This window comes from Leucoraja erinacea, chromosome 28, assembly GCF_028641065.1.
Source record: "Leucoraja erinacea ecotype New England chromosome 28, Leri_hhj_1, whole genome shotgun sequence".
NCBI lineage: Eukaryota > Metazoa > Chordata > Chondrichthyes > Rajiformes > Rajidae > Leucoraja > Leucoraja erinaceus.
The window spans coordinates 4,879,063-5,019,926 of NC_073404.1; the positions used below are offsets into that span (position 1 = coordinate 4,879,063).

The window sequence follows — 140,864 nt, forward strand, 5'->3', positions numbered from 1 at the left end:
TAACTACTTTCTTATTCTGTGCATTTATTGCAATCAACACAAAGCTTTGGTAGGGTTTTCCAAGCAATTAGGACCATGTATAATAATTAGTGTGATGATAATATTAAATATGATTCTGTGGAATTCACTGCCACCGAAGGCTGTGGAGGGCAAGCCAATTGATATTTTTAAGGCAGAGAGTGCCAGATTCTTGATTTGTACAAGTGTCAGATGTTATGGGGCGAATGCGGGAGAATGGGGTTTAGAGTGAGAGATAGATCAGCAGTGATTGAATGGCAGAGTTGACTTGATGGGCCGAATGGCCTAATACTGTGCCTAGAACTTATGAACATGAACATGAACTGAGAAGCTAGTTTTGCAGTGTTATAGATTGTATTATTCATTCTGCCAGCATGTCAGCCAGTGAGCATTGTATCATGTCTCCTGGAGAGGGTGCTCTCTCCACTGAACTCTCAGCTGTATTGTACACAGAATCCAAGATGCAGACATGTCACAGACAGATGGGGAAGAGCTTCACATGATTTGGTTGGGGAGATGAGAACGCTTCACAAATTACCTCGCGTTTCTAACTGCAAAGGCATCAGAGCCCAATGCGACCCTTCTGACCCAGATGGAGGTTAAACTTCAATGGCGGCATGGTGACGCAGCGGGTAGAGCTGCTGCCTCACAGCGCCAGAGACCCGGGTTCCATCCTGACCTCTGGTGCTGTCTGTGTGGAGTTTGCACGTTCGCCTTGTTACCCTGTGGATTTCATCCGGGTGCTCCGGTTTCCTCCCACGTCCCTTTACGAATACTCAGGCACTTCAGTTAAGTTTTAGAGACACATGCATAGAAACAGGCCCTTCAGCCTGCCGATTCCATGCCGACCAGCAATCAGCTGTTCACACTGGTTCCTAGTTTCTCATCCACTCCCTACAGACTCGGGGCAATTTTACAGAGGGCCAATCAACTTACAGCACGTCTTTGAGACGTGAGAGGAAACGCTTAACACCCAAATCAAGAATGTGGCAATCTCCACCTTAAAAATATCCAATGACTTGGCCTCCGCAGCTGTCTTTGGCAATGAATTCCACAGATTCACCGCCCTCTGGCTAAAAAAATTCCTCCTCATCTACTTTCTGAAAGTACGTCCTTTTAAGCTGATGCTCTGCCCTCTGATCTTAGACTCTCCCATTAGTGGAAACATCCTCTCCACATCCACTCTATTCACTATTTAGTAAATTTAAATGAGGCCCCCTCTTCATCTTTCTAAACCCCAGCGAGTACAGGCCCAGTGCCGTCAAACGCTCATCATACATTAACCCACTCATCCCTGGGATCATTCTCGTGAACCTCCTCTGGGCCCTCTCCAATACCAGCGCGTCCTCCCTCAGATATAGGGCCCGTACCATAGACGTGTTGAAGAAAGTTTAAGAGGGGCACATGGATAGGCAGTGAATGGAGGGATATGGATCATGTGCAGGTAGATGAGAGTTGGTCTTGGCATTGTGTTAGGCACGGACATTGTGGGCCGAAGGGCCTGGTCTTGTGTTGTACTGTTCAATGTTCTATATTCTCTAACATTGGGACCAGGCAGGATTTCTCCCCCATGTTTGACTATATTGAATTTTGTCATTTTAGTACATCAACGTTTCTATTTCCAAATTCCAGCATCTGCAGTATTTTTCTGAAATACTGGGGTGGCACGGTGGTGCAACGGTAGAGTTGCTGCCTGACAGCGACGGACACCTGGGTTTCACCCCACGTACTGGGGTGCTGTCTGTACGGTGTTTGGACGTTCTCCCCGTGACCGTGTGTGTTTTCTCCGAGATCTTCGGTTTCCTCCCACACTCCAAAGACGTGCAGGTTTGTAGGTTAATTGACTTGGGTTTGTATACTTGGTATCATTGTAAATTCTCTCCAGTGTACGTAGGCTTGTGTTAATGTGCGGGGATCGCTGGTCGGTGCGGATTCGGTGGGCCAAAGGGCCTGTTTCCGCGCAGTATCTCTTGCGCTAATTTAATCTAGACTGGATCACTGGTCTGGCTCACTGCCCGCTGAGGAACCGTGAACCCGCCCAGAGCTGGAAGATTTTCACTGTACCTCTGTACTCGTGACAATAAATTAAACTGAAGTAAACAACCGGGAACTCACCCAGAGAGGGAAGAGAGAGAAGTTGGGCCGGCCCAACAACAGGCCTGGCGATCGCTGGACAAACGGTCAGTTCCACAAACCGGGGAGGAGGGGGTCCTTACTTTCCGCGCCCCCAAGGTCAGCTGCAGGAGGCACCCCCCACCCTCCCAAGAGAACAAGGACTGAAAAGGACATCGGATCGCGGAACGACTGGAATGGAGGTGATGGCTGTGACAGGCCTTTGTGGCCAGCTGTAAAATGGTGCCTCTTGCTCCATACGATCTGGTCTAACCAGGGGATTGTGCATATATGTTGTGATAGTCTTGCTGAGCTAAACGCAAAAAAAGTACTTGGTGGTACGTTGGACAGGTGATAATAAAGAAGCCATTGAAACATCAACATCATAGGTGTAACGTGCAGCTTACTGTCCCAGCTGAAGAAGGGTCTCGACCCGAAACGTCACCCATTTCTTCTCTCCAGAGTTGCTGCCTGTCCCGCTGAGTTACTCCAGCTTTTGTGTCTATCTAGCAGAAGGCAGAGTTGTCAATAATGGTCAATGTTACTCGGCCATCACTTTGCGTACATGTTTCCAGGATCCCGTTTGCATTATTTAGCCGTGGACACTGGCAGTTCAAGGAAGTGTAGACTTGCAAATTATTTCTTACTTTCCTGAATATATTGCACAACAAGGTCGTAGGAAAGACACAAAGTGTTGGAGTAACTGAGTGGGTCAGGCAGCACCTCTGGAGAACATGGATGGGCGACGTTTTGGGTCGGGATCCTTCTTCAGACTGATTGTGGGGGAGGAGGGTGCGGGGATCTGGAAGTGAGAACAAAACCAGGGACAAATCGGGACGTCAACAGATGACCTGGGCAAGGAGGTTCCCTGAAAGGCCAATTAATGGCTGGGGACAGTGTGATCCCAAAAGGACAAAAGGAAATATTATCTAAATGGTGGCCGATTGGGAAAGGGGGAGATGCAGCGAGACCTGGGTGTCATGGTACACCAGTCATTGAAGGTAGGCATGCAGGTGCAGCAGGCAGTAAAGAAAGCGAATGGTATGTTAGCTTTCATTGCAAAAGGATTTGAGTATAGGAGCAGGGAGGTTCTAATGCAGTTGTACAGGGTCTTGGTGAGACCACACCTGGAGTATTGCGTTCAGTTTTGGTCTCCAAATCTGAGGAAGGACATTATTGCCATAAGACAGTCCTGACATCGCATGAATCAGTCTGGTGAACCTTCTCTGCACTCCCTCTGTGCAGAGAAGGTTCACCAGACTGATTCCTGGGATGTCAGGACTGTCTTATGAAGAAAGACTGGATAGACTTGGTTTATACTCTCTCTAGAATTTAGGAGATTGAGAGGGGATCTTATAGAAACTTACAAAATTCTTAAGGGGTTGGACAGGCTAGATGCAGGAAGATTGTTTCCGATGTTGGGAAAGTCCAGGACAAGGGGTCACAGCTTAAGGATAAGGGGGAAATCCTTTAAAACCGAGATGAGAAGAACTTTTTTCACACAGAGAGTGGTGAATCTCTGGAACTCTCTGCCACAGAGGGTAGTTGAGGCAGTTCATTGGCTATATTTAAGAGGGAGTTATTTGTGGCTAAGGGGATCAGGGGTATGGAGAGAAGGCAGGTACGGGATACTGAGTTGGATGATCAGCCATGATCATATTGAATGGCGGTGCAGGCTCGAAGGGCCGAATGGCCTACTCCTGCACCTAATTTCTATGTTTCTATGTTTCTATGACTGTGGAACTGGTTAATGGACTTTTAGTGGAGGGAAAGGAGGGGAAAAGTTTGGGAATGGGAGGGATGTATTTGTAGACATTAACTAAAATTGGAGAAATCAACGTTCATACGGCTGGGGTGTAAGTTGCCCAAGCAATATATGAGGTGCTGTTCCTCCAGTTTGTGTGTGTGGTCTCACTCTGGCAATGGAGGATGCCCAGGACAGAAAGGTCAGTGTGGGAATTGGAAGGGGAGTTAAAATGGTTGGCAACCGGGAGATCCAACGGGCCTTGGTGAACTGAGCGTAAGTGTTCAGCGTAACGGCCACCGAGTCTATGCTTGGTCTCGCCAATGTACAGGAAGCCACATCGGGAACACTGTATACAGTAGATGAGGTTAGAGGAAGTGCGTGTGACCCTCGGCCTAACCTGAAAGGACTGCCAGGGGGTCCCTGGATAGAGGCGAGGGAGGAGGTACAGGGATGGGAGTTACATCTCCTGTGGTTGCAGGGGAGAGTATCCGGAGAGGGGGTGGTTTGGATGGGAAGGGATGAGTGAACCAAGGAGTTGCAGAGGGAGCGGTCTACAGGGGCGGAAACGCTATCAAAAACATGGGGGGGACATAATCTCTTGGCGACCACGCACGTATGCGCACACACACACACACGGGAGACTTCGGAGGCTTTGGCCGTGGGCCCCGTGGAAGGTAACATCGGGAACTGACCTGGTTCATGATGGACTCCCAATGCCAGCAACAGCAGCTTCGTCCGCCCCGAATCGTGGGGCTTCAATCGGCCCGTTCACAGGGCCTTTCATCGCCCGGCACGGCTTAAAACTGGCTGCGGGATCTCCCATCGCCCGTCGGAGGCTTCAACATCGGGAGCCTTGATTGCCTCGCTGCAGCAATTTGACCACAAGGCGATGGAAGATCCCGCGGCCGATTTTAAGCCGCGCCGGGCGATGAAAGGCCCCACGAACGGGCCGATTCAAGCTCCGCTCTATGATCTTTGCTCCACCAGGACGACTCCCTCCTCCAATCACCGCGCTCTATCTTCAGTCCCACCCCTCTACTTCCGCCTTTGACCAACACCTCCCTCCTCCAATCATCGCGCTGAATCATCATGGTCTCCCCCACTGCCTGCTGACTGATGTCTCTCTCGACCAATCGGTGCCCTCGATCATCAGTCCCACCCCCACTGTCTCGCGGAAAGCGGAGATTTTTAATAGAATTTTTTTTCACCGAATTTAAAAATCCAGATTACAAAACATGGGGGGGGGGGGGATGGGGGTATTGTCCCCCACCTCTCAAAACATGGAGGGGACGTATCCCCCCTGTCCCGTCCCCCCCGTCCCCCCCGGGATTTCCGCCCATGGGCCGGTCTCTGCAGAAGGTGGAAAGGGGTCGGGATGGGAAGATGTGTTTAGCGGTGGGATCCCGTTGGAGGTTACGGAAATGTCGGGGGATGTGGAGGCTCGGAATGAAGAGTGTAATTAGGCCGGGCATGGAAAATCAGAGAAGCACAGGAGGTGGGATTGGGGAGCAACAGATCTGATTGAGGTTACAGAGAGACCCCTCTGGGAATTGAATGCCGGAGAATTTGGAGTTATAAACACAAAGCAACTTCTGTTGGACCATTCAATATTTAAAAAAAAAAAAATCCTTTAGTTTATTCAAAACTATTATTATTGTTTAACTGCTATTTAAACTGTTTTGTTAATAATTAATGTCTTTCAATTGTGCCATTAAGCACATTTTAATGTTTTTTTTGTAATAATGCCAATATGCTCACAGACCCAACATATAAATCTTTCTTCCTCTAAATTTCACTTACATGACAAACTGTTCAAAGTCCATATATTTTCTTAGCTATTTTGTATTGTTGATGTATTTAAAATGTTACTTTCCAAGCTGCAGGTGATTATTTTAATTTTTGTAAGTTATCAATTGGAGTTGAAAGCATTTTGCACGCAAGTTTCAAAATAGAAAGGAGATTGCTGAGAAAATAAGTCTCTTCCACTGCTTGTTCTATTCTCTGCTGCGTCAAATCTAGAGGTGAACAAATAGATGGTACATGGATAGGAAAGGTTTCGAGGGATATCGGCCAAACGAGGGCAAGGGGACCAGCGAAGATCGGGGGCATCTTGGTCAGCACGGATGAGATGGGCCGAAGAGCCTGTTTCTGTGCTGTATGACTCTATGACAATATCCTACTGTCTCCGCCTCTTCCTTTCTTTTTCCCGCCTCCCCCCCAACATCAATCTGAAGAAGGGTCTCGACCCGAAATGTCGCCTACACCTTTTCTCTATAGATGCTGCCTCACCCGCTGAGTTTCTCCAGCATTTTTTTGTCTACTTTCGATTTTTCCAGCATCTGCAGTTCCTTCTTAAAGAGTTTCTCTGCATTGTAATCCCTAAACTGAGGATTTCAACGAAAAAGATTTTGATTTCAATACCATCTCTAAGAGTTGTCAAGGGTTATGGGGACAAGGCAGGAGACTGGGGTTGAGAGGGAAAGATAGATCAGCCATTATTTAATGGTGAAGAAGGCCTGATGGGCCGAATGGCCTAATTCTGCACCTATTACTGATGAACTTATGAACTTAATACCATTGTAAACATAAAGTGAATGGTACTTTGCACTTTAACATTCTGCATGATTATGCCTTTTGGAACTTAATAGTTTATATATTAAATGCTAGGTTGTCTTAACAGATTTAGGCACTGCACTTAACACTGCATAGTTAGAAACATAGAAACATAGAAAATAGGTGCAGGAGTCGGCCATTCGGCCCTTCGAGCCTGCACCACCATTCAATATGATCATGGCTGATCATCCAACTCAGTATCCTGTACCTGCCTTCTCTCCATACCCCCTGATCCCTTTTAGCCACAAGGGCCACATCTAACTCCCTCTTAAATATAGCCAATGAACTGGCCTCAACTACCTCTGTGGCAGAGAGTTCCAGAGATCCACCACTCTCTGTGTGAAAAATATTTTTCTCATCTCGGTCCTAAAGGATTTCCCCATTATCCTCAAACTGTGACCCCTTGTCCCAGACTTCCCCAACATCGGGAACAAACTTCCTGCATCTAGCCTGTCCAACCCCTTAAGAATTTTGTACGTTTCAATAAGATCCCCCCTCAATCTCCTAAATTCTAGCGAGTACAAGCCGAGTCTATCCAGTCTTTCTTCATGTGAAAGTCCTGACATCCCAGGAATCAGTCTGGTGAACCTTCTCTGTACTCCCTGTATGGCAAGAATGTCTTTCCTCAGATTTGGAGACCAAAACTGTACGCAATACTCCAGGTGTGGTCTCACCAAGACCCTGTTCAACTGCAATAGAACCTCCCTGCTCCTATACTCCTTTTGCTATGAATGCTAACATACCATTTGCTTTCTTCAATGCCTGCTGCACCTGCATGCATACTTTCAATGACTGGTGTACCATTGACACCCAGGTCTCGTTGCATCTCCCCTTTTCCTAATCGGCCACCATTTAGATAATAGTCTACTTTCCTGTTTTTGCCACCAAAGTGGATAACCTCACATTTATCCACATTATACTGCATCTGCCAAACATTTGCCCACTCACCCAGCCTATCCAAGTCACCTGGCAGCCTCGTAGCATCCTCCTCACAGCTAACACTGCCCCCCAGCTTTGTGTCATCCGCAAATTATGAGATGTTGCATTCAATTCCCTCGTCCAAATCATTAATATATATTGTAAATAGCTGGGGTCCCAGCACTGAGCCTTGCGGTACCCCACTAGTCACTGCCTGCCATTCTGAAAAGGACCCGTTTACTCCTACTCTTTGCTTCCTGTTTGCCAGCCACTGTTTCCCCCCACGTGTCATGTTTTCCAGAGATGCTGCCTGACTCGCTGAGTTACTCCAGCACTTTGTGTCTTTGTTTGCTATAAATGTGAGGTTTCTTTCGGGAGGTGGTTCAGAATATAAATATTCATGATCTCCCTAAACCGTTTAATAACCATTGGTTTTCAGTTCGAGTTCTGTCCCAAAATTAATAACATATCAGAAACAAGCAAGTGCAGAAGCTGGTTTACAAATAAGAAAAGAGCACTAAATGCTGGAGTAACTCAACGGGTCAGGCAGCATTTCTAGAGTATTTTATAGTCATATGTCCCAAAACGAACATGAAATTCTTATTTACAGCAGCACAACAGAATATGTAAACATAGTACACTGTAAAACCCTTAATAAACAACAAATAAAAAGTTATATAAACAGTATACAGTATGTGTGTGTGTGTGTTTTATCCATCTATCTGAAGAAGGGTCTCGACCTATCTCTCTCTCTCTCTCTTTTCACTTGGACCATCTCTGACATCTCCCTATCTCCTTTCTGTTTCTAGATCTCACCTTCTCTATCACAGAAGACAGACTATCGATTGTCATCTATTACAAACCCACTGACTCCCAAAGCTATCTAGATGACACTTCTTCCCACCCTGCTTCCTGTAAAGACTCTATCCCCTACTCCCAATTCCTCCGTCTACGCAACATCTGCGCCCAGGATGAGGTTTTCTATACCACGTCATCGAAGATGCCCTCATTCTTTAGGGAATGGGGTTTCCCCTCTCCCATTATAGATGAGGGTCTCACTAGGGTCTCCTCGATATCACATTAGACCCCCATACAGCAGCTGGAACGTCCAGTTCAAAGCAAGAGAAGTGGGAATGCTGTAAATGAAGATACATAAATATCTTGTTGCTGGGATATGCAATTATTTTACACTGACAATATTCACTCCACATCAAAGTCATTGCCTACAACGTCCAGCTACCTAGAGGTGAGCCTACACTTAATGGAGCTAAATGGGAACAGCTGCTCAGTATAGGAGGCCGGTTAGTTCGACCGTATATCACCTGGTATCTTTTCCAAGAACATAATCAGAGTATACGCCATTTTCTGCAGCTTGCAGGTCACCAACGCACAGATTTACCTGAAGAAGTGCATTGTTCTTGCAGCCAACTCCTCTCCCTGAAGCAAAAGCATCCATTATATATTGGGTACATTCCTATCTCAGTTATATAATGAAGCCTGCAAGTGGAACAAAACCCATGTGAAAAATGTAGCCCACTGGAATGCAGTCAAGCATTCAAAAATCTGAATGGTCCGATATACAAAGAACTGCAGGTGCTGCAATATTGTTTCGTGTAGTTTGGATATACATTTCTTGCATGGTGGTGCAGCAGTAGGGTTGCTGCCTTACAGCGCCAGAGACCCGCGGTCGATCCACACTACGGGTGTTTGTCTGTATGGAGTTTGTACCTTCGCCCCATGACCTGTGTGGGTTTTCTCCGAGATCTTCGATTTCCTCCCACACTCCAAAGACGTATAGTTTTGTAGGTTAATTGGCTTGGTATAAATGTAAAATTGTCCCCAGTGTGTGTAGGATAGTTTTAATGTGCGGGGATCGCTGATCGGAGTGGACTCGGTAGGCCGAAGAGCCTATTTCCACAATGTATCTCTAAATTAAACTAAACTAAAACAGGCCCTTCGGCCCACCTAGACTGCGCCAACCCGCAATCCCTGTGCACTAACGCTATCCTACACACACTAGGGATACTTTACTATTTTTAGTGAAGCCAATTAACCTACAAACCTGTACGTCTTTGCATGTTTTGTAGAAAACCGGAGCAGCCGGAGAAAACCCACGTGGTGATGGGGAGAACATTTTATCTTCTCGCGGCGGCGAACCAAGACCAGTCGCCGCACGTGGATTCAGGCGCCCCCCCGCGCCAGGTCCCCCCTCATTCTCGGTGGCCCTCCTCCCTCTCGATCCTGACTACGGGTGCTGTCAGTAGGGAGTTTGAACGTTCTCTCCGTGAACGCACGGGTTTTCCCCGGGTGCTCCGCTTTCTTCCCAAACTCCCAAGAAGCATGGGTTTGTACGATAATTGGCTTTGGGAAGAATTGTAAATTCTCCCTAGTGTGTAGGATAGTGTTTGTGTACAGGGTGATCGTTGGTCGGCTGGGACTCAGTGGGCCGAATGGCCTGTTTCCACGCAGTAACTTTAAACTAAACTGAACTAAACTGAAACTAAATTATACTAAACTAAACGTGTCAATAGTAATAAATCTAAACCTAATACATGGAAGCCTTAAAATTCTTGGTCCAAGGAATTGCTTTATTTTGCGTACAGATCGGCCAGGCTATCGTCATGCATAGCACAAACTTCCAGTTTAGTTTATTGTCACGTGTACCGAGGTACAGTGAAAAGCTTTTGTTGCGTGCTCTCCAGTCAGCGGAAAGACAATACATGATTACAACCGAGCCATTCACAGTGTACAGATACATGATAAGGGAATAACGTTCAGTGTAAGGTAAAGCCAGTCCGATCAAGGATAGCCTTAAGGGCTTGTCCCACTTTCACGACCTAATTCACGACCTGTGCCGAGTTTGCCCTTGACTCATACTCGCAGCATGGTCGTCACGAGGTCGTAGGTAGGTCCTAGCAGGCCGTGATGCTAGTCGTAGGTACTCGTGGCATCAAGTAGGTCGGGGCGTTTTTCTAGCATGATGAAAAATGTCCACGAGTATAAAAGTCATGAAAGTGGGACAGGCCCTTTAGGGTCACCAAATCAAACAGTGCAGAATGCATAGAACAGCCCACTGAATTTATATACAAGTAAAACAGGGATTACTCCATTTCTCTTTGCAGTGGTGAGGCTAAATAGATAAATTGTAGTTTCTCCACTGAGCACATCTGATGGTGACTGATGAGATCACTTCACCATGATTACAGGACAGGTCAGTGTGATGGAGTGGATCCTTTCTCCCGTCTGCTCTACAAAGTCTATTTCAATTTCTGCTCCATTCCAACTGTGTAGAAACATCAAGACATCAAAGCAGCAGAACTCTGTGTCATGTCCTGAGGTTCTTATTCAAGAAGCCACTTTCTAAACAGTATGGGCCAATATTTGTGTGGGAAGGAACTGCAGATGCTGGTTTACGCCGAAGATAGACACAAAATGCTGGAGTAACTCAGCGGGACAGGCAGCATCTCTGGAAAAAAGGAATTGGTGACGTTTCGGGTCGAAATCCTTCTTCGGACTTGAGAGTAAGAGGGGAGAGAATGAGACTAGAGGCATGAAAAGGTTCAGAACAAATCGGAACCGGCACCGATGACCAAGAAAAAGTGGAGCCCACAATGATCCATTGTTGGCTGCGGAAGAGGTGATAACGATAAGATATATGGATGTGAACAGTGGAACTGGCAGGACGGCAAAGGTGGGGGAGGGACAGAGAGAGGGAGAATGCAAGGGTTACTTGAAATTATAGAAATCAAATCTCATACCACTGCGTCGTAAACTGGCCAAGCAAAATATGAGGTCCTCCAATTTGCATATTGCCTCAGTGGAGGGAGCCCAGGACAGAAAGATCAGTGTGAGTATGGGAAGGAGAGTTAAAACCTTTGGTAACTGGGAGATTGCGTTTAAATGTTGGTCTACAAGAGGAAATCGGTAAGTTGGGTCTTTTAACAAATAAGAGCTGGAAAACCTCAACTGGCCCTTCAACAAAAAACAAGTACTGGAGTAACTCAATGGGTCAGGCAGCATCTGTGGAGGGAATGGACAGTCCATATTTTGGGTCTGGATCCTTCTTCAGTATTAATCAGTTTGAAGAAGGGTCCCGCCACAATTCTCCTCTTGCCCATCCCCTCCACAAATGATGCCTGACTTGCTGAGCTCCACCAGCACATTGTGTTTTGCTGAAGATTCCATTATCTGTAGTTCCTAAAGGGCCTGTCACACTTGGCCGTCATTTGCGCCTCAATTACGTGTCATATGTAAAATAGATCGATGCGTCGTGATGCGCGATGTCGCGCGCAAATCACGCGTCAGCACAGCCGCCTGGTGCGCGTGACATCATTAGAATACTCCTGCGGCGCGCGGCAACACATGGTTACGGACGTTGACGCACGGTGACGTAACCATGCATCACCACGCGATACTCGTGAGACGTCGGGATGCCAGCGAGTGACGCCAATGCCCCAGCCTGCGTACGCGATACGTCACGTAGGTGGCGTGCGAGGATTTCGTTACACTACAAAATCCTGGAGCGCCGCGCGATACTGCGCACCACCGCATGCGATTCCACGCCATGCGTGCGTCACCCACACGCACCCCACGTGTCACGAAGCGTCGACCTATTTTACATATAACACGTAAATGAGGCGCAAATGACGGCAAAGTGGGACAGGCCCTTTATGTCTCAGTCTGGCCCTTTAGACCTGTTCATGAGGCGAATGGATGAAGTAGATGCACAGTTTGATTACCCAGGTTGAGGCGTGGACATATGGAGGCGTATTTAATGATGAGGGGAATAGATAGGGTGGATGCACAGAATCTGTTACCCACAGTAGGGTACATAGATTTAACGTGAAAGGGGAAAGATTTAATAGGGGCCTGAGGGGCAACTTTTTCACACAGAGGGTGGTGAGTATATGGAATGAGCTGCCAGAGGAGGTAGTTGAGGCAGGTACCATCACAGCATTTAGAAGATGCTTGAACAGCCACATGGATAGGTAAGGTTTAGAGGGATGTGGGCCAAATGTGGGCAAATGGGACACTTTGAGAGAGCAACCCTACCTTCAATACCTTTCCCCATTTCAGTTATTTGGTCACATCTTCAAAGATCTCCAGCAGAGGTTTACATTTCATAAATCCATGCTGGCTCTGCTCAATTCTATTATTCTTATAAGGTCATAAGTGATAGGAGTAGAATTAGGCCATTCGGCCCACCACGCCTACTCCGCCATCCAATCATGGCTGATCTATCTCTCCCTCCTAACCCCATTCTCCTGCCTTTTCCCCATAACCTCTGACACCTGTATAAATCAAGAATCTATCTATCTCTGCCTTAAAAATACCCAATGACTTGGCCTCCACAGCCTTCTGTGGCAAAGAATTCTACAGATTCACCGCCCTCTGACTAAAGAAATTTCTCCTAATTTCCTTCCTAAAAGAACGTCCTTTAATTCTGAGGCTGTGACCTCTAGTCCAAGACTCTCCCACTGGTGGTAACATCCTCTCCACAGGTGTTGTGTTGTTACATCCTTCATTGTAATTTGTAGAATTTCTCTGACCATCGGTGTTGGTTGAACAAGTTGGTAGCTCTCCGTTTTTCTCTCCCTCCTTTCTTAAACATTTGCTAATCTCTAACCTACACGAACAACTTCACAATCAATAACAGTTCGGGAGATGATGATCATAATATTGCTCTCTCCAATGCCATTTCTTTCATCCAGTACTCATTATTGACAAATACTTAGTTTCTTTGGTTGCTCATTTAGTTTAGAGAAACAACGTGGAAGGTGGCCCTTCGGCCCACTGAGTCCATGCCGACCCATTTTATGTTATCTACTTTCTCATCCACCCCCTAAACACTAGCGGTGGTTTACCTAATTGCTCCTAGTGCTAATTGGCTTTGGTAAACATTGTTAATCGTACTTTGTGTGTAGGATAGTGCTAGTGTTCGGGGTGATGGCTGGTCGGCGCGGACTTGGTGGGCCGAAGGGGCCCGCTTCCGCGCTGTATCTCTAAACTAAACTAAACTAAAACACTCAGAGGAAATCCATGAAGTCGTAGGGAGAACGTGAAAACTCCACACCGCCAACGCCCAAGGTCAGGATTGAACCCTGACGCAGGAGGTCTACCCGCTACATCTAAAAGTCGAGTGGAAGGAGAACTGGCCAGTGATGGTATTCCCATGTGCCTGCATGTCTCATCGTTCAATGTTGGTAGAGGTTACAAGTTTTGGAGGAGTTCCATATTTTTGGGGAAGGGACAATTTTATGGTTGCATATAATGTAAAAAATATGAAGTTGTGGTGAAATCATCTCTGAAATCATCTCTTTATGCGTGTCTGAAATTACACAAGCAAATATATTTGCTTTTCGAAGCATATATTTTGGAGGAAAATACTCAAAGTGCTGGATTAACTCAGCAGGTCAGGCAACATCTCTGGAGAACTTGGATAGGCTAGGTTTATCCATGTTCTCCAGAAATGTTGCCTGACCTGCTGAGTTACTCAAGCACTTTGGGTCTTATTTTGTAAACCAGTTTCTTCAGTTCCTCGTGCCTGCACACTCTGGGGAATCATTATTACAAACAGCATTCACATTCTGGAAAAAAAAAAAAATTTTCTTTCTTTTCAAAGCACATTAAGCTTCATTTAGATTAGAACATGAAGAAATAAAATAATTCATCTGATAATTTTTTGCACCAGAATTTAGCTTGACGATTAGTTTAATTTGGCATCCTGTTCAACACAGACATTATGGGCCGAAGGGCCTGTTCCTGTATAGTATTTTTCCATGTGAAGGAAGGAACTGCAGATGCTGGTTTACACTGAAGATAGACACAAAATGCTGGAGTAACTCAGCCGGTCAGGTAGCATCTATGGAGAAAAGGAATAAGTGATGTTTCGGGTCGAGACCCTTTTCTTCGGATATGCTGCCTGACCCGCTGAGTAACTCCAGCATTTTGGGTCTGTACCTTTCTTTATTTTACATTAATTTAGTAGCGATTCTTTGTCAACACTCAATAATCAGACATGAGCAGATATTTGTTTTGCAATTTGATGTTATGTTGTGGGATAATATTTTTCCAATGGGTTTTTAGGTGATAACAGCACAGGGTACTGATTTTAGATGATCAGTCATGATCATATTGAATGGCGATGAAGGGCCAAATGGCCAACTCCTGCACCTATTTTTCCATGATTTCTATGTTTCTATGAATAAGGCCCTTCAGCCCACTCAGTCAATGCCGATCATCAAGCACCCGTTCACTACAGTTTAACCTTGTACACAGTTTTACTGGTAACTCTATCCCAAGGCTGAAAACAATGACTTTGGTAAAGGTCAGAGGGCAAAAGAAACACAAATAAAAAATAGTAAGTGACATCTTGGTTTAGTTTGGAGATACAGCATTGAAACAGGCCCTTCGGTCTACCGAGTCCATGCCATCCACTCGTTTACACTAGTTCTATGTTATCCCACTTTTGTATCCACTCCCACACACCAGGGGTAATTTTACAGAGGCCATTTAACCTCAAAACCTGCACGCCTTTGGGATGTGGGAGGAAACAAAATAATTGTTAGATTTCCAAAATAATTGTTTGGAAAAATTATGCTATGACGTCTTAATAAATATGCAATGGTTCTTTCTTTGATGGGGAGTGATATTTGATTGTGCGTTGCACGCAATTTGTTTGTTTAGAAAAATGACATAAGGTGCCAATAAATTTACAATTATTTTTGTTGTGGTGTTTGATATTGTGGAGCATATAATTTATTTGGAAAAATTGTATAGAAGGTCGCAATAACTTATTTGGGGATTGGCATTTGATTGTGCAATGCACACAATATATTTGGAAAAATTAAGCATAAGATCTCAAAAGACTTGCAAAGATTTGTTTGGTTATAGTGGTATTTGTGCATTCATATAATTGGTTTGTAAATTTGCTGAAATTATATAAGGTTTCGATAAATGTGAAATTCGTTTTGTGGGGGAGAGGGTGGTTAATACAATTTGTGAACAATACACAAGGTCTCAATAAGTGTGCAAATATTTATATGGGGGGTGGTGAATGATACTGAGTTACAGAAAATTTGTAAAAATTACATAAAATCTCAATAAATGTGCAATTATGTTTTTGAGGGGTGGTGATTAATACTGACAATTTGTTAATTGCCAACACTAAGGTCTCAATAAATATGAAATTATTTTTACAAGGAGTTTAAAACAAAGTTAATTGATACTGCATTGCAGACATTTTGTGGAAATTACATAAGTTCTCAATAAATGTAAAATTATTTTATTTTGGGAGGTGCTAATTGATACTGTATTTCAGAATATTTGAAAAAAATACATAATGGCTCAATAAATGTGAAATGAATGTTGGGGAGGTGCTGGATTGATACTGAGTGACAGACAACTCGTAAACATTACACAAGGTCGCCATAAATATGCAATTTTTGGGGGGCGGGGGTTGATTGATACTGAGTTCCGGACAATTTGTAAAAATCACATAAAATCTCCACAAAGTGCAATTATTTGTTTGGGGGGTGATTTAATTGTAAAAGACACATACAATCTCAAAAAATGTGCATCTATTTTTTGGTGGGTGGTGAGTGATATTGAGTTGCGGACAATCTGTAAAGAAATATATAAGGTCTCAATAAATGTGTTTTTTTTTGTTGATTCTGCGTTGCACACAATTTGTTTCAAGATCAGGGCAAACTTTAAGTGTGGTTTCGAAAGGAGCAAGGTTGGGACGTCTCGCCAGCCGTATCAGACCCACCCCCCTTGGAAGAGGAGAGGGAAGGGAGGGGGGAGAGAAGAGAGAGGAAAGAGAGAGAGGAGGGAGAGGGGAAGCGAGAGAGAGAGAAACCCTTCTGACAGCACGTGTGTTGGCAGCAGAGCCGGCGCTGTGCTTCCGTGCGCTGCTCAGCCTGCACTGTGATAGTGTCTGTCTGTCTCTGTGAGCATCTTGCAACCAGCCCAGGAGCAGCAGAGGGGAGAATGGTGAGCAAGACAGATGAAACGTGCCCGGCGGCGGCGGAGGACACCGGAGAGGGCGGCGAGAGGGGCTGTGACATTAAACGGGAGGCGGGTGAGTTAAAGGTCACAGTACACGAGTCCCCGGCCGGGCTCTGTGTGTGTGTGTGCAACAGGGGCAACTAAGGCTTGTATGGGGGAGACACACACACACACACATAACCCTAACCCTTGGTCGTGCAAAACACACGAGGTTTCCATTCCCACCCGCAGACGGTTACACAACCCTGCAACCTTCCTTCCACGTTTCAACGTGTCCTGGTGAAATACAGTGACCCCAGAAGTGCAATGTTAGTGCCAGAGTCAGAGATATGATGAACAGATTCAGTGGCTTGTTGTGGGGGGCGAAGGGAGGACAAGTCCTTGTAGGTGTGTCCCCCTTTTGCAGGTGTGTGTAGTGGGTAACAGTTGAGATGTTGGGGGTTAGATAAAAGTGGAAGGTAGGTCGGGTGATTAGAGGGAGTTAGTGGGGCAAGGAGAGTAGGGGGATTAGGGGGTGAATGAGAGGTTAGAGGGATAAGGAGTAGAGGTGAGGAAGGAGGGTGCATAAAGAAAGGGGTGAGGTGGGTAAAAGAGGGTTTGGAGGGAGATGTGTAAAGGGGAAAAGTGGGTTATGGTGGGGAGAAAGGTGGATGTGAGGTGGGTTTGGGGAGGATTAAAGGGGGTTAATCCTGATTTAAATGGGGGGGTTAGGAGGGAGGTGGATAAAGGAGAGGTATTGTGTGGGGAGGGGGTACCTTGTTTATATGTCTGGGGACTGTAATGGGTTGAGGGGATAAGGTAAAGGTGATTTAAAAGAGGTGAGGAGGGGATAAGGGAAAGATTATTATAAGAGATTAGGAAGTGGATAAGGGAAATGTCAATGTGGATAAAGGGTAGGGGTCTGGGTGGGAGGTGAGTGGAGTGTGTGTGGGGTGGGGTGTAATGGGTTTGGGGTGGTGTGGAGCAGGGAGGGGGCTGGTGTGTGTCTATGTCTGTGTGTGTGTGTGTGTGTGTCTGTGTGTGTGTGTGTGTCTGTGTGTGTGTATGTCTGTGTGTCTGTGTGGGTGTGTGTGTGTCTGTGGGCCGGACATCGGGAGCCCGCGACACCCCCTCAGTTACCGGGCCGGGCCTGGGGGAAAGGCCGGGGCTGGAGCCGCGGCCTAGGGGAGAGGAGGCGAGGAGGGGGCAACCTCCCTCATGCCCCCCCCCGTCAATCTCCACTCCACCCTCAGTCAGTCGGAGCCGGGGAGCGGCAGCCCAGCCCTAGGCCGCCGGCTGAAGGTCACCTTCACCGCCGGTGTCCGGGACAGCGGGGAGAGACGTGGGGTCCCGGGCCTGGGGACGGGGAGACGGGGTACAGACACCCCCTCCCCTCTCCCCCCTCCACCGGGCAGCTCCACACAACCCCTCATCTCCTTCTCTCCCCACTAAATACAGCGGCCCGGAAGCGAATGGCGGCTCCTTCACGTCCAGGCCGGTTGCTGGGGGCGGGACAGGGGCAGTGGGCCCAGAGCCGGCTCCCCCTCCCTCTACAACAATATAAACCCACCTTCTCCTCCCTGTGTCAATATAAACCTATCTCCCTCTCTAGAACATTATAACACAACTACCCCCTCCTTCTAGAACATTATAACACAACTACCCCCTCCTCCTTCTAGAACATTATAACACAACTATAAACCCCCTCCTTCTAGAACATTATAAACCCACCTCTCTAGAACATTATAAACTCCCCTGAGTCAATATAAACCTATCTCCCTCTCTAGAACATTATAACACAACTACCCCCTCCTTCTAGAACATTATAAACCCACCTCTCCCTCCCTGAGTCAATATAAACCTATCTCTCCCTCCCTGTGTCAATATAAACCTATCTCCCCCTCTATAACAATATAACACAACCACCCTCTCCCTGTGACAATATAAACCCATCTCACCCCTCCCCTGTGGGGTCCTGTACCAACTATCCCCTCCCTCCCTGTGATAGTATAACTCCATCTCCTCCTCCCTCTCTATCAATATAAACTATATCCCCCCTCCTTGTGACAATATAACCCTACTCCCTGAAGAAGGGTCTCGACCTGAAACGTCACCCATTCCTTCTCTCCAGAGATGCTGCCCGTCCCGCGGAGTTTCTCCAGCTTTTTTGTGTCTGCCTTCGATTTAAACCAGCATCTGCAGTTCATTCCTACACATACATAATCCTTCCACTGCTCCATGTAGCAATATGAACCTATCTACCCCTCCCTGTGACAATATAACCCAACTACCCCCTCCCCGTCACAATAAGACCCAACTGACCCAACTTACCCCTCTCCCTGTGGGCCCATCCCATCCACCCCTTCCCTGCCAATGTATGATGCTACGACCCCCATGAAGCAGCTACCCCCCCCCCCCCCCCCCCGACCAAACTAACCCCTCCCTGCCAGTGTATGTCTTGGCTACCCTGTCCCCTGTAAAAATACGACCCAACTACCCGCTCCCTGCCAGTGTAGGATGTGACTGCCCCCTCCCCCTCCAGGAATATGGCATGACCGCCTCCCCCTCCCCTTTGGGCTCCGGTCCCAGCTGTGCACCTTTCCCATCGGATTACTGTCGAACTATCCCCTGAAGTAACTGCCCCCTCCCCAACCCAAACTACTCCCCTCCCCATATGATCAGACTACTCCCCTTTCCGTGGCTGCTTCTGGAGTCTATGACCCAGTCTATGACCCAGCAGCCTCCCTCCCTACTTGTTCACAAGTTATAGAAGCTGAATTAGGCCATTCGCCCCATCGAGTCTACTCCGCCAATGAATCATGTATGATCTCTGCCTCCTAATCCCATTTTCATGCCCTTGACACCTGTTCTAATCAAAAATCTGTCTATCCCTGCCTTAAAAGTATACACTGACGGTCTCCACAGATTAGCTTCCCTCTGACTAAAGAAGTTCTTCCTCGCCTCCTTTCTAAAAGGGTGCCCTTTAATTCTGAGGCTATGACCTCTGGTCCTAGACTCTCCCACCAGTGGAAGCATCCTTTCCACATCCACTCTGTCAATGAGGTTCCCCCTCAACCTTCTAAACTCCATCGAGTAGAGGCCCAGAGCCATCAAACGATCGTCATATGCTAACCCACTCATTCCTGGAATGTGACCCAACTCCCCCCTTCCTCTGGGCCCCAGTCATAGCTGCCCCCCTCACCTGTTGGCTTATTCTTCCCCTGACCCAATTACCCCCCATTCCCCCCCCCCCCCCCCCCCCCATCACAATGTGACCCATCTTCCCACCCTCCTGCAGGTTTATGACCCAGCTGCTCTCTCCCTCTCTCTGTGGGGCACCTGTGCCAGCTGCCCCCTCCCCGCCTGCCCTTGGAGCAGCTGCCCCCTGACCCTACCTCCCCTTCCCCATCGGTGTAAGCCCCAGCTGCCTCTCCTTATGTGCTGTCTACACCTGTCTGTAGGCCCCTGACCCAGCCCACCCCATCACCTCCTGACTCTTTTACTCCCTCCACATCAGTCTCTAACCCGAGTGCCTCCTCCCTGTAATTATATAACCCAATTGTGTAGCGGCAGAGAAATCTAGATGCTGGTTTACACCAAAGGACACAAAGTACTGGTTTGAGACGTTGCCTCACAGCGCCAGAAACCCGGGTTCGATGCTGACTACGGGTGCTGTCTGTATGGAGTTTGTACGTTCTCCCTTGTGACTGCGTGGGTTTGAACAAATGCGGTGCATGAAATTCATTGTACGATGGATGAATTCTTATATTTGACACCTGATAGAAGTGTATGGAATGCTGGAAGTTGCGGGAAGAACTGGTAGAATTATATTAAATTATGAGAGGCACGGTGGCGCAGCGGTAGAGTTTCTGCCTTGCAGCGCCAGAGACCCGGGTTCGATCCTGACTACGGGTGCTGTCTGTACGGAGTTTGTACGTTCTCCCTGTGAACTGCCTGGGTTTTCTCCAGTGTCTCATCACTATCCAAAAATGTGCAGATTTGTAGGCAAATTGGCCTCTGTACATTGCACCTAGTGTGTAGGATGGGATAGCATAGAACTAGTGTAAATGGGTGATGATTGGTCAGTGTGGACCGAAGGGCCGGTTTCCATGCTGTATCTCTAAATTCTCAACTCAGCGGGTCAGGCAGCATCTCTGGAGAACATGGATAGGTGACGTTTAAGGTCGGGACGAAGGGCCAGACTGAAGAAGGGTCCCGACCCGAAATGTTGCCTATCCATGTTCTCCAGGGATGTTGCCTGACCTGCTGAAGTACACCAGCATTTTGTGTCCTTTTATATAACTCAACTTCCCCTTTCCAATCAGTTTATGACCAAACTATCCCCTCCCAGTTATTATATGGCTCAGATGCTCTTCCCTGTTAGAATATCACCCTGCCTCCCCCTTCCTGTCAGCCCTTGACCCAATGTTTAAGAAGGAAAGCGGATGCTGGAAAATCAGGCAAAACGTTGCCTATTTCCATAGATGCTGCCTCACCTGCTGAGTTTCTCCAGCATTTTTGTCTGCCCTTGACCCAACATGGGCGGTGACTCCTGGCTCCTGCCCTTCATGGGCTGGAGTTGGATGCCACCAGTGCCAGGCTTGTGGCAGCTCTGCCCCGGAAGGTCAAGCTTAGACTAGTTTAGGGATACAGCACGGAAATGTACACTTTGGCCCAGCAAGTCCCCGCCGACCAGCGATCATCCCATACACTAGCACTATCCTACACACGAGAGACAATTTACTTTTTTACCAATGCCAATCAACCTATAAACCTGTACGTCTTTGGAGTGTGGGAGGAAACCGGAACACTCGGAGAAAAACCACGCAGTCACGGCGGGAACATGCAAACTCCTTTCAGACAGCACCCATAGTCGGGATTGATCCCGGGTCTCTGGCGCCACTGTGCTGCAGAGGGTTTGAAGAACCCCCCCAACCTGAACTTGATCCTAAACACATTTTTATTTTCGAGGTCATAAGAGACTGCGGGTGTTTAGCATAGAGAAACAGCGTGGAATCTGACCCTATGGCCCGCCTGGAATCTTGAGCAAAAAAAAAGCTGGAGGAGCTCAGCGGGTGTTTTCGGTGTGAAGAGATGAGTGAACCAAGGAGTTGTGGAGAGAGCAAACTCTACAGAAGATGGAAAGGGAGGGTTTAGAAAGATGTGACGCAGTGGCCTCATGTTGTGTAGTTTAGAGATACAGCGCGGAAACAGGCCTTTCGGCCCACTCATACCGCGCCGACAAGCAATACCTGCACACTTACACTATCCTACACACACTAGGGCCAATTTACAATTATACCAAGTCAATTAACCTACAAACCTGCACGTCTTAGGAATGTGGGGGGAAACCTGAGATTCCAGAGAAAACCCACGAGGAGAACATACAAACTCTGTATAGACAGCACCCATAGTCGGGATCGAACCCAGGTCTCTGGTGCTATAACTCTACCGCTGCACCACCGTGTCATGAAAATAGCAGAAATCTTTATGTTTCATTTTGCCTATCAATGGTGTGAAGACACATTTGCACTGGATAATGTAAAGATAGTGGACAATATTTAGGTCGTGTGGACTGGAGGGCTGCCTGTCGTTCAGTGAGTGAGGCAGCCCTTCATACCACATGTTAAGGCAAAACCCAGAACTAGTGTACAGGTGATTGTTGATGGGCCAAAAGGCCATTTTCCATGGTGTATCTCTAAACTAAAATAAACATGCAGAGGTGAAGAGTTGCGAATTGTGAAGCCAGAGGAAGGAATGTAGGTGGATGGGGAGGGCAGGAAACTGTGGAGACACAAGGAACTGCAGATGGTGGTTTACAAAAAAAAGTCACAAAGTACTGGAGTAATTCAGAGGGTAAGGCCGCATCCCTGGAGAACATGGATAGGTGACGTTTTGGGTAGGGACCCTTCTTCAGACTGTTTGTGTGTGTGTGTGGTGGTGGGGGGGGGGGGGGGGAGAGAAAAACTGGAAGCGAGGAGGGACAGATTATAGGTAAACACAGGTGAGGGTAGGTGTTCAATAGGGAGATGGTGGACAGAGGCCAGAGATGAAAAGAAAAAGGTGCGAGACAAAAGGATTGAAGAGTTGTGAATTGTGAAGCCAGAGGAAGGAATGTACGTGGAAGGGGAGAGGGAGGGGAGAAATGGGTGCGAGTCCAGGTGGGGTACAGGGAAAGGGGGGGGGGGGGGTTGAGGGGAGAAAGGGGAGGGGGTTAAATTGGTAGATCTCCTCACAAGAAGTGCAGGTGTTGCTCACAGTAGACCTGTGTGTACTCTAGGACTCTAGGGAGGATGGATGGCTGAAATCTATGCTGAGACTCATGCTGACCTCCCTCTGTATACCCAAGGCCTCTGGCTTGCAATCTGAAAGGGGAATCCTGGATAAATGTGTCCACTGAACCTGGTTGCCACCCTCTCCCTCCCCACCCCCACCCCTAAACCCCAATTGATCCATTAATCAACCTAACAAAAAATGAAGTTCCATTTCCAGTCTTGGTACCACAATGTAGAATTATAATTGCTTCTAATGAAGTGACACCATGCTTAAAGTCGTACCTGAAAAGCAGATGGTGCATACGCATTAAATGGTTATTCTATCCCATAAGGGCTTAAGAGGGCAGTTGAATGTTCCGTGTTAAACTTTATATAAACCATGTCCATTTTCCGGCATTCGGTGGCCCGGCAGCTCATTTAATCCGGTCAAAATTCCGAGAATGCACTTTAAATCGGCGCCTCACCCCGGAAGGCCCCCTCGAAAATGCGGTGCCTAGGCCGGGAGAGGCAGCCCATCTCTACCTCATTGGGACTTCCGCGGTCGATCGGCGGGTTGAATTTGCGCCGTGTGGCCAGGGATCTGGAAATCCGGCCCTGCCAGAGGCAGCAGATCCGTTCCCATAGCTGACTTCCGAGGCCGGCTTTGCGGGCCGGTATCTCGGCTCCTCAGCGGCCTAGGCCAACTGTCCCAGTACCGTTGGACTCCTCTCAGAGGCCGTGGTCCGGCAAAACGGATAATCCGGCAAGGCTCTGGAACCAAGGGTGCCGGAAAATTGGGGGTTGATGTAAAATGCATGTCATTTACGAGTAGAAGACATTTTTGAGGCTGCGTTTGGAGTTTTGGTCACTGAAATAGAAAGCATGATATTAATCTGAAAAGAAGCGCAGAGAAGATTTACGAGGATTCTGCCAGGAATCAAGAGCCTCAACTACAGGGGAAGGTTGGGCAGGCTAGGACTTTATTCCTTGAAGCACAGGCGGCTGAGGGGTGATCATATAAAAGTGTATAAAATCATGAGGAGAATGGATAGGGTTAGGCACAGAGTCTTTTACCCAGACTAGGGGAATCGGGAGCCAGCGAACATAGGTTTATTGGGAGAGGGACAACATTTAATTGGAACTTGAGGGACAACTTTTTCCACTCAGAGGTTAAGTGGGTGTATGGAACGAGCTGCCAGAGGAGGTAGTTTAGGCAGGCACTATAACAACATTTAAAAGACACTTGGACAAGTACATGGTTATGAAATATTAAGACAGATAAGGGCTAAATGTGGAGAAATGTTCACAAGTTATAGGAGTAGGATTAGGCCAATCGGCCCATCAAGTCTACCCCGCCATTCAATCATGTCTGATCCCCTAATCCCATTTTCCCACCTTCTCCCCATAACCCTTGACACCGTTCTAATCACAAATTTGTCTATCTCTGCCTTAGAAATATCCACTGACGTGGCCTCCACAGCCCTCTGTGGCAATAGGTTCTACGGATTAACTACCCTCTTTATATGTGTCTGGTGTATGAGTATATGAGTAAATGTGTCTGGCTTTGGCGGGGCATCTTAAAGTCACCATGGGCAAGTTGGCTGAACAGCCTGGTTGTGTGCTGGATGACTCTTTGAGATTGTTTTGCATTGAGGGTTTGAGTGAAAGTATGTACCTTTTATGAAAGATTCTTTATGGTTCTGAAGTCATTTATCGATACCATTGATCTTTAAGGCAGTCAGATTACCACATCCCTTTTTCCCCATTAATTTGAATGAAGAAGTTTACAATATAACATAAAATACAGATAGCCACATTAATGGAGTCGTGCAGCGTGGAGACAGACCCTTTGGCCCAACCGACCCACATGCCCCAGCTACACTAGTCCAACCTGCCTGTGTTTGGCCCCATATCCTTCTAAACCTGTCCGATCTATGTACCTGTCTAAATGTTGCGATAGTCCCTGCCTCAACTACCTCCTCTGGCAGCTCGTTCCAAACACCCACCACCCTTTGTGTGAAAAGAGGTTTCACCTCTGATTCCTATTAAATCTTTCCTCCTTCACCGTAAACCTGTGTCCTCTGGTTCTCGAACGTGTAGTGTAACAATAAAACTATAAACTCTAAAACTCAATCTGTCTGGTGGTTTTCCCACTCATTGGTACAAAGTAGTGAAAGGAATATTGAGGCCTGCTTCTTGCTAGTCATGTGGACAACACAAGTCTATCTTCACAAAATCTAATTGTGTTGCACCCACAACCAAGTGTATTATTCTGTCTGCCTGGACCTACCTGATCTCCCGGTTGCCAAACACCGTAATTCCCCTTCCCATTCCCACACTGGGAGTGCACCGTAGGTTCACAAGGTTAATTCCCGGGATGGCGGGGACTGTCATATGCTGAGAGAATGGAGCAGCTGGGCTTGTATACTCTGGAGTCTAGAAGGATGAGAGGGCATCTCATTGAAACATATATGATTGTTAAGGGTTTGGACACGCTAGAGGCAGGACACATGTTCCCGATGTTGGGGGAGTCAAGCACCAGGGGCCACAGTTTAAGAATAAGGAGTAAGCCATTTAGAATGGAGACGAGGAAACACTTTTTCTCACGAAGAGTGGTGAGTCTGTGGAATTCACTGCCTCAGAGGGCGGTGGAGGCAGGTTCTCTGGATGCTTTCAAGAGAGAGCTAGATAGGGCTCTTAAAAATAGCGGAGTCAGGGGATATGGGGAGAAGGCAGGAACGGGGTACTGATTGGGGATGATCAGCCATGATCACATTGAATGTCAGTGCTGGCTCGCAGGGCCGAATGGCCTACTCCTGCACCTATTGTTTATTGACCTTTCTGTCCTAGGCCTCCTCCATTGTCAGAGTGAGGCTAAACACAAATTGGAGGAACAGCATCACATATTTCGTTTAGGCAGCTTATAACCCAGTGGTAATGAAGGTTGATAGGTTCTTGATTAGTAAAGGCATCAAAAGTTACGGGGAGACGGCAGGAGAACGGGATTGAGAGGGAAAGATCGATTAGCCACGATCAAATGGTGGAGCACGCCGGATGTGCCAATTCTGCACCTGTACATTATAGTTACAACTCCTGTACTCGCATCCTTCTCTGTTGAAGGTCAGTATGTCAAACACCTTCTACATCACCTGTGGGGTCACTTTCAGGGAACCGTGTGTCTGAAGAAGGGTCTCGACCCGAAACGCCACCCATTCCTTCCCTGTAGAGGTGCTGCCTGTCCCTCTGAGTTACTCCCAGCATTTTGTGCCTATCTTCAGTTTCTACCCATCCCAGTAGATCTTTCTGCTCTGCAACATTCTCAAAGGTGTTTCTTGTGTAAGTCCTGCCCTAGTTTGACTTTAGGGAAACACACTTGGCAGATTCAAATTCTATTTGCCAGCACTACCTCTAATTCGGATGTGGTCCAATACATTGTTACTCAATTCCTTTGTGTCCCTGTCATTTTTTATTGAAATAAATAATTCTGAAAGTGCATACTTGATACAAATAAGCACTTAAATGTATTCTTTGTACAAACATATATTCTATACCACATCTCACAATTCAAATAATTACTTGTACAGATTTATGTAATTGGTTAATTATTTACGTTATAACAGTGTTATAAATTCAACTGATCACTAATCACTAATCACTTTGTCACTCTATTCAATGAACATTCAGTGCAAGTTTCACCTAATGTACCTGGCTTGTCCACTTTAAAGGTATGAGTGAATCTGATGCATCACCTGGAGTCATAGATGATAGAGTGATACAGTGTGGAAACAGGCCCTTCGGCCCAACTTGCCCACACCGGCCAACATGTCCCAGCTACACTAATCGCACCTGCCTGCACTTGGTCCATATCCCTCCGAACCTGTCCTATCCATGTACCTGCTAACTGTTTCTTAAACATTGGGATAGTCCCAGCCTCAACTACCTCCTCTGGCAGCTTGTTCCATACACCCACCACCCACCCTTTGTGTGGAAAGGTAACCCCTCAGATTCCAATTAAATCTTTTCCCCTTCAACTTAAACCAAACTTAAGTTGAAGGGGTCCTCGATTCACCTCGATTCACCTCTGGTCCTCGATTCACCTACTCTGTGCATCTACCTGATCTATTCATCTCATGATTTTATACACCTCTATAAGATTAACCCTCATCCTCCTCCGCTCCAAGGAATAGTCCCAGCCTACTCAACCTCGCCCTATACCTCAGACCCTCTAGTTCTGGCAACATCCTCAGAAATCTTCTCTGTACCCTTTCCAGCTTGACAACATCTTTCCTATAACACGGTGCCCAGAACTGAACGCAATACTCTAAATGCGGTCTCACCAATGTCTTATACAACTGCGACATGACCTCTTCAGTTGTTGCATTAATAAGGTTCTTTTCATAACTTTGAGTAGATTATTATGTGAGTTCAGCCATCATCTTGATGGCACTTGTGTTTGTCAGATAATCGAAACCCTAACACAACATCCAGCTCATTAATTACATCACAATTACGGTTCTAGGATGATTAGTTGATCAGCTACATTTCATATCGTTTTTAGTTTTAGAGGTACAGCGCGGAAACAGGCGCTTTGGCGCACAGAGTTTGCGCCAACCAGCGGTCCCCACACTAACACTGTCCTACCACACACGAGGGACAATTTACAATTGTTAACAAGCCAATTAGCCTACAAGCCCACATGTCTTTGGAGCTGCCGGAGTAAACCCACACGGGTCACAGCATACAAACTCCGTACAGACAGTACCCCTAGTCGGGATCGAACCCAGGTCTCTGGCATCGTAAGGCAGCAACTCTGCCGCGATACCATCGTGCCACAGTTTCACAGTTGTACATTTTTCACTTGGTCTGATAATTCTCTGCACATTCTCAATCTACTTTTCTTCTTCAGGAAGAGTTTGTTTTACTTTTACTTTGAGAGATATATAGCATGGAAACAGGCTCTTCGTCCCACCGAGTCCCACCGACCATCGATCACCCGTTCAAACTAGTTCTATGTTATTCCACTTCCACATTACCCTCAGGGTAATTTACAGCGGGTGAATTAACCTACAAACCCACCCGACTGTGGGATGTGGGGGTGGGGGGGGGCGGGTGGTCAGACAGCATCTGTGGAGGCACATGATTAGTCAGGGGTTATGGGGAGAAGGCAGGAGAATGGGGTTTAAGAGGGAAAGATAGATCAGCCATGACTGAATGGCAGAGTACTCGATGGGCCGAATGGCCTAATTCTGTTCCTAAAACGTATGAACTTATGAAATGGACTGATGACATTTCGGAAAGATTTGAGGAAGCATCCCGACTCGAGATGTCGTCTGCCCATTCCCTCCACAGATGCTGCCTGACCCCCTGAATTCCTCCAGCATTTTATATTCTGCTAATGTTTACAGCACCTGCTTCAGTCTGAAGAAGGATCTCGACCTGAAACGTCACCGATCCCTGCTCACCAGAGATCCTGCTTGTCCCACTGAGTTACTCCAGCTTTTTAGACAATAGACAAAAGATAATACGTGCAAGTGTAGGCCATTCAGCCCTTTGAGCCAGCACCGCCATTCACTGTGATCATGGCTGATCATCCACAATCAGTACCCCGTTCCTGCCTTTTCCCCATATCCCTTGACTCTGCTATCTTTAAGAGCTCTATCTAACTCTCCCTAGAAAACATCCAGAGAATTGTCCTCCACTGCCTTCTGAGGCAGAGAATTCCACAGATTCACAACTCTGGGTGAAAAAGCTTTTCCTCATCTCTGTTCGAAATGGCCTAACCCTTGATCTTAAACTGTGGCCCCTGGTTCTGGACTCCCCCTACATTGGGAACATGTTTCCTGCCTCTAGGGTGTCCAATCCCTTAATCTTGTATGTTTCAATAAGATACCCTCTCATCCTTCTAAATTCAAGTGTTTTCAAGTCCAGTCGCTCCATTCTTACAACATACGCCAGTCCCGCCATCCCGGGAATTAACCTCGTAACCTCTTTGTGCCTATCTTCGGTTTAAACCAGCATCTGCAGTTCCTTGCTACCAGACGTACTGTTGTACATCGCCATTTTAATTAGTCATTAATATTTAGCCTTTTACGGTGATCAGATATTTGTGAATTCCCCTGCGATCTTTGGAAGAGATCGCATCTCATTCTCTCCTTTTCTTCCCAAAGAAAGCAAGCTGGGCTTTGCCTTTCATCATATATTAGGTTTGTGATAACCTTGAATCGGCCTTGCTGCTCCCGTAATGGTTCAAGGACACTATCGTCAGGTGACCAGTGTGTAACACCCATTTGCTTTCATTTGCTCTCTTTCACTCTGCAAATAAAACCTTGTATCAACTTAAAAAAAAATAATCCCCTCAGTGGTCACTAGGTAGGACAAGGACAGGAGCATAAATTCTAATTTGCTCCATAAATTTGCCTCCTTCCTATCTCCAAAATCTCTTCTCGCCCGTTAACTGTCCGCTATCTTTGCAATCCTGCCATTCTGGCCTCCTGCTCAACCCTGAGTTTAATTTATGGCCTTTATTTCTACTTTATTTCTTCATTATTTTTTTCCTTCTTTCCTTGTTTTCCTTTTTTTTAAAATTTTGGTTATAAGGTTAAAAATGACGCTGTACAATAATTGTATCATTGTTATGCCGATCGTCTTATCCTTGTACAATTACTCCTAATAAAAATAAATTAAAACGTAATTTATGGCCAAGCCTTAAGCTGCCAAGGACCAACATCCTAAAATTCCCTCGCTCTTTATCTTCCATAGAACTTCTTAGGCTCCAGGAGCAGAATTAGGCCATTCAGCCCATCAAGTCTACTCCGCCATTCAACCATGGCTGATCCATCTTTCCCTCTCAACCCCATTCTCCTGCCTTCTCCACACAACCCCCTGACACCCGAACTAATCAACTGGTTAGTGATAAATCATAAATAAATGATGTCCCATTTAAGAAGGATAAACTAAATGAATAAACCGTACTAATCAAGAATCTATCAGTATGCTTTCTATGGTGCATCTGTGGAAGTTTCTAAGTGTCATGGAAGACAGAGCAAATTCCTTCAGTCTCCTCAGGAAGTAGCTCTGTGAATGTAATTTTATTGAATTTGGAGTTGCCAATGCATAGATATTCATTTTGGTGCTTGCATTTTAAATGTACAAAGCTCATTTATCATTGTGTTCCGATTCTCTTGAGCGGGATTGTGAGTGCTGATTCCAGAATATATCCAACTTTACTGATGTTGATGTTATTGGGTATTTTAAAATACATTCTGACGTGAGGGGGTAGATGTATTGAGGTTGCATAAAGGTGCATAAATCTGTGTGTGCAGGCAGAACCTGTACAGGGACAAGGCCACAAATCAGTGCATCAGGCACGGGTGACCGTTGCAATTCAGGGGCCCTGAAGAGAGGGGGAAAATACCTCTACAGGAAGGTGAGGGGGAGATAATGGGTTGAGAGAGACAAATGCTTCTACATGAAGGTGAGAAAGAGGAGGGATGTCTTTGTGTGCAGGAAGGAACTGCAGATGCTGGTTTAAATCGAAGATAGACACAAAAGTGGCTGGAGTAACTCCTGGTTCTTGGAGTAACTCAGCGGGACGGGCAGCATCTCTGGAGAGAAGGAATGGGTGACGTTTCGGGTTGAGAACAGTCCAAAGAAGGGTCTTGACCCGAAACATCACCCATTCTCTCCAGAGATGATGCCTGTCCCGCTGAGTTGCTCCAGCATTTTGTGTTTATCTGCAGGATAACACTTAAAACCCCTGTCCCACGGTACGAGTTCATTCCAAGAATTCTCCCGAGTTTGCCCTGATTCGAACTCGGACATTTACGGTAATGGCCACTCGTCGGTACTCGGGGCTCTCGTGGACATTTTTCAACATGGTGAAAAATCTTCACGAGTCTTCCCGAGCTTACCTGCCTTTAGCGAGTCTTCTAGATTACCTGCCGTTGGCGCTAAGAGACGTCCCCGAGCTCCGACGTACCCGCTATTCTCCGTGCTTACCACGTTTGATTTTTTTTAAACTCGGGAGAGCTCTTGGAATGAACTTGCACCGTGAGACAGGGCTTTTATGATTTAAAGATACAGCATGGAAACAGGCCCCTTGGCCCACCAGGTCCTCCTTGACCAGCGATCACCCCAGACACCAGCACTATCTCACACACTGGGGACAATTGGAGCAGCCAGAGAAAACCAACGCAGTCACAGGAAGAACGTACAAACTCTGTACACACAGCACCCGTAGTCAGGATTGAACCCGGACCTCTGGGGCTGTACAGCAGCAACTCTACCGCTGCGCCACCGTGCCTCTCACAATTTAATATCATTCTACCAGAGTTCCCCTCAAGTTCCTGGTTCCACATACTTCTATCGGGTGTCTCAAATGTAAGAATTCATCCATTGGAATGAATTTCATGCCCCATATTTGTTCAAATACATATTTTTTGTGGTTTAAATACCAATCCTCGCCCCCATTCACATGAACGTTGTTATGTTAAACGATCCTGACCTTGTTTTTGGTTCGGCGGCGTTCAAAGATTTGTTTTGCCTGCCATTACGTGACTAATAGATCACAGGCCATTTAAAGAAAATGATCTGGTTGTTGTTATAGGGACAATCTTATGTCTCTCAGAGGGGAGGCTGGAGAAATATCTGTGTGGCATTCAGTGAGCAGAGGGTGGCAGTGTGCTAGGCACTCTATGCGCAGTTTGCTAGGTTAAGGGGACTGAATTTAATTTCCAGTCCTCGTTGGCACTTGTTACGTTTTCCCGAGAGGGAGAGGTTAGCTGTTCTCAGCTGCGTTTGTGGTATGAGGAAAATAAATCTGGCTGTTTCTGGCTGGAAGGAAGAGACAAAGGACTTCGACCTTAATTCACACCTAACGCAGGCTGAACTACTTTGTAAAGATTAACTAGAAATTTGTATTCTGACCTCTTATCTCCCCGCAATGATAGATGATAGACCAAGTTGCAGATCTGTACAATATTAATGGAGGCACAAGGAACTGCAGATCTACAAAAAAAAAGGCACAAAGTGCTGGAGTAACTCAGCAGGTCAGGCAGCTTCTCTGAAGAACATGGACAGGAGATGGGTCAGGTCTAAAGGAAGGTCCCGACCCGAAAACGTCACCTATCCATGTTCTCCAAGAGATGCTGCCTGACCCGCTGAGTGACTCCAGCACTTTGCGTCCACTTATTTAGTTCAGTTTGGAGATCCAGCGTGAAAAGGAACTGCAGATATTGGTTTGCAGAAAAGAAGACACAAAGTGCTGGAGTAACTCAACGGGTCAGGAAGCATCTCTGGAGAACATGGAAAGACGATGTTTCAGGTTAGGACGGGACCATAGGAAGAGAAATGGAATATCAATCTGAAATCTGAAATTAAAAATAATCACCTCTCCATGTCTGTATGAAGAAAGGTTCCGACCCGAAACGTCACCTATCCATATGCCCCGATGTTGCCTGACCCGCTGAGTTACTCCAGCACTTTGTACCATATCAATGTTTGGTACTGAGTGTCATCATTTTATTTGTTTTTTCCAATCAAGATTGCACCAGACCTGAAAGTTCATTACATATTTTCGTTCCTTTGACCCTCAGCAACAGCCTAATATCGCTTTGCAGTCGCCTTGTATCCATTTTTCACACATTCAAAGATAATTTTGCCAAAGATAGTGTGGCACGGTGGCCAACAGTAGAGTTGTTGCCTCACAGCGCCCGAGACCCGGGTTTGATCCTGATTGTGGGTGCTTGTCTGTACGGAGTTTGTACGTTCTCCCTGTGACCGAGTGGGTTTACTCTGGGATCTGCAGTTCCCTTCCACACTCCAAAGATGTACAGGTTTATAGGTTAATTGGCTTGGTATAGATGTCAATTGTCCCTACTCCAAACTAAACTAATTAAGACACAAAGTGCTGGAGTCAGTCAGCGGGTCGGGCAGCATGTCTGGAGAACATGGATAGGTGACGTTTCAGGTTGGGATCCTTCTTCTAACACACTTGGCCATGGTAGCGAGTCCAAACATGGATGCACTGACATGTGGCTGTTGATTACTGTGCCTTGTTAATCTTTTCATTAAGTTGTTGATCCTTGGAGCTTCATCCATTTTGGGCTCCTTGATTTTATACCATAACCTTTTTAGCTTGACCTGCACAAAGTCAATTGCATTTAGTTAATGTGTAGGGAGGAACTGCAGATGCTGGTTTAAACCGAAGACAGACACAAAAAGCTGGAGCAACCCAGGGGGGTCAGACAGCATTTAGTTAATGGCTTTCCAAAAATAGTTGATTCCTGAAAAAGCATTTTTTTCAATTATTTAAAAGGGAGACTTCTGCCTCCATGTTTTTGGACTATTTTGAGTTTTTCAGACGTGAGATTATTTGCCCGTTTTCTGTTTCTACGACTGATTTGTTGAACTCAAGCCAGGCTGGATGCAAATGTTCCCCTATTTATTGTATTAGAGTCAAAGAGTCATTCAGTACGAAACAGGCCCTTCGGCCCAACTCGATCATGCTGACCAAGGTCCCCCATCTAAACTCGACCCATTTGCCTATGTTTGGCCCATATGCCTCTAAACCTTTCCTGTCCAAGTCTCTTTGAAATGTTGTTATAATACCTGCCTCAACTACCTCCTCCGGCAGCTCGTTCCATAGATCCAATTGATATAGTTGCCTCTCGGGTTCGTGTTAAATCTTGCCCCTCTCACCTTGAACCTATGCCCTCTGGTTTTTGATTCACGTGAAAAACTCTGAGCATTCATCTTATTCACCGGACAGCACAGTAGCGCAACAGCAGAATGCTGCCTCACAGTGCCAGAGGCCTGGGTTCCATCCTGACTACGAGTGCTGTCGCTACGGAGTTTGTACATTCCCCCTGTGACTGCATGGGTTTTCTCCAGGTGCTCTGGTTTCCTCCCACTTTCCAAAAGACGTGCAGGTTTATAGGTTAATTACCTTCTGTAAATTGTCCTTGGTGTGTGTAGGATAGAACTGGTGTAGAGCTGTTTGTTGGTTGGCGTTGGTTGGACTCAGTAGGCCAAAGGGCTGGTGTCCACATTGTATCCCTAAAAATTAAACTAAAACTATCCCCCTCATGAGTGGCTGCAAGGAATAAAGTCCTGGCCTGCCCAACTTCTCCCGATAGCTCAGGCCCTCGAGTCCTGGCAACAACCTCGTAAATCTTCTCTGCACCCTTTGCAACTTCCAATGGTGGCACATTGGCGCAGAGGTAGAGCCACTGCCTTACAGCTCCTCGATCCTGACTACGGGTGCTGTCTGTGCGGAGTTTGTACGTTCTTCCCGTGACCTGTGTGGGTTTTCTCCGAGATCTTTGGTTTCCTCCCACACTCCAAAGATGTACAGGTTTGTAAGTCAATTGGCTTGGTGTAAATGTAAAATTGTCCCCAGTGTATGTAGGGTAATGTTAATGTGCGGAGATCACTGGTCCGTGTGGAAACAACATGTTTCATAAATATCTCTAAAATTAAACAAAATCTATTCCCCTCATGATTTGATACACCTCCAAAGGTCACCCCTCGTCCTCCTGCACTCCAAGGAACAAACTACTCGCCTGCCCAACCTCTCCCTGTAGCTCAGGCCCTCGAGTCCTGTCAACATCCTCGTAAATCTTCTCTGCACCCTTTCCAGTTTAAGTTGGAAGATGTGTCCAGGTCTTGCAGTCAGGCTCAGTGTAGGTGCAAGTGGACGCTGGTGTGAGTGAGTAGCCCTCAGCTGATGGCTCGTGAAGCTGCCTTTGACACTTTCTCACAGCTGCTGCCAAGCAAGAGCTTTGAACAGGCTGATTGTAATGGATGTCACGCTGCCTGAAAGAGCAGCCTTTATTCCCATCAGAATCTCCGCTTGCTCGGATTCTCCGGGTAACAAAAATCGGCACGCATCCCCCTCTCTCCTGGGCGGAGAGATTGATGTTAACGCTGTCTTACACCCGGCTGTTTTACAAGCCATAGCAAGAGTTTTTTTAAATCTTCACAACATGCCTGTTGCAAAGAAGTGTGATGTTGGGCCGGGGCCTGTGTCCTTGATGTCCACAGTCAATGTGCATCGACACGCCAGAAATCCACGCATAGGCACGTGGGGAGTTGACCGTCACAGCTGCCGTGAGGTTTCATTAGGCCACTGGAAATATTCCGGAGGCTTTGCCCCGCTCTCTCTCAGATCTCAGTCTGCTCCGCAAGCTCGGTGTGGGAGCTGGTTTCACTCTGAATCCCGTTCATTTTGGACATCTGTAGCAGCCAGGCTTCCCATCGTCGTGTTGCTCATCGGTCTCGTTCCTCATCCGTTCTGTCCTCGCGTTCCCAGTTTTGCCGTTCCACATCGGTCTCGCCCCCTCGTCCTGTTCCTCAGCAGTGACACGGCTGGATTGCCCCTCGGTTGACGGGCCGGCCTGCGATGGGTAACCGGGTCTTTACCAGTTGCAAGCTCCTGACGGACTCGTTGCTGATGAGGCCGCGGGGTGTAGACCACCCGCACGCGGACCGCGCACCACTGCTGCCCGACCCTCAGGCAGAACCACCGTCCCATGCCCACACCTCGGATAAAACCGTGCAAGCTGGGGTACAGTCTTCGCAAGTTTACCCTGACCTCATCTTGAGCAGCACCACAGCCCACGGCTTCAGCCCAAAGTGCCGCCGCGCATCCCCAGCTTTTGACATTGCCGGCTTCGAGGACGGTCTTGGAGGAGAAGCAGTCCCGTCGGTCCAGGAGGAAGGTGGTGTGAACAGGGAGACGCAGCGCCTGGTGGATTGCGAGCCGGAGTCTGGCGGCCTCCCTCACGCCCTTGACGAGGTCACGGGGCAGGTGGAAGACCGCGACTGCCCGCCTTGGGTCTGGCAAGCTGATCCTAGGCCAGAGTGCACGGACTGCGGCGAGGACAACACGCCGTACTCCGAGGAGACCCCCCTGGAAAAAGCTGACCCGGCAGAAGTGGCAGAGAGAGAGAAAATCACCGGCCTGGGCTCGTGGAGCGAATTATCGAGCTGTAGCCCGGAGTGTGGTCTTCTACAGGAAGGTGGCGCTAGAGAGGGTCGGACGAAGCAGCCTTGCGCCGAGCTGGTGGCCACCGATGATCATCCCCCCGGAGACGGCTTGTGCCGCCGTTCACCATTAAACCACGGGCTTGCTGCCTTGCCGGCACTTGACCTTGTGGCTCCGCGCCCCGAGAGTGCGAGAAGGGGTGGAAAGCGGGATTCGCCGGTGGGCTCTGCCCCGCCGCGAACAAATGACCGCGGCTTGAAAGGGACGAGGAGGCAGGCAGATGGAAAAGTGGCGGGAATGTTGAGCCCGCCATGCTGCTCGGAACTCCCTGTCACTGCAGAGGGGGCGAGCCAACACGCAACGGCTCTACGGAGGAGAAGCAAGAGAAAGAGACTTCTTCACGCCGAGCCAGGTGGATATGGAAAGGCAAATCAAAATAAAGTCTGAAACCCTGAACGCCACCCATTCCTTCTCTCCAGAGATGCTGCCTGTCCGCTGAGTTGCTCCAGCTTTTTGTGTCTGTCTTCGGTTTAAACCAGCATCTGCAGTTCCTTCCTACACAAATCAAAATAAACCCTCTGTTCTTGGTAGAGAGTAGCCGGCTAATTATATTAATTGTGCAGCTGAAACCAGCTGATGCTTAAAGCTGGCAGCTGTAATTCTGGCCACCACCGATTTATTCAGTGTGATATTTGACAGCGTTTAATTATTTTCTTGTGTTTGGATGGCACATTTTAACCCGTGGAAGACTGAATCCCTCCTTAACTCCCCGACCGAACTAGACGTGACTGTTTTGTCCCGCAGGTAGGAACGAGGAACTGCAGACAGTGGTTTACAAAAAAAGACAGAAAGTGCTGGAGTAACTCGGCTGATCAGGCGACATCCCTGGAGACGAAGATTCAAGTCGGGACCCTTCTTCACATTAGTGTTGAGCATTATCATATAAATTTAGGAGATCAGGTTGGAGTAAAAATGGGACAGGGACAAGTGACAAGCAACTGGAAACACAACGATCCACTGAGACTGAAGAAGGGTCCCGACCCAGATCGTCACCTATTCACGTCCTCCAGAGATGGTGGTCAAAAAGGCTTTTGGCACTTTGGCCTTCGTCAGTCAGAGTATTGAGTAATAAAGTTGGGAGGTCATGTTGCATTTGTATAAGACGTTGGTGAGACGGCATTTAGAATATTGTGTTCAGTTCTGGGCACCATGTTATAGGAAAGATACTGTCAAGCTTGAAAGGGTTCAGAGAAGATTTATGAGGATGTTGCCAGGACTAGAGGGTGTGAGCTATAGGGAGAGGTTGAGTAGGCTGGGCCTCTATTCAATGTAGTGCAGGAGGATGAAAGGGGAATCTTATAGAGGTGTACAAAATCATGAGAGGAATAGATCGGGTGGATGCAGAGTCTCTTGCCCAGAGTAGGGGAATCGAGGACCAGAGGATATAGGTTCAAGGTGAAGGGGAAAAGATTTAATAGGAATCTGAGGGGTAACTTTTTCACACAAAGGGTGGGGGATGTATGGAACAAGCTGCCGGAGGAGGTAGTTGAGGCTGGGACTATCCCATTGTTTAAAAAAACAATTAGACAGGTACATGGATAGGACAGGTTTGGAGGGAACTGGCCCAAGCGCGGGCAGGTGGGACCAGTGTAGCTGGGACATTGTTGTGCCAGTGTGGGTAAGTTGGGCTGAAGGGTGTGTTTCCACACTGTATCACTCTGTGACTATGTGAATCCAGAGATGCTGGCTGACCCGCTGAGTTACTCCGGCACTGTGCCTTATTTTGTCCCAGATCCTGGTGACTTGGTTTCGCTCAGCACATGATGCTAAAATGTTTGCGTGAAGTTGAAAGATGGACTTCTAACGATCTTTAGCAAGAATAACTTTGTAAAGATGTGTTGAGAAATATCGTCATAAGTAATAGGCACAGAATGAGGCCATTGGGCGCATTGTCCACTCCGCCATTCAATCACGGTTGGTCTATCTTTCCCTCTCAATCCCATTCCTCTACCTTCTTCCCTGACACCTGTACGAACCAAGAATCTATCAGTTAAGAGATGGTATTGGCATCATATTCATTACAAGCATAGTGGGTGGAATGGGCTGTTCCTGTGCTGTACTGTTGTATTTTAACTGGATCTAATTACCTAGTTTTGCCTTTAACACAGCACTAACATAAGAAAGCGAACAAATGTTGAGCCATATAGCCCTGAAGACCTCAGTAAGCTCGTGTTGATCCGATCTTGGCCTTTACCCCACTTCCCTTCCTGCTCCATTTATAGCGCAGAAATGTCAGGGTTGGATTTGAACTAGAATCATTCATCGGTCTAGCTCACCGGTCCAGTAACTCAGTCATAGAGTCCTACAGCGTGGAAACAGGCCCTTCGGCCCAACATGCCCACACTGGCCACCATGCCCCATATACACTAGACCAGGGGTGGGGAACCTTTTCATGTTGGAAGGCCACATTAAGTGATCTAATAAGGCCGCATCCAAGAAACTTCAATTAGATATACTTCAAAATGTACATTATTTGGTTAAAATAGCCCTCATGACTTACTAATGTTTTAATTGTGTCCGTCAGTCGGGGAGGATTATTTTGTTGAATCTTCCTTTATTCTTTGATATTTTAAATATCTTCATTTTAAGATTAAAATAAAAATAATAAAAGACGAACAAAAACATTTAAATAAAAATAAATGGATTTGTTCTACAAAATTTGGATTCATTCAAAAGGCCGCACTTAATGACCTAGAAGGCCGCAGGTTCCCCACCCCTGAACTAGACCCACCCCTGAGCACCTTTGGCCCATAACCCTCCATAAACCTATCCTATCCATATACCTGTCTAAACATCACGATAGTACCTGCCTCAACGACCTCCTCCGGCAGCTCGTTCCATGCGCCCACCACCTTTTCTGTGGAAAAGGTCACCCCTCAAGTTCCTATTAAATATTTCCCCCTCTCACTTTAAACCATTTAAACCGAATCATATACCTTAGACTGTGCCAGCTCAGATAACACGGAAAATAATCTTTATTGCCTCCAGAAGTAAAGCTGTGTCATCGTCTGCGATGTTTAGGTTAACATATGAGGAGCGCTTGATGGCTCTGGGCCTGACTTCCCTGGAGTTTACAAGGATGAGGAGGAATCTCATAGAAACAATGAAAGGCCAAGATAGATTGGATGTGGAGAGGATGTTTCCAGTAGTGGGAGAGTATAGAACCAAAGGGCACAGCCTCAGAATAAAAGGATGTACCTTCAGAAAGGAAATGTGGAGGAATTTCATTAACCAGAGGGTGGTGAACCTGTGGAATTCATTGCCACAGACAAGTTGTTGGATATTTTTTAAGTGGAGATCGAAAGGGTTCATGGTTAATAAGGGGGACAAAGGTTACAGGGACAAGGCTGGGGAATGGGGTTGAGAGGGAATAATAGAGCAGACTCAACAGGCCGAAAGGCCTAATTTTGCTTGTGTGGTCTTATGGTAACAACCCCGATCCCCCCCCCCCCACAAGCTCTGCAGAATTAAACCTGTTAATGTGGCCTGTGTGTCTGACGTGGTCTGTGCTCAATTGCATTCTCAATGTCTCATTAATAGGCATGAATATAAGTAGTTAGTTCCTTGCAGTTTAGTTTAGTTTAGAGACACTGCCTGCATACAAGCCCTTTGGCCCACCGACCAGCAATCTCCGCACACTAACACTATCCTACACACTGGGGAACAATTTACCATTTTTACTAAAGCCAGTTAGCCTGCAGACCTGTAGGTCTCTGGAGTGTTAGAGGAAACCAGAGCTCCCGGAGAAAACCCACGCAGGTCATGGGGAGAACATACAAACTTCCTACAGTCAGCACCCGTCGTCAGGATCGAACCCTGGTCTCTGGCGCTGTAAGGCAGCGACTCTACCGCTGCGCCACCGTGCTACCCTATCATCAAATGGTTAATGTGCACGTTTGTTGTGGAGAACAGATGAATATAATTTAGCAGGAAGCATTGGAGTTGCAATTAACTGGGTACTGTGCCATGGGTGAATTCTGCATTGATTGACTCCTGCTTCATTATCCCACAGAAGGAGGCAGCTGTCTGTGATAATGTATTCCCTTCCCTGTTCTCACCCCAAGATGAAAAAGATAAATATTATGAGGTCTCTAGTTTAATTTTTCCCTGAAGCAACATTAAAAGGTTTGTACAATTGAATACATATGTGTATCACAAATTGTACATCACAAAGATTTCATTTGGCCAGTCCCGAACGTACAGGGTCTGAAGAAGGGTTGCAACCTGAAATGACACCTATCTATGTTTTCCAGAGGTGCTTCCTGACCCGCTGAGTTACTCCAGCACTTTTGATAAATCAGTACCTGCAGTTCCTCGTTACTACTTGTGCAGAAAATCGACCTGTTCATAAAGCACTCCTTTGATTTAGTGATGCAGCATGGAATCAGGCCATTCGGCCCACAGAGTCCTCGCTGACCATCGATCTCCCGTTCACACTAGTTCTATGTCGACCTACACATCGGGGGCAATTTAGTGGCCAATTAATCTACAAACTTGCACGCCTTTGTGGATGTGGGAGGAAACTAGAGTTCCCAGAGGAAACCCACGTGCGGTCACGGGGAAAACGTGCAAACTCCGCACAGACAGCAGCTGAGGTCAGGATCGAACACGGGCCTCTGGCGCTATGAGGCACGGGCTTTATCAGCTGCGCCACTGTGCTGCCCTCATTAGTTTACTCTTAGTGACATGTCGGTTATTGGAAGTGCAGGGTTAATGATCAGCCAAATTTGATGGGAGAGAATAGACTCGATGTATCAAATGGCCTAATTGCATCCCCTCTCTCTCCATCCTAGTCCTCTCGCTATTTTTACCATTTGTATTCCTTTGTTATCACCACGTCCCACTGCCAACAATGGACCATTGTGGGCTCCACATTTCCTGAGCCATCGGTGCCGGCTCTGCTTTGTTCTGTACCTTCCCACACCTCTAGGTCCCCCCCCCCCCCCCCCCCCTTCCTGGCACTCTGTCTGATGCGGGGTCTCGACCCAAAACGCCACCTATCCCTTTACCCCCGAGATGCTGCCTGGTCCGCTGAGTTACTCCAGCACTTTGTGTCTTATCGTCTGCTCCTATGACTCGGGGACTCGTGCAGAGCCGGTTGTTTTAATTCATCCGATATTCTCTTGTTGCAGCCCATTCCTCAGGCATGCCACTCGTGAATGGGGACAGTGGGCACAGCCACACGGAGGCAGAAGACCACAACGAGAAGGGAGAGGGTGAGACTCGTGCCGATGATGGGAATGACCAGGAAGTCATCGTCATCCAGGATACGGGATTCACCGTCAAGATGCACGCCCCCGGGATAGAACCATTCGATCTGCAGGTGAGTGTGATGGCAATTCATGATCCCGATTCAGCTGGTTTTATTTAGTTTAGTTTCGAGAGACAGCGCAACAAGCAGGCCCTTCAGCCCACCACGTCGGCACTTTACCAGCGATCCCCGCACATTAACACTATCACTATATTGACAATAGGGACTATTTTTACATTTACCAAACCAATTTACCTACAAACCTGCACGTCTTTGGAGTGTGGGAGGAAACCGAAGATCTCGGAGAAAACCCAGCAGGTCACGGGGAGAACGTACAAACGTACAGACAGCACTCGTAGCCGGGATCGAACCCGGGTCGAAGGCGCTGCAAGCGCTGTAAGGCAGCAACTCTACCGCTGAGCCACCGTGTTAAAGAAACACACTGGATTTCACAGCATTTCTGCTAATCATAGAACATGGAGCAGCGTTGGAACAGAAGACGGGCACAAAATGCTGGAGTAACTCAGCGGGTCAGACAGTATCTCTGGGGAAAAGGAATAGGTGACATTTCGGGTCGAGACCTTTCTTCAGATGAGAGTCGGGTGAAAGGGAATCGAGAGAGACGGTGATATAGAATAAATGAAAGATATGCAAAAAAGTAACAATGATAAAGGAAACAGGCCATTGTTAGTTCTGGGCCAGATGAAAACAAGTTACAGACAATGAGATTCAAGACTACTTTGAACCAGTGTCCTCTGGTTCTTGGTTCCCCTACTCTGGGCAAGAGACTCTGCGCATCTACCCGATCTATTCCTCTCATGATTTTGTACACCTCTATAAGGTCACCCCTCACCCCCACTGTGCTCCAAGGAATAGAGTCCTATCTTTCTGAGGGTAGTTTATATGGGTGATACAATGTTGAAACAGGCCCTCCGGCCCAACTTGCCCACACTGGCCAACATATCCCAGCTACACTAGTCCAACCAGCCTGTGCTTGGTCCATATCCCTCCCAACCTGTCCTATCCATGTACTGTACCTGTCTAACTGTTTCTTAAATGTTGGGATAGTCCCAGTCTCAACTACCTCCTCCGGCAGCTTGTCCCATACATCCTCCACCCTTTGTGTGAAAAAAAGTTACCCTTCAGATTCCTATTAAATCTCTTCCCCTTCACCTTGAACCTATGTCCTCTGGTTCACACAAGAGTTACTTGAAGTTGGAGAAATCAATATTAGTGGGCAATAAATGTTGTTATTTTGACCTTGTATTTTGTGAGGAAACAGTGATTTTATTTTTGTTAGAAGACTCTTGAATTTCTAGTACAGGCAGTGATCTAATCCTTCAGTTTTCTTTGCTAGTGCATATGACCTTCACATTTACAATTGGTGATTACGATCTGCAAGAACTCGGAGTGTGGAATGAAAAACAACTAACTCCATGTTATGTAAACAGAGCACCAGGTTCAGAATGTTAAACCGCACTAAGGGTGCAAAGTTTAAAGCGGTTTGGTTGCATTTCCCTCTCCTCCCGTTGTCTTTGGACAGCACATTTAGCACGGCCCGGCGGCGCAGCGGTAGAGTTGCTGCCTCACAGCGCCTGACACCCGGGTTCGATCCTGACTACGGGTGCTGTCTGTACAGAGTCTGCATGTTCTCCCCAGTTTTTCTCCGGGCGCTCCGGTTTCCTCCCACATACCAAAGATATGCAGGTTTGGAGGTTACTTGGCCCTCTACATTGTCCCTAGTGTGTAGGATAGATCTAGTGTGTGGGTGATCGCTGGTCGGCGTGGACACGGTGAACCGAAGGGCCTGTCTCCACGCTGTACCTCTAAGCTAAACTAACCGGACTTTGCACTTGAGGGCATTGGGGTAAATCTCACCCAGCTACTGCTTGTTTCACTTGAGACAAGTTATTCACGAATTCTCCCGAGTTTTTTCCCTTGATTCAAACTCGCAGAATGTTCGTAACGAGTCCGTAGGAGTTCATAGATATATCGTAGCGGCTCGTTATGCCAGCCGTAGGTACTCGCGGCATCAGGTAAGTCGGGACGTTTTTTCCAGCCCGATAATAAATGTCCACGAGGGAAGAAATGGTCGGGATGAAAGAAATTGCAACTTTTTACTCGTAAGGAGGTCATCGAAACAGTCGTGGGAATTTGTGGACATACTCGTAGGAGTTCGTGAACATAGTCGTGGAAGATTGTAGGAGTTCATAGATTACCACAATCTTGATTTATTTTAAATTAGGTCCTTTAAACTCGGCAGAGGTTTTGAATTGTCCTGAGTGTGGGGCAGGCCCTTTACCGTACAGATAGCAAACAGGATTGTAAACCATGGAGTGGCATAAAAGAGCCTGATATTGGCTAGAATATCCCTTTACAACGCTTTAGGCAGCTTGGTGGAGTACATGCCCCAATCATCATCAATAGTGCTGAAGTGGAAATGGTCGCGGGTTCAACTTCCTTGATGTTAATATTACAATGATCTGCCATTGTCATAGTCACCTTTCATAATATTACCACTGATCTGTGATAGTTTAGACCAAGTTGTTACTTGCTAACGGGCCCTTCGGCTCACCGAGTCCACACCACACAGCAACCGCATTGACACGACAGCCAAGAAGGCGAACCCACGCCTCTACTTCCTCGGGAGAGTGAGGAATTTCGGCATGTCTCCAATTACTTTTACAAACCTCTACAGATGCACCATAGAAGGCATACTGTCGGGCTGCACCACAGCTTAGTCTGGGAACAGCTTTGCCCAAGACGGCGAGAAATTGCAGGGCGTTGTAGTCCATTCAGCCCAGTCCATCGCACAGACCAGACTCCCCACCACTGACTCCATCTACACTTCACGCTGCCTCAAAAAGCAGCCGACATTTTCAAAGACTTGTCCCACCCCGGTCATTCCTTCTCCCTGGTCCCCTCAGGCAGAAGGTACAGAAGCGCGCACCACCAGTCTCAGAAACAGCTTCTTCCCCTCTGTTATCGAGCTTCTGAACGGTCCTTCCATAAGCTAGGGTACTGTCTGATTCACCTCTACCCCATTGCGGACATTGGACTTTGTCTCTGGAACTGGTGCGCTACAATGCTGAGAACTATATTCTACACTCTGTATCTTCCCCTTTGCTCTACCTATTGTACTTGAGTTTGACTTGCTTGTATATCTGTATGTTGTATCTGATCTGATTGATAGCGTGCAAAACAAAGCTTTTCACTGTACCTGACAATAGTACACGTTACAATAATACACCTGATCCCTAAACCTAGGTGTAAAAGCTGGAACTTTAAAATTCCTTGACGGGTTCAAAGACCTGCTTAATTCAACAGTGGAACTTATACCAGTGAATGGACCATTGCTTGCTATTTTCATTCATTCCGACTCGACTCACGAAATCCTAATTCTTGTCGTCAATAAGAATGAATCTTGATGGGCTCGCTGACTTCCAAGGGCCATGTATACAACCTCTATTATGCCATGTATAAAAAAATACTGCCTTTTGTTTTGTAAAACCCCTTTGCACACTTTAATCTGTGTTGCAATAGGTAAGTGTACCACTCACCAAAGTAGTGTGTGAGTTTTAGTTTAGTTTAGAGATACTGCATGAAAACAGGCCCTTCAGCCCACTGAGTCCACGCCGACCATCGATCACCCTTTCACACTAGTTCTACGTAGAAACAAGGAACTGTAGATAATAGACAATAGGTGCAGGAGTAGGCCTTTTGGCCCTTCGAGCCAGCACTTCAATGTGATCGTGGCTGATCATCCCCAATCAGTACCCCGTTCCAACCTTCTCCCCATATCCCCTGACTCCGCTATCTTTACCTTTACAAAAAGAGACACAAAGTGCTGGAGTATCTCAGCAGGTTAGGCAGCGACTCTGGAGAAGGTGGATAGGTGTCGTTCCAGGTCGGGACCCTTCCAACTGAAGGAGGGTCCCGAGCCCAAAAGTCATATCCACGTTCTCCAGAGATGCTGCCTGACCCGCTGAGTTACTTCAGCACTGTCATTTTTTTTTCTTTTTAAGCACAAGTTTGACGTTATTCCACTTTCTCATCCACTCCTCACACATTAGCGGCAATTTACAGAGGCCTGCACACCCGCATGCTCCCCCGCGGAAAAGTCCAAATCCTTTCTACCCCTCCCACACAATCTCTCCTCCTGCTGCTTGCATTTTGAAAGCTGCTAGCGTTGAAGTTTAGTTTGATAGTCACCTGTACCAAGGAACGGTGATTCTTGATTAGTACGGGTGTCAGGGGTTATGGGGAGAAGGCAGGAGAACGGGGTTAGGAAGGAGAGATAGATCAGCCATGATTGAATGGCGGAGTAGACTTGATGGACCGAAAAGCCGAATTCCACTCCTATCATATGATCTTATGAACAGTGAAAAACTTTTGTTGCATGCTAACCAGTCAGCGGAAACACTATACAGGATTACAATGAAGCCATCCACAGCGTACAGATACAGGATGAAGGGAATAACATTCAGTGCAAGATAAAGTCTAGTAAAGTCCGATTAATGACATGTAGGAAGGAACTGCAGATGCTGGTGTATACTGGAGTTAGACACAAAATGCTGGAGTAACTCAGTGGGTCAGGCAGCATCTCTGGAGAAAAAGGACTAGGTGAAGTTTTGGGTCAAGATCCTTTTTCAGACATGTCGATCCGAAATGTCACCTATTCCTTTTTCCTCCAGAATGCTGCCTGACCCGCTGAGTTACCCCAGCATTGTGTCCGATTAAAGATAGTGTGAGGGTCTCCAATGAGGTAGATAGTAGCTCAGGACTGTTCTCTCGTTCTTGATAGGATGATCCAGTTGTCTGACAACCGCTGGGAAGAAACTTGCTCCAGGTTTTGGTTCGGAAGGAACCTGCAGATACTGGTTGACACAAATTGCTGGAGTAACTCAGTGGGTCAGGCAGCATCTCTGGAGAGAAGGAATGGGTGACATTTCGGGTCGAGACCCTTCTTCAGATTGAGAGTCAGGGGAGAGGGATACTAGAGAAATGGAAGGGCAAGGTGTGAAGGTGAGGATGATCAAGATAATGTAGAATGGTTCATAGTTGGCTAAGGGGAATGTGACAACGAGGCATACAAGCAATAACTTTAATCAGTGGGACTAGTCGGAGAACTAGGTGGGGGAGGGACAGCAAGGGTTACTTCTTTCTACTTCCATGCTTTTTTTCATCGTTGGTGTACATATAGGGAAGTGGCAAAGCTCTTGCGAGCTTCGATCCAGACGGGGCTTGTTCCACGTTTGGTGTTAGCCGGTAAGCACATACTTGACGTGAGTGCTCATGGAACATTCCTCACTGCCCTTGTGATGAAGTCTACAGCAAATGTTGCGAATAAACTCTGCACTTGTGCAGCCTTGAAGGTTAACTCTTTCACCGGGCGCAGTGGTAGAACTGCTGCCTTACCTCGGGTGCTGCCTGTACAGAGATTGCACGTTCTCCCTGTGACCACAAATGCTTTTCTCTGGGTGCTCCGGTTTCTTCCCACATTTCAAAGACCTGCAGTTTATGGCTTAACAGGTTTCTACAAAATCTTCCCTATGCGTGTACAATAGAAGTAGTGTACAGCTGGTCCGCACGGACTCAGTGGGACGAAGTGCCTGTTTCCACGCTGCATCTCTTTAAGACAGATATAGATAGATTCTTGATTAGTTTCACTGTACCTCGGAGCACATGACAATAAACTTAAACCGAAAGTGAAACTGGTATGGGTTTCAGGCCTTAAGAGAATGGGGTTATGAGGGAAATATAGATCAGCCATGATTGAAGGCAGAGTAGACTTGAATGCAGAGTAGCCTTATTCTGCTCCTATCACTTTTGAACAAAACTTATGCACTCTCTCCAAACTAAACTAAAAGTTGAATTTGCTGGGATTAGTCAGTGACCATATGGATCAAATCAATGATATTTAGCGTTTAAGAAGGAAATGCAGATGCTGGAGAATCGAAGGTTACACAAAAAAGCTGGAGAAACTCAGCGGGTGCAGCAGCATCTATGGAGCGAAGGAGCGAAGTTTCGGGCCGAAACCCGTAACGTTTCGGGCCGAAACCCTTACGGGTTTCGGCCCGAAACGTTGCCTATTTCCTTCGCTCCATAGATGCTGCTGCACCCGCTGAGTTTCTCCAGCTTTTTTGTGTAACCAATGATATTTAGTTCTCAGTTCCAACTACCTCTGGAATGCCAAGGAAGAACAACTGGTGATATTCAGGCAGGCAGAATGGTTTAGATGCCATATCTACAAGTTTAATCATGGCTGTTATTGGCTTCCGGCGTTTTTCATTGTCCAAGGTACATTGAAATTCCTTTTTTGTATACTGTTCAGTAAAAAGATCTTGCTGTTTATAGGCACAATTGTACTTAAAACAAGAGTTCAAGAACTGTAGATCGCAACGAGACAACACATTTGAGTGGCACAGCGGTGGCGTTTCTGACTCACAGCGAACCTCGAGTCCCGGGTTCGATCATGACTACAGACTACCCGATTGGAGTTTGCATGTTCTCCCTGTGACCACGTGGGTTTTCTCCGGGCGCACCAGTTTCATCCCACGCACCAAAGACACGCAGATTCGTAGGCTAATTGACCTATGTAAATTGTCCCCAGTGTGTCAGATAGAACTAGTGTACGGGCGATCGCTGATCGGAGTGGACCCGGTGGGCCAAAAGGCTCGTTTCCATGCTGTATCTGTAAACGAAAAGTAAATGTACCTGGGTCTAGTGAAATTCACTTTTTGCATGCAGTTCAGTCAATTATTTTACTGTCCAGAGGCACAATCGTACATGAAACAAGAGTGCACGAATACTAGATTACACTGAGACAGGACACCAGAGTCGCCATTTTGTGCGAGTCAAGTCCAGCGTTGCTTCAGATGGATGTTACTGTGAGGAGCTCGACTCGGGATTAGTGAGACAGGTGTAGCCATGAAACACTGCTGGGTTTTATTTGTGGAACAGCTGTACTGCGGCAGCCTTGCTCGGCTGAGCGTCTTCAATGTCACCTTGGTTTAAACCGCTCTAAATGTCTTTGAAATGGGTGTTAACAGGCCAGGCTCTGCCCACATTCAACAGCTGCCATTGCCAGCTCTGGCTGAGTTGGCTTCAAATCCCTAACTTTGAGCCCCCTCCCCCCTCCATTGCAGAAAGGGGGTGGGTGCCGTACTGGCCAAGGTATCTGCAACGTGCAGTCAGAGACAGTCTGAAGAAGGGTCCCAGCCCAAAACATCACCTATCCATGTTCTCCAGAGATGCTGGGGTCACAAGGGGTCACAGCTTAAGGATAAAGGGGAAATCCTTTAAAACCGAGATGAGAAGAACTTTTTTTCACACAGAGAGTGGTGAATCTCTGGAACTCTCTGCCACAGAGGGTAGTTGAGGCCAGTTCATGGCTATATTTAAGAGGGAGTTAGATGTGGCCCTTGTGGCTAAGGGGATCAGGGGTATGGAGAGAAGGCAGGTATGGGATACTGAGTTGGATGATCAGCCATGATCATATTGAATGGCAGTGCTGGCTCGAAGGGCTGAATGTCCTCTACTCCTGCACCTAATTTCTATGTTTCAATGTTTCTATGTTTCTATGCTGCCTGACCTGCTAAATGACACTAGCACCCTGTGCCTCTTTTCATTAAAGCCTGCCTGTTGAGTGAAGACAAACTATTCCATGACACTGCCAAAATGAGCGGAGAATCACATTTGGTTGCGTAGCTTCTCTTGAGAATTGCCTGGTCATTGTTGCTGCTGTTTGAGGAGGTTTGCTGTATGCAAATAATTCCTACAAAATTACTTGGAGGAAGATGCAAATAATCCCTATAATGTGTTTAGTTTAGGTTAGTTTAGAGATGTAACAGGCCAGTGTGTAAGAAGGAACTGCAGGTGCTGGTTTAGTGAACTAGAGTGATCGATGAGAGAAGATTGAGGAGAGATCTTATAAAAACTTACAAAATTCTTAAGGGGTTGGACAGGCTAGATGCAGGAAGATTGTCCCCGATGTTGGGGAAGTCCACAACAAGGGGTCACAGTTTAAGGATAAAGGGGAAATATTTTAGGACTGAGATGAGAAAAACATTTTTTACACAGAGAGTGGTGAATCTCTGGAATTCTTTGCCACAGAATGTAGTTGAGGCCAGTTTATTGGCTAAATTTAAGAGGGTGTTAGATGTGGCCCTTGTGTCTAAAGGGATCAGGGGGTATGGAGAGAAAGCAGGTACAGGATACTGAGTTGGATGATCAGCCATGATCATATTGAATGGCGGTGCAGGCTCGAAGGGGCGAATGGCCTACTCCTGCACCTATTTTCTATGGTTCTATGATGGTCGGCATGGACTCGGTGGGCCAAAAAGCCTGTTTCCATGCTGTATCTTTCAATCAATCCAGTTATAAAACATGTAGGAAGGAACTGCAGGTGCTGGTTTAAACAGAAGATAAATACAAAATGCTGGAGTAACTCTGCGTGACAGGCAGCATCTCTGGAGAAAAGGAATGGGTGACAGACATCTGAAGGAGGGTCTCAACGTGAAACATCACCCATTCCTTCTCTCCAGATATGCTGCCTGTCCCGCTGAGTTACTCCAGCATTTTGTGCCTATCCTCGCTGGAAACAGGCCCTTCGGCCCACCGGGTCCACACCAACCATCAATTAACCCGTTCACACTAGTTTTATGTTATCCCAATTTCCTATCCACTCCCGACACACTAGGGGGCAACTCGCAGAGGGCCTATTAACCTACAAACCCGCACGTCTTTGGGAAGCGGGAGAAAACCGGAGCACCCGGAGGAATCCCACGCGGTCACAGAGTGAGAATGCGCTAACTCCACGCACAAACAGCGCCCGAGGTCAGGATCGAACCCGAGTCTCTGTTGCTGTGAGGCAGCAGCTCTACCCGCTGCGCCACTGTGCCACATTCCTCCCATTCACTACGAATTTCCCATATTACAGCAGAACGGTTATAATGTCGGAAATGCGCATTTCTTAAGCTATGGCGACGACCTTTCAATTGACTGTAAAGCAAATTTGTAATCTGTAGTGCTCACAATTTTCCCTTCAATCTGCCTACTGTTGATGATTGATGGAGACTGCTTGTGATCAGAGACCTCAGCTGCTTTTGATCTATAACACGCTTCTCCAGTTGCCCAGCAAGTCTGCCCCTCTTTTTTTTTGTTGCAATTTCCCCCCTTTTTTTTCGCAGTGTGGTCATAAGATTTAGACAAAAGAAAGGCGTGAAATTGAATGGAGGAACGTTGAGCTTGTGGAGGGAGGGGAGTGCAGGGGATAACGTATCAGATCCCTGACCTTCACCTCCCATTCCGATGGCAGGAGGCTTGTGATCAGGCAGACAGCAGGACATGATTAAATATCAAAGTGTGGAGGCACGAGGCGAAGACTATAATTAAAGAGAGAAAAGATCAGCTACAGAGAAGGGAATATACTGCCGTGTGGTGGTGATTGTTTTCTCTGGAAAGACCTTTAATAGGAATCTGAGGTTTTTAATAGGAACCTGAGGGGTAACCTTTTCACACAGAGGGTGGCAGGTGTATGGAGCGAACTGTTCACCTCTATACATCACACACCTCTCTAAGATCACAGCTCATCCTCCTGCACACCAAGGAATACAGTCCGAGCCTGCTCACCCTCTCCCCATCCAGTTGAGGCAATGTTTGACGAAATAATTAGACAGCTTACATGTATAGGACAGGTTTAGAGGGATATATGGGCCAAACGCAGGCAGGTGGGACTAGTATAGATGGGACATGTCGGTTGATATGGGCAAGTGGGCCAAAGGGCCTGTTTGCAAGGCTGTGTGACTCTGACCTTACAGAAGTATATAAAAAATATAGGAGCGGCACGGTGGCGCAGCGGTAGAGTTGCTGCCTTACAGCGCCAGAGACCCGGGTTCGATCCTGACTAAGGGTGCTGTCTGTATGGAATTTGTACATTCTCCGGTGTGGTCAAGTTCCAAAGATGTGTAGGATTGTACATTTATTGGCTTCTGTAAATTGACCCTAGTGTATAGGACAGAACTAGTTTATGTGATGATCGCTGGTCGGTGCGGGGTCGGTGGGCGGAAGGGCCTGTTTCCACGCTGTATCTCCAAACTAAAGGCAACTTGATTGAAACATACAGACTAGTGAAAGGCCTGGACAGAGTGCATGTGGAGAGGATGTGTCCACTAGTGGGAGAGTCTACGACTAGAGGTCATAGCCTCAAAATTAAAGGACGATCTTTTAGGAAGGAGATGAGGAGAAGTTTCTTTAGTCAGCGGGTGGTGAATCAGTGGAATTCTTTGGCACAGAAGGCTGTGGAGGCCAAGTCAGTGAATATTTTTAAGGCAGAGACAGATAGATTCTTGATTAGTACGGGTGTCGGAGGTTATGGGGAGAAGGCAGGAGAATGGAGTTAGGTGGGAGAGATAGATCAGCCGTGATTGAATGGCGGAGTAGACTTGATGGGTCGAACGGCCTAATTCAGCTCCTATCACTTATGACCTTAGGACCTCAACTGCAGATTGAATGGGAATGTGAAGTTGAGATTCCATTTATAGTTACTATAATATCAAATGGCGGAGCTGGGATAAGGGTCTAAGTCGTCTATTGCTGTCGCTAACATCTATGTGCTTAGTACAACTCCGACTCTCAATGTTACACCATTGGGGAATCTGATATCAACTGTTGGGGCCACAATTTCTGGCGTTCTCCATCATAACCCTGTCTTGCTCCACTACCATAGACTTTAAAACGTACCTCTGGCCGTGTTTTAGCATGTGCGCCTCCTTACAGTCCAGTTTTGAAAATTAAAAAAATTTAAATGGCAGAAAATAAATTTATTATTTAAAATCCATTAAAGATTTTTTTTTTTTAATTAAAAATTGCAGGCATCTCAAATGGGCGCGCAAAGTGCTGGAAACCACCAGTACGTCAGGATAGAGAATCATCATAAGATCAACTCCCCCTCCCATTCCCAATCCGACCTTTCTGTCCTGGGCCTCCTCCATTGTCAGAGTGAGGCCCAGCGCAAATTGGAGTAATGGCATATCATTTTTTTTTTGAAGATATCTTGACAGAAAGATAAGCTGCCATTCTATTTCCTAATCTGTTGCCTCTTGATCGCAGGTTTCTCCCCAGGAGATGGTGCAGGAGATCCATCAGGTCCTCATGGACCGAGAGGACACCTGCCATCGGACCTGCTTCTCCCTGCAGCTGGAAGGCAACGTTCTGGACAACTTCTCCGAGCTCAAGTCGATCGAAGGCCTGCAGGAGGGCTCCAATCTGAAAGTAGTGGAAGGTATTCATAAGTGATATGAGCAGAATTAAGCCATTTGGCCCATCACGTCTACTCCGCCATTCAATCATGGCCGATCTATCTTTCCCTCTCGACCCCGTTCTCCTGCCTTCCCCCCATAACGACTGACACCCGCACTAATCGAGAATCTATCATTCTGCTCCTTAAAGATATCCACTGACTTGGCCTCCACAGTCGTCTTTTCTCCCAAATTGCTCCCAGTCCTCCGGTTTGCCGCTTCCTCTGGCCAATTCCTTGGATTTAACGCTATCCTTGATTTCCCTCATCAGCCACAGTTGAGCCGCCTTCTCCGTTTTATGTTATTCGCCAGACAGGGATGAACAATTTTTGGAGTTTATCCATGCGGTCTTTAAATCTTTGCAATTGCATCTCCCACTGTCAATCCTCCTTTCTTTAAGTTCAGGACCATAGTCTCTGAATTAACCTTGTCACTCTCCATCCTAATGCAGAATTCTACCATATTATGGTCACTGTTCCCCAAGGGGCCTTGCACAACAAGATCGCTAACTAATCCTTCCTCATTACACAATACCCAGTCTAGGATGGCCTGTCCGCTAGTCCGTTCCTCTACATATTGGTTTAAAAACCATCCCGTATACATTCCAGTAAATCCTCCTCCTCAGCACTGCTACCATTTTGGTTGGCCCAATCTATATGTAGATTAAAGTCACCCGTGATAACTGCTGTACCTTTGCTACACGCATCTCTAATTTCCTCTCCACATCCACTCTATCCAGGCCTTTCATTTTTCGGTAAGTTTCAATGAGGTCCCCCCTCACCAGTCTAAATTCCAGCGAGAACATGCAAACAGACATGCACACACAGATCACACAGATCACACACACATACATACATGCAGACACAGTAACACACGTGTGTGTATGTATGTATGTGTGTCCTAGTCATTTCCATTCCAAAGGTAATTCCTTTTATTCTGAGGCTGTGCCCTCTGGTCCTAGACTCTCCCACTAGTGGAAATATTCTCTCCACATCCACCCCATCCAGGCCTTTCACTATTCGGTGAGATCCCTCCTCATTCTTCCAAGCTCCAGCGAGTACAGGCCCAGAGCCTTCAAACGCTCATCATACGTCAACCCAACTGTCAAGGCAAAAGGGGTTGAACTATTTTCTCACTTTGTTTCGAGCTGTGCTGGCCGCCCGCTGACCCGGAGCAAATTCTTCATTTTATTCCTTTCTTGTTCCGTGTGTTCCTCAAGAACCGTACACAGTCCGGGAAGCCCGAATACATGTGCGACACATCAGAGACCTCCTCAAGAGCTTGGACCCGTCAGATTCCTACAATGGCGTTGACTGCAATTCCCTATCGTTCCTGAGCACGTTCACGGAGGGCGATTTGGGAGGTAAGATGTTGGACAGTGGTGGACAGTGAAGGGAAGAAGAGTGTCCACAAACTTCTTTCAAAATCCCGGGTGGTATTAAGGCCCTGTCCCACTTTCACGACCTAGTTCACGCCCTTTTTTACTCGTGGACATTTTTCATTCGGCTAGAAAAATGCCCCGACCTACTTGATGCCATGAGTACCTACAACTAGCATCACGGCCTGCTACGACCTTGTGACGACCATGCTGCGAGTATGAGTCAAGGGCAAACTCGGCAGAGAAACATAGAAAATAGGTGCAGGAGGAGGCAGTTCAGCCCTTCGAGCCAGCACCGCAAATAATTGCTTGGGAAGCCAATGCAACAGTTAATTTGTACTCGGCTCACTAAATCTTTGAACGTGGGAGCACCCGGGAGAAATCCCACGCAGTCACAGGGAGAATGTACGAACTCCGTACAGATAGCGCCTGGATTCAGGGTCGAACCCGGGTCTCTGGCGAAGTAAGGCAGCGACTCTACCGCTGCGCCACCGTGCTGCCCAGACAGCTACATTGCGAGTCTCCAGAGGTGGTGAATTAGGTCGTGAAAGTGGGACAGGTCCTTAAGAGAGGGACTAAGTGCTGACCACGACCACCCTGGGGGATTTCCGGGACCGTTGGACGCCGGGGCGGGTGGAATGCACCCTCAATAAGTATGAGGATTATGGTAATTTAATATTCAGTATTTAAGAATATTTGCTTTATTTTGTATTATGGTGTGGAGGCTTATTTGTATTTTTGTACTGCATGTATCATTTTTTTTAAAATAGTCAATTAAAATTATTTTTTTTTTTTAAAAAAAAAAAAAAAAAAAAAAGCTCTCAAAATCTCTCTTTTGGAGAGATCGCTCTTGCAGATCGCGTTAGTATGTTCGTCACGGCCCAACATCAAAAATAGATCTCTAGTTATCCTCGGTAGATAAAAATGCTGGAGAAACTCAGCGGGTGAGGCAGCATTCGGGACGAAACGTTGCCTATTTCCTTCGCTCCATAGATGCTGCCTCACCCGCTGAGTTTCTCCAGCACTTTCATCTACCTTCGATTTTCCAGCATCTGCAGTTCCTTCTTCAACATCTCTAGTTATCCTCGTTTAGGCGGAAGATGTTTCAAAGGTCTTTTATTGTCATGTGTACCAGTCAAGGTACAGTGACATTCGAATAACCTGTATATACCTCTGTCACGTATACCTGGGACCATGCCTTGTACGATTTATAAAATACGTAGGAACAGTCATAGGAGACAGACTAGTTTCTACAGATTATATATTGCATTGAAGAGAGACACAAAATGCTGGAGTAACTCGGCGGGACAGGCAGCATCTCCGGGGAGAAGGAATGGTTGATGTTTCGGGTCGAGATCCTTCTTCAGACCTATAAGGCTCTAGTCATGATCTACAGAGCCACGCAGCGTGGAAACAGGCCCTTCGGCCCAACTTGCACACACCAACCAACGTGCCCCTTCTACACTAGCCCACGAGCCTGCATTAGGCCCATATCCCTGTCCTATCCATGTACCTGTCCAAATGTTTCTTAAACGTTGCGATAATCCCTGCCTCAACTACCTCCTCCGACAGCTCGTTCCATGCACTAACCTGGGGTTCCTATTAAATCTGTCCGCCCTCAAGTTTAACTGATGTTCTCTGGCTCATGATTCCCCTCCTCCAGGCAAGAGACTCCACCCGATCCATTCCTCTCATTATTTTGTACACCTATTATTTTGTAGAAACGATGTTACTTTGTAAAAATAGATCATAGAACAGATCTTAGCACCTCGGATTTCATTTTTGGCAGCTTACAACCCGGTGTTATGAAGGGTGTAATTCTCTAATTTGAAGTAACTCCTGTATTCCCACCCCTCCCGTTTCTTCCCCGCCCTCCTCCCCAACCCTAGTCGTCTTACCAGTTCCACTGGTTGTGTCCCTCTTGTTATCACACTTTGCCCAGCCAACAAATACCATTGTGGGCTCCACCCTACCTGAGGTGCCGGCCCTGTTTTGTTCCGGCCTTTACTCTCCTCCAGTCCTGAGCTGCGCCCTCTGCTCCTAGACTCTCCCACTAGTCACTAGTCACTAGAAACCAAAGATCCTATAGCGAAGCAAGATGGACCACTCCTGCTAAATGCAATGGGCTGACGTGTAGTACGCAACGGAGCGGAACGTGGGCCTTTTTTTCATCCATTTCCGTAACCCGACCCGACCCGACTGGCAGTGTAATCTGCGTTGCGGGGGAACAGTTTGTGTTAATAAATTATCATTCTGAAAATGAGGAGAAGATTTTTCCCAAATAACTTTTATTTTTACGAGGATGTTTCCGTAACCGGCTTCCGTCTCCGCACTAGTATCTTTGCTCCGCTACGGGATCTTTGGTGCGGAGACGGAAGCCGGTTACGGAAATGGGGTCAAAAATTACCCATGAATCTGCCCATGACCGTACTACGTCTTTTTCGTCGAGTGATCTATCTTGCTCGCTATAGGATCTTTGGTGGAAACATCCTCTCCACATCCACTCTATCCAGGCCTCTCGCTATTTGGTCGTTTCAATGAGATCCCCACATTCTCACAATGGAAGGAATACTTCATTTACATGACATTGCTGTGTCCCAAACATTATGGTGCCCTGAAATGGGGGCACTGTGTATAAATGTTTAATAAATTTATAAATAAAAAGAAGGAACTGCAGATAATCGAATTTAGACAAAAGTGCTGGAGAAACTTAGCGGGTGCGGCAGCATCTATGGAGCGAAGGAAATAGGCTACGTTTCGGGCCGAAACCCTGCCTATTTCCTTCGCTCCATAGATGCTGCTGCACCCGCTGAGTTTCTCCAGCTCTTTTTGTCTACCTGCACTATGTATAAACACTGCAGTGAAGCCAAAATGTATAAAAATGGCCTTTATTAAAATCTGACAATGTGCACTTTAACCACATGTAATTTTTTTTTTCTATTACAAATCTCAAAATTGTGGAGTACAGAGGCAAATAAATAAATGATGGGTCTTTGGCCCAAACATTATGGAGGGCACTGTAGGTGGGAGGGGAGGAATGAGTGCAATGATACTTTATTGTCTCATGTACAGTGAACTGATTTGTTTTGTGTACAATCCGGTAAAATCACAGAGCAGACCTCTCCCAAGCAGTACACAAGATTCGCAACGTTTCTGGCACTGATAAAGTTACAAAAGGTTCACCAAACAGTCCTATGTACTGCCTGCCCCCCCCCTCTTGGAGCAGCCCCCTCCCCCCCCCCCCCCCCCCCCCCCCCCCCCCCCCCCCCCCCACCCCCCCCCCACCCCCCCCCCCCCCCCCCCCCCCCCCCCCCAGGTCATAGAAACATATAGAAACATAGAAAATAGGTGCAGGAGGAGGCCATTTGGCCCTTCGATTGTGATCATGGATCGTCCCCTATCAATAACCCGTGCCTGCCTTCTCCCCATATCCCTTGACTCCACTAGCCCCTAGAGCTCTATCTAACTCTCTCTTAAATCCATCCAGTGACTTGGCCTCCACTGCCCTCTGTGGCAGGGAATTCCATAAATTCACAACTCTCTGGGTGAAAAAGTTCGTTCTCACCTCCGTCTTAAATGACCTCCCCTTTATTCTAAGATGGTGGCCCCTGATTCTGGACTCGCCCAACATTGGGAACATTTTTCCTGCATCTAGCTTGTCCAGTCCTTTTATAATTTGATATGTCTCTATAAGATCCCCCCTCATCCTTCTAAACTCCTTTGAAAGGTCCCCCTTTCATTCCCAGCGGCCCCAACGACTGCCCCCCCCCCCCCCCCCCCCCCCCCCCACTCCCTTGCTCGATTCCTGTTCCTCAACACGGTGTGTAAAAGCATCTACTAGGAGTCTCTAAAACACCTTCCGGTCTAGTGTATGAGTAATTGTCACTCGGGGAGACTGCATTTAGACCTGGAGTCGAGCAAATCCCTTGTTGAAAGCAGAGAATGGTCAGTCCTGTCAATTCTCGTGATTGAAGCGAGCTTTATTAAAGTTAATAGAATCCCGCACTCTGGCGGGTTTCACAGTTTACGAGGCGGGCCAGGTAGCCGGAGGTTGTTTTTATTTCCGTGCAGATTGACCTGTTGACCGCAGTTTGATTACTCTTTATGAAGGGGAGGGGGGGGGAGATCGTGACTCCTGGCTTGTATTGTTCAGCTGTTGCAAACATGTACAGATGTTTGAATCCTGTGCCGATCATCTGCTGGTTGATGTGTGATGCATTTTGACAGCTGTGACAGGAGTCTGGTTTCAAGCGGTGGCTGGTGACACAGAAATAAATGGCACAGCGGCAAAGTTGCTGCCTTGCAGCGCCAGAGACCCGGGTTCGACCGTGACTACGGGCGCTGTCTGTACGGAGTTTGTGCGTTCTCCCCGTGACCCGTGTGGGTTTTCTCCGAGATCTTCGGTTTCCTCCCGCACTCCAAAGACGTACAGGTTTGTAGGTTTATTGGCTTGGTGTAAGTGTAAATTGTCTCTAGTGTGTGTAGGATAGTGTTAGTGTGCGGGGATCGCTGGTCAGTGTCGACTCGGTATGTCAAAGGGCCCGTTTTCCACACTGTATCTCTAAACTAAAAAAGTAAGTTAGTAAGTAAGTTTATTGGCCAAGTATTCACATACAAGGAATTTGCCTTGGTGCTCCGCCCACAACTAACAACATGAACATACAGTGACAGTTACGAATGACTCAGAAAACACTAAACATTAATAATAATAAAACATTAATGATAAAACACCATTGATCAAGCATGTGAACCAACAAAATACCAGATCAGAGGGAGGCTACAGATTTTTGGCTGTTGAGTAGAGCAACTACTCGTGGATAAAATCTTGTGGATAAAAACTAAACTAATCTACAGATTATCCCATAATATAAATTAAACCTTGTCCGTCATTTATGTCCTGTTGACGTCTGGCCCTTGGCGAAAGGCAGCACTCGGTTTAGATTAGTTTAGAGATACAGCATGGAAACAGGCCCTTCGGCCCATCGAGTCCACGCCAACCATCGATCATCCGTTCACATTAGTTCTTTGTGATTCCACTTTCCCCATCCACTCCCTACACACTAGGGGGGGGTGGGGTAATTTACAGAGGGCCAAATAACTTACAATTCCGCACGTCACTGGGGTGTGGGAGGAAACCGGAGCACCCGGAGGAAACCCTTGCGGTTACAGGGAGAACGTGCAAACTCCACACCCAAGGTCAGGATGGAACCGGGTCTCTGGAGCTGTGAGGCAGTGGCTCAGAAGTGCATAAGTTATAGGAGCAGAATTAGTCTAGTCTACTCCATCAAGTCCACTCAGCCGTTCATTCATGGCTGATCTACCTTTCCTCCTAACACCATTCTCTGCCTTCTCCCCCCATCACCCCTGACACCCGTTCTAATAAAAAATAGGTTCTACCAGCAGTGCCGATGTGCTGCCCCGTAGGAGATATTAAAGTTTCTAATGGGAAACAATAAATTCACACATTTTTTAGTTTAGTTTAGTTTATACAGATACAGCGCGGAAACAGTCCATTTGGCCCAATGAATCCATGCCGACCAATCACTCACACACTAGAGGCAATTGTCTATCTAACCAAAGCCAATTAACCTACAAGCTTGCACATCTTTAGCATGGGAGTAATCCAAATCATGGAGGAAACCCACACTGGTCATGGGGAGAACGTACAAACTCCACACAGACAGCACCCGTGGCCAGGATGGAACCCGGGTCCCTGGCGCTGTGAGGCAGCAGCTCTACTGCTGCGCCACCGCACCGCTCTTTTTTTTAATTGAAGTTTTCAATTCATTTCTTCTCAGAGAATGGAAAGCGTAAAAGAAAAGGGTCAGAGTTGGAGCAGATAGACTGCACGCCCCCCGAGCACATTCTCCCCGGCAGCAAGGAGCGCCCTCTGCTCATCCTCCAGCCCCAGACAAAGGATGCCAAGGTAAGGTATAGCCGAATGCCCTGAATGCTGAGTGTGAAACTGAACGCGGCAAATGCTGAACGAAGCCCGCCAACACATCCCACTGCGTCACTGGCGAGAGAAACCGGACTTCAAACTTCCTAGTCATAGGCGCAGAACCAGGCCATTCGGCCCATCGAGTCTATTCCGCCATTCACTCTTGGCCGATCTATCTCTCCCTCTCAAACCCATTCTTCTGCCTTCACCCCATAACCCCTGACACCCGTACTAATCAAGAATCCATCAATCTCCGCTTTAAAAATACCCAATGACTTGGCCTCCACCGCCGTCTGTGGTAGTGACTTCCACAGATTCACCACCCTCTGAGAAAAGAAATTTATCCTCATAGAGTCACAATTATACAGCATGGAAACTGGCCCATCGGCACAACTTGCCCACACCGACCAACAAGTCCCATCTACATGAGCCCCGCATGCCTGCATCCCATCTACCTCTTTCTAAACCTATCCTGTCCACACAATGCTGGTGTAACTCAGCGGGACAGGCAGCATCTCTGGAGAGAAGGAATGGGCGACGTTTTGGGTCGAGACCCTTCTTCAAGCTGATGTCAGGGGAGTGGGCATCAGAGATAGAATGTAGACGGAGACAGTAAGACTGGTGGGAGAACTGGGAAGGGGGAGGGGATGGAGAGAGAGAGGGAAAGCAAGGGCTATCTGAAGTTAGAGAAGTCAATGTTCATACCGCTGGGGTGTAAGCTGCCCAAGCAAAATATGAGGTGCTGTTCCTCCAATTGCGATGGGCCTCAGTCTGACAATGGAGGAGGCCCAGGACAGAAAGGTCAGTGCGGGAATGGGAAGGGGAGTTAAAGTGTTGAGCAACCGGGAGATCAGGTAGGTCTAGGCGGACTGAGCGGAGGTGTTCAGTGAAATAATCGCCGAACCTGCGCATGGTCTCGCCGATGTACAGGAGTTGACACCTGGAACAGCGGATGCAGTAGATGAGGTTGGAGGAGATGCAAGTGAACCTTTGCCTCGCCTGGAAAGACTGTCGGGGTCCTTGGATGGAGTCGATGGGGGAGGTAAAGGGCCAGGTGTTGCATCTCCTGCATTTCCTGGGGAAAGTTCCCGGGGAGGGGGTGGTTTGGGTGGGAAGGGGCGAGTTGACCAGGGAGTTGCGGAGGGAACGATCTCTGCGGAAAGCAGAAAGGGGTGGGGATGGGAAGATGTGGCCAGTGGTGGGATCCCGTTGGAGGTGGCGAAAATGTCGGAGGATTATATGTTGTATGCGACGGCTGATGGGGTGGAAAGTGAGGACAGGGGGGACTCTGTCCTTGTTACGAATGGGGGGAGGGGGAGTACGAGCGGAGCTGCAGGATATCAAGGTGACCCTAGTGAGAGCCTCATCTACAATGGGAGAGGGGAAGCCCCGTTTCCTAAAGAATGAGGACATCTTCGATGACCTGGTATGGGAAACCTCATCCTGGGCGCAGGTGCAGCGTAGACAGAGGGCTTAGGAGTAGGGGATAGAGTCCTTACAGGAAGCAGTGTAGACCCCAACAGTCTTTGCAGGTGAGGCAGAGGTTCACTTGCACCTCCTCCAACCTCATCTACTGTATCCGCTGTTCCAGGTGTCAACTCCTGTACATCGGCGAGACCAAGCGCAGGCTCGGCGATCGTTTCACTGAACACCTCCGCTCAGTCCGCCTTAACCTACCTGATCTCCCAGTGGCTCAGCATTTTAACTCCCCCTCCAATTCCCAATCTGGCCTTTCTGTCCTGGGCCTCCTCCATTGTCAGAGTGATGCCCAGTGCAAATTGGAGGAACAGCACCTCATATTTTGCTCGGGTAGCTTACACCCTAGCGGTATGAACATTGACTTCAAATAGCCCTTGCTTTCCCGCTCTCTCTCTCTCCATCTCCTCATCCTTCCCAGTTCTCCCACCAGCCTCACTGTCTCCGACTACATTCTATCTCTGTCCCACCCACTCCCCTGACATTAGTCTGAAGAAGGGTCTCGACCCGAAACATCACCCATTCCTTCTCTCCAGAGATGCTGCCTGTCCCGCTGAGTTACTCCAGCATCTTGTATCTACCCTTGATTTAAACCAGCATCAGGTTACGTTAAACCCGTTATGGGACTGTTTTTGTATCACTGTAACCCTGCAAACGGGGCCCTGTTTCTGCGCAGTTTGTTCAGGCTGCATCTCTGGAGGGAATTTAGATGGAAGGGGGAAAAGAGAGAAACTGTGCGTGGCTTTTCATGCCTTTTGTCCCTTCTATTCCTCAGCCTCTGCAGTGCCTGAAAGTGTTGACCATGAGTGGCTGGAACCCTCCCCCCGGCAACCGCAAGATGCACGGTGATCTGATGTACCTGTACGTGGTCACTGCCGAAGATCGGCACGTCAGCATAACCGCGTCGACACGAGGCTTTTACACCAATCAGTGAGTATTGTGTGCTTTGTCTTCTAAATGGCGGGGAAATAGTTTCTGCTTTGGTCACCAGGTGGAGTTACTGCCGCACGGTGCCAGAGACCCGGGTTCGATGCTGAGCACGGGTGCTGTTTGCACAGAATTTGTACGTTCTCCCCGTGGCTGTGTGGGTTTTCTCCGGAAGCTCCAGTTTCCTCACATGTTTCAAAGTCATGCAGGTTTGTAGGTTAATTGGCTTCTGTAAATTGTCCCTCGTGTGTGTAGCGTAGAACCGATTGTTGGTCAGCATGGGCTCAGTGGGCCGAAGGGCCTGTTTCCACGCTGTATCTCTACACTAATCTCCACATTTATGAGTGTAGTTAGAAGCTTGGTCAGTGGAGGGCTTCCAGTACCGTTCAATCAGAGTCTTGACCCGGCCGTAAAGGCCCGTTGTCCGTGGGTTGGAGTTGCAGGGATTGGCCTGCAATGTTGTCGGTGTCCTCCACCACTCCGCACTGCGAAAGGCCTCGTCCGACCCACGTGCTCAGCCTCTTGGAGCAGGCGTCCTATCTAATCGCGTCCCAGGCTGTTGCCGGGCCTACAGCGGCCCACTCCACTGACACCGTGATCCGGGCACATCGCGCCCTGAAGGCCTCACAGCCCCAGAGACCAGGGTTCCATCCTGACCTTGGCGTCTGTCTGCCAGTGTGGAGGTTGCAGGTTCTCCATGTGACCGTGTGGGTTTCCTCTGGGTGCTCCGGGTTCCTCCGACATCCCAAAAACGAGCTGGCTTGTAGGTTAAATGCCCCTGGTAAATTGTAAATCTCTTGTAAATTGCCCCCTGGTCTGTAGAGAGTGGGTGAGAAAGTGGAATAACATAGATAGGTGACGTTTCAGGTTCGGACCCTTCAGACTGACTGTGGGGTGGGGTGGGGGGAAGAAAGCTAGAAGAGAGGAGGGGTTCAGCGATCATCCCATACACTAGCTCTATCCTACACACACTTGGGACAATTTACAATAGTTACCGAAGCCAATTAACCAACAAATCTGTACGTCTTGAGTGTGGGAGGAAACCGGAGCACCCGGAGAAATGTCGCATGGAGAACGTACAAACTCTGCACAGAATCACCCGTAGTCAGGATCAAGCCCTGGTCCCTGGCACTGGGAGGCAGCAATTCTACCACTGTGCCACCCATGGGACAAAGATAGACGCAGAGTGCTGGAGTAACTGAGCAGGTCGGGCAGCTTCTCTAGAGCACACGGATAGGTTAGGTTTGGGTCGGGACCCTTCTAAACACTAAAACAGCATCTGCTGTTCCTCATTACTACATGTCACTTTAGGACCCTTCTTCAGACTAAAACAGATGACCCGTTTTTTTCTCGACACAAAACGTCACCTATTCCTTTTCTCCAGAGATGCTGCCTGTCCCGCTGAGCTACTCCGGCATTTTGTGTCGAAATCTTCAGTTGTTCCTTCCGACAGACACATTTTGTCCAGCTCAGTATTGTTGGTGGAGTGCAAAGTTAGATTTCCCGTTTATGTAACTGGCTGTGAAAGGCTTTATTCAGAACAAAAAAAGATATGAAGGCTTATGACTCTGAATCTTGTGTCCTTTGCTCTGAGTTTAGTTTGGTTCAGTTTATTGTCACATGACCGAGGTACCGTGAAAAGCTGTTGTTGCGAGCTCACCAGTCAGTGGAAAGACAATACGTGATTACAATTGAGCCATTTATAGTGTGTAGATACATGATAGGGGACAAACGTTTAGTGCAAGTTAAAGGTAAAGTCCAGTCAAGGGTAGTCCAAAGGTCACCAATGAGGTAGCTAGTAGTTCAGCACTGCTCTCTGGTTGGGGTAGGATGATTCAGTTGCCTAGGGGCTAGTGGAATCAACGGATATGGGGAGAAGGCTGGCACGGGTTATTGATTGGGGACGATCAGCCATGATCACAATGAATGGCGGTGTTGGCTCAAAGGGCTGAATGGCCTCCTCCTGCACCTATTTTCTATGTTTCTATGACAGCTGGGTGGTTTACAGCTTGATAAAATGGAACTGCAGATATTGTTTTAGGGTGAAGAAAGGTCCCGACCCAAAAGGTCACCTATCCACGTTCTCCAGAGATGAGTGCAGTGGGATCGAATTTTAAACTCACTAAGTAACAATGCTATTGCAGTATGTTTTTGGATGCCTTTTTCTTTCTTGCCTGTGGTACAACACTGATTTGTCTGGTCTCAACAGGTCGACAACCTACAGCTTCAACCCCAAGCCAGCAAACCCCAGCTTTCTCAGCCATTCCCTGGTGGAATTGTTGAGTCAGATCAGCCCTACTTTCAAAAAGAACTTTGCAGCCTTGCAAAAGAAGAGGTGAGAGTTGCGCTTGTAAAGTTTTCATTTCGCCTTGACTGTCGTGCATTGAAAGTGAATATCCACCATTTCCATATGCAGCACATCTGTGTTTTGGTTTAAGGATACAGCGCGGGATCAGGCCCTTTGGCCCACCGAGTCTGCCTTTGGTCCACCAGCGACCCCCCCCCCACCCTAACACTATCCTACACACACTAGGGACAATTTACAATTAAACCAAGCCAATTAACCGACAAACCTGAACGTCTTTGGAGTGTGGGAGGAAACCAGAGATTCCGGAGAAAACCCACGCAGGTCACGGGGAGAACGTACAAACTCCGTACAGACAGCGCGGTGGTAGTCGGATTCGAACCCGGGTTTCTGGCGCTGTGAGGCAGCAACTCTACCGCTGCGCCACCGTGCGTCTGATCATCTACTCTCATGTGCAATGCCAATTATATTAGTCTCCCCATATCTGAGGAGGGATGTGCTGTTGTTGGAGAGAGTCCAGAGGAGGATTTCGAGAATGATCCCGGGAATGATTGGGTTAATGCATGGTGAATGTTTGTCGGCACTAGGCCTGTACTCATTAGAGTTTAGAAGGATGAGGAGGGGGGACCTCATTGAAACTTACCGAATAGTGAAAGGCCTGGATAGAGTCGATGTGGAGAGGATGTTTCCACTAGTGGGAGGGCCTAGGACTAGAGGTCATGAATAAAAGGATGTACTTTTAGAAAGGAGATGAGGAGGAATTTCTTTAATCAGAGGGTGGTGAATCTGTACCACAGACGGCTGTGGTGACCCAGTCAGTGGATATTTTTAAGGCGGAGATTGACAGATATTTGAATAGTAAGGATGTCGGTTTATGGGCAGGATAATGGGGTTGAGAGGGAAAGATCAATTAGCCATGATTGAATGGTGGAGTAGACTCGATGGGCCGAATGGCCTAATTCTGGTCCTATTACTTATGAACTGCACAATATTAATGCTACGCTGTTGTGAAAACGGGAATTATGCAAATCAGGGAGATTCTCCTTCCAATTTCAAATGATGGGTTCTTGCTATGCATAAATTACAACAGAGTTGGTGTTAATGTGTTTTGAAATATGAAAGGCGTAAACAAATAGCTGGTTGAAGAGGGCGTAAAGCTGCCGGTGACAGAAGTCATAGAGTGATACGGTGTGGAAACAGGCCCTTTGGCCCAACTTACCCAAACATGTCCCAGCTACACTAGTCCCACCTGCCCACGTTTGGTCCATATACCTCCAAACCTGCCCTATCCATGTACCTGTCTGACTGTTTCATAAATGTTGCGATCGTCCCAGCCTCAACTACCTCCTCTGGCAGCTTGTTCCATACACCCACCACCCTTTGTGTGAAAAAGTTACCGCTCAGATTCCTATTAAATCTTTTCCTCTTCACCTTTAACCCATGTCCCCTGGTCCTCGATTCACCTACTCTGGGCAAGAGGCTCTGTGCATCTACCCGATCTATTCTTCTCATGATTTTATACATCCGTCACGGTGGCGCAGCGGTAGAGTTGCTGCCTTACAGCAAATGCCGCGCCGGAGACCTGGGTTCGATCCCGATTACGGGTGCTGTCTGTACGGAGTTTGCACGTTCGCCCCGTGACTTGCGTAGGTTTCCTCCCACATTCCAAATACGTACAGGTTTGTAGGTTAATGTAAAAATAAATTGTTCCTAGTGGGTGTAGGGTGGTATTAATGTGTGGGGATCGCTGGTCGGCACCGACCCGGTGGGCCCGCCCTCTAAACTAAACTAAACTAAAAAAAAACTAAACTAAACCTCATTAAGATCACTCCTCATCCTCCTGCTCTCCAAGGAATGGAGTCCCAGCCTACTCAACCTACAAGCAGCGTGCTCTGAACTCCACAAACATAATGATGGTGAAGTGATTCCAATTCTCCGTCTCGGCGTCACGTTCACTGATCCATTCCCTGTGCAAATCCAGCCTTGGCAATAATTACAGGGTGAGATTGCGTCCTCCTGCCTTGGAGACAGCAGCTGACTAAAGCTCATTAGAAAAAAGCCGGCGTCTCGAGGAGAGAAAAGGGATTCTCAACTTGGTTTCTGGCAGCATTGAAAACAGAATGGAAGAAACTTGTAAAAGACCCGTGTTGAATGTCGTGAAGGAAGGAACTGCAGATGCTGGTTTAAATGGAAGATAGACACAAAGTGCTGGAGTAACTCAGTGGGTCAGGCAGCATCCCTGGAGATCTCTGGCCTATCCTTTTTCTCCAGAGATGCTGCCTGACCCGCTGAGTTACTCCAGCACTTTGCGTCTCACATTCAGTTTGTAGTCATCTCTCTCTCAGAACGAGAAACGCATAAACCTATTGATTGATTGAAAGAGACAGTGTGGAAACAGACCCTTCGGCCCGCCCAGTCCAGGCCGACCATCGATCACCCCATTCGCATTAGTTCCGTGTTATCCCACTTTCGCATCCATGCCCGGCACACGGGAGACAATCTACAGAGGGCCATTTAACCTACAGACCCGCATGTCCTTGTGATGCGGGAGGAATCCGGAGCACCCGGAGGAAACCCACGCGGTCATTCATCAGTTCTGCCTGCGCGATGTCGGTGCATCGAGAGTTAGCTGCTTTACGACAGTACAATGTATGCGATGGCACATTACATGCTACTTGGTGGGGTCAGTATGCTGGCAATGTGGGGGAGAGAGGGGTGAGGAGAAGAGTATCATTTCTGGTGTTTAAGAGGGAACTGCAGATGCTGGAGAATCGAAGGTTACACAAAAAAGCTGGAGAAACTCAGCGGGTGCAGCAGCATCTATGGAGCGAAGGAAATAGGCAACGTTTCGGGACGAAACGTTGCCTATTTCCTTCGCTCCATAGATGCTGCTGCACCCGCTGAGTTTCTCCAGCTTTTTTGTGTAACCCAGTATAATTTCTGGGATAGACACCAAATGCTGGAGTGACTCAGCGGGACAGGCGGCATCTCTGGAGAGAAGGAATGGGTGACGTTTCGGGTCTGAGAGAATGGAGCAGCTGGGCTTGTACACTCTGGAGTTTAGAAGGATGAGAGGGGATCTCATTGAAACATATATGATTCGTCTCCAGAGATGCCGCCTGTCCCGCTGAGTCACTCCAGCATTTTGTGTCTATCGTCGGTTTAATAATAATAACTTCATTCATAGAGCACTTTTCATACAATTGAATGCAACCCAAAGTGCTTTCCACAAAAAACACAGGTCTGAACAAAAATACTATTTAAAACAGTAAAGGGCCTGTCCCACTTAGGAGACCTCCAGCGTGACTGGGGGCTTTAGGACATAGGCAGTTAATAGCATATAAAGCGCAGATTTATATAAAAATAAAAATATGAAATATAAAATAGAGTGTAAAAGGACAGAGGAAGTTTAAAGCTTCAGTATCTGTAGTCAGTATTAACTTTATTGTCATTTCACTGAGTACTTACATACACAAAAGAAACAAAAACATTGTTTCTCATCAGTTCCTGTCAGTGCAGTTAATAAAAACTGAATAAATACATACAACTTTAAAATTAATATATCTAAAATAGACCTAAAATTGAGTTAAAAACAGACAGACAGAGTGACTTTACCTTGACAGATGTCTGGCTGTCAAAGTTTGGGCGAGGTTAGATGTGTGGGTGTATGATGTATGGGGAGGGGACACAGTCCGTTAACCATTTATAATGCTTGTGGGAAGAAGCTGTGTAGCATCCTGCTGGTTCTGCAGCTGATACTCCTGTAGCTTGATTCATAAAGGTAAGTTTTCCGCTGCTGTTTAAAATTGTCAACTGAGTGGGCGTCTCTCATAGCCCTGGGTAGGGTATTCCACAGCATCTGCAGTTCCGTGCTGCACTGTATAATTTCTGGGTGCTGACCTGTGCCCCAATTGATTTCTAGGGTTCAGAGGCACCCCTTTGAGAGGATAGCGACTCCGTTCCAGGTGTACAGTTGGACAGCGCCCGCAGTGGAGCACGCCATGGATTGTGTCCGGGCAGAAGATGCGTACACATCCCGCTTGGGATACGAGGAGCACATCCCAGGCCAGGTACTGTCGAGTCTTCTCGTGCACGAGGCAACACAGAGTTGTGGCAGCTCCACGATGTCCCCGTTACCATAGGCACAAGGTGCTGGAGTAACTTGGGGGGTCAGGCAGCATCTCTGGGGAAGGGCAGTCACAGTGGCACAGTGGTAGAGATGCTGCCTTACAGCGAATTCAGCGCCGGAGACCCGGGTTCAATCCCGACCACGGGTGCTGTCAGTACGGAGTTTGGACGTTTTCCCCGTGACTGCGTAGGTTTTCTCTCAGACCTTCGGTTTCCTTCCACGCTCCAAAGACGTGCAGGTTTGGAGGTTAATTGGCTTGGATAATGTAAAAATTATCCCTAGTGGGTGTAGGATAGCGTTAATGTGTGGGGATCGTTGGTCGGTGCGGACCCGGTGGGCCGAAGGGCCTGTTTCCACGCTGTATCTCTAAACTAAACTAAAACTAAACCTGAGGTAGGCAAAAATGCTGGAGAAACTCAGCGTGTGAGACAGCATCTATGGAGCGAAGGAAATAGGCGACATTTCGGGTAGAGACCCTTCTTGTCTACCCGAAACGTCGCCTATTTCCTTCGCTCCATAGATGCTGCCTCACCCGCTGAGTTTCTCCAGCATATTTGTCTACCTTCGATTTTCCAGCATCTGCAGTTCCTTCTTAAATGTAAATAAAACTAGACCTGGATAGGTGACATTTCGGATCAGGATCCTTCCTCGGACCGATTGTGGTAGAGGGCAGAAAGCTGGATGAGAGGTGGGGGAGCCTGGCAGGTGATACGTGGACACAGGAGAGGGGAGGGGGAGTTGATGTTAAGATGTTTGGAACGAAGGGTAGATAGCAGGGTGGCACAGCGGTAGTGTTGCTGCCTTACGGTGCCAAAGACCTGGATTTGATCCTGACTGCGAGCGTTGCCTGTATGTTCCCCTTGACCTGCGTGGGTTTTCTCCAGGTGCTCTGGTTTCTTCCCACACTTCAAAGGTGTACAGGTTTGTTGGTTAATTGGCTTGGTAAGTTTGTAAGTTGTTCCGAATGTGTAGACCAGGGGTGGGGAACCGCATGGGGCCTTCTAAGCCATTCAGTGCGGCCTTTTGAATGATTCCAAATTTTGTAGAACAAATCCTTTTATTTTTATTAATATGTTTTTGTTCATCTTTTATTTTTATTTTAATCTTAAAATGAACGTATTTAAAATACCAAAGAGTAAAAGAAGATTCAACAAAATAATCCTCCCCGACTGAGGGCCACAATTAAAACATTAGTTAGTCATGAGGCCTATTTTAACCAAGTAATGCCCATTTTGAAGTATATCTAATTGAAGTATCTTGGATGCGGCCTTATTAGATTACAGCTAACTTAATGCGGCCTTCCACCATGAAAAGGTTCCCCACCCCTGGTGTAGGCAGTGTTAGTGTACGGGCAGTGTGGGGGGGGGGGGGGGGGGGGGGGAACGGGGCAGTGTGGGGGGGGGGGGGGAAGAAGGGAAGAGGAGAAGGGAAGAGAAGGGAAGGAGGGGTGGATTATGGAGTCATAGATAGAGTCATGCAGCATGGAAACATGCCCAACTAGCCTACACCAACCAACATGGCCCATCTACATGAATCCCACCTGCGTGCATTTGGCCCTTATTCCTCTAAACTTGTCCTATCCATGTACCTGTCTAATTGCTTCTTAAACGTTGCGATAGTCCCTGCCCCAACTACCTCTTCCAGCAGTTTGTTCCATACCCCCATAACCCCTGACACCTGTACTAATCAAGTATCTATCTATCTCTGCCATTCACTTGGCCTCCACAGCCTTCTGTGACAATGAATTCCACAGATTCACCACCCTCTGACTAAAGATGGGAAGAAGGCAGGAGAATAGAAACATAGAAACATAGAAAGTAGGTGCGAGAGCAGACCACCAGGTCCATCGAGCCCGCACCGCCATTCGTTCATGGCTGAACACTAAACAGACACACTTACCCACAAACAGTAGACACAAGACACAGAACACAAGACACTACCCTCCCCTTTATACCGCTATCACCCCTCTCCACCCCAAGAACCTCGTGATCTCCTGGGGGAGGCAAAAAAACGGATAAAAACCCAGGTCCAATTCGGGAAAAAAATCCGGGAAATTCCTCTCCGACCCCAATCTAGGCGATCGACACTTGTCCAGGAGATCACTCAGGTCTTACTATACTAACCATACCTAGGTCCATATCCCTGCCCTCTCCCCGTAGCCCCTTATCCCCTTGGCAGCTAAACAACCATCTATTTTAGTCTTAAATATATTTAAAGTTTCTGCTTCCACTGCTCCCTGGGGCAGTGAATTCCATAAATTAACCACCCTCTGGGTGAAGAAGTTCTTCCTCATCTCAGTTTTAAAAGAGCCCCCCCTTATTCTGCAACTATGTCCCCTAGTTCTAGTTTCCCCGATCATTGGGAACATCCTCGGTGCATCCACCCGATCAAGGCCCCTCACGATCTTATATGTTTCAATGAGATCGCCTCTCATTCTTCTAAACTCCAAAGAGTAGAGTTCCAGCCTACTTAACCTTTCCTCATATGTCAATCCCCTCATTGCAGGAATTAATCTTGTAAACCTTTGCTGCACTGCCTCCAGGGCTAGTACATCCTTTCTTAAGTATGGACCCCAGAACTGTACACAGTATTCCAAATGTGGTCTCACTAATACTGTGTACAGCTGCAGCAAGACCTCTGTGTTTTTATACTCAATCCCCCTAGCAATAAAGGCCAAAACTCCATTGGCCTTCCTGATTGCTTGCTGCACCTGCATACTAACTTTCAGTGATTCATGTACTAATACCCCTAGATCCCTTTGCGTTGCATTACAACGCAGCTCCTCCTCATTTAGAAAATAACTTGCCCTATCATTTTTTTTCCCAAAGTGAATGACTTCACATTTATTAGTATTAAATTTCATCTGCCAAGTTGTTGCCCACTCACCTAGCTTATCTATATCCTTTTGCAGACTCTTCCTATCCTCCTCATCCCCTACTTTTCCTCCCATTTTTGTATCGTCCGCAAATTTTGATATATTACACTTGGTTCCCTCCTCCAAATCATTTATATAAATTGTGAACAACTGGGGTCCCAGCACCGACCCTTGCGGAACCCCGCTAGTTACCGGTTGCCATCCCGAGTATGAACCATGGGGTTAGGATACTTGGTTTATACTCTCTACTTGGTTTATACTCTCTAGAATTTAGGAGATTGAGAGGGGATCTTATAGAAACTTACAAAATTCTTAAGGGGTTGGACAGGCTAGATGCAGGAAGATTGTTCCCGATGGTGGGGAATTCCAGGATAAGGGGTCACAGCTTAAGGATAAGGAGGAAATCCTTTAAAACCGAGATGAGAAGAACTTTTTACACACAGAGAGTGGTGAATCTCTGGAACTCTCTGCCACAGAGGGTAGTTGAGGCCAGTTCATTGGCTATATTTAAGAGGGAGTTAGATGTGGCCCTTGTGGCTAAGGGGATCAGGGGGTATGGAGAGAAGGCAGGTACGGGATACTGAGTTGGATGATCAGCCATGATCATATTGAATGGCGGTGCAGGCTCGAAGGGCCGAATGGCCTACTCCTGCACCTAATTTCTATGTTTCTATGGATGGAAAGATAGATCAGCCACGATTGAGTGGCGGAGTAAACTTGTTTGGCCGAATGGCCTAATTCTGCTCTCATAACTTGAACGGCAACTTTTCGCACAGAAGGTGGTGGGATAATGGTGTGAGCTGCCAGAGGAGGTCGTTGAGGCAGGTACTATAACAACATTTAAAAGACACCTGGGCAGGTAAATAGGCACGGTTTAGAGGGATATGGGCCAAATGTGGGCAGGTGGGACTAGCGTAGATGGGGGCATCTTGCATGTTTGCGTCTCTGTGAATTCCCCCTGGTGTGTAGGGAGTGGATGTGAAAGTGGGATAACGCAGAAATAGTGTGAAGGGTGATTGATGGTTGACATGAACTCAGTGGACAGAAGGGCTCGTTTCCATGCGGTATCTCTAAAACCAAACCAGCCTTTAGATAGGCACAAAAAGCTGGAGTAACTCAACGGGACAGGCATCATCTCTGGAGAGAAGGAATGGTTGATGCTTCAGATCCAGCCCCTTCTTCAGACGGGTTAGGGATAAGGGAAACGAGAGATATAGACGGTGTTGTGGAGAGATAAAGAACAATGAATGAAAGATGCAGAAAAGTAACGATGATGAGGAAGCAGGCCATTGTTAGTTGTTAGGTACACAAAAAGTTGTTAGTTGTTTGTTGGGTGAAAATGAGAAGCTAGTGCGACTTGGGTGGGGGAGGGGTAGAGAGAGAGAGAGAGGGAATGCCGGGGCTACCTGAAGTGAGATAAATCATTTTCATTCCACTGGGATGTAAGCTGCCCAAGTGAAATATGAGATGCTGTTCCTCCAATTTGCATTTATCCTCACTCTGACAATGGAGGAGACCTAGGACAGAAAGGTTTGTGTAGGAATGGGAAGGAGAATGAAAGTGTTTAGCAACTGGAAGATGAGGTAGGTTCACCAGCCTTTATCTGGCTTGTTGGCATCATGTTCACCACAGACATTGTGAGCCTGTTGTGTACTGTTCTATCTCAGACTCCACGATTCGATAACTAACCTTGCCCTGAACTATTGCTAAATGTCTCTTTACAACCTGTTGCCTGTGTTTACAGACCAGGGATTGGAATGAAGAACTACAAACTACCAGAGAGCTTCCCCGCAAGAACCTTCCAGATAGACTTCTCCGGGAGCGCGCCATCTTCAAGGTAAAATAGCGTCAAGTGTTTGCACTGTCATGTGTCCCAAAAACGGAACCGTTACTTTCTTACTTGAAGCAGCACGACAGGCATGTAAACATAGTACTCTGTAAACATCACAATAAACTACAAAAGAGTTGTGAGTGTGAGACACACACACACACACACACACAGAGGAAAGCGCTCCAGAGGGCCATTGGCAACGCCCAGAGGATTGTCGGCTGCCCTCTCCTTACCTTGGAGGACTTACACAGTTCCCGCTGCATCAAAAAATCCCAGAGTATTATAAAGGACCTTTCCCACCCCGGACACTCCCTGTTTGAACTGTTGCCGTCAGGCAGACGGTACAGATCTACAAGGACAAGGACAAACAGACTTAAAAACAGTTTTTGCCCCACTGCTATAAAGGCACTAAATGTAGCCGCCAAGGAAAGCAGGGGCGATACATACTAAGGGACTGTGGTACAATGTGAAATTGACAGAAGGATGTGGGGTTGGGTGTTTACGCGTGCTATTTTCATGATATTTATTTTAGTTGTTTATCTTTTTTTCAATATTTTACCTTGTATGTATCGTTAGCTTTTAGAAATGTTTGAATGGTGCACTGACTGGCTGACATTTTAAAATTTTGTTGTACATGGTTCGTGTTACAATGACAATAACGAAACTATTTTATTCTAGAAACACACACACACACACACACACACACACGCACACGCACACACACACACGCACACACACACACGCACACACACACACACACACTCACACACATACTCTCACACACACACACTCACACTGTGTGTGTGTGTGCGTGTATATATATATATATATGTGTGTGTGTGTGCATATATATATTTGCATGTGTGTGCGCACGTGTGTTTACGTGCACACACACATATATATCTATATATACTGAACCCTTGCTTATTATGATTACAGAGTACTATGTTTACATCTCTGTTGTGCTGCTGCATGTGTGTGTGTGTACATCTATATCTCTTAGGCCCCCTTCAGTCGTAGCTGACCATGGGTGTCTGCAGGGTGCTACTCCCTATTTGGAGGACGCCTGTGCGTGACTTTGTTTAACGTGGGGAGACTGGTGCACAGACAGCCACCACGCGGTCCTTGACAGATCTGAGTCAGGATCCATTGGCGTGGAATCCAAGACGACCGGAGACCCTTTTCTACTGCAGCCTTCATCCGCTTTCCCAGCCGTTGTGACGCTCCACTAAGGTCAGCCATCGTCCTCCGCCTGTCCCACCATTGAGGTCTTGGTTGGATTGCTCTTTGTCAGAGACCTCCACCTCGACCTTACCGCCATGTGTGGCCCTACCAGGTGCATTGCTCCTGACGGCATTGCTCTCAGGATCTCAGGTCCACACAAGCTTCTCCTCCATGACAAGGTGACAATCCACGGGGGAAACATCTATATAATGCAAGACAAAATTAATGCCAATCAAGTCTATATAGTTCAGCTGTTCCTAAACCTGGACGTTACAAGTTTTAGGCTCCTGTACCTTCTTCACGATGGCAGGAGTGAAGTGAGAGCGTGGCCAGGGTGGTGTGGGTCTCTGACGATGCTGGCTGCCTTTTTGAGGCAGCGACTCCTGTAGATCCCTTACGACGGTGGTAAGGTCAGTACCCGTGATGGACCGGGCAGCGTTCACCACTTTCTGTAATAGTCTTAGTTCCTGGGCGTTCAAGTTGCCGAACCAGGCCGTGATGCAACCGGTCAATACCGTACACCTGGGGAGGTTCAAGAGAGTATTCGTTGACTTACCGAATGTCCTCAACCCTCGAGGTAGCGCCGTTGATGGGCTTTCATCATCATTATTGCATCAATGTGCTGTGTCTTACAATCTCTGTGCCCAATTACAACCTGATAATACTTTGCACAATTGTGTACTTCCTTTTAGCCTTCTGCTCGATATCAAATTATATTGATAATTCACGTTTTTTAGAGTCGTTTATTTTCCTCTCTGCATGTTGTTCAGGGTAATGGGGGGGGGAAAAAGCAATTTGTGTATAAAGAAAATAGCCTTGGGGATGTTATGTGTCGTACTTGACATCCATCACCATAGAGCTGGATGATGTTCTGGACCTGAATATTAATCTGCCACAGGGAGCAACCGTATAAAGTAGGATTCAAAAGTCAAAGGGAGGCTATTGCTCTTTATTGCAATGCTTTTCTCCGAGGTTGTGTCCAGATCTTGGGGCCTGAACTGCAGGGAGGCTAGGACTCTATTCCTTGGAGCGCTGGAGGATGAGGGGTGAGTTTATAGAGGTGTATAACGTCATGGGCGTTCTCAGCTATAGAAAGGAGGTGAGGAGGAACTTCTTTAGTCAGAGGGTAGTTAATCTGTGGAACTCATTGCCACAGAGGGCTGTGGAGGTCAAGACAGTGGATATTTTTAAGGCAGAGATAGAGAAATTCTTGATTAGAACGGGTGCCAATGGTTATGGGGAGAAGGCAGGAAAATGGGATTAGGAGGCCGAGATCAGCCATGATTGAATGGCGGAGTAGACTCAATGGGCCGAATGGCCTAATTCTACTCCTATAACTTGCGAACTTATGAGGGGAATAGGTAGGGCGAATGTACAGAGTCTTTTACCCAGGACGAGGGAATCAAGAACCAGAAGACTTACTTTAAGGCGAGAGGGGAATGTTTTAACAAGATCCTGAAGGGTAACCTTTTCACACAGAGGGGGAGGGTGTATGGAACAAGCGGCCAGTTAGGTAGTTGAAGCAAGTACTGTAACATTTAAGAGACATTCAGACAGGTACATGGATAGGAAAGATTTAGAGGTGTGTGTGCCAGATGCATGCAGGTGGGACCAGTGTGGATGGGACATGTTGGCCAACATGAGCAAGTTGGGCCGAAGGGCCTGTTTCTATGTTGTATGACACTGTCTGGGTAATCCTACTGCCTCTAATAAAGCAACAGAAGTTTGGGAGCTGGAAGAACATATATTACGTCAGTGATCAATTTTGGTTAGTAAAAACAACAAAGGAATGAGTAGGCACATGTATATGCAGGGAATATGGAGTGAGATGAATTACAGTATGTGCAGGCAGATAAAGGCTGGTTTCAGCATCATGTTCGGGCCAAAGGGCCTGTTCCTTTGCTCTACCTGTTCAATGTGCTATAATGAGCGAGAGAAGATTTACGCAGCAACTCTACCGCTGCGCCACCGTGCCGCCCTCAAGATGTTCTCCAAGTTGTATTTGTTTATACCCTTCTTTGTGCGTAGAGGCCGGTGTCTCACTATCTCCAGCATTGTGGGCCTGCTCCGTCCTGGTCCCTGTCAAGCGCAGGCCCGTTTCCATGGCGACGGTGACATTTTACCCTCTCCCTTGCCTCTCCCAAGGTGCACAGCGACTTTGCAGCGGCGGCCACTCGCGGGGCGATGGCGGTGATCGACGGCAACGTCATGGCCATCAACCCGGGCGAGGAGACCAAGATGCAGATGTTCATCTGGAACAACATCTTCTTCAGCCTGGGCTTCGACGTCCGCGACCACTACAAGGACCTGGGCGGAGACAACGCCGCCTACGTGGCCCCCACCAATGACCTGAACGGCGTCCGAGCCTACAACGCCGTGGACGTGGAGGGACTTTACACGCTGGGGACGGTGGTGGTGGACTACCGAGGCTACCGTGTGACCGCTCAGTCGATCATTCCTGGAATTCTGGAGCGGGAGCAGGAGCAGAGCGTCATCTACGGGTCCATTGACTTCGGCAAGACGGTGGTGTCCCACCCCAAGTACCTGGAGTTGCTGGAGAAGACGGCGCGGCCCCTGAAGATCCAGAAGCACAACGTGCTGAACGACAAGAGCGAGGAGGTGGAGCTGTGCTCCTCCGTCGAGTGCAAGGGCATCATTGGCAACGACAGCCGCCATTACATCTTGGACTTGCTGCGCACGTTCCCGCCGGACCTCAACTTCCTCCCGGTGGAAGGCGAGGAGCTCCCGGAGGAATGCACCAACATGGGCTTCCCAAAGGAACATCGACACAGGCTGTCCTGCCTCAGGCAGGAGCTCATCGAAGCCTTTGTCGAGCACAGGTAAAACATTGGGTTAACATATAATGACTCTCCCACTAGTGGAAACATCCTCTCCACATCCACTCTATCCATTCCTTTCACTATTCGGTAAGTTTCAATGAGATACCCCCTCATCCTTCTAAACCCCAGCGAGTACAAGCCCAGTGGCGTCAAACCCTAATCATATGTTACCCCACTCACTCCTGGGATCATTCTTATAAACCTCCTCTGGATCCTCTCCAGTGCCAGCACATCCTTCCTCAGATACGGGGCTCAAAATTGTTCACAATATTCCAAATGCATTCTCACCAGTGCCTTATAGAGCCTCAGCATTACATCCCCTGTTTTATATTCTAGTCCTCCCGAAATAATTGCCAGCATTGCATTTGCCTTCCTTGCTACCGATTTGACTTGCAAATGACCCTTTTGGGATTGCTGCACCTGCGGAACAAATCTCTCTCATTGTGAAGCACGGCGGCGCAGCGGGTAGAGCTGCTGCCTCACAGCACCCGAGACAGCACACCACCTGAGACCCGCCATGACACGGTTCGATCCTGGCCTCGGATGCTGTTCATGTGGAGTTTGCACGTTCTCCCTGTGACCGTGCAAGTTTCCTCCGGGTGCTCCGATTTCCTCCCACATCCCGTGCGGGTTTGTAGGTTAATTGGTCCTCTGTAAATTGACCTTGGTGTGTGGTGAGTGGATGAGAAAGTGGGATAACGTAGAACTAGTGTGAAGGGGTGATTGATGGTCCACAGATCACAATAAACTAAACAATATAATAACTTGTAATCATCAAGAAATTGTACATAACTGTCTAAAGAGGAGGGGGTCACAACCAAAAACGCCACCTACCCATGTTCTCCAGAGATACTGCCTGCCCTGCTAAATTAGTCCGGCACTTTGTGTCTTTTTTTTTTGTAAACCAGCATCTGCAATTCCTTGTTCGTAAGTTCTAGGAGCAGAATGAGGCCATTTGGCCCATCAAGTCTACTCCTTCACACAATCATGGCTGACCGATCTTTCCCTCTCAACCTCATTCTCCTGCCTCTGCCCCTTACTAATCAAGAATCTTATCTATCTCTGCCTTAAAAATATCCATTGACGGCCTCCACAGCCGTCTGCGGGAATCAATTGCACAGATTCACCATCCTCTGACTAAAGAAATTCCTCCTTATCTCCTTCCTAAAGGAACGCCCTTTAATTCTGAGGCTATGACCTCTGGTCCTATAACCTATGCTCAGTACCTTTTTTTAAAATTAATTTGCCCCCGTTTACTAAAGCCCTGCCAGAAATGTAGTAATACTTCAAGTTCATAACTGATAGGTGCAGAATGAGTCCATTCGGCCCATCTAGTCTACTCCGCCATTCAATCATGGCTGATCTATCGTTCCCTCTCAACCCCATTCTCCTGCCTTCGTCCCGTTAACCGCTTGACACGCTTGAGTCTCCATAATTGGTGTCCAATGCTTTGACGGACCAGTTTGAGCCCCTGGCGCTGACCTGCCTGCTGTGATCTCCCCCAGGTATATTGTCTTCATGAAACTGGCTGCCTTGCAGCTGATGCAGCAGAAGGCCAACAAGCAGGAGAAGGAGTGCCCGGCCGTGACGGAGAACGGCGGCTCCAGCCCAGCCGACGGGAACGCCACAGAAAGCAGCAAAGCCCTGTCTGAAGATGGTAAGGCTGAGGGGACCCTCTGTGGCTTAGACCAAACCAGAAACCTTGCCGAGTCCATTGCGTCAGAGGACGAAACAGGTACTTTATTGGAAGCTGCCCTGTGGAACGGCGGCCATGTTTATGGGTGTGGTGGTGCTCTAACCCGGATCTCACTGAATGCTTTCAACACCAATCTTGCACACAAAACGTATAGCCGACAACTGCCTGTGATTCCATCTGCATTCGCTCTAAAGACTAGCATCTCGGGCTTGTTGAAATTCATTCAAACCATTGAATCGACCATTGAACTTCAATCATAACACATTAACACCAACTTTTGCTTTGTTTTTTATTTTCCAGTTGTGTCCTTTCCACTCGTACAATGTTTGCATGCTCTGATTTTGTAAACGGTGGTTGTTTGATTCTGTGCGTTTCCCCGGGGTAATTAGCAGCATTTCTTCTCATGTGCGTGGTGGTTTAATCGAAACGTCTGACCTTTTGTTCGTGTCGTCCACAGTCGACCCCAAGAGCAAGGAGGTGATTCTGAATGCCTGCAAGGCAGTGGGTTCCATCAGCAGCACGTCCTTTGATATCCGCTTCAACCCAGACATATTTTCCCCAGGTTGGTACAAATCTACTACACGGTTAATCTTGCCGTGCCTTTCTGAGCTGTGACAGTTTTGACAGCCCTTGATCTTACACCAGCAAGCGCTGTGCCGACAGTTTTATTATCATCCGCGCCTGTTAAAGATTTCGAGGATGGAATCGTTTAGTTTACAGCGGCCCTCCAAGTCCGCACCAACCAGCTATCCCCGTGCATTAACACTACCCTACGCACACTAGGGACAATTTTACATTCATACCAAGCCAATTCACCTACAAACCTGTACGTCTTTGGAGTGTGGGAGGAAACGGAAGATCTCGGAGAAAGCCCACGCAGGTCACGGGGAGAACGTATAAACTCTGTCCAGACAGGATCGAACCTGGGTCTCTGGCGCTGTATGGCAACAACTCTACCGCTGCGCCACCGTTAAGGGTATCGAGGATGTCATTGTCTCTTCCATCACTTATAAGTCCTATAGTTCATCGAATTAGGGCTTTTCATTCAAGTCAGCTGCTTGCCCATCAGGGTCGAGAAATCTATTAAAATGCATCGATGTCGGTTTCAGCAATGTTAACAATTTGTGGTAGTCGATGAAAACATGAAAAAAAAAATAGAAAAAACAAACTCTTTGATACAGCAAACTCTTTGATACACTTTGGTGGTGCAGCGGTAGAGTTTCTCCCTTTCAGCGCCAGAGACCCGGGTTCGGGTCTGACAATCGGTGCTTGTCTGTACGGAGTTTGCACATTTATGCCCCGTGACCTGCGTGGGTTTTCTCCGGGATCTCTGGTATCCTCCCACACTCCAAAGACGTACAGGTTTGTAGGTTAATTGGCATGGTGTGAATGTAAATTGTCAACAGTGCGCGCAGGATAGTGTTAATGTGCAGGGATCGCTGACCGTCGCGGACTCTGGGCCGAAGGACCTGTTGTCGCGCTGTATCTCTAAACTAAACTAAATTAGCGTAACATCAGATGTTACGCTATTATTCCATGGGGAGAAAGACGTCTGCCTAATAAAGTTTACTTAAATTGTAGTGTTGTTTTGGCAGATGCCATTTTACCAATGTTATCTCCAATGATGAAAAAGGGTGGCACAGTGGCGCCATGGTAGAGACTTTAGAGATATGGTGATGAAACAGGCTCTTTGGCCCACCGAGTCCACAATGACCAATGACCACCCCCGTACACTAACAATGTCCTACGCACTAGGGATAATTTACAATTTCGCCAAAGCTTATTAGTCTGCAAACCTGTACGTCTGTGGAGTGTGGGAGGGAAATGGAGCACCCGGGGAAAACGCACTTTTTCGTACAAACGTAAAACATAGATACAGCAACCGGTCAGGATTGAACCCGGGTCTTTGGCGGTGTGAGGGAGCAACTATACTGCTCGCCACCGCACCGCTCTTCCCAGCGCCAGAGACCCGGGTTTGATCCTGACTGCAGGTGCTGTCTGTATTGCGTTTGTACGTTCTCCCCGTGACCGAGTGGGTTTTCTCCAGGTGTTCCGGTTTCCTCCCACATCCCAAAGACGTGCGGGTTTGTCGGTTAATTTACTTCTCTAAATTGCCTCTTGCGCATAGGATGTGAGATTGGGATAACATAGAATTATTGTGAAAGGGTGATCGATAGCTGGCGTGGACTCAGTGGGCTGAAAGGCCTGTTTCGGCCCATTTAGCATTGGAATTAGTTTAGTTTAGAGATACAGCATGGAAACGGGTCATTCAGCCCAACGAGTCCACGCCCATCATCGATCGTCCGTTCACTTTCACATCCATCCCTACACACGAGGGGCTATTTACAGAAGCCAATTAACCTGCACACTGGCACGCCTTTGGGATGTGGGTGGAAACCGGAGCGCCTGGAGGAAGCCCACGCGGTCGCAGGGAGAACGTTCAAACTCCGTACAGACAGCGCCTGAGGTCAGGATCGAACCCGGATCTCTGATGCTGGGAGGCAGTAGCTGTACCCTGCTGTGCCGCCTTAAATTGGTTTAGTTGAGAACCTTGCATGCAGCCGAACAAAACCATCTCCATTAATTTTAATGATCCAAAGAGTGAAGTCTACCTTTGTGAAGAGACCTGCAGGGGGTGGGAAGGAGGTGATGTTGGGAGCGAGTGCTGGAGGTTTGTGATGTGTTGGTAATGAGAGCTGTGCAAGTGTTGGTCCTTTGCCTCGACATCCCTCGCTCTCTGTGTGTGTGCTGTAGACATATTGCACACGGAGCCCTTCATCTTGGTGACATTCCTTCGTCGTAGGTGTTCGTTTCCATGACAACAGCTGTGACGAAGTCGAGAAGCAGAAGCAATTGTTGAAAGACGCCGCGGCCTTCTTGATTTCCTGCCAGATTCCATCGCTGGTAAGAACCGAACGTGGCGAATTAGTTTAGTTGAAGAGATACGGCGCAGGAAACAGGCCTTTCGGCCCACCCTGTCCACACTGACCTACGATGCCCGCACACTATCCTACACACACACACACACACACACACACACACACACACACACACACTGAAAAGGAACTGTAGATGCAGATTGTAATCACGTCTAGTCTTTCTGTGGACTGGTTTGCACGCAACAAAAGCTTTTCACCCACTGTGTACCTCGGTACACGTGGCAACAAAAAGAAAAATAACTCAACTAACCTAACACATAAACACCTCTCACTGACTGTCTTCTGACGGCTCGATTGTAGATCATTGTATAGTCTTTCACCTTTCCACGGTTAGCATGCAACAAAAGCTTTTCACTGTACCTCGGTACACGTAACAAAATAATAAGCTAATAAATAATAACTGTTGACGGCTTTGTATTGTATAGTCTTTCCTGTCCGGTTAAGAGAGCTCAAGGTACCTCCATAATAATAAAATAAAAATTTTACCAGGGCTAGAGTCTCAAGGAAAACAAAAATTTAGCAGGGGAAAAAACATGAAATGAAATAAAAAGTAGAGACATGACTAGTACACAAAGTAAATACAGAATTCAATACAAAACACAATATGAGGCAATTAATGCACAGATGAAAAGGGAGGGGGACGTGGGGCTAAGGATAGGCAGAGGTGAAGAGATGGGTCTTGAGGCGGGACTGGAAGATGGTGAGGGACACGGAATGGCGGATCAGTTGGGGGAGGGAGTTCCTGAGCCTGGGAGCTGCCCTGGAGAAGGCTCTGTCCCCAAAACTGCGGAGGTTGGACTTGTGGATGGAGAGGAGACCGGCTGATGTGGATCTGAGGGACCGTGAGGGTTGGTAGGGGGAGAGGAGGTCAGTGAGATATGGGGGGGCCAGATGGTGGAGGGCTTTGTAGGTGAGGATCAGGATTTTGTAGGTGATCTGGTGGGAGATGGGAAGCCAGTGACAATAAACTAAATTAAATTACACTAAAATTAACTATTCCAATTAATAGAAACATAGAAAATAGGTGCAGGAGGAGGCCATTCGGTCCTTCGAGCTAGCACCTCCATTCATTGTGATCATGGCTGATCGTCCCCAATCAATAACCCGTGCCTGCCTTCTTCCCATCTTTAATTTTGATTCCTTGTGTAATCACAAGGGCAGCACAGTGGCATAGTGTCAGACCTACTGCCTTACAGCGCCAGTGCCCCGGGTTCGATCCTGACTGTGGGTGCTTGTCTGTATGGAGTTTGTACGTTCTCCCCTTGACCTGCGTGGGTTTTCTCCAAGATCTTCAGTTTCCTCCCACACTCTTAAAAACGTACAGTTTTGTAGGTTAATTGGCCTGGTGGAAATGTAAAATTGTCCCAAGTGAGTGTAGGCTAGTGTTAATGTGCGGGGATCACTGGTCGGCGAGGACTCGGTTGGCCGAAGGGCCCGTCTCCGCGCTGCATCTCTAAAACTTAAACAATGTATTGAGCAATGTATTGATGTTTTGGATTGTGGAGCCTTGCATTGTATCATGCGGAGAAAAATGTATCTTCTTCCTTCGTAGATTAAAGACTGTGTCGATCACACTGTGCTTCCAATGGACGGAGCCACGTTGGCAGAAGCGATACATCAAAGAGGCATCAACATCCGTTACATGGCCAAGATAGTGGAGTATGTGTCAAAGAGCCAAGCAAGGCAGCAGTTGGATCACATCCATGTACGTACCGTCTTTGTACATTCATTATTTAGTTCAACAAACGTTCATATTCGAAACATAGAAAATAGGTTCTGGAGTAGGCCTTTCGAGCCAGCACCGCCATTCAATATGATCATGGTTGATCATCCAGAATCAGTACCCCGTTCCTGCTATTTCCCCCATAATCCCTTGATTCCGTTAGCCCCAAGAACAATATCTAACTCTCTCTTGAATACATCCAGTGAATTGGCCTCCACTACCTTCTGTGGCAGAGAATTCCACAGATTCACAACTCTCTGGGTGAAAATGTTTTTCCTCATCTCAGTCCTAAATGGCCGACCCCTTATTCTTAAACTGTGACCCCTGGTTCTGGACTCCCCCAACATCGGGAACGTTTTTGCTGCATCTAGCCTGTCCAATCCCTTAAGAATTTTATATTACTGAAGAAATCCATAAAAAGCAGCCAACGTAAATGTTATCTAAAATTATACTGGGCACATTGTATTGTGCGTAAGTTACTGAACTTCTTTCCTGGATGGCTAATCTGATGCAGTTTAATGGCATAACAGTGGCGCAGCGGGTAGAGCCACTGCCTCACAGCGCCAGAGACCCAGTTTCGATCCTGAATTTGGGTGCTATCTGTGCGGAGTTTGCACGTTCTCCCAGTGACCGCACAGGTTTCCTCCCACATCCCAAAGACGTACTCAGTAAATTGCCCCTAGTCTGAAGGGAGTTGATGAGAAAGTGGCATAACATAGAACTAGTCACTTACATAGAATTAATGGGCAGTACGGTGGCGCAGCCTTGCAGCGGCAGAGATCAGATTCGATCCTGACTACGGGTCCCGGCTGTATGGAGTTTGTACCTTCTCCCCATGACCTATGTGTGTTTTCTCCGATTTCCTCCCACACTCCAAAGGTGTACAGGTTTGTAGGTTAATTGGCTCGGTAACATTGTAAATTGTATCCTGTGTGTGTATGATAGTGTTAGTGTGTGGGGATCGCTGGTCGGCAGGGAGTCGGAGGGCTGAAGGGCCTGTTTCCACGCTGTATCTCTAAACTAAACTAAATTAAACTAAATGTGTAGGAAGGAACTGCAGATGTTGGTTTACACCAAAGATAGACAAATGCTGGAGTAAGTCAACTAAAATAATGTGAGCTCAGTGGGCCTTTTTCCAGGCTCTATCTTTAAACTTAACTAAACTAAAGCTGTTGGACTGAATCCCTGGGGGATTTAAGTTCAATTAATTAATGAAATCTGGAGTTAAAAAGCAAATAATTTTAATGGAGTGCATTAAACATGATAGGCTGCTGTAAAAGAGTGGTTGATTCATTAGTCCCAGAAGGGAGGAGGTTGGCAGTGTTTATAGTCTTGGGTCTGTTTGTAACTATAAATTCTTGCCCCATAACAGGTCCAGCAAGCTGTGTTAGCAGGAGTTATTCACAACGCTCTATAACTAAAGGCCCATTTTTTCCCCACGTGCTGGGAACTAACAATGAAAACAATAGTAGAAATAAAGAACTGCAGGTGCTGCTTTATAACAACGATAGACGCAAAGTGCTGGAGTAACTCAGCGGGTTAGGCAGCGTGCTGGGCGATCCGTACTTCAACGTGCAATAGGGATTGGGGCGTCACGGTGGCGCAGCTGGTAGAGCCGCTGCCTCACAGCCCCAGAGACCAGGGTTCGATCCTGACCTCGGGTGCTGTCTGTGTGGAGTTCGCACGTTCTCCCTGTGACGGCGTGGGTTTCCTCCCACATCCCAAAGACGTGCAGGTCTGTAGGTTAATTGGCCCTCTGTAAGTTGCCCGCTAGTGTGTAGGGAGTGGATGAGAAAGTGGGATAACGGAGAACTAGTTTGAACGGGTGATCGCTGGCCAGCATGCTCGGTGGGCCGAAGGGCCTGTTTCCGTGCTGTATCTCTACTGTTGAAGTTTAAAGAAGTAATTTTATTGACACGCTTTCAATTTATTTTTCAAACCCACCAGAAACTTGGAATTACGGAACTGATTACCCGGTCTGCCAAACATATCTTCAGAACATATCTTCAGGTAAGTGGAATAGGTGTGAATATACATTTGTTCTTTCAGCCAGATGGTCGGTGGAATGGAGCAGAGGTTTAAATGAAGCCACCCAGGTAGGCATGTTGCTCGTAAATGAGGCTGGAGGTTAGAGAAAGGATCTATATTGTGAGGACTCGGGGTTAGAGGGCGGAAAAGCTGTTCTGTCCATTTAGTTTCTGATACAACATAACTTATAGTCCTACCGGATGGAACAGGCCCTTCGGCCCAACTTGCCCACACTGACCAACATGTCCCATCTACACTCGTCCCACCTGCCTGCATTTGGCCCATATCCCTCTGGATCTGCCCTTTCCATGTACCTGTCTAAATGTTTCTTAACCATTGTGATAGTCCCTGCCTCAGCTACCTCCTCTGGCAGCTCGTTCCACACACCCACCACCCTTTTGTGTAAACAAAAGTTACTCCTCGGGTTCCTATTAAATATTTCCTCCCCACTTACCTTAAACCTATGTCCTCTGCTTCTTGATTCCCCTACTCTGGGCAAGAGACTCTGTGCGTCTGTCTACCCGATCTACACCTCAAAAGATCACCCCACATCCTCCATAATTTATGAGCAAAAAAACGACAAAGTGCTGGAGTAACTCAGTCCAAGCACAAGCAGCTAAAAAAAAAGACATGTTAGCCTTTAATGTTTGGAAGAACAAGTGGTGATCTTGTTCAAATGAAATAGTAAATAAAATCGTACAAGGACCGTGGCGGGATATTTGTTAAGATGTTTCCACTGCAGGAGAGTCTCAAACAAGAGGACACAGTTAGAAGGTGAGGGGGCAGTAATTTCTCACTGATGTGCGTAGGAATAGGTTTTAGAAAAGGCTGGCAAATCACCTGCAAGATAGCTGGAGATAATTTCATAAGTGATAGGATCAGAATTAGGCCATTCGGCCCATCAAGTCTACTCCACCATCCAATCATGGCTGATCTATCTTTCCCTCTCAACCCCAGTCTCCTGCCTTCTCCCCATAACCCCTGACACCCGTACAAATCAAAAAATTGTTTATCTTCGCCTTAAAAATATCCATTGACTAGGCCTCCGCAGCCCTTTGGCAACAAATTCCACAGATTCACCACCGTCTGTTGTCCTGCACAGTTGAATGGATTGGCTGACCTTCATTTAACAGATAAACTTTCAGTGCGAGTTTGCTTAATGTTCTTCAATTATTATATACTTGGATTTTAAAATAACAAAGGACTTCCCACCCCACACTATCGACATGATTGGTCTTCTGTTTGAGTCCCTCTTGTACACTTCACACTGTTTAGTTCAGAGATAAACAGGCCCTTCGGCCTGCCCAGTCCACTCCGACCAGCGATCCCCCCCCGCACACTAACGCTGTCCTACACACACTAGGGACAGTGTACAATTTTACCAAAACCATTTAGCCTACAAACCTGCACGTCTTTGGAGTGTGGGAGGAAACCGGAGCGTCCGGGCAAAATCCACACAGGCCTCGGGGATAAAGTACAAACTCTGCACAGACAGCACCCGTGGTCAGGATCGAACAGGGGCCTCTGGCGCTGTGAGGCAGCAACTCTACCGCTGTGCCACCGTGCAGCACTTATTTTAATTCCCAGATTACTGTTTCTAGAAACATTCCCTGCACCAGTGGCACAGCGGCAGAGCTGCTGCCTCACAGTGCCAGAGACCCGGGTTCGATCCTGACTAAGGGGGCTGCCTGCACGGAGTTTGTACGTTGTCCCCGTGGCCTACGTGGGTTTTCTCCTTGATCTGCGGTTTCTTCCCACACCAAACACGTACAGGTTTGTAGGTTAATTGGCTTGGTGGAAATGTAAAATTGTCCCTAGTGTGTGTAGGATCGTGTTGGTGTGCTGGTTGGCGGGGACTCGGTGGGCTGAAGGCCCTGTATCCACGCTCTTTCTGTAAACTAAACTAAACAATGTAAACTAAACTTAAAAAAAAAAAAACAATGTTAAATAGACCCGCCTGCTGTCATGACAAATGTACCTCAGTGCACGAGACATCACTAAACCTAAACCTTGTTCATTTTCCACTCTTTTATTTCCCCAGGGTGTGGAGCTGTCTGGTCTGTCGGCAGCCATAAGCCATTTCCTAAACTGCTTCCTCAGCTCCTTCCCCAACCCCATCGCTCACCTCCCGACTGACGAACTGGTCTCGAAGAAAAAGAGGAACAAGAGGAAGGCCCGGCATTTGGGCAACGTGGACAACACGGCCTGGGCTAGCACCACCCCACAGGAGCTGTGGAAGAACATCAGCAACGAGACCAAGAGTTACTTCAACTTCACTATAGAGTGGTACGGACATTGGGCTACAGACACTGTGATGAGGCCTGATGAGGCCGCAAAACCACATGTTAAATGTAGTTCTAATTTAACTTTCAGGCCCACCGGCCCACCAAGTCCACACTGCCCAGCGATCCCCACACGCTAACACTATCCGACACACACAAGGGACAATTATTACATTTATACATTGATACCGGGTCAATTAACTTACAAACCTGCGCGTTTTTAGAGTGTGGGAGGAAACCGGAGATCTCGGAGAAAACCCACGCAGGTCATGGGGAGAACGTACAAATTCCGTACTGACAGCACCCATAGTCAGGATCGAACCCAGGTCTCTTGCGCTGTTGCTCTACCTCTGCGCCACCGTGCCTACGCTCAACGTTGGCACGAACAGTGGCGCAGCGGGTAGAGCTGCTGCCTCACAGCGCTGGAGAACCGGGTTCGATCCTGATCTGTGCTGCCTGTGTTTGGAGTTTGCACGTTCTCCCTGTGTACTGCTCAAGCCTCCAGTCCCTCTTGCCTGGTAGGAGAGGGGAGCTCAGTTTGTTACACGCAATAACTGTTTAGACTCCTGATGGAATTTTCATTGATTATTCATCTTCATTTCTCTTTTGTACAGTGAGAGTGTGGATCAGGCAGTGGAGAGGTATGGCCTGCAGAAAATTAGTTTATTAAGGGAAATCTGCGTCAAGTCAGGAATACAGGTAAGATAATAGTATTTGGTCCATAATGTCTATGTTAGCTCCTAGACCGAGCCAAACTCAAAGATTAGTTTGCAGATGCTGGAGTAACTCAGCGGGACAGGCAGCATCTCTGAAGAGAAGGAATGGGTGACGTTTCTGGTCGAGACCCTTCTTCAGAGGAAGTCCATGGCAGAAGAAGGGTCTCGACCCAAAACATCACCCATTCCTTCTCTTCAGAGATGCTGCCTGACCCGCCGAATTACTCCAGCATTTTGTGTCTATCTTTGGTTTAAACCAGCATCTGCAGTTCCTTCGTACGCAAAGTTTAGTTTATATAGTTTAGAGGTACAGTGTAGAAACAGGCCTTTTGGCCCAACTAGTTCGTGCTAACCCAGCGATCACCTCGTACACTAGCACTATCCTACACACACGAGGGACAATTTACACTTTACAGAAGCCAATTAACCTACAAACCTGCACATCTTTGGAGTGTGGTGAGAAACCAGAGAAAACCCAAACAGTCACAGAGAGAACGTACAAACTCCATACAGACAGCACCCGTAGTCAGGATCAAACCTGGGTCTCTGGTGCTGTAAGGCAGCAACTCTACCGCTGTGCCTCCCATTACACCAAAGTACTGGAGCATTTCAGCAGGTCAGGCAGCATCGGTGGAAGGAATGGTGGATAAGCGACGTTTCGGTTTGGGGCCCTTCTTCTAAAAAGAGGTCCTGACCCCAACATTGTCCATTCGCTCCACAGATGCTGCCTGACCCGCTGAGTTTAGTTTAGTTTAGAGATACAGCATGGATACAGACCCTTCACCATTCTCTGTGAAGCATTGTATTATCATGGTAGTATTCTCTCCAAAACCTCAACGTCCATTTTAACGCGTTCCTCCCTGGGTCCAACCAGCGATGTGTGCAGGTTTAGCTGGCATGCATTGAGAAAGCACCCAGTCTGAGGCATCTGCAGCCGTGCCTTTACCAGCGTTTAGAAGGACACGTATGCGTAGACCATCGAACAATTCAGCGCAGGAACTGGCCCTTCGGCCCACAATGTTTGTGCTGCACACGACGCCAAGACCAACTTTAGTTTTTGTTTAATTTAGTGATACAATGTGGAAACTGGCCCTTCGGCCCATCGAGTCCATACCGACCAGCGATCACCCGTAAACCAATTCTATCCTGCACACTCAGGACAAATTTTACAGAAACCTATTAACTTACAACTTTACAGCGCCAGACACCCAGATTCAATCCTGACTACGTGTGGAGTTAGTATGCTCTCTCTGTGGTAGACAAAAGTGCTGGAGAAACTCAGCGGGTGCAGCAGCATCTATGGAGCGAAGGAAATAGGCAACGTTTCGGCCCGAAACGTTGCCTATTTCCTTCGCTCCGTAGATGCTGCTGCACCCGCTGAGTTTCTCCAGCACTTTTGTCTACCTTCAATTTTCCAGCATCTGCAGTTCCTTCTTAAACACATGCTCTCCCTGTGACTGAGTGGGTTTTCTCCGGGTGCCCTGGATAACCTTCAACCTGCGTGTCTTTTGGAGTGTGGGAGGAAACCGGAGCACCCGGAGTAAACCCACGCAGGTCACAGGGCGAACGTACAAACACAACACAGACAGCACCCGTAGCCAGGATCGAACCCGTGTCTCTGTTGCTGTAAGGCAGCAACTCTACACTGCCCGCCATAGCTCCTACCTGCCTGCACATGATCCATATCCCTCCATCCCTACACGTCCACGTGGCCATTCAAAAGCCTCTAAACGCCACTATTGCTTCTGCCCCCTCCACCACCGCCCTGGCAATGCGTTTAAGGCACCCACATCTCAGCTTGGAAGTATTCGTAGGCAGAATTGGAGAGAGTGTCATTTGAAGATGTCTGACCCTGGTTTACTGTTGTTTGCTGATGAAAAACCGATTTGTTCTTTTTGTAGATTTTACTCAAGGAATACAACTTTGACAGCCGGCACCGGCCGACTTTCACCGAGGAGGATATCCTCAACATCTTCCCCGTTGTCAAGCACGTGAATCCCAAGGCATCGGATGCCTTCCATTTCTTCCAAAGCGGACAATCTAAAGTTCAACAAGGTACAGTATCCACAATGAGTTTAGTCCAGCGATACAGCGCAGAAACAGGCCCTTCGGCCCACCGAGTCCGCGCCGACCAGCGATCCCCGCACACAAACACTATCCTACACACTCTAGGGACAATTTTACAAATGACGCCAAACCATTTAGCCGACAAAACCTGCTCGTCTTTGGAGTGTGGGAGCAAACCGGAGCACCCGGAGAAAACCCACGCAGGTCATGGAGAGAACGTACAAACTCCGTACAGACAGCACCCGTAGTGAGTCTCTGGCGCTGTGAGGCAGCAACTCTACCGCTGTGCCACCGTGCTGCCCATGCCTCTAAAGATATTTTTAAATTCAGATATTCGACGAGTTCTGATTTCCTATTTTACCGAACGGCCTGGTCAATGATATTCCACCGGTCACCAAGCATGCGACTTGGTGATGTAGCTGTAGTTAATACCATGGGGTTGCAAGCTACCCAAGTGAAATATGAGGTACTATCTTCTTCTTGAGATCTCACCTTCCCCAGCCAACAATAGGCCTAGCCGGGCGGAACGGTGGCGCAGCGGTGTAGTTACTGTAGCCTTAGAGCGCCAGAGACCCGGGTTCGATCCTAGCTACAGGTTTGTAATCTGTACGGAGTTTGTACATTCTTCCCGTGACCTGCGTGGAATTTCTCCGAGATCTCCAGTTGTCTCCCACACTCCAAAGACGTACAGGTTTATAGATTAATTGGCTTGGTGTAAATGTAAAATTGTTCCCAGCTTGGTCGGTGCGGACTCGGTGGGCTATTTCAGCGCCGTATCTCTAAACTAAACAAAACTAAAGTTAAGGTGTGAATTAGCAAGGGTGGTGCATGGGGGTGTAGGGTGCAGATTATAAATCAGTTTGTTCCTTGTTTCCTAATTGGCACGGGGCCAGAGGGAAGGCTGGCTTTCATCATTTGGCAAGCTCCTGGCCTCAGCTGCGTTACCCAAGGCAGGCACAACGCCGCACTCCACGCAATGGAAAGGAAGCTAACCTTGCGATCGATTCCTGTTGCGAGCAGAAGGCAGTGAGCCTGGCTTCTCAGCTGGGTGCTGGAGTGAGCTTTGTCTAGGAAGACTTCGCAGTGCTGCCTTTTTATTTAAAAAAAACCCCATCATCGATATACCCAGACTTTGTGCGTTGGAAAGGAAACGTTAATCTCATCAAAGTGTAAAATCTCCACACCTTCATCATAGAACAGTAGATCATCGAATCAAATATAGGAGCAAAGAGGTCCTTCTGCAGTTGTACAGAACCCTAGTGAGACCACACCTGGAGTATTGTGTGCAGTTTTGGCCCCCTAATTTGAGGAAGGACATTTTTGCTATTGAGGGAGTGCAGCATAGGTTAATTCCCGGGATGGCGGGACTGTCATATGCTGAGAGAATGGAGCAGCTGGGCTTGTACACTCTGGAGTTTAGAAGGATGAGAGGATATCTCATTGAAACATATAAGATTGTTAAGGGCTTGGACACGCTAGAGGCAGGAAACATGTTCCCGATATTGGGGAAGTCCAGAACCAGGGGCTACAGTTTAAGAATAAGGGGTAAGCCATTTAGAACGGAGACGAGGAAACTCTTTTTCTCACAGAGAGTGGTGAGTCTGTGATTGGGGATGATCAGCCATGATCACATTGAATGGCGGTGCTGGCTCGAAGGGCCGAATGGCCTACCCCTGCACCTATTGTCTATTGTCTATTATCAGGGGCATATTCAGGTCAGTTTATTGTCGGTGAAAAGCTTTTGCTGCGTGCTAACCGGCCAGCGGTAATACAATACATGATTGCAATCGAGCCACCCACAGTGAACAGTCAGTCACATGATGCGGGAACATTGTTTATTGCAAGGTAAAGCTGATAAAGTCTGATCAAAGATAGTCTGAGGGACCCCGATGAGGTAGATAGTAGCTCAGGACCAGTCTCTGGTTGCAGTAGTTTGGTGGGAGTGAGCAGGTTGGGCCGCTGGGCCTATTTCCACGCTGTATAACTCTATGAGCACAGGTACAGGCGTTTCGGCCCACTCTGTGAGGATCATAAATGGCAACAACCGATATCTGCCTGTACATAATCCATATCCCTCCATTCCCCATATGCTATCTTGGAAGCCACCACTGTATCTGCTGCCACCACCACCCCCGACCATGCGTTCCAGGCACCCACCCCCCAGGCACCCACCCACCCACAAACTTGCCCCGTACATCTCCTTTCAACTTTGCCCCTCTCACCGTAGAGCGATGCCCACTAGCATTTGATATTTCTACCCTGGGGGGAAATGTTCTGACTGTCTACCCTATCTATGCCTCTCATAATATTGTATGCTTCTATCAGGTCTTCCCCCAAATCTCTGGCTGTCCTTGTCGGGTTCAGAGTATAAGGGACCCCAGCTCCACCACGAACACTTGCAGGTTGAACCTCTATACGGCACTTAAACCCAGCAAGCCTCTCAGTCCAAGTGCAAGAAGGGTCAGGCTATCAACAGTACTTGCCCGCCCACGACAAAGTTGAAGTACAAACGGCCCCTCAGGCACCATACGGTGGCACAGCGGTAGAGTCACTGCCTTGCAGCACCAGAGACCCGGGTTCGATCCTGACTACGGGTGCTGTCTGTACTGAGTTTGTACGTTCTCCCCGTGACCCAGCGTGGGTTTTATAGATAGCCTTTTATTGTCATTCAGACCGAAGTCTGAACGAAATTGCAGCAGTCATACATATAATACCATACAATAAAATACAATTTTCTCCAGGATCTCTGTTTTCCTCCCACAAAGACATGCAGGTTTGTAGGGTAATTAGTTTGGTATAATTGTAAATTGTCCCGAGTGTGTAGGATAGTGTTAGCGTGCGGGGATCGCTGGTCGGTGCGGACTCGGTGGGCCGAAGGGCCTGTTTCCAAGCTGTATCTCTAAGCATTAAAGCATCCGTGGAAGGGAAGTGGGGTGAATATTTCATGAAGGTGACTTCATAGGTAGTCATGCATAGGCACATGGATATGCAGGGAATGGAGGGATAAGGACTATGTACAGGAAGATAAAGGCTGGTCTGAGGATTGTGTTCAGCACAGACATTGTGGGCCGAAGGGCCTGTTGCTGTTCTTTGTTCTATAATGAACATGAGAAGATTTTCCATTTTCATCGGGTCACTGATATTCCCAGCAGTTTTGACTTTTGACCTTTGTGTCAAAAATTGTTTTGATTTTGTGTCAAAAATTGAAGATGGACTACAATCAAATGGTAAATTGACTTGGGCCAACATGTAGAAACAAAGAACTGCAGATGCTGGTTTATACCAAAGATAGACACAAAGTGCTGGAGTAACTCAGTGGCTCAGGCAGCATCTCCAGAGAACAAGGATGGATAATGTTTCAGTTCGGGACCCTCCTTCAGACTGAAAGTAGGGGGTGGAGGGGGTTGAAGAGCTGGAGGCAAGAAAAGACCAGGACTGAACAGGGTGCAGCAGTAGAGTTGCTGCCTGGCAACGCCAAAGACCCGGGTTCGATCCTGACTACGGGTGCTGCCTGTACGGAGTTTGTACGTTTTCCCCGTGACCTGATTGGGTTTTCCCCGGGTGCTCCATTTTCCTCCCACACTCCAAAGACGTACAGGTTTGTAGGTTAATTGGCTTGGTATGATTGTAAATTGCCCCTAGTGTGTGTGGGATAGTGTAAGTGTGCAGGGATCACTGGTCAGTGCGGTCTCAGTGGGCCGAAGGGCCTGTTTCCACGCTGTATCTCTGAACTAAACTAAAGTAATCACACCTTCCCTGGTCAACAATGGGCGTACAAGGCCGTCTCCCTACCTGAGGTCACTGTTGGCCGGTCCTGCCTGAGGTCACTGTGCCCGGCCTTGATTTCGTCCTGGTCTTTTCTTGCCTCCAGCTCTTCACCCCCCCCCTCCCCCCCTCCCCCAATCCCCCTGCTTTCAGTCTGAAGAAGGGCCTCGACACGAAACATCAGGCATCCTTTTTCACCGGAGATGCAGCCTGACCGGCTGAGTTACTCCAGCGCTTTGTGTCTGTCTTAGGCTAAGTTGATTGTCCTCCGCATATCCACACCATAATGTGAAACAAATGTCTGTTCTTTCCAGGGTTCTTGAAAGAAGGCTGTGAGCTCATCAACGAGGCATTAAATCTTTTCAACAACGTTTATGGTGCAATGCACGTGGAAATCTGTGCCTGCCTGCGGCTCCTGGCTCGGTTAAACTACATCATGGGCGATAATAACGAGGTCAGTCTTTCAATGGCATTTATGCTCGAGTGCTGAATATTGTTAAGTCCACATGTTGTTAAGATGGACAGGGTGCAGAGATGATCAACCAGGTTGTGGCCAGGACTTGAGGGCCTGAGCTATAGGGGGAGGTTGGGCAGGCTAGGACTCTATGCCTTAGAGCGCAGGAGGATGAGGGGTGATCTTATAAAACCATGAGTGTCAGGAGTTATATGGGGAGAAGGCAGGAAAATGGGGCTGAGAGGGAAAGATAGATCAGCCATGATCGGCCACAGTTTATGAACAAGGGGTAGACCATTTAGAACAGAGATGAGGAAAAACCTTTTCACCCAGAGAGTTGTGAATCTGTGGAATTCTCTGCCTCAGAAGGCAGTGGAGGCCAATTCTGTGGATGCATTCAAGAGAGAGTTAGATAGAGCTCTTAAAGATAGCGGAGTCAGGGGATATGGTGGGAAGGCAGGAACGGGGCACTGAATGTGGATGATCAGCCATGATCACAGTGAATGGCGGTGCTAGCTCGAAGGGCCAAATGGCCTACTCCTGCACCTATTGTCTATTGTCTATTGATTGAATGGCGGAGTGGATTTGATGAGCCGAATGGCCTAATTATGCTCCTATCACTTCTGAACATGAGAGGAGTAGATTGGGTAAATGTAGAGTCTCGTGCCCAAGGCAGGGAACAAGAGGTTTAATGTGAGAGGTGAAAGATTTGATAGGAAATTGAGTGCAACATTTTTCACTCAGAGGGTGGTGCGTTTACCCAGGATACGGGAATCAAGAACCAGAGGACATAGATAGATGACTGAAGGAAAGATTTAATAGGAATCCGAGGGGCAACTTTTTCACGGAGATGGCAATAGGAAATGAGCTGACAAAGGAGGTAGTTGAGGCAGATACTATAACGGCATTGCAAATGAATCGAGCTAGAGGACATAGGTTTAAGGTGAGGGGGGGAAGATTTAATAGGAACTTGAGGAGCAACTTTTTCAGAGTGTGGTGGGTGTATGGAAGGAGTTACCATAGGAGGTAGTTCAGGTACTATCAAAAAGTTTAAAAAACATTTGGACGGGTACATGGATATGCTGAGAGAATGGAGCAGCTGGGCTTGTACACTCTGGAGTTTAGAAGGATGAGAGGGAATCTCATTGAAACATATAAGATTGTTAAGGGCTTGGACACGCTAGAGGCAGGAAACATGTTCCCGATGTTGGGGGAGCCTAGAACCAGGGGCCACAGTTTAAGAATAAGGAATAAGCCATTTAGAACGGAGACGAGGAAACACTTTTTCTCACGGAGGGCGGTGGAGGCAGGTTCTCTGGATGCTTTCAAGAGAGAGCTAGATAGGGCTCTTAAAAATAGCAGAGTCAGGGGATATGGGGAGAAGGCAGGAACGGGGTACTGATTGGGGATGATCAGCCATGATCACATTGAATGGCGGTGCTGGCTCGAAGGGGCGAATGGCCTACTCCTGCACCTATTGTCTATTGTCTATTGGCTATTGTCTATTGACAGGTTTAGAAGGATATTGGCCAGACGCAGGCAGGTGGGACTAGTGTAGGTGGGACATGCCGGTCGGTTAGTACTCGCCAATCGAGTGAACTTTCAGAAACACAGGTTGAAGAATCGTGGCTACAGTGTTATGACTGCATCTCTACCGTGCATCTGCATCAGCGGCGGAGTTGCTGCCTCACAGCGCCCGAGATCCGGGTTCGATCCTGACTACGGGTGCTGTCTGTACGGAGTTTGCACGTTCTCCCAGCGACCCTGCTGGTTTCCTCCGGATGCTCCAGTTTCCTCGCACACTCCAAAGACGTGCAGATTTGTAGGTTAATTGGCCCGCTGTAAATTGCCCCTGGTGTGTGTAGGATAGTGTTAGTGTGCGGGGATCACTTGTCGGCGCTGACTCGGTGGGCTGAAGGGCCTGTTTCCGCGCTGTATCTCTTAAAAAAAAAAACAACAAAATCTCCAAATCTTCCCGGGAAGTGGATCTTTACAGCACGGCTTTTATCGTTTTCTTGTTATATGTTTATTTGGTCAGGCCTTGAACAATCAGCAGAAGGCAGTGTTGATGAGTGAACGAGCATTGGGAGTAGATCACCCCAACACAATCCAGGAATACGTGAGTGATATCACCGTCAACCCTTGCACTACCATCTACCTCATTGGTGACCCTCTGACTATCCTTGACCGGACTTCACTGGCTTTAACTTGCACAAAACGTTATTCCCTTTATCATGTATCTACACACTGTAAATGGCTCGATTGTAATCACGATTGTATTGTCTTTCCGCTGGCTGGTGAGCTCGCAGCAACAGCTTTTCACGGTACCTTGTTACACGTGACAGTAAACTGAACCAAACTAAACTCAGAGTGAAGGACACAAGATTCAGGGTCGTAAGCCTTCATTTTTCCTGAATAAAGCCTTTTGCTGCTTTTAAACGGGAAATCTAATTTTGCACTCTACCAGCCATGTTGAGCTGGACAAAATAGCTCGCAACAAAAGCTTTTCACTGTACAGGTGACAATAAACTAAAAATTAAACTTGGCTACCGGGTGGGGGGCGGTGCGGTGCGGTGTCCGTTATTGGTGATTGTCCGCTATAACTGAGCGATGGGGGGGCGGGGAGTTAAACCAGGGGGGGTTCACAGGCCGGGGAACGGCTGAGCCCCCGGACCCACACGCGGTCAATGCTGCAGCCATCTTGCTCTCATTTCCGTAACCAAGTTCTTCCTTCCGATCTGCAAAGATATTATAGGAACGTAATCAATGTGTTAAACAGAGTCACTGGGACACACAGTGTGTGAGTTGGGCACAAGGCCTTGCTCCCGTGCTGTACCACTCTGTGAAAAGCATAATATATTCTCAGTCTTAATCGATTCGCAGTCTGAAGAAGTGTATGGACCCAAAACGTCACCTATTCCTTCTCTGTCTGACCCACTGAGTTACTCTGACCCACTGATGCTGTCTGACCCACTGAGTTACTCCTGCTTTCGGTGTCTATCTTCAGTTTAAACCAGCTTCTGCAGTTCTTTCCCACACGTATTCTCTTCATGTGGCCAGGCCAAGTTTTGCACAGGGCCTCAATCAACTCTTTGCTTCTGTATTCAGTCAAAGTGTTGGGACTGTATAGCACAGAAACAGGCCCTTCGGCCCAGCTTGTCCATGCTGAGCAAGGTGCCTCATCGAAGCTAAGACCCGCCTGCCCCCGTTAGGGCCATATCTCTCTACACCTTTCCTATCCATGTACCGGTCAAGAGTGTTTTATTGTCACATGTCCCGAAACAAAACAATGAAAATTCCCATCATTAATAACAAAGTGTTTTTTATGTATATATATTTATTTATTTATATGTGTGTGTGTGTGTGTGTATATATATATTTGTATGCATACACACACGCACACACACACGCATACACACACACACACACACACACACACACACACACACACACACACACACACACACACACACACACACACACACACACACACACACCCTGTGTTTCGGCCCAAAACGTTGCCTATTTCCTTCGCCCCATAGATGCTGCTGCACCCGCTGAGTTTCTCCAACTTTTTTGTGTACCTACTTTTTATTGTTGCTTATTATGGGGAATTTCAGGACATGACATAGATAGATATGACAAATAAATAAACAATAATAGTGCAAAGTCAAAATTAATCCCCCAAGTCTATATAGTTCGGAGCCAAATAGGAGCCTTTTTGAGGCAGCGACTCCTGTAGATCCTTCAACAGTGGGGAACAGTGGGGAACCTTTGTTCCTGGGCGTTCCAGTTGCTGCACCAGGCCGTGATGCTCCCTACACCTGTAGAAGTATTCTAGAGAATATTCGTTGACAGGCCTAATGTGAATCCCACGTGATGGAATGCAGTGATGGGCAAGAATGTAAATTCACTGCACATTAAACAGAATATACACTGGTCAGCAAGTCAAGTGTTTGAGCCCAATTTCCTCATTCGTTGAAATGTCCCCCACAGCTGGTAGAGTCGCTGCCTCACAGAGCCAGAGACCCGGGTTCGATCCTGATCTCGGGTGCTGTCTGTGTGGAGTTTATATGTTCTCCCTGTGATCGCGTGGCTTTCCTCCTTCATCCCAAACCTGCGGGTTTATAGGTTAATTGGCCCTCCGTAAGATTGCCCCTAATGTGTCGGGAGTGGAGGCGAAAATGGGATAACATAGAACTAGTGTGAATGGGTAATGAATGGTTGGCATGGATTTGGTGGGCCGAAGGGCCTGTTTCCATGCTGTATCTCTAAACTCAACTAAAGCATGTTTTGCAGTAACTCAGCGGGTCAGGCAGCATCTCAGGAGAACATGGACGTGCAACGTTTTGGGTCGTGAAGAAGGGTCCCGATCAGAAACGTCGCCTATCCATGTTCTCCAGAGATGCTGCCTGACCAGCTGAGTTCCTCCAGAACTTTGTGTCTGGTTTTTGTAAACTGGCATCTGCAGTTCCTTGTGTCTAAAGCAGGTTTTGTGTCGTTTCCCTTACAGATGCACCTTGCCCTGTACTGCTTTGCCAATGGTCAGCTGTCCACGGCCTTAAAACTACTGTACCGATCTCGCTACCTCCTGATCCTAGTGTACGGTGAGGACCATCCAGAAATGGCCCTGTTGGATGTGAGTATTTGCACTCTGGAAATTATCTTCCCAGTCGCTGATGTGTTACTGACGGAGCAGAGTAAAAGCTTTTCATTGCCGTGACCAGCAAGGCAGCTGTGACTTCAACCTTGCTTTTAGAAACGGTTTGGTTTGGTTTAATTCAGAGACACGGCGCAGAAACAGGCCCTTCGGCCCACCGGGTCCGCGCCGACCAGCGATCACCCCCGTACACGAGCCACTACCCTGCACACTCGGGACGATTTATACTCTTTACCAAAGCCAATTAACCTCCAAACCCGTACATCTTTGGAGTGTGGGAGGAAACTGGAGCACCCGGAGAAAACCCACGCAGGTCACGGGGAGAACGTACAAACTCCGTACACACCGCCCCGTAGTCAGGGTCGAATCCTGGTCTCTGGAACTCCCTTGCCACTCATGTGGCCCCCAGGGGTTATATCCGTTCCCTTGTTTGAGGGGTGCCCCCACCGGACTATTTACCCACCACCCCCAGCGGGGCAATCTGAACCCGAGCACCAAGTTGTAAGCGGCCGAAGGTGTGCATCCCTCGGGACAGCCCCCTCTCTCCCACGATCACCCCCCCACGGGCTGTGGGTAGGGCGGAGCAGAGGTGTGGGACAATGTTCATCCCTCCACAGTGATGTGATGGACGCGGGGGTTTGTCCCGCCCCCGGCAACATTATTGGACTTTTCTGTTGAGCGGCAGTCGGTTCGGTGGCCTGTAGGCGACGCTGCCTTTAGGGTAGGTAGCGTTTCGACAGAGTGGCCATTCAGTTATTTGGCTTCCACTTATTTGCTTCGGCTTCTTGTCCGTCGGCCCCACGTCCGGGTACCGTCCCGTTTACCCTTCCTGGCCCATATCACTCTAAACCTTTCCAATTCCATGTACTTGTCCAAATGTCTATCAAATGTTACTATAGTCTCTGCCTCAACTACCACCTCTGGCAGCTCGTTCCATACACCCACTACCCTCTGAGTGAAATAGTTACCCCTCGGGTTCCTATTAAATCGTTTCCCTCTCACCTGAAACCTATGTCCTCTTGATTCCCTACTCTGCATTGACCCATTCTATTTGCCCTCATAAATGTATACACCTCATCCTCCTGCGCTGTGAGGTATAAAGTCCTAGCTTGCTCAACCTCTCTATAAAGCTCAGGCAGTCGAGTCCTTTCAACATCCTTGTAAATCCTTCTGCACCCTTTCCATCTGCCCCCATTTCTTTTCAGTAATGCTCCTGTTATGTCTTCAGAGAGGTTTCAGTATTTTTCTACGATAAGGGACAAGTATTAGCCAGGATACCAGAGGTATTTGCAGAGCGGTGCCTCGAGACCATTAAGGGCCTGTCCCACTTACGCAATTTTTTCGGCGACTGCCAGCACCCGTCATAGTCGCAGCAGGTGCCCGAAAATGTTCAACTTGTTGAAAATCTAGCGGCGACCAGAAAAAGGTAGGACTCTTTGGGCGACTACTCACCACCATACAGGCGTCACGTGCCGACATGTCGCGGGGTGACGCCTGTATGGTCATGGGTAGTCGCGTAAGTGGGACAGGCTCTTTAACAACCAATATAAAAACCTAAAGCCGTCGTCTTTATTGAGTCAAAATTGAGTTCATTGTCATACGTACAAGTTCAGTGAGTTTACCGATACAATGAAAATGTTGCTGGCGGCAACGTCACGGGCACACGGGCAACAAATAAAAACGTAAATCACACTTAAATGATACATAAATTAACCATATAACCATAACAGCACGGAAACAGGCCATCTCGGCCCTACAAGTCCGTGCCGAACAACTTTTTTCCCTTAGTCCCACCTGCCTGCACTCATACCATAACCCTCCATTCCCTTCTCATCCATATGCCTATCCAATTTATTTTTAAATGATACCAACGAACCTGCCTCCACCACTTCCACTGGAAGCTCATTCCACACCGCTACCACTCTCTGAGTAAAGAAGTTCCCTCTCATGTTACCCCTAAACTTCTGTCCCTTAATTCTGAAGTCATGTCCTCTTGTTTGAATCTTCCCTATTCTCAAAGGGAAAAGCTGATCCACATCAACTCTGTCTATCCCTCTCATCATTTTAAAGACCTCTATCAAGTCCCCCCTTAACCTTCTGCGCTCCACAGAATAAAGACCTAACTTATTCAACCTTTCTCTGTAACTTAGTTGTTGAAACCCAGGCAACATTCTAGTAAATCTCCTCTGTACTCGCTCTATTTTGTTGACATCCTTCCTATAATTGGGCGACCAAAATTGTACACCATACTCCAGATTTGGTCTCACCAATGCCTTGTACAATTTTAACATTACATCCCAGCTTCTATACTCAATGCTCTGATTTATATAGGCTAGCATACCAAAAGCTTTCTTTACCACCCTATCTATATGAGATTCCACCTTCAGGGAACTATGCACGGTTAATCCCAGATCCCTCTGTTCAACTGTTCAAATTCACCAGACATTGGGAAGAAAAAGACTTCAGAAAAACACGCATTCATGCAAAACACAATTCGGCACAGCAGCACAGCGGTAGAGTTGCTGCCTCTAGGCACGAGAGACCCGGGTTCGATCCTGACCTCGGGTGCAGTCTGTGTGGAGCTTGCATGTTCTCCCTGTGACCGCGTGGGTTTCCTCCGGTTGCCCCAGTTTCCTCCCACATCATAACCCAAAGACGCGCGGGTTTGTAGGTTAATTGGCCTCTGTATATTGTCCCTAATGTGTAGGATAGTGCTAGTGTCGGGGTGATCGATGTCGGCGTGGACTCGGTGGGCCGAAGGGCCTGTTTCCACGCTGTATCACTAAACTAACCAATCAGAAAACAAGTCTATGATAATGCAAAGGATGGTCTATAGTGTTACTTTGCAGAGGTATGATTAGGGTTGTGTAGGTCATTTCAAGAACCTAGATACCAGGAACTGCAGATGTTCGTTTTCGCAAAAGGATACAAAGTGCTGGAGTAACGCAGTGGATCAAGCAGCATCTCTGGAGAACATCGATAGGTGACATTTTTTCTTTAAAGTCTAAAGAAGGGTCCTGACTCAATATCATCCATCCATGATCTCCAGAGATGCTGCCTGACCCACTGAGTTACTCCAGCACTTTGTGACCTTTTGGTTCAAGAACCTGGTGGTTGTTGTACGATGAACCATGGCGGTGGGGGACTTCATAGCTCCAGCCCGCTGGTAGCAGCGAGACGAGGGCAGGGCCCGCATGATGGACATCCTTGATGGTAGATGCTGCCTACTGGAGTGCGTTAAACATAAACCAAATCAAGACCGCACTCAAGTTCAGAGAGAAATTATATTATAGACCAATGTAGCCAACACTGTTCGCAATCATATTCTAACCTCAATAAAGGGTGCGGGTGGCACAGTGGTAGAGTTGCTGCCTTACAGCGCCCGAGACCTGGGTTTGACCCTGACTACGGGTGCTGTCTGTACGGAGTTTGTACCTTCTCCCCATGACCTGTGTGGGTTTTCTCCGAGATCTTCGGTTTCCTCCCACACTCCAAAGACGTACTGGTTTGTAGGTTAATTGGCTTGGTGTAAGTATAAAATTGTCCCTAGTTTATAGGATAGTGTTAGTGTGCGGGGATCGCTGGTCGGCGCGGACCCGGTGGGCCGAAGGGCCTTGTTTTCCGCGCTGTGTCTCTAAACTAAACTATGTCAGCGCATTCAATATACTCACATGTCCGTATGCTTTTTCCACAGAGTAACATTGGTCTTGTTTTACACGGGGTGATGGAGTACGACCTTTCCCTCAGGTTCCTGGAGAGTGCTCTGACCATCAATGGAAAATATCACGGAACAAAATCTCTCAAAGTTGCCATGAGGTAAAAACTGGTGTTTTCTAGTTGAAGAATTCTGTCCTCGGCTGATTTTTCGTGAAGGTGATAATTTTAAAAAAAAAAGACAAAATGCTGGAGTAGCTCAGCGGGTCGGGCAGCATCTCTGGAGAGAAGGAATGGGTGACGTTTCGGGTCGAGACCCTTCTTCAGACTGGTGGACACTGGTGAAGGGGCGGGGGTTGTTAATGGCCGATGATTGGACAAGTGTCTGAGGTGAAAAGACAAAATGTGTGAGGAAAAGGGGATAAGGATAGAAAAGGCATGAAATGTGAAACCATAGGAGGGAATATAGACGGCCGTATGCTCAAAGTGCTGGAGTAACCCAGCGGGTCAGGCAGAATCTCTTGAGATAATGGATAGGTGACATTTTGGGTCAGGGCCCTTCTTCAGATTCAGTAGCGATGCTGCCTGACCCGCTGAGTTACTCCAGCACTTGGTGTATCTTTATGTAAACCAGCATCTGCCGTTCTTTGTCTCTACACCATGTTTTTGACAATCAGTTTTTTTTTAAATGCTATTCTCTCTTTTTGTTTCTGTTCCTATCTCTCCCCCCTCCCCCCCCCCCCCCCCCCCCCCCCCCCCCCCCCCCCCCCCCCCCCCCTTGCCACCCCCCCCCCCCCCCCCCCCCCCCCCCCCCCCCCCCCCCCCCCCCCCCCCCCCCCCCCCCCCCCCCCCCCCCCCCCCCCCCCCCCCCCCCCCCCCCCCCCCCCCCCCCCCCCCCCCCCCCCCCCCCCCCCCCCCCCCCCCCCCACCGCTTGCCAGCCACCATCTGGTCGCACGAGTCTACGACAGCAAAGCGGAGTTTCGTTCAGCGTTGCAGCACGAGAAAGACGGGTACACCATCTACAAAAACCAGGTCAGTCTCACAGCTTCAGTGCGGTCGACACCTCTCATTTACGCCTTGTCACTGCCTGGCTCGGTGTTAATTATGCCATCTGCAGTTTCCATTTGCCAGCACGTTCCCAGCTGACGGGATACGCTGCGACATTTATCCCACAATGTGTTGGAGATCCGCGGGATTTTCTATTTGTTTTGATATTAATTTCTCCAGCTTTTTGGGTTCCCCTTTCACATGTTCGATGAACGTCCTTCTAGGCTCGTCCTTGAAGTTGCCCTCTCCTCCCTTCTCCCGGCCAGTGTTTCAGAGTATAATTAGCAGGTTTATAAGCATACAGCATGGAAACAGGCCCTTCGGCCCACCAAGCCCATACCACCCAGCAATCACCCTTTAGATTTTGGAGATACAGCAGGAAAACAGGCCCTTCGGCCCACCAAGTCCGTGCCGCCCAGCGATCACTCTGTCCATTAACACTCTTCCTATACACCGAGGAGAATTTACATGTTGTTTTTACCAAAGCTGATTAAACTCCAGATCTGTACGTCTTTGGAGTGTGGGAGGAAACCAGAGCACCTGGAGGAAACCCACGCAGTCACGGGGAGAACTTACAAACGCCGTACAGACAGCACCCATAGTCAGGATCGAACGCAGGTCTCTGAGGCAGCAACTCTACCGCTGCATCACCGTGCCCCGTTCACACACTAGTTCCATGTTGTCCCACTTTCTCATCCACTCCCTACACACGAGGGGCGATTTACAGAGAGCCAATTAACCTGCAAACCCACACGTCCATGGGATGTAGGAGGAAACCGGAGCGCCCGGAGGAAATCAACGCGGTCACAGAGAGAACGTGCAAACGCCACACAGACAGCGGCAGAGGTCAGGACCGAACCCGGGTCTCTAGCGCCGTTCTGCCAGCTGTGTCACTGTGGCGCCCAAAGATGTGTTGTGTGTGTGTGTGTGTGTGTGTGTGTGTGTGTGTGTGTGTGTGTGTGTGTGTGTGTGTGTGTGTGTGTGTGTGTGTGTGTGTGTGTGTGTGCGGAGTTTGCACGTTCTCCCCGTAATCGGCTGGGGCCACTGCGCCACCGTGCCGCCCCCATTGACCTTTCCCAGGGGCGGAACATAGCGGAGGGGTGACCTTGTAAATGTGTGTAATATCATGAGAGGGATAGATAGGGTGAATGCACAGAGTATTTTGCCCACGGCAGGGATATCAGGAGCCTGAGGACCTCTGTTTAAAGTGAGAGATGAAAGATTTAATAGGAACCTGAGGGGCATCTGTGCCTATTTCTTGACTAGTACAAGTGTCAGAGGTTGTGGGGAGAAGGCTGGAGAATGGGGTTAGATGGGAGAGATAGATCAGCCATGATTGAATGCCAGAGTAGACTCAATGGGCCGAATGGCCTAATGCCCCTGTCCCACTTAGGAAACCTGAACGGAACCCTCTGGAGACTTTGCGCCCCACCCAAGGTTTCCGTGCAGTTCCCGGAGGTTGCAGGTGGTTCCCGGAGGTTGCAGGTAGTGGAAGCAGGTAGGGAGACTGACAAAAACCTCCGGGAACCGCACAAAAACCTTGAGTGGGGCGCAAAGTCTCCAGAGGTTTCCGTTCAGGTTTCCTAAGTGGGACAGGGGCATTAGTCTACACCTATCACTTATGACCTTACTTCACCGGTATCATCTATATTTAGTCTACACTATTTTCTCGACGGGGATTAAGTTCTGTCAGATTCGAGACGCGAATAGATTTGTAGATTTCGAGTCTCCTGTGATGCTGGCTGCCTGTCTAACTGTCCGCTCGTTACTCTGCACCCAGCACCTCATGATTTCACAACTCAATGATTTATTTTACGAGCCGCCTCTTCTGTGTCGGGGACAGACAGACCCCCCCCTTTATTTTAAGTGAACACGTTGGAAGCACCGACTTGGTTTTCAACAGAACGGCATTGAATGCAAACGGTGGGACAGAAGAGCCCAGGACAAGCATTGATCTAAGCATTACAAAGACAACATGAAGCGAGTCATAGGATTATCTCAATGTCCGTTTACATTCAGCGTGGTCTGAAGAAATGTCTCCACCTGAGACGTCACCCATTCCTTTTCTCCAGAGATGCTGCCTGACCCGCTGAGTTACTCCAGTATTTTTTGTCTCTGTTCATTTGACTCATCAGGTTTGCAATTTAGTTTGGAGATGCAGTGGGGAAATCGGCCCTTCAGCCCACTCAGTCCCTGCCGACCAGTGAACACCCCGGGTAATCAATGTTCAGCATTGACTTGGTGAGCCAAATGGGCCCCTGTATCCATGTTTTATCTCTAAACTCTTAACTCATCTGCCTGCACACGCCACATTCCTCCATTTCCCACATATCTGTGCTTATCTAAAACATCTAAAAATCTCAAATATTTCAAAACCAATGCCTGCCGGCAACATCTTTAGATTTTACTTTAGAGATGCAGCACGAAACAGGCCCTTCGGCCCACCAAGTCCGTGCCAAGCAACGATCACCCCGTACACTCGCACTATCCAACATACTAGGGACAATTTTACAACTTATGGAGACCAATTAACCTACAAACCTGTACGTCTTTGGAGTGTGGGAGGAAAACGGAGCACCCGGAGAAAACCCACGCAGTCACAGGGAGAACGTACAAACTCCGTACAGACAAACATCCTTAAGGGCCTGTCCCACTTTCACGACCTCTGCCGAGTTTGCCCTTGACTCATACTCGTAGCATGGTCGTCACAAGGTCGTAGCAGGTCGTGATGCTAGTCGTAGGTACTCGTGGCATCAAGTAGGTCGGGGCGTTTTTCTAGTCTGATGAAAAATGTCCACGAGTGAAAAAGGTCTTGAATTAGGTCGAGAAAGTGGTAAAGGCCCTTTAGTCAGGATCGAACTGAGGTCTCTGGCGCTGTGAGGCTGCAGCTCTACCGCTGTGCCACTGTGATACCTCTCCTTTAAACTTTGCCCCTCTCACCGTAAAGTTATGCCCTCTAGCATTCGGCATTCCCATGGACATGCAGGCATCAGTTGCTGGCAGAGATGATTAGGTTAACTTGGCAACATGTTTGGCACAGACACCGTGGGCTGAAGGGCCTATTCCTGTGTTGTACCGCTGTGTAAGTGGGTACGTACCTGTAGTCAGGATCGAACCTGGATCTCTGTCACTGTAGGGGAGCAACTCTAGCGCTGTGTCAAGGTCCTCTATATATATATATATCTCTATATATATATATATCTAGATATAGATATAGATATAGAGATATAGATATAGATATATAGATATAGATATATAGATATATATATATCTATCTATCTATCTCTATCTATCTCTATCTATCTATCTATCTATCTATATCTATATCTATATATAAAAGATATATAAAAGATATATTTGAATACTAAATCTAGGTTAACCTGGGGTGTGGAATGTTCATAAATTCTAGGAGCAGAATTAGGCCATTCGGCCCATCAAGTCTACTCTGCCATTCAATCATGGCTGATCTATCTCTCCCTCCTAACCCCATTCTCCTGCCTTCTCCCCATAACCCCTGACACCCGTACTAATCACAAATCGGTCAATCTCCACCTTAAAAATATCCATTGACGTGACCTCCGCTGCATTCTGCGGCAATGAATTCCACAGATTCACCGCCCTGATACCAATAGTGTTTCAGATTTACTCGGTTTGGAGAGGATCTTGATGGATCGGGAACGATGCTGTCAAGTTGGAACGGGTGCGGAGAAGATTTACGGGGATGTTGCCAGGACAAAGAGGGTCTGAGCTCCAGGGAGAGGTTTATCAGGCTAGGGCTCTATTCCCTGGAGCGCAGGAGGATGAGGGGTGATCATATAGAGGTGTATAAGATCATGAGAGGAATAGATCGGGTAGATGCACAGAGTCTCTTGCCCTACATGTTGGCTGGTGTGGGTGGGCAAGTTGGGCCGGTTTCCGCGCTGCATAACTCCGTGAGGAGGCGAGGATTTGAAAACGCAAGCAATCCGTTTTAAAAATAATGATCTAGTAACGACGTAATCTGCTGTTATCCTCTTGCCCTTTAATTTCTGATCCCGTAAAAAGATACCTAATCTGCAATCTGAGTGGTGTGACATCGAGAGCATTGTTGCACAGACTGTGAGGATCGCTACAGTGTGCTGGGGCAGCAGGGCCAAGGCTGGGGACGGCAACAGGGTAAACAAACTCTTCAGGAAGGCTGGCTCCGTCCTGGGGGCGCAGTTGGAGTTGGATTCACGGGAGGTTGGTCTTGGAGGGGAGGATGCTCCTCAAACTGCGGAGCATCCTGGACAATGCAGCTCACCCCCTCCATGACACACACTGGTCAACCTGAGGAGCACCTTCAGCAACAGACTGGTTCCACCAAGATGCAGCACAGAACGCCACAGGAGATCCTTCTTCCCTGTTGCTATCAAACTGTACAACTCCTCCCCCCCCCAATATTTGCACATCCCCAACCCTGGACTTTGCGCTCGTCACTTTAATTTCATGTAGCGTGTGTTCTATGACTGTTGGCAGACTGATTTCCCTCCTGGGATAACTAATGTTCTATCGCATCGATAACTAATGTTCTATCGCATCGATAACTAATGTTCTCCCACACTACGGCACTGCCACACGCTGGCATGGTGGCACAGCGGTGGTCTGCTAGAGCTGCTGCCTCACGGCGCCAGAGGACCCAACTTTGATCCTGACCTCGGGTTGCGTCTGTGTGCGGAGTTTGCACGTTCTCCCCGCGACAGCGTGGGTTTCCTCCGGGTGCTCCGGGCCTCCTCCCGCATCCCAAAGACGAGCGGGTTTGTGGGTTATTTGGCCCTTCTGCAAATTGCCCCTCGTCTGTAGGGGGTGGAAGGGAAAGCGGGATAACATTGGACTAGTGTGAATGGGCGGTCGCTGGTCGGCGTGGACTCGTGGGCCACAGGGCCTAATCCAGGCTGTATCCTTAAATCAAAAATTAATCAAACCAATCGCATCAGAATAATGGACAAACAAGGAACTGCAGACGCTGACTTACAAAAAAAAAAAGACAAAGTGCTGGAGTAACTCAGGCAGTATCTCTGGAGAAGAGATAAGTGACATTTCGGGTCGGGACCCTCAGTCGGAAAAAGGGTCCCAACACGAAACCTCACCTATCCATGTTCTCCAGAGATGCAGCCTGACCCGCTGAGTTACTCCAGCACTTTGTGTCTTGTTTTGTAAACTAGCGTCTGGAGTTCCTTGCATTGATGTTCCTACGATTGGCAACAGGAAGAGGTTTACGTGCTGATAAATTTGACATTTAGGTTAAAGATCTAAGGTACATGAGTATCTAAGATCGGCATTCGAAAGGCTCCATGTCGGCCTTTTAGTTTGGTTTGGAAATACAGCGTGGAAACAGGCCCATCGAACCCACACCGACCAGCAATCACCCATACGCTGGTTCTATCCTACACTCAAGGATCATTTTATCAAAGCCAATTAACCTAGATATCTGCTTGTCTTTGGAATGTGGACGGAAACCAGAGCACCCGGAGAGAACCCACGTGATCAGAGGGAGAACGTGCAAACTCCGTACAGACAGCACCCGTGGTCAGGATCGAACCCGGGACTCTGGCGCTGTAAGGCAGCCCTGACCCCTGTTCCCGATCACTGTGGTCTCTGCTGTTGCTCTAGAAACTGTCTTCGAGAGGAAAGAGAATTTGAGTTATTCATCATAAAATTTGTGAAACGCCTGCTCTAAATGGCACGTAATATAATAAACACAATACCCTATAAAATCTACTTGGAACAGGAAACACGGAGATGATTTAGTTGACCGGTGTTCCACATGAGGTATTTCTCTTTGAAACAAATGGGCTTCTTTTGTCAGTGTTCCCTGTAATTATCACACAAGCTTACGGGGAGATCGTGAAATGCAATTAATTTCACCAGCAACTCGTCACCTCAGCTAATTCTTCCATTTAAATTGGCCAAGAAACTGGGCTAGATTGTGTTACTATAACAGCTTCTTCCCCTCTGTTATCAGGCTTCTGAACATTCCCTCCATAAGCTAGGGTCCTGTCCGATTCACCTCTACCCCATTGCAGACATTGGACTTTGTCTCTGGAACTGATGCGCTACAATGCTGAGAACTATATTCTACACTCTGTATCTTCCCCTTTGCTCTACCGATTGTACTTGAGTTTGACTTGATTGTATTTGTGTATAGTATTATCTGATCTTTAGACGTTAGAGATCTAGCGTGGGAACAGGCCATTGGCCCACAGAGTTCGCGCCGATCAGCGATCATCCCGTACACTAGCGCTATCCTGCACACACTAGGGACAATTTACAATGTATTTTTAACCAAAGCCTACAAACCCGTGCACCTTTGGAGTGTGGGGGGAAACCGGAGCATCTGGAGAGAACCCACGCGGTCACAGGGAGAACGTACAAACTCTGTACCGACAGCACCCACAATCAGGATCGCACCCGGGTCTCTGGTGCTGAAAGGCAGCATTTCTACCACTGCGCTTCTGTACGGCCCCGAATGGATAGCATGCGAAACAAAGCTTGTAGAAGGGTCCCAACATAAAATGTCACCTCTCCAGAGATGCTGCCTGACCCGCAGAGTTACTCCGGCACTTTGGTATAAACCAGCATCTGCAGTTGTTTGTTCCTAAATTAATTCTTTAATCATCTCTCTCTCTCTCTCTCTCTCTCTCTCTCTCTCTCTCTCTCTCTCTCTCTCTCCCTCCCCAGTTCGGTGAGAATCATGAAAAGACCAAAGAAAGTTCAGAGTATTTGAAATACCTCACGCAGCAGGCAGTGGCTCTGCAGCGTACCATGAATGAGATCTACAAGAACGGATCAAACGCCAGTATTCTTCCACTCAAGGTAAGCCAGGCGGCATTCATAGAGTGAGCGGGCAGATTGAGCCGGGGGTGCTGTGTTAGTGTTTCTCCACAACGTCGAGTGGCTAACTCTGCATCATACGTGCATTTGTCCGGGGTGTGAGGTGTTTAATCATTTCCCTTGGTTGAGGGAACTGGTCGGGATACATCACAGCACTGTTTGGGATCAGTCTGTGCAGGAAGGAACTGCAGATGCTGGTTCAAACCGAAGATAGACACAAATAGCTGGAGTAACTCAGCGGGACGGGCGGCATCTCTGGAGAGAAGGAGTAGGTGACGTTTCGGGTCGAGACCCTTCTTCAGACTAGGTTTTTTGAAGGCCATTGTTAGCAGTTGGGCGAAAACGAGAAGCTGGTGCAACTTGGATGGGAGAGGGATGGAGAGAGAGGGAATGCCAGGGTTACTTGAAGTTAGAGAAGTCAATATTCATACCACTGGAGTGTAAGCTGCCCAAGCGAAATATGAGATGCTGTTCTTCCAATTAGCGTTTAGCCTCACTCTGATAATGGAGGAGACTTGGGACAGAAAGTCCGTGTGGGAATGGGAAGGAGAATTTAAATGTTTGGCAAGCGGGAGTCTGAAGAAGGGCCTCGACCCGAAACATCACCCATTCCTTCCCTCCTGTGATGCTGCCTGTCCCACCGAGTTACTCCAGCTTTTTGTGTCTATCTTTGGGAACAGATTAGTTTAAAGATACAGTGGGGAAACAGGCCCTTCGGCCCACCGAGTCCATGCCGACTAGCGATCCCCGCACATTAACAGTATCCTACACGCACTAGGGACAATTTACAAGTTTACCGAAGCCAATTAACCTACAAACCTGTACGTCTTTGGAATATGGGTGGAAGCTGAGGATTCCGGAGAAAACCCACGCAGGTCACGGGGAGAACGTAGAAACTCCGTCTAGCCAAGTACCCGTAGTCAGGATCGAACCCGGGTCTCTGGCAGCGTGAGGCAGCAACTCTGCCACTTGTGTCTGATATTGTTGCTTCATCCCGATGCATCACTGGATGGTTTAGGTCATGTGATAGAAGTAAAATGAGGCCATTCGGACCATCTAATCTACTCCGCCATTCGATCATGGCTGATCTATCTCTCCCTCCTAACCCCATTCTCCTGCCTTCTCCCCATAACCCCTGACACCTGTACTAATCACGGCGGCGCAGACCCGGGTTGGATCCCGATTACGGGTGCTGTCTGTACGGAGTTTGTACGTTCCCCCCGTGACCTGCGTGGGTTTTCTCCGAGATCTTCAGTTTCGTCCCACACTCCAAAAATGTAACAATTGTTCCTAGTGGGTGTCGGAGAGTGTTAATGTGTGGGGATTGCTGGTCGGCACCGACCCGGTGGGCTGAAGGGCCTGTTCCCGCGCTATATCTCTAAACTAATCTAAAATCAAAAATCTATCCCTGCCTTAAAAATATTCATTGACGGCCTGGCCTCTACAGCCTTCTGTGGCAAATAATTCTACAGATTCACCTCTCTTTGGGAACAGCATCCAAGACCACAAGGAATTGCAGAGAATTGTGAATGTAGCCCAGACCATCACACAAACTAATTTCCCTTCCATTGACTCCATTAAAGTCTCATCAAAGATAATCTGAGGGTCTTCAATGAGGTAGAGGGTGGTTCAGGATCACTCTAGTTGGTGATAGGATGGTTCAGTTGCCTGATAACAGCTGGGAAGAAACTGTCCCTGAATCTGGAGGTGTGCGTTTTCACACTTCTGTACCTCTTGCCCGATGGGAGAGGGGAGAAGAGGGAGTGGCCAAGGTGCGACTGGTCCTTGATTATGCTGCTGGCCTTGCCGAGGCAGCGTGAGATATAAATGCAGTCAATAGATGGGAGGTTGGTTCGTGTGATGGTCTGGGCTGCGTCCACAATTTGCTGCAATTTCTTGCGGTCTTGGACGGAGCTGTGAGGAACCTGATAGGATGCTCTCTATGGCGTATCTGTAGAAGTTGGTGAGAGTTGTTGGGGAGATGCCTCGAACATCCTAAACCTTCTAACGAGATAGAGTCGTTGCTTCAATACGAGTAGTCCAGGATAAGTTGTTGGTGATATTGACTCCTAGGAATTTAAAGATTTCACCATCTCTACTTTGGCACCGTCAATGCAAACTGGGGTGTGTGGACCGCTTCACTTCCTGAACCCAATCACTATCTCCTTTATCTTGCTGACATTGAGAGGAAGGTTGTTGTCTCGACACACGGTTCTCGATCTCCTTCCTATATTCCGTCTCACCATTTTTCATGTCTGTGTGTGCCTGCATATAAAATGATGAGCGGCATGGATGGACTAGACAGTCGGACCCTTTTCCCCCAGGATGGAAATATCAAACGCTTGAGGGCATTGATTTTCGGTGAGAGGGGCTCAAATTTAAAGGAGATGTGCAGGCAAATTTAATGCAGAGAGTGGTGAGTGCCTGTAACATGCCAGCAGAGATGGAGGCAGATACGATAGTGGTGTTTAAGAGACATTTGGATAAGCGTATGGATATGTAGGGAATGGAGGGATGTGGATCATGGGCAGATAGATAAGAGTTGGTCTTGGCATCACGTTCGGCACAGACATTGTGGGCCGAAGGGCCTGTTCCTGTGCTGTACTTTTCTATGTTCTGAAAATAGCCGCCCTCTGGTCTTATTTAGGGACAAATGTGATTTTTGGCATCGCGAGCACCAGTCATTCTGAAGTGACTTGAAGTACTTTAAAATCCCCGAGTGCTGGCTGCGTACCACAGACTAATTACCACAGAGTCATTTCGGGGGAAATTGCTGTCGTTCAGAGCCCCTTTTTAATATTGATGTCAAGTGGTTAATCCTGTTTGGATTAGGCAGCATAATGGAGACTGTGTCATTATAACAGCCTCAGTTAACTCTTGAAGGGGCCAGATCGAGACATCACAGTTTCATGTTTCTGCTGGGATGGAGGGTTCAATGAAGCTTTAATGTCACGTATGCAAACACACAGTGAAATAATTTTCTTACAAACAGTCCAGTAGAGTAACACCATATCACCATCGATTAGCAGTTGTACGGAAATAGTCTACTGAGCCCAGATGCAGGAGACGCCATGTTGTTCCGCCATTTTCCAAGTCCAGTCCGCGCTCTAGTCGTGCCTGGTTCAGGCGAGTCCCAGGCTTCTGCAGGGCCTCCATCCATCGCCTTCCTTGGTCGACCAGCAAACCCACGTCCCTCTCCTCGCCCGTCCACCTTTGTTTCCCGGGGATAGACACAAAATGCTGGAGTAACTCAGCGGGACAGGCAGCATCTCTGGAGGGAAGGAATGGGTGAAGTTTCGGGTCGAGACCCTTCTTCGGACCGGGGGGGGGGGGGGGGAGTTGGAGCTCCCGCAGTCGACCTCATGGGCGCGCAGGGCCAGACCCCGGTTCCCCCTCCTCTCTGACCGGCCTTGCTCCTCGCCTGTCCCATCCATCGTTGTCGCAGGCTCTGGTCTTTGGGGGACGAGCAGGGAGGGGCCGGCTCAGCGGGCGCCCAATGTCCAGGCCCCGGGTCCAGGGAGTGTGGGCCAGCTCGGTAGCTCCTCCTGCAGGCCGCGGGTGGCTGGGTTCATGGGAGAGGGAGGAACCACGTGCTCTTGTCCACTGACACACCACAGGGCCACTGACAATGCAGACTGTGCCCAGGGAGACAGACCTGATGCAGAGAAGAGACGGAAATATGTCCACACGTCTCTGCCTCTTCCCAACCCACAGGAGTCTAGTCTAGTTTCGAGATACAGCGCGGAAACAGCCCCTTCTGCCCACTGAGTCCACAGCGACCAGCATTTATTGTCACATGTGCCAATTAAGGTACAATGTCCCACATCCCAAAGACGTACAGGTTTGTAGGTTAATTGGCTCCTGTAAATTGTGCCGAGTGCTAATATAAGGGGTGATTACTGGATGGTAAGAACTCGGTGGGCTGATGGGCCTGTTTCCACGCTGCATCTCTAAAGTTAAACTAAAGTCTGTCGTACGTGTATGAGACATTTTCTTGCTGGTTATTTCCAAAGCCCATGTCTTGAGGCGTGGCTGCTCTGTTTAGTTTGGAGATACAACACTGAAACAGGCCCTTCAGCCCACCGAGTCTACACTAACCATCTATCACCCGTTTACACTAGTTCTATGTTATACCACTTTCTCATCCACTCCCTGCCAATTGGAGGCAATTTACAGATACTAATTAACCTTGATTCGTCACCTACCCTAATTGATTCTTGACTCGTACAGGTGTCAGGGGTTATGGGGAGAAGGCAGGAGAATGGGGTTAGGAGGGAGAGAAAGATCAGCCATGATTGACGGCGGAGAAGACTTGATGGGCTGAATGGCCTAATTCTGCTCCTATCACATAAACTTATGAACCTACAAACATGCACGTCTTTGGGATGTGGGAGGAAACTGGAGCACCCGGAGGAAACCTACGCGATCTCAGGGAGAACGTACAAACTTCACACAGGCAGCACCCGAGGTCAGGATCGAACCTGGGTCTCTGGCGCTGTGAGGGTCCACCATGATGCCCTCGATTATTATCTAGTTTAGAATCACTTGAACTGTGCCCGCATTACACAGTGATAGACCAGAGAGAGCCTTAACGACCCGAAACGTCAGCAATTCCTTTTGTCCAGAGATGCTGCCTGTCCCTCTGAGTTACTCTGGCATTTTATGCCTACCTTCGGTCTAAACCAGCACCGCCAGCTCCTTCCTGCACATTTAACTATATATATTGATTCCAACTCTAAAATCACTTAATCGCTTGAGCAAGAATATTTTTCCTTCTTCTTCGAGTTGTGCTTCATATCACAAGTTGTGGTGCATACACCAGTCCACAGCTACCTGCAGTGGATCGTACTGGAGTCTGCATGGGGCATCTGGGTTGGAACCTCACAGATAATGCACCACAAAATAGAGTTTGACATTCAACACTCTGGATAGGATTACTGCCTGCCTCCGAGATGTTGCAACCAGCACCTCAACAACTCTGCGGCCAAAAGCACCGACAAAGCATCTGTGATGAGAACAGAAATCAGATACTGTGGTCGTTCATTGAATGGTCTTTTTGTGCTTGACCTGGTTCATGTTTTCCTCCTGTGATTGCGTAAGCTGGGTTTGTTCAGTAATCTGTATTTAACGCAGGTTTCTCTCCTGCTATCTTTGTCACTTGGCAAGAATACCCAGCAAACAGCTAACATTGGCCTGAGTCATTCATCGTTGTAGATAGACACAAAATGCTGGAGTAACTCAACGGGACAGGCAGCATCTCTGGAGAGATGGAATGGGTGACGTTTCGGGTCGAGACCCTTCTTCAGACTTCTTTATCATTGTTACTTTTTTTGCATATCTTTCATCCATTTGTCCAATATCTCTCTACATCACTGTCTATATCTCTCGTTCCCCTCTCCCCCGAATCTGTCTGAAGAAGGGTCTCGACCCGAAACGTTGCCCGTTCCTTCTCTCCAGAGACGCTGCCGGTCCCGCTGAGTTACTCCAGCATTTCGTGTCTAATCCTTTATTACTTAAGCAACCAAAGGCAGTGCATGGTTCATAGGCTAGTGTATAGTGTTCACAAGCCTACTTGTTGTAGGGAAGAAGCGATTCTTGAACCTGGAGGTCACGGTTTTCAGGCTCCTGTACCTTCTTCCCGATGGCAGGAGTGAAATGAGCTCGTGGCCAGGGTGGTGTGGGTCACTGATGATGCTGGCTGCCTTGTTGAGGCAGCGACTCCTGTAGGTCCCATCGATGGTGGGGAGGTCGATACCCGTGTTCACCACTTGATGTAATCACCTTAGTTCCTGGGCATTTGAGTTGCTGGACCAGGCTGTGATGCAACTGGTCAATATGCTCTCTACCGTACACCTGCAGCAGTTCATGAGCATTTTGATGAGCATAGTGGTTCAGCAGTAGAGTTGCTGCCTTACAGCACGAAAGACCCGGGTTCGATACTGACTAAGGGTGGTGTCTGTACGGAGTTTGCAAGTTCTCCCTGTGACCGCGTGCGTTTTCTTCGGGTGCTCTAGTTTCCTTCCACACGCCAAAGAAGTACATGTTTGTAGATTAATTGGCTTCGGTAAAAAAACTGCAAATTGTCCCTATTGTGTAGGATAATGCTAGTGTACGGGAATCGCTGATCAGCGCAGACTCGGTGGGCTGAAGGTATTGTCCCTGCGCTGTATCTCTAAAGTCTAAAGACTCGGTGCAAAGCTATTGGGAGGGGTTGGGATTTGGACCAAACCATTCCCAAACATGGCAAGATCTCCCTCCTCCGCTCCACAATTACTGACGTTGGCTGTTTGCTAAAAGGTGTGTGATTGGGCACTGTGTGTGCCAAGCCACTAATCGCTCTGTCTCCCCCAACAGTTCACAGCTCCCATCATGTCGAGTGTGTTAGAACAGCTCAACGTCATCAACGGGATTCTCTTCATTCCCCTCAGGTAAGGACCAAACATTTGCACCTTCACAAGTTGCACAAAGTCGGCACGGTGGCGCAGCGGTCACAGCGCCAGAGACCCGGGTTCAATCCTGACCACCGGTGCTCTGTGTATTGGAGTTTGTAACTTCTTCCTGGGACCGCGTGGGTTTTCTCCGGGTGCTCCAGTTTCCTCCCACTCTCCAAAGAATCTACAGGTTTGTAAAATTGTAAATTGTCCCTAGTGTGTAGGATAGTGCTAGTGTACGGGGTGATCGCTGGTCGGCGCGGACCCGGTGGGCTGAAGGGCTTGATTCCACGCTAAAGTCTAAAGGCGTTGCCTGCACAAGCATTGGTTTTGAAACATTTGAGGTTTTTAGACAGGCACATGGATAAGCAGGGAATGGAGGGGTGTGGATTACATGGAGACAGATGAGTTAATAGTTTAGAGATACAGCATGGACACAGGGTCATCGGCCCACCGAGTGTACTAACCACATCGATCACCTGTTCACACTAGTTCTTTCGCATGCACTCCCTACATTCTATGGGCAATTTCCAGAGGGTCATTAACCTACAAACCAGCACGTCTTCAGGATGTGGGTGGAGACGGGAGGAAACCCACGTGGTCACAGGGAAAACGTGCAAACTCCGCTCACAGACGGCCCCTGACATCAGGATCGAGTCCTGGTCTCCGGCCGGCGCTGTGAGGCAGCAGCACTACCACCTGCGCCACTGTGCTGTTCTACAGTGTAGAAGTTGACTTTAACCTGGCATCATGCAGGGCAAGGCGGTTGTGGGATGGAGGGCCTGTTCCTGTGCTGTGCTGAAGAGTCGAGAATGTTTTATTGTCCTTTGTCCCGAAATGGAGGAATAAAATTCTTAAGGGCCTGTCCCTCGAGCATGCGACCAAACCGGAAGCGGGGGCCACGCGGAGGTCGAGTGATCCCGTACCAGTTGACGTGAAGTTCGAGCCAAGTCCGCGGGAAGTTCGCGCTAGGCGTACGCCGTCAAGACGCTGCGTACGGCATCGAGACGCTGCGTACGGCCTCAATGCGGCTGCGGGCAGGCCGTTGCCGCGTGGAATTGTTGAACAGTGTCAGTTTTTCGGAGCCCCGCGCGGTCAGGACCAGCCCCGCACAACTCCATACGGCTCCGGCGATCGAAGTGGGACCGGCCCAGTGAGGCCGTACGGCTCAAGCGACCACGTTAGGTCGCGCTTGCCGCATGGAGTCGCACGCAGTCTCATGCTCGTGGGACAGGCCCTTTACATAGTCTGAAGAAAGGTCTTGACCCGAAATGTCATCTATTCCTTCCATCATGAGATAGAAACATAGAAAAAAAAGGTGCAGGAGTAGGCCATTCGACCCTTCGAGCCAGCACCGCCATTCAATATAATCATGGCTGATCATCCAGAATCAGTACCCCGTTCCTGCTTTCTCCCCATATCCCTTGATTCCGTTAGCCCTAAGAGCTGTATCTAACTCTCTCTTGAATACATCCAGTTAATTGGCCTCCACTGCCTTCTGTGGCAGAGAATTCCACAGATTCACAACTCTCTCCGTGAAAAAGTGTTTCCTAATCTCAGTCCTAAATTGCCTACTCCTTATTCTTAAACTGTGACCCCCCTGGTTCTGGACTCCCCCAACATGGAGAACATTTTTCCTGCATCTAGCCTGACCAATCCCCTAAGAATTGTGTTTGTTTCTGTAGGATCCCCTATCCTATATAAGCCCCGTTCCAGTGAATATGATGCAGATGCTGCCTGTCCCGCTGAGTTACTCCAGCATTTCCTTCCCACGAATACAATCCTTGCTTGAGGGCTGTGCCCGAGCCGGCTGCCTGCCCCTTTTCCGGGGTTACGCCCGTGCCCGAGTGGCACTAGAGAGGGACTGACTACACGCTGTCTGCGGGCAAACTGGGGGATTTCCGGGGCCGCTGGGCGGTGGAATGCAGCCACGACAAGGATTGTAACATTGGTGTTTAATATATTTGATATTTAAGGATATTTGGTTTACTTTGTACTATGGTGGTGGGTTTGTTGGTATTGTTTTGTATTGTACATATTATTCTTGTTTTCATTGATTCAATTTATTTTTGGTTTAAACAAAATAATTTAAAAAAAATAATAATATCCTATCTTCTTGCTGCCGTGTGTTGTGCGATCTACAGTCAGAAGGAGCTGGAGAATCTGAAGGCTGAGGTGCACAGGCGTCAGGCACTGCACGACACCTTCTGCATCGCCGAGCAAGAGAACTCGGCTGAAGGGACGGGAACTGAATCCGACCACGGGAAGAGCCAGGCCATCGTCGAAACGTCCACAGCCCAGGCTTCAGCGTAAAGAGGGGGGCTCTCGCCCTTCCAGAACCTTCCGGAAGCTGGGGCCCGGGGCTTGCAGCCAGGAGGAGGAAGAGACGTGTTGCAATAACTGCCGTGTCTCACACCAAAACAAATGCACTGGTACCTATTAATGTGTTGCATTTCGTGTTTCTTTTTATTTTTCTTCTTCTTTGGAAATGAAACCTGCAATTGCAGATCTGACTAATATCAAAGCCTTAGCAGCGGCATCAGCTGCACAATGTCTTTTTCTTTTTAAGGGAAAAAAAACTATATTTAAAAATAATAGTTGCTTGCAAACCGTCACTTGTAAAGTTCTACAACTCACTTGTACAGTCACTAAATCAATCAGCTCTTTGTAAACTACATGTGTAATAGCCTCAAGAAACTGTACATATAACAAAATTCCAAAAGAATGAACCTTGGAATACTTAAAATACTCAGGTCATTATATTGTTGTATAAGGGCACCAACTGAAAAAGAAATTGAGACTTTGATATTCAGAACCAACTTGTTCTTTCCATTTTGCAACTGTTGATGATTTACTGCCGCTACGTCCAACTAGTTCAGCAAACAAACCTGGCCAGGAATCAGGTTCCCCTTCAGCTGATGCCACCGGTACAGGGAAACTATGCTCCCATTTTAATTGTCAACAACAAATTTCCACCTCTTTTTGTTTTTCCCCTCCGATGCAATCCACTTAAAAAAGCTGGTGACTTTCATATCCTGGAAACCGTCCACATTATATTTGGAAACTTGTGTGTTTGCTATTAGTAACTGGATTGTTCTCTCTCGGGGGAGACTTCTGCTTCGAATTGGAATTCGAGTTTGGAATTGGAATTGAAATTTGAATTGGAATTCAAATTGGAAATGGAATTGTAATTCGAGAGTTGGAATTGGAATTTGAATTGGAAATGGAATTCGAATTGGAATTAAAATTGGAAATGGAATTGGAATTCAAAATTAGAATTCAAATTGGAAATGGAATTGTAATTCGAGTTGGAATTGGAATTTGAATTGGAAATGTGATTCAAATTGGAATTCAAATTGGAAATGGAATTGGAATTCAAATTGGAAATGGAATGGGAATTGGAATTCGAAGTGTCTTTCAAGCCAGTGAATTAGCCGCAACCTGTACTAGGGTTTTTGTTTTGTATTGCATTGTGGCAAAGTTTCAGAGCAGTGTGTCTGAGGGACAGTGGGATTTTCTTAGTCCAGTTACGTGTGACGAAGCCACTTGCACGTTGCACAGTGCACTCACCGGGGTGGATCTTGTACTTTCCAGTGATAGCTGTGACCAAGAGAGACAATGACGCTATTTAAAATAAATAAATAAATAAATGACCCTCGAGCAGCCTATGTATGTTGTGGTACTGATGATACAGAGATACATTTATGAAGAGAAATAAATGCTATATAGTATATTCTCAAATTGTATAATCGTATTTCACGTGATGTGATTATGGAATCTTTACACAGTAACTGCCTCTCATTAAGAGTGTGTAATCAGTGTCTGAGTAAGATACATTTTCTTTTTATCGGGGTGACCATGTGATTTTCCTTGCACTGCTTTCCGAACTGTAGCCTGGGTGTATGAATTAATGCAAAAATCATTCTAAATTTCCGCAGTCTATTGCCCCACTGAATGTTAACATTATGCTAAAAGCTTTCAGATTTTTCTCAAATGCTGGAGAGGGGAGGGGGGTGGGGGGGGGTTATGTGTAAATGTGTGGCATTCTGTGTAGAAAGCAAGAAAGGCTAAAGGGGGTATCTTCAATGCAAACCAACTTGTTCTTAAATTATTTGAATTCACCACCAACTGTTCAATAAATGATGAGCAAGATGCGCTGGCTTGTTATTTACCTGTTTATTTCACATTTTGTTTCCCAAAGGGGGAGGGGGGGGGGGGGGGGGAGGTAGAAATCTATATTAGAACATAGAACAATTGATCAATTTACAGTGTATAGATACATGATGTTCAAGAAAGAACTGCAGATGCTGGAAAATCGAAGGTAGACTAAGGGTTTCAGCCCCGCACCAGCCAAGTTTCTCCAGCAATTGTGTCTACCTTTGTGCAGATACATGATAAGGGAATAACGTTTAGAGCCAGGTAAAGCCAGCAAAGTCCGATCAAGGATAATCCGAGGGTCACCCATGAGGTAGACAGTAGTTCAGCACTGCTCTCTGGTTGTGGTGGGATGGTTCAGTTGCCTATTAACAGCTGGGAAGAAACTATCCCTGAATCTGGAGGTATGCGCTTTCACACTTCTGCACCTTTTGCCTGAATCTGGAGTTTAGCCGTTTTGAAAGGCACTTTGTGTATGTAAAATGTTGGTCAATGCAAAGGAAAATTGAAGATGTCTGCCAAAAAAAATGATTACTCGTGATAGTTGAACTGGAGTAATCCCTTTTATGATTCGGGCAAAAGGGTGTAAATGCATTGATATAGTGTGTACAAGCTTGGCCTCTCCAGCAGGCCAGCCTGTTATTTTTGTCACAGACCAAATGGAAATCTTACATTTTGTGTGTCAGAATCTGTATTGATTGACCTTTTCAACAAGCCTTTATTTTGTATCATTCAAGAGGATTCTTTATCTGTCAATTATCTCTGCCCGGTTAACACACGTCACAGGAAGATTTTTTTAAAGTCACAAAGTGCTGGAGTAACTCAACGGGTCAGGCGGCATCCCTGGAGAACATGGACACGTGATGTGTAGGAAGGAACTGCAGATGCTGGTTTAGACCGCAGATTGACGCAAAAAGCTGGAGTAACTCAACGGGACGGGCAGCAGATCTGGAGAGAAGAAATGGGTGACGTTTCGGGTCGAGACCCTTCTTCAGACTGAAAGATGATGCAGAGAGATATAGAGCAATGAATGAAAGATATGTTTCGGATCGGGAAACCTTGAGATGGGTCCTGACCTGAAACATCACCTATTCATGTTCTCCAGAGATGCTGCCTGACCTTTGAAACATAGAATCATCGAAAATTGGTGCAGGAGGAGGCCATTAGGCCCTTCGAGCCAGCACCACCATTCATTGTGATCACGGCTGATCGTCCCCTATCAATAACCCGTGCCTGCCTTCTCCCCATATCCCTTGACTCCATTAGCCCCTAGAGCTCTATCTAACTCTCTCTTAAACCCATGTAGTGATTTGGCCTCCACTGCCCTCCGTGGCAAGGAATTCCATAAATTCACAACTCTCTGGGAGAAAAAGTTCTTTCTCACCTCAGTCTTAAATGACCTCCCCTTTAATTCTAAGACTGTGGCCCCTGGTTTGAGAAAAGTTCCAACCTGAATGTCACCTATCCATGTTCTCCAGAGATGCTGCCTGACCAGTTGAGTTACTCCAGCACGTTGTGATGGGTTTTGTTTGTAAACCAGCATCTGCAGTTCCTTGTCTCGACACCAAAAGAGGAGCTTTGACTGTAAGGCACTTTGGGCGTTGAGAAAGGAAAATGATGTCTAAATGCGATGTCTTTTTTAAGTGGGGTGTTTCTGCAGCAAGACGTGGACAGTGTGAAAGGCAAGCTGCATTATTTAACTCTAACTACTGCAAGAGTTGCATCATCATTCCCAGCCCTTTAATAATGCACCAGTTTAGGGGCATTATCTCATCAGACATCACACTGACGTCTCTATTTCTGTGCGTGTGGCCTTGTGTCGGTGGGTCGATGACGTGTGGTGGCATCTGGAAGTGCGAGTGAGAAGCCTCTCCTGTGAACTCTACACCACTGCTTCTCACAGCTAATGAATTCCAATCCCCTCGAGCGGGATTAGATCGCATTTGTCCACACACCTTCCTGGTCCCAGACTCCAGCCCTCAGGCCAACTCCGCTTAGTTTGGAGATTAGTTTTGAGTCCCCGCAGACCAGCGATTTCCCCTACACTTGCACTGGGGACAATTTACAGTTTTACCGAAGCCAATTAACCTACAAACCTGCACGTCTTTGGAGTGTGGGAGGAAACCGGAGCACCCGGAGAAAACCCACGCAGGTCACGGTGAGGACGTACAAACTCCATACAGACAGCACCCATAGTCAGGATCATACCCGGGTCTCTGGCGCTGTGAGGCAGCAACTCTACCGCTGCGCCACTGTGCCACCCTTTTCCTTCTGGTGGTGCACCCTTTCAAGCTTCTGTGCCTTTTTCCCGACAGGGGCAGGGAGAAGAAGGAATGAGCAGGATGAGACAAATATTTTGATAATGTTGGCTGCTTTTTTGAGGCAGCGTTAAGTGTAGATGGAGTCACTGGTGGGGAATGTGGTCTGATGAGGTATTGATGAGTTCCTGTATCAGGACATAGAACAGTACAGCATAGGAACAGGCCCTTCGGCCCATAATGTCTGTGCTAGCCTTGATGCAAAGTTGAACTAATTTCCTCTGCCTGCACACCTCTCTTCAATCTCTGCATACCTGTTTGCCTTTCATAACCTTTTAATAGATGCTATTATATCTTATCTCCTCTGCTCGACATTTAGGATTTTAATCCATGGAGTGCAGGAGGATGAGGGGTGATCTTATAAAGGTGTATAAAATCATCAGAGGAATAGATAGGATGAATACACAGTCTTTTACAGAGTAGGACAATCATGCGGCCATAAGTGATAGCAGCAGAAATAGGCCATTCGGCCCATCAAGTCTACTCCACCATTCAATCATGATCTATCCCTCCTAACCCAATCCTCCTGCCTTCTCCCCATAACCTCTGACACCCGTAGTAATCAAGAATCTATATATCTCTGCCTTGAAAATATCCACTGACTCATCTTTGCCTTCTGTGGCAAAAAAATCCACAGATTCACCACCCCCTAACTAAAGAAATTCCTCCTCATCTCCTTCCTAAAAGAATTAAACTGGTGGGCTGTGTATTGAGAGGGGGTGAGTTTGGAGTGCCTGAGGGGAGTAGAGAAGTCAAGCCTCTTGACTTCTGAAGAAGGGTCTGGAGAAGGATCTTGACCCGATAGACACCTACCCATAGGAAAGAACTACGGATGCTGGTTTAAATCGAAGATGGACACAAAATATGGGACAGGCAACATCTCTGGAGAGAAGAAATGGGTGACGTTTTGGGTCGAGATCCTTCTTCAGGTACCTATCCATGTTCTCTAGAGATGCTGCCTGACCCGTTGAGTTACTCCAGCACTTTGTGTCTATTTTGCTGCATGTTAAATTCCTCACAATGCTGACTTTACAAGATGTCTGTGTTTTCTGATTCTTGCCGTCTGCATCCTAGTGAACAGTTCACCAATAACATTAGCATTCATATAACCCCTATGGAACTGGTTGGGATGTAATCGTGTATTGTCGTTCCGCTGACTGGTCGGCACTCAACAAAACATTTTCACTGTGTCTTGGTACACGTGACAATAAACTAAACTCAACGTACAAAGTCCGTACAGACAGCGTCGAACCTGTGTCTCTGACGCTCTACCGTTGCTCCACTAGGCTGCCCTTTACTCAATAAATAATCAATAAACTAACAAAATAAGAGTTCAATAAATACAACAGTGCAGGAACATTCCCTTTGGCCCACGATACCCGTGTTGAACACAATGCCAACTTAAACTAATCCTTTCTGCCTACACATTCCCTCTGTGGTCATTACACTAAGAGTTGTTTAAGAAGGAACTGCAGATGCTGGAAAATCGAAGACAGACAAAAATGCTGGAGAAACTCAGTGTAATAGGCAGCATCTGTGGAGCGAAGGAAATAGGCAACGTTTCGGGTCCACTTAGAGTTGTGGTTAGATTTCAGTTGCTGCAGTTCTCAATTTGCTGGTCTGACTTATCTTTTCCATTCCTTGCTCCAACATTTCCGTATTAATGAATATAAGTTGAACAAAGTGGAGCTTTACCCATATACATATGTTGTTGCATGTTCTTTCTCCAGTGAGCTATCTTCAGCAGGTACAGACTCTATCCCCGACTCCCAATTCCTCCGTCTACGCTGCATCTGTGCCCAAGATGAGGTGTTCCATACTAGAACATTCAAGATGTCCATGTCCTCATTCTTTAGGGAACGGGGGTTCCCCTCTCCCATCATAGATGAGGCCCTCACTCGTGTCTCCTCCTCCCCCTACACGCAACAGAGACTGAGCCCCCTAGTCCTTGCCTTCCATCCCATCAGCCGTCAACACATATTCCCCCAAAATTTCCAACACATAATCCTCCAAAATGTCTAATGGGATCCCACCACTAGCCACATTTTCCAATCTCCACCCTTTCAGCCTTCTGCAGAGACCGTTCCCTCTGCAACTCCCTGATTAACTCATCCCTTCCCACCCAAACCACCCCCTCCCCAGGTACCTTCCCCTGCAACCACAGAAAATGCAACATCTGTTGCTGTACCTCCTCCCTCGACTCGGTCCAGGGACCCCGACAGTCCTCTCGGGTTAGGCAGAGGTTCACTTGCACCTCCTCCAACCTCATCTACTGTATCTGTTGTTCAATGTGTGGACTCGTACATCGGCGAGACCAAACGCAGACTGGGCGATCGTTTCACGGAACACCTTCACTCCGCCCCGCGTGGACCAACCTGATCTCCCGGTTGCTAAACACTGTAGTTTATCCCATTCCCACACTGACCTTTCTGTCCTCAGTCTCCTCCATTGTCAGAGTGAGGCTAAACACAAGTTGGAGGAACAGCATCTCATATTTCACTTGGGCAGCTGACAGCCCAGTGGGATGAATATTGATTTCTCTCACTTCAAGTAGCCCCGGCATTCCCTCTCCCTCTATCCCTCCCCCACCCAAGCCGCACCAGCTTCTCATTTTCCCCCAACAAACAACTAACAACGGCCTGTTTCCTTTATCATCGTTACATTTTTGCATCTTTCATTCATTGTTCTTTATCTCTCCACATCACCGTCTGTATCTCGTTTCCCTTATCCCTAACCAGTGTGAAGAAGGGTCTCGACCCGAAACGTCACCCATTCCTCGCTCCAGAGATGCTGCCTGTCCAGCTGAGATACTCCAGCTGAGTTACACGGGCGGCACGGTGGCGCAGCAGTAGAGTTGTTGCCTTGCAGCGAATGCAGCGTTGGAGACCCGGGTTCGATCCTGACTACGGGCGCTGTCTGTACAGAGTTTGTACGTTCTCCACATGGCTTGCGTGGGTTTTCTCCGAGATCTTCGGTTTCCTCCCACACTCCAAAGACGCACAAGTTTGTAGGTTAATTGGCTTGGTAAATGTAGTGTGTATAGGATAATATTAATGTGTGGGGATCGCTGGTCAGTGCGGACCCGGTGGGCCGAAGGGCCTGTTTCCGCGCTGTATCTCTCAACTAAAAAAATCAGGACAGTCAACAGATGACCAAGGGAGGGTGGAGTCCACAAAGGCCCAAGTGAAATATGAGGTGTATTTATCTAATTGCCCGTGGCCTCACTCTGACTGTGGAGGAGGCCCAGAACAGAAAAGCCAGTGTGGAAATGGGAAGGGGAGTTAAAGTAGACAAAAATGCTGGAGAAACTCAGCGGGTGCAGCAGCATCTATGGAGCGAAGGAAATAGGCGACGTTTCGGGCCGAAACCCTTCTTCAGACTTCTTTGGCGCGAATCGTTGCCTATTTCCTTCGCTCTATAGATGCTGCTGCACCCGCTGAGTTTCTCCAGCACTTTTATCTACCTTCGATTTTCCAGCATCTGCAGTTCCTTCTAAAAACAAGGGGGAGTTAAAGTGTTTGGCAACTGAGAGATCTCCAGGATAATTGAAGCAATCTTTAAGGCAAATACAGTGTACAAAATATTAAATGATTTTTGTAACATTGAATATGGTCTAACTAAAAAAAAATGTATATGATACTGATTACTGTTACGTCCTGGTAGTTACTAGATGATTAATTTGTAGTGATTATCTAACTATCATTAATTCTTTAGTCTGAATCTTATTTGAATGACAGGCTTTGTAAACACTGTTCACATTTCCGGGCCACATGCTGTTACCCAGACAAAAGATTTCTTGAAACCCGCATTATATTTGGCTTCTAAATATAAAATTAGTCCTCACGATGATTTCATAGCCTCGTCTCATGTCAGCAATTAGAAGATAAGTATAAACCCCTTTCTTTCTCTCTTCGACTTCTTCACATCAAAACCCCTTTATAATTACAGTAGCCTGCAGGGTCACAACTCATCCGTCCATTTTCCCTCTAAATATTCTTTAAGAGTCATTGTCCTCGTCTGATGTAATCTCCACAGTTGGCTGGCAGCTTTAATTGAGTTGAACGAAAATTGACCAAATCGAGACGTAGCATTGAGGCTGTGATTTGGGGTTCAGAGAGTCTGGGCAAGTTGTGAGGGGAACCCTCGTCTGAAGCCTGATTAAACGACAGTGCTTATTCACTCTGCACATCAATGGTCTACTATTAATGATCACAACAGATGTTGTCTAAGCCCACGAGGTTTTGCTGTGAAAATTAACCAGATATATATATTGCTCATTTTCGTGCAATGACCATTTTATGCTTCATGTATTGTTATGAATCAAAACCGTTATTGTGTAATATGTTACTGTGTATCTGTGCCACTGCTCAGGAATAAATAATAATTAATTGGGGAGTGGGAACCTTTCTACCGATGAAGCTGTTTCTTTGGTAATTATATTAGAAGATACCTCCAATTTCACTCTACTTCATCCAGGTTCCTTTCAGGTGAGGCAGTGGTTCACTTGCACCTCCTCCGACCTCCTCTACTGTATCTGGTGTTCCGAGTGTGGACTCCTATATATCAGTGAGACCAAGCGCAGACTTGGCGATCGTTTCGCTGAACACCTACGCTCAGTCCGCCTTGGCCTACACAATCTCCCGGTTGCCAAACACTTTAACTCCCCCTCCCATTCCCACACTGATCTCTCTGTCCTGGGCTTCCTCCACTGTCAGAGTGATGCCACACGCAAGTTGGAGGAACAACGCCTCCTATTTCACCCGGGCAACTTAAGGGCCTGTCCCACTTGGCCGTCATTTGCGCGTCAAGCAGATGGCGAGCAAAGATTTCGTACACCACAAAATCCTGCGAGGCCGCGAGCGTGTCATCACGCACCGTGCGCGCATCACGTGCGTGTCTTGAGTAGCGCATCGTGACGCAAAAATGATGTCACATAAATTACACGCAAGTGACAGCCAAGTGGGACGGGCCCTTTACACCCCAGATGTACAAGTGGTGATTTCTCTAATTGCAAGTAAATCCTACATTCCCTCCCCTCTCCCATCACCCAAGACACCCGACTACTTCCAATGTTCACACCCATGTAGCCCTCGTTAGCAACTCTTCCCCAGCCAACAATTGGCCATTGTGGGCTCCACCTTTCCTGTGGTGATCTGTTGCTGGCCCTGATTTGTTCGGGCCTTTTCTCACCTCCAGGTTATTTCATCCCTACCCCATCTGGACTTTCATCTAAAGAAGGGTCCCACCTGATATGTCACCTATTTGTATTCTCCAGAAATGTTGCCTGACCCACTGAGATGCACCAGCATTTTGTGTCTATCTTTGGTATATTATTGTCATCATTGGTACATTATCATCGAGGATGAAATCCCGATCCTCCAGTCCCCCCCATCGCTGCCCCTGCACTTTTTTTAAAAATCTGTACTTTTGTTTTGTAGCTGTAACACTGTATCTTCAGGTGTGCCAAGATACTGTGAAAGGCTTCTTGTTGTGTGGTAAAACAGGCAGATCATTCAGTACATCAGGTAGTGCTAAAGAAAAAAAATAGAGTGCAGAATATAACAGTAGAGCTAATAGGACTTGATACTTCAATCCCTGTAATAAGTCGGCACTCTTGATATTGGCAGTGGGATTGGAGGGGTGAAAGGTCGGGTAGGTACGTCATCGGGGTCTTCAGGTGAGCACCCCCCTTCTTTGACGTTTCATTGATAAGCCCACAACATCTCCAGAGGGCTCAACGGTGATACCTGCCGTTTGTTACACCCCCCTCAGTTCCATACGCTAGGGGTGGAAGATGAAAAAATGAAATGAAATGATTCAATTTATTGTCATTGTCAGTGTACAGTACAGAGACAACGAAATGCATTTTTAGCATCTCCCTTGAAAGGGAGACACAGGGCGTCGCGGTGTGCCCGCGCCTGCCGCCGTAACATTCCATTACAGGCAAAGGTGGGTGAAGTGTCTTGCCCAAGGACACAACGACAGTATGCACTCCAAGCGGGATTTGAACCGGCTACCCTCCGGTCGCCAGCCGAACTCTTAGCCCATTGTGCTATCTGTCGTCCTTTGCAACCTTCACGCGGTCCGCCCTGTTTCGACTAATGCAATCAACTCGTCGTGCACAAACGGAAGATCAAATAGAACAAGTTGTCCAACAACTTTAGGCTGTGCACGCCACATGAAAGAAGAAGTTCCACACCCTCCTGTCTTCATCTTGCAGCCCAATTGATATCTTTCCTTTTAATCCAAAGCCAATTGCTGCTTTTTTTTCTGCTGGTAGTGTCGTAATTCCACTCCGACGACTGATAAACCTATCTAACATGAACAAGTACAGCACAGAAACAGGCCTGGTGCCAAATACAATGCTGACTTAAACTAATCTCCTTTGTCATTCCTTGCATCTCCATTTGCCGATGAGAACGTCAAGTACCAGAGGGCATAGCTTTAAGGTGCGAGGAGCAAGTTTACAGGTGATGTGTGGAGCAAATTCCTTTTGCACACAGAGTGATGAGTTTCTGATGGGGATAAGGATATGTCGGCATCGTAAATGGGAGAGGTTTTCTTTTTAAAATAGAAATACATTCGTTTTAATGACTGTGAGAAGGTAGCATTTAAAAATGGGAAAGAACTGCAGATGCTGGTTTAAATCAAAGATAAGACACAAAAACTGGAGTAACTCAGAGGTAGGCAAAAGTGCTGGAGAAACTCAGCGGGTGCGGCAGCCCCTATGGAGCGAAGGAAATAGGCAACGTTTCGTCCCGAAACGTTGCCTATTTCCTTCGCTCCATAGATGCTGCCGCACCCGCTGAGTTTCTCCAGCACTTTTGTCCGCCTTCGATTTTCCAGCATCTGCAGTTCCTCCTTAAACGCTGGAGTAACTCAGCAGGACAGGCAGCATCTCTGGAGAGAAAGAATGGGTGACATTTCTGGTCGAGACCCTTCTTCAGGGGAAGTTACTTTTAAATTAGAATTTCATTTAAAAATGGGAGTTCTGTTCCATTTTAGATCAATTGCTTCCCTACTGTCTGTGTCTCTCCTCCTCTCCATTAGTGTGAGGGTCAGAAGTTGCCGATGGGAGCAGTTTGGCGCAGAGCTCCTCGATTCTGCTCTGCAGCTGCAGGTCGGAGGCACATTTTGTCGAGACGACAGGCTCGCGGGATATTGATTCTCCACCGTCTGCCAGCTCCTTCGTTGCTATTGTGCAGAGAGGGGCCATTTGTGAACAGAGTGAGTCTTTTGCTGGACACAAAGAATCCAAATGTGCAGGCCTTCACTCCAGCCAGAAAGCCCAGAGTCTCGTTTGCTGAATTCAAGAAAAAACAAAAATAACCGAGTCTCGTAAGATGAGAGCACAAATATATTGAGGAACCCTTCAAGCTTGGAGAAGGTTAGTTCACACTCCACAACTCGTTGTTTGCTCAATTAGTTCCATTCCATTCCAAGCACAAACAAAAATGATCGAAAGGCTGATGTAATTTGGATTTTTATGCGTAGTGTCAGGAAACCAACTCTAGGTGGCGGTTGGGAGCACCACAACAACTCACAGCTGAAAACACTCTCTTCTTTGTTCAGTGCTGCACTGCTTTGCCTTTTTTTCCTGCAAAGATTTTAATTCGATCTTGTAAATTCAACCCTGCACTGAATTCACAGCAGCCATACAGTCATTCAGCGTGGAAACAGGACCGTCAATCCAACTTGCCCACACCGGCCAACATGCCCCACCTATACTAGTCCCATCCGCCCGTGCTTGGCCCACATCCCTCCAAACCTGCTCTATTCATGCACCTGTAAAAAATCTCAAACGTTATGATAGTATTTACCTCAACTACCGCCTCTGGCATCTTGTTCCGTACACCCATCGCACCTCGTGTGAAAGTTGCCCCTCAGATTTCCACTAAATCTTTCCCCCTCACCTTAAATCTATGTCCTCTGGTTCTCAATTCCCCTACTCTAGGTAAAAGTGTGGATTTGGCAGCATCTATGGAGCGAAGGAAATAGGCAACCCATCAGTCTGAAGAAGGGTTTCGGCCCGAAACGTTGCCTATTTCCTTCGCTCCATAGATGCTGCTGCACCCGCTGAGTTTCTCCAGCACTTTTGTCTACCTTCGATTTTCCAGCATCTGCAGTTCCTTCTTAAACAAAGTGTGGATTTACCCAGTCTATTCCTCCGATGATCTTATACACCTCCCTAAGATCAACACTTTCCCCATTACCCTTCCAATCACCAACTCTCCAATTGAATTTTGAACACATTTTCACCATCAGTGAGTTTCAGATCTTCACCAATCATATTAAAGTCTTTCCTCACACTCTTCCTCCGTTGCATCTTCTGCCCCAAATTTAAAATCCCAACTCCAGACCCACATCTCATCTGTCAATGGCAACAATTTCTCTCTGCCCTCGATCAAGTCCTATGCTGAAGCAAAGCAAGAATTTCATTGTCTTATCTGGGACACATGACAATAAACTCTCTTGAATCTTGAATGTTCTTGGTAATCTTGATCGAATCACCTCCGAGTCATACAGTACGGAAACAGGCCCTTCGGCCCAACTCGTTCATACCGACCATGATGTCCCATCTCAGGTAGTCCCATTTGTTACATTTGGCCCATATCCCTCTGAACATCTCCTATCCCTGTACCTGTCCACTTGTCTTTCAAATGCTGTTATTTTTTCATGCCCCAGCTACTTCCTCCAGCATCTTTACTCTCCTACTTTAAACAGGGACTTTAAACTAGAACATGATTCAGTTACCCTGAATAAAAGACTGTGTGTTCACCTCTATCCAATTCCCCCTCATGATTTTGTACACCTCTATCAGATCATCTCTCAGTCTCTTGCGTTCCAAGATATAATGTCCCAGCCTTCCCAAACTCCCCCTATATACCACAGGCCCTCGAGCCCTGGCAGCATCCCTGTGAATCTTCTCTGCACTCTTTCAGGCTTCATTCTGAATTAAATTCTGAATTAATATACACAATTATTGAGCATTGAAACATATGCAAACGTCTTTCCCCTCATGATTTGATGCACCTCCATAATATTACCCCTCACACTCCAGTTCTCCAAGGGATCAATTCCTACCTTGCTCATGCCCAGTCCCTCGAGTCCTGGCAACATCTTCGTAAATCTTCTTTGCACCCTTTCCAACTTAATGACAACCTCCTCTCAGCTTTCTTTGTCCATCTTCCCCAGACTAACATTATTGGGGAAATCCCTCATCCCTGGAACAACACCACTATACCTTCGCTTCATCCACAACCCAACCTTCATGTGACACACAATGGCCACAACTGGATCCACTCCCTCAGTTACATCCAGACCAGTGTTTCCCTGCACCTTTCCTCCCTCTCCACTCTTATACAAGAATCCTGAAAACACACCTTCTTTCACCATTTCACTCGCTGCTTATTGCTTCACCCGCGTAATCATGTATTGTCTTTCTGCTGACTGGTTAGCACGCAACTAAAAGCTTTTCACTGGGTACACGTGACAATAAAACTAAACTCAACTGTCTTACCCTTTCTCCAGTGCGTAGCAAAGATGCAAGTCCCTAAGATAGACATGAAGTGCTGGAGCAGCTCGGTGGGTTAGGCAGCATCTCTGGAGAAAAAAGACGGGTGACGTTTTGAGTCGGAACCTTTCCCAGACTCAAGGGTCCCAAACAAAGACATCACCTGTCCTTTTTCTCCAGAGATGCTGCTTGACCCACTGAGTTGCTCCAGTGTCTATCTTTGGTATAAAGCAGCACCTTTTGTTCGTTGATTCCACATGCCAGTCCCCGACACCGCTTTCTTGCCCAAGAGCAACAGTGCAGTGGAAAAAGCAATGGAAGCAGCTGTTCAGAGGAACCAGGTGCCGAGACAATGGATAAACAAGAAACTGCAGATTTGCGTTTACAAAAAAAAAAGGACAAAGTGCTGGGAGTAACTGCACAAATATGCTTGGTCAGGAGAAATAAAGAACTGCAGATGCTGGTTGACCAAAATAAAAAAGACAAAGTGCTGGAGCAACTTAGTAGGACAGGAAGCATCTCTGCAGAACATAGATAGACAACATCTCAGGTCAGGACTGAAGAAGTTTATGGTTCAAGTCTGAGGAAGGGTCCCGACCAGAAATGTCACCCGTCCACGTTCTTCAGAGATGCTGTCTGACCCACTGAGTTACTCCCGCATTTGGTAAAGTTTCAGATTGGGACCCATATATAAGGAGTAAGCCATTTAGAACGGAGACGAGGAAACACTTTTTCTCACAGAGAGTGGTGAGTCTGTGGAATTCTCTGCCTCAGAGGGCGGTGGAAGCAGGTTCTCTGGATGCTTTCAAGAGAGAGCTAGATAGGGCTCTTAAAAATAGCGGAGTCAGGGGATATGGGGAGAAGGCAGGAACGGGGTACTGATCGGGGATGATCAGCCATGATCACATTGAATCGAAGGGTAAAAAGGCCTACTCCTGCACCTATCGTCTTCTTCAGACTGATTGTAGGAGTGGGGGAGTGGGGGAGCGGGGGGGGGAGGAGAGGAAGGCAGAAATAAGGCTGGAAAAGAGGAAGGGCAGGATAAGGTGTGACAGGTGCGGGGGAGTTTTTGATAGGCAGATAGATGAACAAGAGGCAGAGATGAAAAAAAGCTGAAGGCATGGGACAAAAGGATTGAAGAGTTTTGATTGTGAAGCCAGAGAAGGATTGTAGGCGGAGGGGGAGAAATAGGCACAAATCCAGGTGGGGTACAGGGGGAAGGGGGGCAGTATGATGTTGCTGGAGGTCACCTAAAATACTCTGTTTTCTCTCCAAGGAACAGTCTCAATTAAAAAAAGCTCGAAAAGCATTTCAGCTATTAATAGCTAAGATGTTTAAGAAGGAACTGCAGATGCTGGGAACTCGAAGGTAGACAAAAATGCTGGAGAAACTCAGCGGGTGCAGCAGCATCTATGGAGCGAAGGAAATAGGCAACGTTTCGGGACGAAACGTTGCCTATTTCCTTCGCTCCATAGATGCCGCTGCACCCTGCTGAGTTTCTACAGCATTTTTGTCTACCTTCAGCTATTAATAGTATTTCCACTGTGGCTGTGTGGATATTGAGCTGCTACCTTCACATTAAAGTTATTTAGCAGGGCAGCTGCTGAAAAAGATTTTACCCCTAGCAAACGTGGCTTGATTCCGGAGATCTGTACCCTTACCCACATTCACAATTGAACTATGGCAAATGACCTGTTAAAGAGACAGATGTTGGCTATTATTACTAAATGGCAGGTGGTAAAGACTTCTCACTCGTACGTAGCCTGCCGAGGATTTGATACCGAACTAATACTCCTAAACTACAGTGAATCAGCATAGTCCTTGCCAATAGACAATAGGTGCAGGAGTAGGCCATTCGGCCCTTCGAGCCAGCACTGCCATTCAATGTGATCATGGCTGATCATCCCCAATCAGTACCCCGTTCCTGCCTTCTCCCCATATCCCCCGACTCCGCTATTTTTAAGAACCCTACCTAGCTCTCTCTTGAAAACATCCAGAGAACCTGCCTCCACTGCCCTCTGAGGCAGAGAATTCCACACTCACCACTCTCTGTGAGAAAAAGTGTTTCCTCACCTCCGTTCTAAATGGCTTACTCCTTATTCTTAAACTGTGGCCCCTGGTTCTGGACTCCCACAACATCGGGAACATGTTTCCTGCCTCTAGTGTGTCTAAGCCCTTGAAACATGTTCCCGATGTTGGGGGAGTCCAGAACCAGGGTCCACAGTTTAAGAATAAGGAGTAAGCCATTTAGAATGGAGACGAGGAAACACTTTTTCTCACAGAGTGGTGAGTGTGGAATTCTCTGCCTCAGAGGGCGGTGGAGGCAGGTTCTCTGGATGCTTTCAAGAGAGCTAGAAAGGGCTCTTAAAAATAGCGGAGTCAGGGGATATGGGGAGAAGGCTGGAATGGGGTACTGATTGGGGATGATCAGCCATGATCACAGTGAATGGCGGTGCTGGCTCGAAGGGCCGAAAGGCCGACTACACCTATTGTCTATTGAGCCCATCTCCGCCATTCAATCTTTAGACTTTAGAGTTGCAGCACGGAAACAGGCCCTTCGGCCACTGAGTTCATGCCGACCAGTACACCCTGTACACTAACACTATCCTACACACGAGAGACAATTTATAATTTTACTGAAGCCAATTAACCTACAAGCTTGTACATCTTTGTAATGTGAGACGAAACCGAAAACCTATGCGGTCATAAGGAGAAAATACAAACTCCGTACAGACGGCACCCATAGTCAGGATCGAACCCGGGTCTCTGGCGCTGTGAGGCAGAAACTCTACTGCAACGCTACTGCCACTCACGGCTGATTCATTTTTCACTCTTACCACCATTCTTCTGCCATCTCACCATAAACTTTGACCCCCTTACCAATCAAGAACATATCAATCTCCAATTTAAAAATATCCAATGACTTGGCCTCCGCCGTCATCTGTGGCAATTAATTCCACAGATTCATCATTCTCTGGATGAATTAATTCCTCCTCATCTCCATTCTCCAGGTACTTCCTTTTGTTCTGAGGCCGTGCCCTCTGGTCCTAGACTCTCCCACTCACCCCCTCGTTCCTTGGCAATAGAACCCTGTTGGTCCTTGCTCCAACATTCCCTTTGCCGAGAACAGAGAGGGCCAACTGGGGACCACATTGAACACATCGTAACTTTGTTGGTGACTCTTTGCATACTTTGTGTATGGCATGCAAAACAAAGAATTTCACTGCGACTTGTCATATGTGATCTTAAAGTATCAATCCATCAATTTATGTCTGCTTCTGTTTTGAATTAAGAGACAGAATCGAACTGCAGATTTTCACAGCCTTGCCTTGTCTATTCAGATTCAAGTGCCCTGCTACACTAATCCCATTCACCCTGCAGTTCCCTATTAACCATTAGCTAAAACAAGGGTTCCCAACCTGGGGTTAATTTCGCCTACCCAGGGGGTAAATTTGTTGATTCTGGATTTGTACATATTTTTTCTCATTGACTGACTGTGTTTGGTTCTGGCATCTGTTCATCATTAGTTATTCATACATATGAGAAATAACATTGTTATGTGCTATTAAAGTTGCCAGGGGTAAATGGGACGAAAAAGGTTGGGGCCCCCTGAGCTAAGATTGTTAAAATACCAATCATTTGGAAAAAAATAAAATCAGGCTACATCAGTATATTACTGCTATGAATAAGAAAAAAATCTGGAAATGACAATGGACAGGGACAAGCCGTCAACTGAAGCACACTCAAGCACGTTGTAAACTTAAATGAAAATGACTGCTCTGAACACTGCAGGGGGTGGCAGATCATGAAACCAGAACCAATTAGCTCGGGTTTCTAGTGCGTTGAAAAATGATTTTCACATTTTAATCTGAGGTCAGTGGATCGCGTTTCATAAAACGCGTTGAATATTTAGTTTAGTTTAGATACCGCACGGAAACAGGCCCTATGGACAAACAAGTCCATGCCGACACTATCACCAACACTATCCCACACACATTAGGCACAACTTACAATTTTACCACAGTCATTTAACCTACAAACCTGCACGTCGTTGGAGTGTGGGAGGAAACCGGTGCACCTGGAGAAAACCCACGCAGGTCACTGGTAGAACGCACAAACACCGTACAGACGGAACTAGTAGTCAGGATCAAACACGAGTCCCTGGCGCTGTAAGACAGCGACTCTACCGCTGCGCCACTGTGCTGCTCCATCAGCAGCAAAGGGCATAAGACACCATTTGTTTTTAAAAAGTCCCAAAGTTATAATGAGCATCACTGTTCCATATACAGGTCCACTACCGATTTTCCAGCAACTGATGGCCCGGCACCTCATTTAATCCGAACAAAATTACCAGAGTTTTGCGTGTGACACACACGCACTTTTTCAGGACATGAATGAATAAGTTTATTGGCCAAGTATTCACATACAAGGAATTTGCCTAGGTGCTCCGCACGCTGGTGACAACATGACATACAGTGAAAGTTAAGAATGATACATAAAACATGAAGCATTAATTATAAATTGTTAATTTTTTCTTTAGGTTTCTAGCAGTCCATGGTGCTTAAGGGACATCATGGGAGGGGTCTAATTAGTGGGTTTTTGAATTATAATTACATGACCTCTGTTGGTCCGGCAAAATGGAAATCCGGCAAGGCTCCGAAACCAAGTAAGGTGAAAAATCGATGGTGGACCTGGATTAGGAACTAGATTCCAATGAAACATTTTGTTGGAAGCAAAAACAGGAGACATGGTACATTTCAATCAGGTTGCAGTGTAGAGAGAAATAGGTGTTAACGCAAGTACCAACAAAATCACCACAAAATCCAACAGGATCACTATGAAAGTGTGAGATCATAGTGAACAAATGTTGGGTGGGATAAGCAATTAGTATATTTTTAGAGGGAAAATTATTGGTGTGAGCAGGAGGGTAGGTCACGGGAAGAATTCAGCAGCCAACAGTGTTTGAACAACGACTCTACAACTCTTCAGAAATCCTTTTGTATGAAACTTTGTTCATAGGAGGAAGAAAAACATCCCTTGGACAGCAAGAATCACCTCAATAAAATCAGAATCATAGACATTTCCCACGCTTAGTTACAGCATGGAAGTAGGCCCTTCAGCCCACCGAGTCCATGTTGACCATCTTCACACTAGCTGTGTGTTATCCTGTCTTCCCACTCACTGCCAACACACGAGAGGCAATTTTTAGAGTCGTTAACCTTGAAATCTGTACGTCTTTGAGAGGTGGGAGGAAACCAGAACACCCAGACGAAACCCACACGGTCGAAGGGCCAATGTGCAAAGTCCACATGGTACTCGAGGTTACGATCTAAAGCAGTTTCAGTAGCTGCAAGGCAGCATCTCTACTGTGCCACCCATAATCTATGGACTGACTGGTTGCACTAAAGATTCTGCACTTTTTTTTTGCAGGTTATTAATTTCTTGATTTTTTTTGTTTATCATTTAATCTGCAAATGTTTTGTTTAAGTGCTGTTGTGCTGCTGCAAGTAAGAATTTCATTGTTCTGTTGTCAGTACATATGACAATTAAACACACTTGACTCCTCCCAACTCCATCAATCTGAAGGATCCTGATCAATGTCGTCTGTCTGTTCCCTCCACAGATGCTGCCTGACCTGTTGAGTTCCTCCAGCAGTTTGTTTTTTTGCTTAAGATTTCAACATCTGCAGGCTCTTATATCTCCCAGAATATAGCCTGTTAAGAGGCCAAAGAGCCAATTTCTAAGTGGAGTAAAATGATGTAGATAAGCTCATAGATAAATACCTGCCATCTGTATTCACTAAGAAGAAAGAATCCAGGACAGGGACAGTTAAACCTGGAACTTTAATATTAGAAAGGCTTTGAATGCTATAGCTGGGTAAATCTCCAAGTCTGACAGGGTGTGTTGTAGATTACTTTTTTGGGGGGGGGGGGGGACTTCTAGAGTTTGTTCAGGTAGGGCACAGTTGAGCCAGATGACTGGAGTACAGTGTATATATATATCTTTGTTCAAGAAGGGCAAGTGGAAAGTGCAGGTAAAAACAGCAATCAGGAAGTTATCATGGAAAAAATTCTGGAGAGGCTAAATTAATCTACACTTGGAGAGGCACGGTTTATTCAAGGCCTTTGTTATTGGAAGGTCCTGTTTGATCAATTTGAATTAATTTTTACAGGTAGATGGTAGACATAACTGAGACAAAGAGCAAGGTCAAAGTACAATTAATCAGAGGTACATTTAAAAACATATTGACAGATGGAAAAGGTTCAGAGGGACGGGTCAAGCAAGGCAAATGAGATAAACGTCGATAGGCATCTAGTGAGCATTGATGAGTCGGACCAAAATACCTGCTTCCATGCAGTAAAATATTATGAATCTGTAACTTTTAAACAACATTGGCTAGCCTATAGCTTGGATATTGCGTACAGTTCTGGCCAAACTATAGGTAGGGTGTGGGTGCAGAGATGACTCATCAAAATAGTGCCTCGGAGAATTAGTTACGAGACTGGATAAGCTGGGTTTGTTTCCTAAGGAATGGAGACAGCTGAGGGCGGAAGCTAAATGACGTGCACCAAGTTTTGAAGGGCATGGACAGAATAAATAATAAGACACTTTTCCCCATAGTAGAGGTCTTTAAAACCAGTGGGCAAAGATTTAAGATGAGTAGGTTCTGAGAGTGCTTTGACCCAGATGGTTGGAAATGGCAAAAGACCCAAAGAGCTAGAGTAACTCAGTGGGTCAGGTAGCACTTGTCGAGAACACGGATAGGTGATGTTTTGGGTCAGGATCTTTCATCAGGCTGCAGAAGGGACCTGACCCGAAACATCACCTATCCATGTTCTCCAGAGGTGCTGCCTGACCCCCTGAGTTACTCTATCTCTTTGGGCTTTTTTCTTGTAAACCAGTATCTGCAGTTCCTTGTTTTGTATGTTGGAAACTGGAACACTGCCCGAGGGAATGGTGGAGCCAGATATTCTCACATTTCTGAATCTAAAGGAACATTTGAGTCACAAAAGCGTAGAAGGCAACAGACTGAATAGTGGCAAATGTGACTAATACAGATGGGGCCTCTCCAAGTGGGACTGAGGAATGACCAGAGAAGGATGTAATTGAAGGTACACAAAAATGCTGGAGAAACTCAGCAGGTGCAGCAGCATCTATGGCAAAGATTATAGAGCAGAGCAAGATAGACCACTCCTCCGAAATCCAATGGGCTGACGTGTGGTATGGAACGGAACGTCACGGCCGCCATTTGTTTATGCCAAACGCGACATCTTTGGTAGCGGGGACGGACTCCACTGTTATCAAATCTGCTCTTACATCAGGTCGCAGGGAAAAGCAAAGATAGTAGAGGCTCCTCTAGTATCTTTGGGGGAAGAGGAGGTTTCCTCCA

At 47.4% G+C, this 140,864-nt stretch overlaps 1 protein-coding gene across 4 annotated transcripts; it reads left to right on the forward strand.

The window, feature by feature from the left end:
• The first annotated feature begins 16,207 nt into the window (after positions 1-16,207).
• On the forward strand, positions 16,208-121,643 carry cluha (clustered mitochondria (cluA/CLU1) homolog a). Of its 4 annotated transcripts, none has more exons than XM_055657564.1 (26): positions 16,208-16,490; positions 40,828-41,018; positions 52,059-52,230; positions 53,466-53,609; positions 59,423-59,550; positions 61,817-61,971; positions 64,178-64,303; positions 68,196-68,343; positions 73,022-73,114; positions 76,478-77,172; positions 78,678-78,907; positions 79,326-79,430; positions 81,672-81,772; positions 83,360-83,512; positions 85,478-85,540; positions 87,600-87,844; positions 88,455-88,539; positions 90,458-90,611; positions 94,703-94,842; positions 96,881-96,961; positions 99,356-99,481; positions 103,197-103,318; positions 104,096-104,189; positions 110,904-111,038; positions 117,411-117,484; positions 119,632-121,643. In XM_055657564.1, exons 1-26 carry the CDS (start codon positions 16,400-16,402, stop codon positions 119,798-119,800), a joined length of 4,020 nt encoding a protein of 1,339 aa, XP_055513539.1. In that variant the 5' UTR covers positions 16,208-16,399; the 3' UTR covers positions 119,801-121,643. The 4 variants fall into 4 exon arrangements, with proteins under 4 accessions (XP_055513539.1, XP_055513541.1, XP_055513542.1 ...); XM_055657566.1 differs by having other exon boundaries at positions 16,209-16,490; positions 78,678-78,829; XM_055657567.1 differs by having other exon boundaries at positions 16,209-16,402.
• The last annotated feature ends 19,221 nt before the right edge of the window (positions 121,644-140,864 follow it).

Excerpts from the sequence above, each read along its gene's own strand:
- cluha (XM_055657568.1), top strand. The coding sequence starts at position 35,051 with ATGGGTAACCGGGTCTTTACCAGTTGCAAGCTCCTGACGGACTCGTTG. Across the intron at positions 73,115-76,477 it reads GGGAGCGCGCCATCTTCAAG|GTGCACAGCGACTTTGCAGC; the intron begins GTAAAATAGCGT and ends GCCTCTCCCAAG. Across the intron at positions 78,908-79,325 it reads TGCGTCAGAGGACGAAACAG|TCGACCCCAAGAGCAAGGAG; the intron begins GTACTTTATTGG and ends TGTCGTCCACAG.